Raw genomic sequence first — 135,187 nt, forward strand, 5'->3', positions numbered from 1 at the left:
TTGCGAGGCTGCTTCCTTGTCATCCAATCCTAGTGTAGGTTCGGGTTTTGTGCGCCACAACTAGCAGCGCGAACCTAAAGGTAATATGCCAGTACACTCTTTAAACAGTATTTGATAACTGGTTAATAGCAGAGGATTTTTAACAAGTTGTCCAATATCATAGTTGAAGAACTCCACTTCAGCCAAGCCGATGTTAACACGAAAAGAATAATAGATTGAATGTCAGCCAGCCCTTGCTCAAAGGGCCAGATGCCGCTATATATGTATGTAGTTCACCGAGTATTGCGGGATCTACGGCTCCAGCAGCAGCATTCTGAAACAGCATTCGAATACCAAGCTTTCAAGACGGTTATGCAGGCCGAAAGCTTGACAGAGAGTCAATCTGTCCCGCTCCGACAACGGCTCGAGACGATGGAGAGCTTCATGACCAGATGTGACACTCCCAAGCAACACATGACGAATCCCAACAAAAAGAATGAAAAGTAGCCTGCTCCATCCGAAAACCAGAAAGCAACTACATGGAATCCCGTCGTATGTAAGACATATCGAGCAATAATCCATGCATGCTTATATCATCATACTGCGGTCAACTTACAATCGTCGACTTCTCATGTCCTTGTGTCATCCCCGAAATGGCTTGCGCGCTCTTCAATATCTGTCTCAGCCTGTTCTTAGAGCGGGGAACAAGCCTAGGAAAAGTAGTAGCTCGGACAAGGCGCACAAATACATAACTGAAGATTCTGCATTCACCGAATCGCTCCTATCAGTTATTCGGCTTCAGCGCCACATCGGCACCGGGTCATCATATTAACTCAAGAGCCTACAATTTTCCACTCGCTTTCTAGATTTGTGCTCCGTTACTGTTGTACATTGCTTCTCGTCTCCCCAGTGACTACGTTTTCTCATGCGTTACATCGCAGGCGCGGAGTCTGTTTGTGAGTCGGAAGAAACTTCTGGTGAGAAAAGACTTAAAAAGAGAAGCAAAGGTGCAATAGAAACCATGTCCTCTAAGGTACGTCCATCAACGCCATTGTCTACCCTATCCTCCAAAATTGTGAGGCTACGAACGGGTAAAGCCTGCCTGTTCGCACCCATTGCCATTTTAATTATGACTCAAATGTCTCTCTCGCCTCAAGCGTCAAGCACTGGCTCGAACATTGACTTCGATCCCGAATATCTCGGTAGTGGGGCGATAAGGGTGCAGGTCCGAGGTCTTCTCACTCAAGACGGAGGACGAAGCGCGTTGTCCATGTGATGACCGTCAATTCAGTCTTGTCTCCGTAGTAGTCGGTTTCTCAGGTTCTTCCACTAAGCAGTACGTAGCGAATACAAGACCGTGAAAAGACGCTATTCATAATACCCTCTCGGGGGTTGATCTTAGTATACTAGGGCCTGTTTGGGTTTAGCCGTCCACACCACGATCATGCCTGTGGAACTTCGTTCTCCCTGGCCCCGACCGTCAGCAGCAAGTCAGTTCTGGAGCCCTGTTATGTCGGGTACCTACCGATCGTAGTGATGCAACTCAACTCGAGAGCCAAGGGGATTCTGTTTCTTCAGAGAGTGTCGTCACAGTGGCCTCAACTTACGAGGAAACGACCCCACCCGTTGTTTCCTCGTCCGTCAGCACCCGTCCTCAGCGACATCAACGGTCACGAAAGCACCTCTCCGAGTGATAATTCCCATTCCGTATAGCCTCTAGGTTAGATTTAACTTTCGCCTTCGAACTAGCTCTTACCTATATCCGTCCTTCGGATCGAAATTGAATAAGCCCCGGATTCTGTATTCTGTGTTATGGAGTCGAGAATCCGGCGAAGCGCGACGTCCAGTTCTCGTTGATTGATTGTATCCTACGCGGTTGTAGTCGTCTGAACGACCATGCCCGGCTAGCGGGGTCCGGCGAACAGCCAAAGCCCCACGGATCCAGACTGATCCCAGTTCACTAACGTCGAAGACGCTGACCTGCTGTGCCCAAACTTCCCGCTTTTCCTCTCTCTAACCACTATTTACATTTGCTTGCCAGCCCATGTAGACAGCGATTTTTTACTAACGTGTGAGTAATTCTAGGCTCCTTCTGGCTTCTATGCCCTCTGTTTCACGAATGTGTACCTGCGGTCTCCCCACAGTGTACCCTCTCATGGGACAGCTTAGAACGGTGCAGGCGGTACCATACGAAGGGCGCAGATGCTCAATGTGAGGGGCAATGACGTCAATATGCCAGCCACACACGTACTATTCACGTTGCCTTACATCACGATAGTTATATCTGTACTCAGCTGCAACCAAACTACATGGTTCCACTTTGTATAACGTACATGATAAGCGGGTGCAACAGACAAGCGAGTGCAACAAAAAATCCCGCAATTTACATCTTCTCAACTCAATCAATTAACTTTCAACCACCAAATATGTCAGATCCAAATATTGAGGCTAGGATTTTTCTTGCACTTCGTGCCCTTCAAAATGACCCAAAGGTAAGTCTCCGACGCGCCGCAGGCATTTACCAGGTCCGTTATTGGACTTTACATCGCCGACAGAAGGGTATCCTTTCTACGCGTGATTCTATCCCAAAATCACGCAAACTATCTGATCTAGAGGAACAGATCATAGTTCAGTTCATTCTCGATCTAGATTCGCGAGGGTTCCCCCCGCGACTGCGTTGTGTTGAGGAGATGGCTAACCGATTGCTCGCCGACCGCGAGACGCCACCTGTCGGCAAGCGCTGGGCCTCTAACTTCGTCAAGCGACACAAAGACCTCAAGACGCATTTTTCCCGTAAATATGACTACCAGAGAGCCAAATGTGAAGATCCGACCATTATTCGCAACTGGTTTAGGCTCGTAGCGAATGTAATTACCAAGTATGGCATCTGACCTAATGAAATCTATAACTTTGATGAGACTGGCTTTATGATGGGCGTTATTGCGAGCGGAATGGTCGTTACAGGTGCTGAAAGGAGTGGAAGACCAAAATCAGTGCAGCCTGGAAATCGGGAATGGATTACAGTCATTCAGGCGATCAATGCCGAGGGCCAAGCGATCCCGCCGTTCATCATAGGTGCGGGCCAATATCACCTCGCCCACTGGTACCGAGAATGCAACCTCCTGGGCGATTGGGCTATCGCGACGAGCCCTAATGGCTGGACAGATAACGGGATAGGCCTCGAATGGCTAAAGCACTTCGACCGGTGTACTACCAAGCAATCAAAGAATCGCTATCGTCTCCTGATCCTCGATGGACACGAAAGTCACCATTCAGTTGACTTTGAGAGATATTGCAAGGCAAATAAAACCATCACGCTTTTTATACCGCCTCATTCGTCTCATCTGGTGCAGCCTCTTGATGTCGGGTGCTTTGGCCTGCTTAAGAAGGCTTACGGGCGAGAAATTGAGCATTTGATTAGATGCTCTGTAACCCACATTTCCAAAACCGAGTTCTTCCCGGCTTTTTACACCGCCCACTAGGCCACAATGACAGAGAAAAATATCAAAGCAGCCTTTAGAGGGGCCGGACTTGCTCCTCTCGATCCAGAAAGTGTAATCTCGAAGCTCGATGTGCAGCTGCGGACTCCGACGCCTGTAGAGGAGGTAGTTAGCCCCTCGACCCCTTGGGTCTCAAAGACCCCAAAGACTATCCTTGAAGCTGACTCTCAGCTTGAATATCTTGAAGGAAGAATTAAAAGGCATAAAAGTAGCTCTCCAGAGTCGATTCTAGAAGCATTGAGGTCTTCTTCCAAGGGAACAAAGATAGTTATGCATAAGGTTGCCTTATTAGAGGCCAGGGTCCAAGATCTTGAACAGGCAAATGAGATACTAAGCCGGCGGCGGAGGGCAAAAAGAACCCGGCTACAGAAAGGAGGGGTGACGACAGTAGAGGAAGGAAGGGAAGCAATCGATCAGATGGATACCAATACGCAGGTACAGGCTGAATCGTCGGCAAGTAGTGGTCGAGGAGGGTCGGCGCGACTGAAGGAAAGGCGCTGTGGAACGTGCGGCAAGGCCGGCCATAACACAAAGACATGTCAGATAGTTGTAAGGGTAAGTGGGGAAGAGTACAATAATTGATTTTAATAGATGAGATGCTTTGTTGTGTTTTTATCCTACGGTTTGTGTCGAAGTTTAAAAATCTTTTGTCCGACTCGCTTGTGAGTACGTCATTTGTATCCGAACGTCAGCCACAGCCAGCCATTTTCGGCAGTAGTACTCACAATTGAGAGAGCCTCAAGGGCACGACGAGGAAGTGACACATACAAGGTACGACTTCTTGTAAAATCAAAAGATACATCCAGCATGATTCTGTTCCAGGGTCTTTGAAACGATTGTTAGTACCAAGTACGAGGATACGGTCAATCGTCCGATTGGCGTAAGATGGTTATTTATGTGTGGTGAGAACTGTTCCTCGTTAGTTTGGGATGCTTAGACCAAATATTTGCAATTGGAAGCCAATGATCAATACAGATGGTATCCTAAAACTTTTCATGGCACGTGAAGAAGGGTATTAGAAATCCGACTCTGATTTGTGGGGACTCGTCGCAACATATGAAGCATGGAACCTACGGTGGCGATGTGTTCGCCTGGGTGACTTCCTTTGGGTCAAGCTGGATGGGTTCTCTACTGTCCTTTTCGGTGAGCCTAAAATCGAAATTGTGGTGTATAGCGATCGAGCAGTATTGTGTGCTCCTTATTGGCCGCGGCCCCCATTTATCTGCGTCATGAGCAAACAAACACCCCGCGATTCAGGATTCCTATAGGACTATCAAAATGGGGCAAATTACTAGTTTGCCATCATGATGGGGAGGTGTCCAAATTTGCGGGGGAACAAAGTGATCGTCAATATCCCTTATAAATAAGCACCCCGCTTGACAGGCCATCGATGGACCCTCATAGGACAGCAAATCGCCAGTTGTCGCTGGTCATTCAGCCAATGAGACCCCAACGGAGGATCCGAAACTATCGAGCCAATCATTGGGCGTGTACATTTCTCAGAAATCACGATTATCAGGGCCACGTGAATCCCACTCGAGGACAGTACCTTGCAGCCTGGGGCGCAATGTATCTATCCATCATAATTACCTCCTAGTTTTACCTATTCGACGCGATCGAAAGATATCTTGTTCCTCGGCTATAGCCATCCCCAGCTAGTATCTAACCCTCAGCAATGTCTAAGAGATACCGTCAGCTACTCCCTACCCCGGATACAGACGGCGTAGCATCCAACTCGCACCCTTCTGGATCTTCTTCTACTTCCGGATCCTCAAGTAGCGAGCCGTTCAAGCGGCAACGGACCGGAACACAGATAGCATGCAACACATGCCGCAAAAGAAAGATTCGAGTAAGCTGCATAAACACCAACTTCATCATTATCTTTATCTCAACATTGGTAACTAGTGCGACGGAAAAAAGCCTTATTGCGAGGCTTGTCGACAACGAGGCGTACAAGAGCTATGTATCTACGTCGAAAGCCACATCCAAGGCCAGACGAGCAAAGAAACGGAGCAAATTCTTGACCTCTTCGACGTTATGAAGTCAGGACCCGAGAGCCAGGCCATCCACGTCCTACGAATTCTACGATATCACAGCGATCTTGACACAGTCTTCTCAATAATCCAACCGAGAATAAGTCCAACACGACATATTTCTAGCCAAGAGCGGACTTGTGGGCCTACTCGACATTTAGGTTTAGAGTCTGAGCTTATGGCAAGGCATTCATTATCCTTCCCGCCGCTCCAGCCCCTCGAGTCTAGTATCTTAAAGTCAGTTGAATCACGCCGAGGCAAACTCCAGCATTCAGCCTTTCGTTGTCAAATTTTAGCTTCCTTCTTTTCAGTTTCAGCTGATACCCTGTAGGGCAGTTCTCAGTACTGGCCGCATATCAGCCACCGACAGCGAGAACGCTGGCTCGCCGTTTGACTTCGAATCCAATCCATTTCAAACCCATTATCCTCGGCAATATCCAACACCGATCTTACGCCCTTGTGACGAGCGTTTGGAGAAATTGAACATAAGTTTCTGGACTACCGTGCCTATTCCTTCCGATTTGGCTGCCAAGATTATATTGTTATACTTGGAAACAGATCACCCCCTGCTGGGTACCTTTGATCCGGATCTATTTGTGAATAACTTGATTAACTGTGAAACGAGGTTTTGCAGCCCATTTCTACTTAGTGCCGTCATGTACTGGGGTTGTGTAGGTCGCCTGAACTACTCATAGCAGCATCTGCCTCGCTGACACAAATACAACAGCAAATGTATAGTGCGCTCGATCCGACCGTCAAAAATTATACGCCTCAGTTCAGTGACGAAACGGAAAAGCGTTGGGCAGAAGACAAGTCGACAGATTCTCTTTTAACTCTCGCCGGAATACCGTTGCTAGGCTTGGCATATCTGGGCGATGGCAAAGATCATTATGCCTTGACGTATGTGTCAGAAGCAAACTCCATGGGAACACGTATGGGCTTTTTCGGAACCGAACACGCTGTTGCAATGCCCAAGGTACGAGAAGTAAACTCTGAACTACAAAGTGCAATATCCTATGCCGCCTGGGGTACCTTCAATTGGCTAGTGTAAGTTGATACGCTGAGAGTAAGCGCCGAATATCCAGAGGGTTAACATCGTTAGGCTTATGGCTCTATTTTACCAACAGCCCGGCCTTTCATACCCTGAACACCCTCCCGTATGGCCGATACCGGGAAATGGCTGGCGTGAAACCTCTGAAGGCAGCCCCGAGTCTATCCGCCAAACTTTGCGGTCGACCTACATGGGCGACACATTTCCAGTCCTTTGCCGATTCTGGCGAATAATCCACCAAGTGACTTTGCGATACTATCGCGATCAGCCTTATCCACGCGAGGGCCTGAGCGATCATATCACACTTGCATTTGCCGAATACAAGTATCGCGAGCTCATAGCTTGGGCAGAAACGCTGCCACCGTCGATGGTGCGCTCGGAACAAAGTCCACATCATGTTCTGATCTTTCAGTATGTTGCAATTCTTTGTTCCTTTCTGAACGAAGTTCTTAAAAGACTTCTAACAGTACGACAGTATCTGGTTTCACGTAGCAATTATTAGTATCTTGCACCCCTTCACGGTTCGAGCGAGGGACTCTTCAAGGTCTTTACGATTCAAGACATTTCCTTGTAAGAGGAGCTCGCCCGATGCGGCTTATAAAGCGTCTGTAAATCAACTCAAGCGCCTTATAGTGGTATACCGCAAGAATTATATGTCTTCAACTTATACGATGCTATGGCATACAGGCCTGATTCATGTGGCAAACGCTAATCTTGGCGACACAAAGGACCCTGCTTGGCGTTTCTATCTATTTTTCTGCATTCAATGCTACGGACGTCTACGGCAGGCATACCGTTTTGCAGATGCCATCGGCCGAAGTTTACTATCAATGGCACTGCAGCAAGGCGATTTACCAGCGAGCGAGGCGCGACACATAATGGAGCAGTACGAGGAAAACCGGTTAATCAACCCACCATACGACATCCGGGCCACATTTATGGCGGACTTGAACCTTGCCATGACTAACCCTTCGGAGGCCAGCGTGGAAAGCCTGGCTGACAGGTTTGAGGACATAGCGATATTCCAAGAGTTTACGAATGCGGGGGGCTTAAGCGAGGACGAGCAGATAGAATCAGATGACAATTCTTGGGATACGCTGTGAAAATCTTTTGTGCTGGAGGCAAGCGATGTGTTATGGTTGATCAGGTTGAAGCTTCTTTCAATAACTATTAGCTTAGGGTTGATCTCAATAGTCCTGAAGTGGCAGGTTATAGGACTATAGACCCAAGAGTATGGAGTTGGTTGCAACAACACTCAAAATATCCAATCAATACAGCCATTGGTGTGAGCAACAGCTATACCAGCCACTCTGAGCGATCTATCATTTGGTGACACTGACGTGGAATAGACGAAGTAGAGGGCGTATGACTTTATACCTTCTTAGCTGGCCCCGTGGGGAAGCAAGTCGTTGGTTGATAGGTGGGCACGACATGGGCCAAACTGGAAGATTTGCGACATCCGTTTATGTCATCAAGGATTGATATGTTTCTATAAGTATGCGATCAGAGTCGTGAACGGTTTGGAATAAGGGAGTGTACCTCTGGAGCACAAAGGCTCTGGTGATCGAAGATTCCGATGCTTCAACCGTATATCAAACTTCAAGCACTCTGGACAATCTGGGTGCTGAGGCTCTAGAACCAGAGAGTCAAATAGCTGTTAGCTTCACAAACTGTCTATCACATATCTCGGAACAACTGGGGTGCTAAGGCTCCAGTGACCAAGCAAACCAACGAAGGCGTGGTAACAGAAGCTCTTTCCTATTTTTCACCCATGAACATGTTTTTGAGGTTTTAATGAGGCCACACTCTGTCAGCGGAAACATCTCGCACCAATGGCTCGAGTGGGAGTGTTGAGATCCGTAGTTTTACGGATCAATGGCTGTTCCGATCCATTGGTAGCTGGATGTGAATGTCCTCCTGTTAAATAGATTGTGCTGTTTTAGCGCTAGTCTTTTCTTCTTTAATCAAAACAACATGCTCATTTCAACACGAATATTAAAGAGATTTTGATGCTAGCCATCTCCTGTGCAGCTGGCCCTCGCAGAAATTTCAGCATGTCTTGATAGATGCGGCTATTACTGGGAATCACAAGAACAAAATAGACATCAAGTCGCCAACTTCATGGAATACTTCATCTCAGAACCTTCCCTAAGACCAGTTGCAAACCTAATGCCCATTACGGATATATCATGCATCATCCTCAAGTTGCTAACGTTTGTATGTTCGGAAGTTTCGAGGTTCACCATTGTCCCATTTTACCAAGAAGGCAGTAGTACAGTGCACACCCTGAGGTGAGCATCCGGCGAAGCTATTTGGTATTGCAATATATATCGTTAATATGCTGTCCCTCGAGGCGGAAGTTAACTTACATCTTACAGGAGTCCGATTGTAACATCCCCTTTGACTCTAGCATAGACTTCAACCTAATTATCACAGCAACCCAATTGTTACATTACCCTTAACTCATGCATAAATCTCTACCTTGACTTCACGATCCAGCTCAATTTTGATCTTCAGGCTGCTATCCTTCTCGCCCTCTTTCGCTGGTCGATCTTTGATCCGCGATTCACGAATTGGACCAATTCTTCTACCAGGATTTGTGCGCCGTAGTGCGCCGTCCTCAGTGACCTCTTCTGCCACGGCTGTATTCTGCATCGCAAGATTGGTAGGTTTGCAGCCTCCTGTTGGGTTGGAAGGGGACTTGGTAAGAGGTAAGTCGCCTTCGGACTCTTCGGCGCTGTTCTCTTGCTGTTCTCTGTACATGCCATTAGTCTCGCGAAGGCAGTGCCGGGAGTTGAAGACCAAGAGTTGTTATGGAGACCTACGCTTGGGACATAGTGGATCGATGTTGATAAGATTTAAAATCGATAGAGCAATATGTATAGTAACAAGGAGGATGGATGGAAAGTTGTGGTATTTTATATTATGCATTGCGGTACCAGGGACCCTATCCATTTAACGGGCATGAGACTTCGTACAGGTCACGGCAGCGGGGTCGGCTCAATCAGAGCGCTCATTAGTGACAATACCTTATCCTACACTATCTTCCGCGCAAAGAGCAAGCAGACTGGCAATAAGGCTATAACAGTGTCTTGCCCTGAAGCCCCGTGTAGTAGGTGCTAAGCTGTTCGAGGCACAACACTGTGGCGGGGTATGGACCGAAGTCTTATGCCAATTGAAGGGATAACAAGACATGGGACCTATCTCTGTTACCTGTATTTAGGAAATATGCTTGTGATATGAACCTACGTATGACACTAAAACTACACGAACAGGCTTGCGATGTGACTTGCGAATGACACCAGAACTCTCCCTATAACCGGTTGATTTGAAAAATAGGCATTTGCTGTGCTGTAGGGAATGGGCATAATGTGTCATAGGATTGTATGTGAATGAAATACGTTTCAATAACGCGATCCTACGTAAAGCTTTCTTTCTTTCTTTTTTTCTTTTTCCAACGAACTTTAATTTTAATTCTCCCTGGTCGTAGCAAATAGTAAATTCTGCGAGATAATTTTAAATTCAAGCAGTAATCGAGGAATCATGGTCCTAGGAATTCTGACTGCCATAGCGGCTTGTCCTGCGATCATTGGTACTACTGAAGCGATTCGCCAAGGCCAGAGAAAGAATGCCAAAGAACAACACAGGGGCGTGAAATCGAACCTCATCGTTTCTTGCCGTAGTACCTCACCCGCGTGTAGGGACGTCGATGGGTGTGCCATAGTGTTGCGCAACAACAAGGTACGCATTCTGCGAAGCGATCTGGCAACGCAACAAACTGTCCCCTTGACCGCTAATGCAGTTGATAACCAGCTATACATTGCGGTGAACAAGACTAAGGGTCGAGTCAACTGTTCAGGTTATTTATTTGCAGGTTTTATTTCCTCTCCTATCCTAACCAAGACTGGGGTCGCAAGGGAGAGGGCCTGGTGTCTACAATCTACGATGAACCTCCACAGCTAAATTGGATATACGTAGATCAAGAAACTTATAAGGTGAAGTACGGCCTGCGAGTAGAGACAGAACACCACCTTGCTGGGCCATGGGATTGCACTCGTATTGACAAGAGAATTACCTTGGAGGGCTGGGAGGGCTTCATGGCCGTGGAAGAAGATGAGGGGTCGTGGGCGCTCTATTTTGACCGAGATGACAATGGCTTGGCTGGCAAAAGATCTAAGGAAAGATTTGGAAGTCGAGCTGACAAGGAAAGAGAAGAGAAAGGGTAAAGGTGAGCACGATTAAGTAGCCGCGGGGCCGGTGGGGCCAAATTTGGAGGCGGGCATCCTCGTCGGCTGGGGAAGTATTGGAAGTAGAAGAGGTAGATAGTGTGTCAGTTGTGTGCGAGGGTATGTAGACCCGCCCCTGCATCATGAAGGCCTTCAAGCTGCGTACACCGAAGTGGCAAGATATTGAAAACGCAAGACCGATAATTGCGCGAATTAATCCGCATCGCTATTAACGGATGTATACGTGTGCTAGGTCTTATCCTGAAGGCTTGGCTTAGCTTCCTCATTTGGGGAGGAACATGGCGCGGCTACGGCACGAATAGCTTGATGACCCAGTTATATAAGTTGTCGACCGTATAGGCGTCGAGCTCATATTCCTATGCCGCATGAAAGAAGAAGAGATATCGCTACGTCAAACGAGGCGATTCCGGTCTTGTGGAAGGAGAGAGTAATTAGACCAATACGGTTATATAAATGATGAATGTGCCAATAAAATCCCAATGTACTGTACTTTAATAATAGATAACGGCCATATAAAGACATCTAGCTTTGGAAGGGTGTCGAATATGGCTGTTACTATAATGGACATGGTTGTGCTACCTCTGCAGATCGTCCAAGACACCAAACCTAGTGATGTGGCCTTATGGAATTCTGGAGAATGGCTTATTGTATGCCGGTACCCAACTAACTCTAAGGTATTGCGATAGTGTTGTTTATGTTGCGGAGGGGTGCTTAGTGAAAATATTTATTTAACTTGATTGTTTATTATTGAGATGAGAGTTCTTCTCGGGTTTATATCTCTAGATGATCTCATCTGGGACTTTGTACTTTAAATCTAGGACTTTCAGACTAACAATCTGAATCCTGAAGGGAAGGGGAGTCCCCAGTTTTTCCAACAGATAGTCGTTCTCTAAACGAAACCAAAACAACTTGCGGCTAATCGTTCAGGCGAGCGCTATGAGCTTCAGAGCTACAGTGAAAAAAATAGCACCACTGGCATCGCTAGACCCACTCTTTAGCGCATTATGTACTTGAGCCGCTTGACGGAAAACGACTAAGGTAATGGAAGCAGACGCACCCCAAGATGGCGGCCATACCGAGCCATGATGTTCGCCGCCGCCGGCTTATCTGGCTTCATCCCTATTATCCACGCCGTCACCATCTACGCTACAAAGGGCTCGATGACAGAATCAGCGTTGCCTGTATCGTCATCCATGGCGCCATGTATATCTTCGGCGCAGTTCTCTATGTGATCGGGCATCCCAATCATCTCCCATAGTGGTGGTGACTAACTGACTGACTAGGAATGTAGGCTCAATGGCCGGAGAGGAGTTTTCCAGGTGCATTCGGCATATGGGGCAGCTCCCATCAGATCTTCCACATGTTTGTCCTACCCGCTGCGGCAACGCATTTTTATGGAATAGTGAGGGCGTTTGGCTACCATCACACGGTCTTGGGATCCCAGTGCTTGACCGAATAAATCGAGACCTTTTCGGTTGTGTACCGCTCTCTATGGACGTAAGGTCGTTTATCATTATTTTTCCGTTATACGGGCCATTCCCAAACCCAGGACCCAATATGCTCGCAAGACCACATCCCATCGCTACTGCTGCCCTGGACCCGGAAGCGCCGTCGTCATCGTTCACATCGCCTATACCGGACTGACTCTATGGCATGCGTCATCTGCTCCCCTTCTCAAGACATCATGAGTGCACCGTCACCCTACTCTTCTTGATGCAAACACTTCTGCGCACCGCTATCAGGACACAAACAGCCTCTAGGAAATTTTAGCAAATAATACTCTAGACGAAGCAATAAAAGCGAACAATGACACTGGGCGACCATATGAAATAGGCCAGGTCTGCACGCAATCTCCGATGAAACGTAGCACCAACTCCGTTGTTTCGCCACCGAAGACTTCCAGCAATGTTCTAGAGTGAGTGTGATCTATGAGAGGAGGATTTGAAACCATATTGCGACTATAGTAATGGCTGAAAGATATTCCATTGTTGACTATGCAGCTGCATCGTTCTGATATGTAGAAACGATTGGGTTGGATCATATCCAAGTTGGAAGCGATTAATGTTATCGGTGACATCGCAAGAATTATCCCCTCAATTGTCGAAAGGCTCCCGCCAGGTCACTTCAGGGATGTCTGCCCAATTAAAATGCAAGAATTGAGGGTACATTATTCCCTACCTAAATTAGCCCATGATAGATGTTCCAACAATATTTTGAGTTACAAATCGCGACATCCCACTGCTCACCCCCAAATTGATTGATGCCTCTTCCTCTTTAATTGAGACCTCTCCTTATTATTGCTGACCGGCGCGAAAGGCTTCCTTAAGCTTCTTGACCTTGGCTGCCCAACCCGCTGGCCCTGAAAAGCAAAGCAATTAGCTTCTTTTTCCCCCTCGGACAAGTTTATGCTGTGCCATAGGCGTAAATTCGTCCCTGGTCTTTAGGTTCCCCTCATGTACCTGTCATGTAACGGGGGCCATGTGGGGCAAGGTACTTTCGGGAGCCTTTCGACAATTGAGGGGATAATCAGAAGCCACGATTTTCATAGTCCAGCTACAGGAACCTGGACTTTCTCACAATTTAGTGGCCAACCATGGCTCCCCACGAGCCGTTCCTTTTTCTCTGGCGCGGTGATGGCATCCGTTGGGCACACGGTGTTAGTGTGAAGCTCTTGCGGGGGGAAGAATCGGGCAAACCGACCTCAGATTGCTGGATGGAGCCCTTCTCCAAGATCTGGCTTGATGACACCTAATGCCAAATTCGCTGATTAGTATCCCCCTAGATGCCGCATCATATGCGCCCCCGGCACCTTGCCTGCATTGCAATTCGGTTTAATATCGCCCGCGGAATTTCGTTCATTGTTGTTGTTATGCTAGGAGGTAAATGCAAGTGATCCGCACTCTGGAATGCGACTTATGTTTTATTTAGGAGTACTAAGTAGTTTCGCCTTGGGCCATTCTCACGAGACTTGGGATGTGATCTTAGTTGTTTGCAGAAAACAATTCAGTGAGGAAGGGGTAAAATGTGTGGCAGAAATTTGATTTGATGTGTCTTGGTTTGGTAAGGGATGTCTCGCGTCAAGCAAAACCAGAAAGAAATGAAGGGGCCCAAAGCCATGGAGATGAAAGGAGGGATGGCGGCTACGAGGGGTGGGGGGGCGCGTTGACGCAGTTTCTGGACCGGAGTGTTAGGGCCTTTCAGCTGCGCTACTGTACGAATTCAAGGAACGATTAAGCCAGAGAAATTTACCTAAACAGCTAAGCTATGTCACAACTACAAACCAGTACTGTCACATGCGATGTCTTTCCACCTGCTCCTTGGATGCCCGATAGAGACAGCCATAAGCGAGGACCCAGAACGTCACGATTCCTGACCCAGACGCAACATTGATTACTGCTGGAAAGGTTGCGCCCCAGGGACGCGAGGAGATGTGAAGCGTTGATACCGCTATTGGCAAAGACGTAGAAACTTTGGTCTTTGTCACTTCGACAGGGATGAGGCAGTTATGAGTATAAGAGTCGAGTAGATCGTAACCAAGCGCCCGCTCCGTGTAATCATCAATATAGCATGCACCGTAGGTAATGTCGCCCATAAGCCTCTGCATGCCCGGGCAGAGCTGGACGAGGATGTGGAAGAAGGTGCTAGCAAAGAGGAGTAGGCCTTACTGTAACTACAGTGCAGCTATCTGGGCACCTGAAGAACTGATACGATGGATCATCATGGGGATCCCAACGTTGTAGTTAGCATGCAGAGGGCGATAGCGGCCTTGAGGTTGGGATCTCCGAGGATCTCCTTGGGAGCATGGTTCTAGAATCTGGGTGCTCTCTGAGGTTTAGTAGCAACATTATCAAGAGACGTGGACTACATGATCCTCACTCATACTTTGGACCCACAAACTCGAGAAAGAAACTGGTAGCCACGAAGCGGTAAGCAAAGTGTGAACAGCACCACTCTCACCCGGCCTCAGCCGCGGTTCATCGACCCACGAACATCTTTTTGGTTGCTTCAATGGCATTACTCTATTCTGTGTCGTTGGTGCCGTCTAAGTTCACGCGGTGGGGACGAAGTCGACGGAGCGAGCTAGGTCTCCCTAATATCGGCCACCGTGCCAAGGTCGGTCTGTCGCTGGTCCTCCTCCCTTCTTCTTAATATGAAAATATAGAAGAGTAATAAACAGACAATTCAAGTCATTTCCCCTCTTCCTTACCTTCTTTTCTTATATCAGTCTAGCTTGACTTCGGAATAAATAGTTGGACAGTAATATAAACCAGAATTTCTAGCACTGCACGGCTCCGCTTTATGATCACTTGTTGTAGAAAATTTGATGAAATATCGGCCGAGGATTTGACAGAATGGAATTAACTCGGCTACCTATGTTCACACTCCCAGACCTTCTCTTGTGCGTTACAGTTTCCTCTAAGACGACTCCGCGAGCATATAAACGATCCATTGAAAACAGGTTGCCTTCTCTACGAGCCCTACTTCTGCCTTGCGTGCCCATTATACTATTCCCTATCAAAGTGTCAACAAATTGGCTCCTCAGCTGTCAATTAAGTTTTCCTTGTTCTGCTGCTGACCCCAGGGCCCAGTCTCCCCCCGATCCCCGGCATTGGCCTTCGCATCCTTAGCGGCTCGCTGGTAGAACTCATTGAGGATCTTGGCGGGAATACGGTTGAGCAACTCCTTGGGGTAGATTCGGAGGAGGGCCCATGCGAGATCAAGAGACTCGTAGATGGTTCGCGATTCGTACTGGCCCTGGCTAATGAACTGGCGCTCAAACTTCTCCAAGAACACCAGAGACAGCTTATCCTCGGCCGACAGAGCCTCCTCACCGACAACGGCCTTCATGGCCGCGGCATCACGACCGATAGCATACTTGGCGTACAGCTGGTTCGACACATCACCGTGGTCCTTGCGGGTCATGCCTTCACCAATGGCAGACTTCATCAGACGGGACAGCGAAGGCAGCACGTTGATGGGAGGATAGATACCGCGGTTGTCCAGAGCTCGGTCGATAAACACCTGACCCTCAGTAATGTAGCCAGTTAAATCAGGAATTGGGTGAGTGATATCGTCATTAGGCATAGTCAGAATGGGGATCTGGGTGATGGATCCGTTGCGGCCCTTGACACGCCCGGCTCGTTCGTAGATGGTGGACAAGTCAGTATACATGTAGCCGGGATAACCGCGTCGACCGGGTACTTCTTCTCGAGCGGCTGACACTTCTCGAAGGGCATCACAGTAGGCAGAGAGGTCTGTGAGAATGACCAAGACGTGCTTCTCGAGCTGGTAGGCGTAGTATTCGGCAGTGGTGAGGGCGAGACGGGGAGTAATGATACGCTCAATACTGGGCGGGGTCAGTCTAGTCTCAATTGCATGATATCGTGACGGCTGCGCTTACGTAGGGTCGTTCGCGAGGTTTAGGAAGAGAGTAACACGCTGCAAGCTGCCGTTCTCCTCGAAATCGCGAGTGAAAAAACGCGCAGTCTCGTAGTTCACACCCATGGCGCCAAAGACGATGGAAAAGTTCTCCTCGTGACCGTCGTGGACGCCCTTGTTGGTAACACCCTGCTTCTGGATCAGACCAGCCTGACGGCAAATCTGAGCGGCGATTTCGTTATGAGGCAGACCAGAGGCGGAGAAGATGGGGATCTTTTGTCCTCTGGCAATCGAGTTCATGGTGTCGATGGCAGAGATACCGGTCGAGATCATCTCTTCTGGGTATTCCTAGGGTTGTTAGCCAAAGCGTGAACACCGGAGCGCCTGCAGGAAGCCTTACACGAGAGTAGGGATTGATGGGGCTGCCGTTGATGTCGAGGTAGTCCTCGGCCAGCACCTTGGGACCCTTGTCGATAGCTCGTCCAGACCCATCAAAGATACGACCAAGCATGTCCTCGGACACACCGAGCTTCAAGCTCTGGCCGGTGAACTCGACTTTAGTCTATTACGTCTCAGTCCAAACTTCTTATTATGACACTCATTGTTGCCTACCTTTCTGACATCGATGCCGGAAGTGCCTTCGAAGACCTGTTATACTTATTAATCGCCTTGTTGAGATATATCGCGATTCGAGGAAGTACCTGAACCACCGCTCGGTCACCTTTTCATCACTGTGAGCCTATGCCGCGTCATTATCCCCAGGGTTTGTTTAATAGCCGCACGAACCTCGAGCTTCCAGGACCTGGCCCGATCGCTCAGTGCCATCGGGAAGAGTGAGCGTCACGATCTCGTTGTATCGCGGAAATTTGACCTAGTGTTGTCAGCTGGTAAGACGTAAGCTGAGCGGATCCTTGCATGCCGACGTACGTTCTCGAGGACAACAAGGGGGCCGTTGACGCCACCGACGGTGTTGTAGCGAATCCTCGGGATGACCGAGTACGACGACGATTCGCGTGGGTCTCCCATAATGAGCGATAGATAGAGCAACGGGCGGGAGAGCAGAATGACAGGTGGATGAGGAGGGAGAAGCCGATCTAGAAGATGGAAGATGAAGTTAGGAAACGGGGAGGACGCCTCAAGGTGGGCTGAGGTTGGAGGAGGTTGAGTTAGCTTCACCAAAGTGGAGCACCTTGCGCCAGCTCGAAGACGCACGATCAATAAACTCACTGGGAAGCTGGTACTGAATCTTCTTTCTCCAGGATTGCCGAAGAAAGCTACTTGCGGTTGCAGCTATCTACTCTTCCCATTTGACCGGAGAATTGTGGAGGTCAGCTGGGCAGATATTGTGAGATGCACAAAATACCATCTCGGTCTTGGGATGAACGTCGACGTATAACGGCAAATTAAAAGGGCAGCAGCTTCACTTGTCAGTTATATGAAACTCGACGGTGCCTGGCGGAACCGGGTGAAGGCGGTATCGACCAAAGGTTTGACGGATTTTCACGGTAGAAATGATGAGAGAGGAGGATTGGCGGGTTTATGCGAAGAGGGAGAGGATGCGGGGACATATCCCTTCGACTCCAGTAAGCCTCTAGTTAGTCACAAAACCAGCACGCACCTCAGTAGCCCCATCTTCCCTTTTTGTTATCCCTCTTCTTTTTATTATTTTATATTTAGAAACGACTTATCGCTACGTAGCTACTATCTAGAGCTGGATTCGAGTGACTGAGCCACATCCGTAGTAAAACCGTATGTTTTAGGGATTGCTAAGATTTACAAGATGCCAAGTACGCGGTTGGGGAACCCCGCCGCTCGGAAGCGCGTGAACGAGATGGCTTGAACCAATGACACTTATGTCTCGGGCACCACCTGATCGGCGACAAACCTTAAGCCTAGGCTTACGGAGCCTCCGTAACGCCTTCATTGGCCAACGCAGTGGTCGAGACCATTTCGTTGTGAGGGGCGAGTTCAAACTTTACAGGACATCCTGCAGCGCGGGGTCCCTACATGATCACACGACGAGCGATGAATCGTGATGTGTCTAAGGGAAGCTACTATACTGGGGCACCTTACATCTAATTTTTCCGTTATTGCTGTGCCTGTATGGTATGTTAATCTAACACAGGGTAATATCACCACCGAGACGTCGCGAACACCGCAAATGTGGTTCCGCCCTATGCCCCTCATCCTCATTGCGGATGAGGATCTGACATACCACGGGAAGATACTAAGTGTCAGGTATGAAGAAGGGCGACTTCGAGCGATTCATGCGACGATGTGCATCAGCCAGCACCGGGGCCGGCCAAGGGTAAGGCCCAACTTGACCATACGGGATTGAAGATAAAGAAGAGATTGCTAACGCCAGCTAGCTTCTCCAGCAATACCCTTCGCCCGAGAATCCAGACAAAACATTGAGTCCAAAGGTCGGACTATGACAACGGATGGGCTATGGAATGGGAAAGATTTCCACGGCCGCCGTAGAGCTGGGAGAGTCTTGCCCCTATATGGAGGATATGTGTTGGGCGGGTGGATGGATGCTATCTAGCAGAGACTGGGGAGAATGGATGAGGAAGTCACAGTCAAAGTAGGGAGTCGAGAGTGGTTGAGTCAGACGAGAGAAAGGTTGAGATTAGTATGATGCTCGTCTTGGGTTATTTTTATATCGTACAGATGAGTGGGTCAAATGCGGGCATGTAAGGAACGGCTGATAGGGTTGAAAAGGCCACCGCGTTTATGTTAAAGTTGGATTCAGCCTGTTGCTATTCCCAAAGCGCTTGCCTTTTTCCCGCATCCTTCAATAGCTTTAACGCTCCGCTGCCATGCGTGATCTATATAATAGGCATAAGCTGAGGAACTACTTACCGATATAAGCCGAGTGAAAATGTTGTTATAGCATTAATAACGGATCAAGCCCCAATCTAGTAGTGGCTCCAAAAAACGGCGCTGCAGACGAATCACAAAATGAACCAGCTGTAATGCTGGACTTTTCGCAGCCTATTGTTCTATTATTCGCTTTTCGCTTCCGCCCTTATCAAGCAATGGGGTAGTTACGACGGCGGTCACACATACATGTTATTGCTTACCTACCGGCTTCGTCCTTGGTTGGCCTTCCAATTATGAATACATAGCCCCTAGTCGTGGCCCAGCCATTAATTGTGTACGATAGGGCATCCCGTGATTCATATTTCTCTTCAAGAGAAACGGAGTCGTCTCGAAGGAAAGCCGACTTTTGATCTTAAGTTAAATTCATGCGAGTGTAATCCCGGGTAGAGTCATCCTGTAAGGTGCCCGAGCTTCACACAAGTTTCGCCTTCTTCTGGTCTGTTTCGCTGACATGCTGCTAGATCTCAAGCCCTATCAAAATTCCGGGTAATTAAGCGTGCCGCGTTAGGAGTTTCCGGAAACTGCGTTCAATTCAGCCGCCGCCTGGTGCTCGATAATTTTATCCTGCATCCTGAACATGCCTCAACTAGGCCAACCGCCTCTTCTTTGGCAATGGCAGCACTCACTCATCTACATCCGCTCCCCTCGTCGGCCTTACTTTCCTCGTTGGACTCATTGAGTTCCTCTACACTAATTTAGCAGACGAAATATATATAGCTATCAGTTTAAGCACTCACAACCCTGAGCCGAGGAGCAGCCCAGTGCTGGATAGCCACGCGTGTTGTTTCATACTGTTTCATATGAAACTGAAACAGTCCCTGGACCCGGATTCGTATTAAACAGTAACTCCCCCAGTTTCATATGTTTCAGTCGGTTTCATATGTTTCATATACGCCCGATGAGTCCCAAATATCTTAGTACTTAACCAAGAAAATTTCGCAAACCAAATGCCTTCAACACAGTTAGAAACTTGCTAATAGTAAATATGTGTCGCATATCACCACTAGGTTCGTGCGACTGGATATAAAACGCGGCCCGTACTTTAGAGTCGTGTCTCCGGTTTCACATCCGGCTTGTCGCATCAAGGACTCCAATCCTAACGACATGAGCTTAAATAGCTATGCCCGAACACATGGCTGTTCAATTTCATTTGTTCTTTAGTTAATTCTTATCAGTTGACTGGTGCCATCACTGATCCCTGTGGAATTAATTGTCCGACAACATGTCAGCTTCGCCCGCTCCCTTGTTATCGGAGCCTTTTGATGAGCTCTTGGGGTCTGCTTCTCCTGGTTCTCCCGTTCCCGCGAAGCACACATTGGATCACTCTCTCTCTTATCGAGCTGGCAAGCGCGCCAAAGGCCGTACGAACAAAAGCACTTGGAACGAGGCGCGTGGCCCTTATGAAGAGAAAGGGGAGAAAGCTCGCGATACCTCATACCACGAAATTTGGTACTGCAAGCACTGCGACTCCACGAAAAAGCCTAATTCGATAACGACGAACCTGAGTCGAGCCCGCAAGCACCTGCGGGACTTTCATGGCATCCGGGTGATAGAGCATGTGGAAAGGTCGGATCTGAAGAAGCAGCAACATGGCACCATTACGGACTTGTTCGGAAGGCAGGAGGAACGTCAAGCCAGTCGAGACCTTACTGAGGAAAAATATTTGGCAAACGCTATTAATATTCCTGCATTCGAGGAAGCACTTGCCAGGCTTCTTGCGGTTCGCAATATCGCCCACACATTCATCGAGTACCCCGAGTTTCATGCTGTTATACTCTCCTGCAACTATATGGCCCGGGACGTCCTCCTACGCAGCCGCAGAGCGGTGCCGAAGCTTCTCAAAAAGACTTTCGCTCAACACAAACAAGGGCTCGTCAAGAAGCTTCATAATTCTCTCTCATCTATGGTCCACTTTACCATTGATATGTGGACCTCATCGGAACAGAAGGCGGCATACCAGGCAATCGTGGTCCATTTTGTAGATGCGGAGACGAGAGGAGTCGCTCAAGCGTTATTGTCACTGCGCGAGTTCAAAGGAAGCCACAACGGGAAATTGCAAGCCAAGGCTTTCCTGGAGGTTGTCGAAGAGTACGATCTCAGAGGAAAGGTTGGCTACTTTACGATGGATAACCACGACGCTAACGACACTATGCTTGACGATATCGCAAAAGAGATTGATGGTTTAGATCCGGTTGCCAGGCGACTACGCTGCAGTGGCCACATCATGAACCTCATCGTTCAAGCCTTCCTCTTTCGGAGTAAAGCAAAGAAGATTCAGGAGGATGAGAGAGAGGGGATTGATGAGGCGTATGAGCGGCTGTGCAGGCTATCCGAAAGAGAAGAAGGGGGCATTATTACGAAGGCACAAGCTACCGAGGAATGGCGGGAGTTTAGTGTTCTGGGGAAACTCCACAACTTGTGCATATATTCAAGGAGCTCTACCAGCATTTACAACGACTTCAAGGCCGAGATTGGCAGGGCCTTGCCGAGGGACAATGACACACGTTGGAATTCATGGTTTCGCCTCATTGACGTGGCAATTGAGAATCGGGCAAAGTTCATGGATTGGATTCAAGAAAATCATGCCAAAATCGAGAAAGATGCACTGGACCACAACGACTGGAACGAACTAGGAGATATTCATGCGTTCTTACAAGTATTCCACCAGATCTCGGTGCGCCAAGGCCGGGAGAATACACTCGATGAAGTTCTCTCCCATATGGATTTCCTCCATCATCACTTCACGCGGACTAAAAACCGGGCTTTCAGTGGCCCACGCTTCTACGCGCGCTTTCACGTGGCTTGGCTAAAGTTCGAGAAGTATTACCAGCTTACCGAACAAGCCCCGGTGTACGTGGCCGGTATTCTCCTCCACCCAGCACTCCGAAAGAGCTATCTGAGTGAGCAGTGGAAGAGAAACCCAGCCTGGGTCAGCAATGCCGTGAAGGCTGTAAGGAAGATCTGGTCCACAGACTACAAGAGCTACCAGCTCCCAGATGAACAACAGGAGAAAGAGCAAGAACTCGATGAGTTTGATCGCTGGAGGCAGAAGGTGTACAGCACAGCGAGTGAGGTGAAGGATGAATTCGACCGCTTTATTTATGTAAGTAATTTGAAGCCTTCTAATGGCCTGGTTTTGACGATACTTCGCAGGGCTCACAGGTTGGGATTGGACAACAAACGGCCTTACAGTGGTGGCTTGAACCGACCCAGCGAGAGAATTTCCCCCTCCTCTGCCGTATGGCTATTGACATATTCTGCATCCCCCCCATGTCTACGGAAGCAGAGCGAATCTTCTCAGGCGCAAGACGGCAGGTTAGATGGGATAGAAGTAGCATGTCTGCCAAAATGGTAGAGGCATGTGAGTGCATTAAAAGTTGGATAAGTGTTCCAAAGGGAAAGAGCAGGCCGCTCCTTGCAGGGGTGTTTAGAGAAGCGGAGGATATCGACGCGGCTGTAAGGATACTCCAAGAAGATATAGAGATGAGTAAGGGGGCAGAAAGTGATGGCGAGCCTAGGGAATTGGTAGTGTAGGTAGGCAGACAATGCCAAACATCTTTGGGGTACTTGGAGATAAGGTGCATATCGATGCCGAGCTTGTCAAAAAATTGGACTGCACCTGGATATTGTTTCGTATGAAACTGAAACCGGTTCATATGAAACTGAAACTATACTGACGTCCGGTTTCATGAAACTGAAACTCCCCCCAGTTTCAGTTTCATAGCGTGGCTATCCAGCACCACTGGTGCACACCCTTGAAGCAGGGGGGGTTGCCAAGAATCCGTGACGGGGCTGAGCATCACACGTGCACATTGCTAACGAGTTAGAATTAGATTAACCGGTGATCAACTATGGGTTCATCGATCCTCGGAAGAGAAAGTGGGGAAGGGAACCGATGATTTGAGACTTTGTATTAGGTTGCAACAGAATGAGCTAGATAAGATATTGACTGTCAATCTTGGCAAGGGCTTGTCATTGCAGCCCCTTGTTGAGATGTATATCTTGCACTAGAACCTAAATCAAACCTACTACAGGTCATAAGGGTTAGAAGTGTTTTTTCTTTGCTCACTAACCTGTTAAGGATTAGGAGGTATAAAACTACTTCGTTTTAGCCTTGATAGCACCGCAAATAAAACATATCTATCTACTCGTCATCCAGAATACTAGATACAAAATTTCGCGACTCCAGTGGCTTAACTATGATGGGGAACGGTTCATGTTTTATTGATTTCCATTAGCATCAAGACGTAGAGCAACCTGTAATTTTGACCCATGTAGTCTGTGTACCAGAGTTATTCTGACGTTTTATGAATTGCTCCAGGTCAAAACCACGGGTGTACATGACTCGGACTCTCGGGGTCTTAATTCTTGGCATGGGCCTTACCCTGACGACTAGTAAATTACAATACGGCATTAACATAGTTACCAACGTAGACGGATGCCTATTCTCTAAGAAAAAGGGGTATGACGTCTTGTCTTTAAGAAGAGAGTGCGCGATTAATTTGCATTCAGCTAAATGCCAAGAGGTCCTGGATGATTATGAATGCTTGGCTATCTTGGCAGTCGTTATCTGCGGCCAGGTTTGTGGCCTGGCAGTTGAATTGCATTTCATTGGCCATGACAATGGCAGCGTACATCGAGAGAAATATGAACGGAAGGTAAATACAGTCCCGTGCAAAAGTCGCGACCCATTTCAAAAATACCCCAATCACCTCAATACCACACCGATATTTCACTTATCAATTGAATGATCATTTTAGAAGTAATCAAGACGTTATATATATCAATCAATAGAGAATTAAAAGGAGATTTTAACTATAACGTACATGATAAGCGAGTGAAACAGACAAGCGAGCGGAACACTTTTCTTCAGCTATCAAAATAGAAATCACCAGAAAACACAACAAACCCTCTAATCAATTAAGATTAATCGCTATACTATTCTTTACATATTGCAACAACTATCTAACATGTTCTTGCGTTATGCCCGGTCTTGCCGCATGATCCACAGCGCCTTTCCTTCGCTTGCGCTGACCTTCCTTGACCACCACTTCTCGACGATTCGCCCCCTACCTGCGCATCAACATCCATCTGATCAATTGCTTCCCTTCCTTCATGTACTGTCATTACCCCTCTTTTCTGTAGCCGACTTCTCTTTGCCCTCCGCCGCCGGCTTAGTATCTCATTCGCCTGTCGAAGGTGGTGGACCTCAGACCTCAATAAGGCATTCTCATGCATCATTGCCTGTGTTCCCTTAGAAAGAGACTTTAAGGCTGCCAAAATTGACTCTGGTGAGCTACTATGATGCCTGGTTATTCGCCTTTGGAGGTATTCAGACTGATATTGGGCCTCAAGTACGGTCTTTGGCGTCTTCGAAACCCATGGGGTCGAGGGGTCGATCTCCTCTTCAGCCGGCGTTGGAGTCCGTAGCTGTATATCAAGCTTCGAGACTATACTTTCCGGGTCAATAGGAATAAGCCCAGCCCCTCTAAACGCAGCCCTGATATTTTCTTCTGTCATAGTTGCTTGAAATGCAGCGTAGAAGGCCGGAAAGAACTCGGTCTTGGAAATGTGGGTTATGGAGCATCTGATCAGATGCTCTATTTCTCGACCGTAAGCCTTCTTGAGCAGCCCAAAGCACCCAACATCAAGTGGTTGAAGCAGGTGAGACGAATGAGGCGGCATACAAAGCGTAATGATCTTGTGTTCTTCGCAATATATCTCGAAGTCGGCTGAGTGGTGACTTTCGTGCCCATCAAGGATTAAAAGACGATAGCGACTATTTGTTCGCTTGCTTGTACACCGGTCGAAGTGCTTTAGCCACTCGAGACCTATCTCATTATCCGTCCAGCCATTTTGGGACGTTGCAGTAGCCTAATCGCCAGGGAGGTTGCTTTCTCGGTACCAGTTGGCGAGGTGATATTGGCCCGCACCTATGATAAACGGCGGGATCGCCCGGCCTTCCGCATTAATCGCTTGAATGACGGTAATCCATTCCCGGCTCCCAGGCTGCACTGATTTTAGTCTTCCGCGCCTCTCTGCACCTATGACGACCATTCCGCTTACAATCATACCCATCATAAAACCAGTCTCGTCAAAGTTGTAGATATCATCCGATCGGATGCCGTACTTAGCAATTCTATTCTCTACAAGCCTAAACCAATTACAAATAATCGTCGGATCTTCGCATTTGGCTCTCTGATAGTCATATTTACGGAAAAAACGCGTCTTGAGCTCTTTGTGTCGCTTGACGAAGTTAGTAGCCCAGCGCTTGCCCACGGGTGACGCGTCGCGGTCGGCGAGCAATCGGTTGGCCATTTCTTCCACACCACACAACCGCGGGGGAAATCCTCGCGAATCTAGGTCAAGAATAAACTGAACTATTACCTGTTCCTCTAGGTCAGATAGTTTGCGTGATTTCGGGATAGTATCGCGCTGGGAAAGAATGCCTTGCTGCCGACGCCAAAGGGTTGTAAGGCTAACTTTGTAGATTTCTGCGGCGCGTCGGAGACTTAATTTTGGGTCGTTTTGAAGGGCTTGAAGAGCAAGCAGGATATTAGCTTCTTTATTTAACTGTGACATATTGGGTGGTTGAGAGTCAATTGATCAAATAGAAATGATGTAGGTTGAGGGATTTTTGTTCCACTCGCTTGTCTGTTTCACTCGCTTATCATGTACGTTATATATCAATACTTAGTATAATAGCCATCTGCGGCATAACACGCTTTAAGTCGGGCGGGTATTGATTCTATCAGGTTTTTGAACACTTCATCTTCAATCGATTCCCACACTTCGACCGCAGCTTGTATTAGTCTCTCTTTTGCTTCAGCTGTTGCTGGAAAGCCTGCTAATTCAGGATAACTATCACATATCCGTTTTTTAAGGACTTTCCAGATATTCTCAATCGGATTGAGATCAGGACTGTATGGAGGCCAGTCCGTAAGAGATACACCTTCTTCTAATGCCCATCTCGTCAGCCAGCGCTGTACAGTCCTGGCACGGAAGGTACGGGCGTTGTCGTGCATGAAAGTATCCCCTTCAGAGATAGTGTCCGGGAGGTATCTCTCAAGACACTCTCTTATACGCCGGCCTGTAATGCCTCCACGCTTAGCATCTGGGTCGCCGTCAAGAGTGACAATTTTGGACGGCCTCTCATAGTTCATAGCCGCAAAGAACATCTGTGACTGTCCGGCGCGCCGTCTGCGGGCTTGTACCTTGTCTTTATGAAGTCTCTCGCCCTGTGGTGCTGTCAGAAGAAGCTTCTATAAGAAGAGGGTCAGACTTACAGTTCGGTAGAATGACCACTTTGTATAATCGCCGTCTGTACGGTCGATTGAGACCTCATCAGAAAACCACCAGCTATACCAAAACCATATATCCTTATCCTTATACCTCTCTGCAAAGTCTTTCCTTATAGCTGCATTTGACGCGCTGAGAAATGGGCGTCGAAGAGCGAGTCTATGTTGGATCCCTTTATTGAGGAGCCAGCGATGAATTGTGCTTCTATGACAAGTCAAGCCTGCTGTATCGATGATATCTTGGTATGAGATAAAAGCGTTTCTTTCAATGAGTATTTTGATATGTATTTTATCCCTATCGGAAAGGGCTGGCGGCCGGCCGGGCCGGGGGTTATTTTGAAGGTCTTTTTGATACTTTGATCGTTTGATGACTCCTTTGACCGCATCGATAGTCATGTCCATACAAAATGCGTTATCCTTGATGGAATTTCCTGATTTGCGCTTCTCTAGAATCTGCGCTCTCCGCTGAATCGAATGATATTCATTTTGCCCTGATTGAGGCATATTTAATTGTAATTGGAAGGCATTAAAGATAGAAGGTTGTTGTTGTGGAAGAAGGAAGTGCGGGGTTGACGCGTAAAACGGGTCGCGACTTTTGCACACCCACTGTAGATATAAGTATCCCTCCTTACAATCCGTTCTACTTAATTTCCTTCACTCCAAAAATTTCAATTTTAGAACTTCACAGTCATCTTTCAATCTATTATCACCATCTTTCTCACCCACTTGCTTCCCTACATCAACCCATTCTAAACACTTTGCCTGTGGGATTTCTTTACTATTCTGAAGTCTTTTTCAGGTCTCTGCCAGTTTGGTATCTCTTGTTATACCATTATAAAACATCTTCATGGAGTCTTCTTCGGTCAATAGAGCTACCAACGTCGATAGACTTGTCGACGTCAGAAGACGACGTATTCCGGCGCCGCCTACACTTTAACCACATACTCTCGCCCTATATTATATTTGTACTGAAACGCGCCATTAGTTCTGAGAAAAACGGGCAGCCGGCCCGTGACCACGTTAGTGGACAGTCAAATGAGCCTCTTTCGCTTCCTGCTCACTGTCTGACTGTTGCTCAAGTCGCAGATGAGCTACGCACGAATGCCACCTCTGGTTTATCTGCTAATGAAGCAAAGGACCGGCTGGTGAAATATGGAAGCAACGACTTGGGCGAAACAGAGGGCATTTCGCCCTTACGAATCCTCTTTGCGCAGGTCGCCAACGCTATGACAATGGTTCTCATCTTGGCCATGGCTGTGAGCTACGGTATTCAATCCTGGATTGAAGGAGGCGTGGTGACAGCTGTCATTCTTCTGAATATCATCGTCGGATTTTTCCAAGAATATTCAGCCGAGAAGACGATGGACTCTCTCCGATCACTGAGTTCTCCGACCGCTTCAGCTATTCGACAAGGGGAATCCGTCACGGTCCAATCGTCCGAGCTCGTGCCTGGTGACTTGGTTGAACTGAAAACTGGCGATACCATCCCCGCCGATGTCCGGTAAGTCGCACCTTTCCAATGTTGATATCAAACACGCTAATTATTTCAAGCGTCTTTGAAGCCGTGAATTTCGAAACCGACGAGGCTCTCCTAACTGGGGAATCGCTTCCCGTACGCAAGAACGAAGTAGCCTTATTTCCCGAGAAAACCGGTCCAGGCGATCGACTCAACGTTGCTTATAGCTCTTCAAACGTCACCAAAGGACGTGCGAAAGGTATCGTATTCGCAACTGGTGTCTATACTGAGATCGGTGTCATTGCGTCTGAGCTGCGAAAAACGGATTCCAAGGTTCGAGAGGTCAAGAATCGGGACGCCAGTGGCCATGCTAAGCCATATTGTTACCTCGAGGCGTACAGTCTCACTGTGGCGGATGCCATCGGTCGTTTCCTAGGACTCAACGTCGGAACGCCACTTCAAAGAAAGCTTTCGAAACTGGCTGTCTTATTATTCTGCATTGCGGTTCTTTGTGCTATCATTGTACTAGCCGCTAATGAACTTAATGCGACACAGGAAGTTATCATCTACGCTGTTGCGACTGGGTTATCTATGATTCCTGCGAGCCTGGTAGTGGTTTTAACTATTACAATGGCTGCGGGAACTAAACGGATGGTCAAGCGACATGTTATTGTCCGCAATTTGAAGTCTTTAGAAGCCCTCGGCGCAGTTACAGACATTTGCTCGGATAAGACCGGCACTCTTACTCAAGGCAAGATGATTGCACGAGGAGCTTGGGTTCCAGCTGCAGGCACTTATTCTGTCGATCGTTCTACATCGCCACTTGACCCGACAGCAGGAGACATTCACTTTTATGATTCAGCACCCTGCAAGGTCAACTTCGGAGACGAGGGCTCGCAAGATGATCATATAATCAGTCCTCATAACAATGGTACGAATGAACAGATTAACACAGTCTTCAAAGAATTTCTCAACGTCGCTTGCTTCGCCAACCTTGCCACGGTGGCGCAGATGGACGATGGATCTTGGGACGCTCGAGGCGACCCTACCGAGATCGCAATCCAAGTCTTTGCTCGCCGTTTTAACTGGGATCGTTCTGCTTTGGTCGGTAAAAGCGGAAAGGAGTGGACCGAAGTTGCAGAGCTTCCATTCGACTCTGACGTAAAGCGAATGTCGGTGGTTATGAGGCATGCAAACGGTGAATACCACGTTTTTACCAAGGGCGCCGTGGAACGAGTTATCGAATCTTGTACGAAATATGCTTCCGATTTGACAGGGGAGCTACACAGCATTGTAGATTTCCGCCCAGAAATCTTGGAAAACAAGCAGTCTCTTGCCAAGCTTGGACTTAGAGTGCTTGCATTAGCCAGTAAGCCCATGTCTGATCCTCCGTCGAATGGAGAGGCGGAGGTTGACAGGGCAACGGTGGAGAGCGATTTGATTTTTCGTGGTTTAATCGGCTTATACGACCCTCCTCGGCCTGAATCCGCTCCCGCCGTTAGGCAATGTCACGAAGCAGGGATCGAGGTTCATATGCTTACTGGCGATCATCCGGAAACGGCTAAAGCCATCGCTATCGAGGTCGGCATCCTTCCGTCAAAGATGCATCTTATAGCTAGCGACGTCGCCAATTCAATGGTCATGACAGCTGCAACATTCGATACCCTCTCTGACGGCGAGGTGGATAAACTCCCTGTTCTGCCACTAGTTATCGCACGGTGTGCGCCAAGTACGAAGGTTCGCATGATCGAGGCCCTTCATCGGCGAAAGCGATTCTGTGCCATGGTTAGTTAAATAACCCTTCCCTAGTGTGACCTGAAATTCTAGAACTCAAGCTAACGTTTTAACTATTCAGACTGGTGATGGTGTAAATGACTCTCCATCTCTCCGCAGGGCCGATGTGGGAATTGCCATGGGAATGGCTGGCTCTGATGTTGCGAAGGTACGTACCTTATTGCCTCTTTATAAGTTTAACCGGTCGCTAATAGATATTAATAGGATGCTTCTGATATTGTCTTATCCGATGACAATTTTGCGTCCATCTTGGCTGCCATCGAGGAGGGGCGACGCATCTTCGATAATATCCAGAAATTTGTCCTGCACGTACTCGCAGAGAATGTCGCTCAAGCCGGAACTCTATTAATAGGCCTCGCATTCAAATATGCTAGTGGCTTCTCTGTCTTCCCCCTTGCTCCTGTCCAGGTTGTCTGGATTATCATGGCAACTTCCGGATTACCAGACATGGGCCTGGGCTTTGAGCGCGCTGTGCCTGACATTCTATCTCGGCCACCCCAGTCACTAAAACCAGGTATTTTTACTACCGAGTTCCTCGTGGATATGGTTCTATATGGCCTTTGGATTACACTTTTGTGTTTGTCTAGCTTCTCGCTGGTCATGTACGGGTTTGGTGACGGTAACTTAGGGAACCGGTGCAACGAAGAATATTCAGAATTTTGTAATCTTGTCTTCCGAGCACGAGCTACAACATTTGCTTGTCTAACTTGGTTTGCCCTTTTCCTTGCTTGGGAAATGGTTGACACTCGCTGATCTTTCTTCCGGATGCAACCAGGCTCAAAGAAGTATTTCACGCAATGGATGTTTGACGTCTGGCGAAACCAGTTCCTTTTCTGGGCCATTATTATTGGATTCGTTACTCTATTCCCATTGCTCTATATCCCAACCCTAAACACGGTCGTGTTCAAACATCTACCTATCACTTGGGAATGGGGCATTGTGTTCATTGCAGCTGGCCTTTTCTTTGCAGGTGTGGAAACTTGGAAATGGGGCAAGAGAGGATATTTCCGTCAACAAAACGCCAAAACTCATGGGCAAGCCTGGCGAGACATGGACATCGAGCAACGAGTCTGTGGGCGATACTTTTCTACCAGTGACTACGGTCTAGGCACGACTGGTATATCGCTAGATAAAGCGTAGCCTGCGTCTTGAATCAAGTCATGTAACATATCAAGTTGTGCCAAATCTCATTTGGTATTAAGTGGTACCTAGGTGCGTCGGAGCCGGAAGGGGTTAAAGGGCTGAAAAATGGTGATGGCGAAAAGTGATTTCTTTTATTTCAAAGTCTTTTTGTGGCGCAACCCACATAGACCAGTCTCTCTTGCCCAACCAGAAGAGATATCATTAAGTTAGTCATTCGATAGTAACTTATATTGTGTTTGATAAGTATGCCGACTACTATACTGTATAACTATAGATAATCTACCCTATAGTATCTTTTAACTTAAATGTGACGGTTGGATTTCCCAAGGGATAAACTAGTCCGTTCTAGGTTTATATTAATAGGATTGCAGGGTAAGATCCAAGCGATAGCGAAGATATTATGTCTCTTAATAGTTAATAGAGCGGGTTAGGTATGTTAAGGTAAAGAAGTTATATTAATAGCTAGGGAGCTAAGTTCTATAAAAGTATTAATAAGTATATATATAACGTAGTTTACAAGCAAGTTGGCCACCCAAGCAAGTTAGCCACTAATCTTAACCTCTATATTTCAATTGCTAATAAAAACACCACAATATATCTAATTAATTAAAACTAATCGCTATCCTCACTCTCAGTAACCTCAATTACCTCTTAACAAGTCCTTGCATTATGCCCGGTCTTACTGCATACACGACAATGCCGAACACCTGGTCCAGCTGACTTTCCTCGACCACGACTTCTTGATGATTCAGCCGCTACCTGCGTATTAACATCCATCTGATTAATTTGATCCTGACCAATCCCTATAGTCATCCTGCCGTCATCCTGTAGATGGTTATTTTTCCTCCTTTTCCTCCGGCTATTTGCTGCATTTTCCTCTCGAAGCTCTTGGTTCTCAGCTTCAAGCACGGCAAGCTTGTGCATATTCTTCATCACTGACTTAGTCAATGACTGAAGAGCCTCAAGGATTGACTCTGGAGAGCTACTATGATGTCTTCTGATCCGCCTCTGAAGGTAGTCAGAATGTGAATTGGCCTCTGTGATAGTCCTTGGTGTCTTTGGGGTCCAAGGTTGAGCCTGGCTTATATCCTCTTCGGGAGGCATTGGGGTCCGTAGTTGCACATCAAGCTTTAAGATAACAGATTCTGGGTTAAAAGGAGTAATTCCGGCTCCTCTAAAACCCCCCTTGATATTTCTTGTTATAATAGTAGCTTGGTGGGTAGCATGAAAGGCAGGAAAGAACTAGGTCTTAGTAATATGAGTTCTGCGCCGTCTTATAAGACCTTTAATTTCTTAACCATAGGCCTTTTTTAGTAGCCTAAAGCAGCCTACATTAAGAGGCTGAAGTAAATAAGAGGAGTGAGATGGCATATAAAGCAGGATAATATTCTTCTCTTTGCAATATACTGTAAATTTGGTTAACTAATAACTTTCGTAACCATTAAGGATTAGAAGATGATGGGGACCAGTTAATCGGTTAGTTATATGCTTATTAAAGTGCTCTAGCCAGCTGAGACCTAGCTGGTTATTGGTCCATCCATTTTGGCTTAATGCAATAGCCTAATCGGTCAGGAGGTTGCTTTCTTCGTACCAGCTGCGAAGGTATCTCTTGCCTTTTACTATAATGAACGGCGGGATCAATTGACCTTCTGCGCTGACTGCCTCAATTACAGTAACCTATTCTCGATTTCCAGGCTGGACTGATTTTGGCCTTCCACGCCTCTCTGCACTTGTAATAACTTTTCCGGTTAATATTATGCCCATTATAAAGCTAGTCTTATCAAAGTTCTAGATATTATCTAATTGAATACTATATTTTGCAATTGTATTCTCTATAAGCTTGAACCAATTGCGAATAGTGGTGGGATCTTTACATAAGGCTCTCTGATAGTCATATCTCCGATTGTAATGCGATTTGAGCTCTGGTTGCTGATTAATAAAATTGTTAGCCCAGTGCTTGCCAACAGGTGGCGCGTTACGGTTAGCAAGTAGTTGATTTGCAATATCTTTAATAATAGAGAGCTGGCAAGGAAATCCTTGCGAATCTTGATTAAGAGCATACTGAAGGACAGTCTCTTCTTCTAGCTTTAATAGCTTACGTAGGTTTAACATAATCTTGCGTTGTGGTTTTTTACCCTTCTTCCGATTGCTGAGAGTATTACAATTCACCTTGTATATCTCAGCGGCACGTCGGATACTTAATTTAGGGTCATCTTAAAGGGCTTGAAGAGCAAGATAAAGTCGAGCTTCTTTTAAAGGCTGTGACATTTGTGGTGGTTGAGATTTAATTGATCTGATAGTATTAATGTAAGGTGGGGGATTTTTGGCTAACTTGCTTGGGTGGCCAACTTGCTTGTAAACTACGTTAGTAAATAAAATACTTAAATAATTAATGTTACTACTATCTTAAAGGTAAATAAACTAAGAAGCCTATATAAAGAAATAAAAATAAAAATAAAATTTATTAAGGGAATTGATAGAGACGCATGACACTTTTACTACAGACGCATGACCTGTCAAATTGCTGATGGCATTAATTGTTGCTTGATTGATGTAATCTGTATCTGTCAAATTGCTGATGGCATTAATTGTTGCTTGATTGATGTAATCTGTATCCGGCTTCCCCTCTTTTAGGGACGGATCTAGGCTATGCCTATTTGGGATTTATCTAGTCATGTGACTTTGCGGAAATAGACAACGCAGTGCGTTTCCCGGATTCGCGGTGCGTTCCAGGGTAACCAAGTTTTGACATGACCTTACAGACGCATGACTTTTCAAGCGCTTTAATTGGTTTAAAAAGTCCTGCCCCACTACTACTCTTATAATCCCTGTAAGGAACAATTCTACCTAATAATCCTACTACCCCTGTAGAAAAGAGATCATTGCTAAGTCTAATCAACTGTCAATTAAGGGGATTACTGATTTCATCCTTATATAGATATATGAACTTATATAATATTCTTTAATTTAAACCAATTAGGTATATTAATCTATCTATAATAACTCCCACTGACTTCTCGTTCTTCGTACACTTGCCTGCACTCTCTGCCCACTTGCGCGCACACCTGTGGTATTTCCAGCCCCAACATAAATAGTTTGACTCCTTGTGATCCCTTGACTGGCGATAGTCTCTTGGCTCTCACTCTCCTTTTGCAGGGTTGACTTATTCCGGCTTCCAGGTGGACGGCCACGCTTTCTCTTTTGGGACCCAGGCGCTTGGGACTGAGATGCTTGTGGCTGAGATGCAAAGGCCCGACCGCTTCCTTGAGATACTACCGTAGGTGTAAGATCTGCTGGCACTCCTTGCTTGGTATTCTTAGGCCGCCCTCTGAGAGACGTAGCAATCTTTGGATCAAGGATCCTACGATATGGATCTCGAGATGATGTCTCACGGAGTCGCCAGCGAGGGTGAATATCCCACTTCGTAAAAGCTTCCGTAGAGCATACACGTAAGTAAATTGTATAGCAGTATGGTATACCGAGCTCAGTTGAGACAGAACATTCATCTGTACATGGATCAAGCGGCCTAGGATTAGGATTCTTTCCAGTGGGTAGTGCCTTACGTGCTTGTCGATATTGGATGTTGATAAGCTTCAGACACTTTGATGATGCAATAGACCGGAGCTCCCCTAAGTAGTCAGAGCTTGACCTAAGGAACTCTCGATCTCGAAGAACCTCATTATTCCCACAAGCATCTTTAAAATCACGCTCTTGATCATACAGCATGTCCTGCATTGCTTGCACTAGCTTGTGAAGATGGCCCATCCCGTTTAAGAGGTAGCTCTTAATGTTATTATTGCTTGCCTCTGTACCTAAGGTTACGCAAATGCCGTAGTTTGGATATTTGCGAATAAAGCAACGGGCCCATTGAGCACGCACTGGCATATAAGTGCTAAAAAGATACCGTAGAATAGGGCGCTGGTTGTTAAACTCTTTGCAAAGATTGATCTATGCCTTGTTATGTGCTTCTTCGGTCTTGGCAAAGAGGACCTGCTTCTACATCTGGAGAATACCCTGATAGGTATGAGGAACCTTAGAGGAGGTTTTAGCAGATATAAGTGCGCGGTTATGTAGAGTAAGAGTAGCTTGGGGCTTAGCAGGTTCATCTGCATTACTAATATCCGAGCTACTACTATTCTCTGCGTTCTTAACCCACTTCTGCTTTAACCAGAGAAGAACGTTTGAGTTGATATGGTGAATATAGAGCTGTTGCTGGACCTCGGCAAATTGGTCGTTTAGGGCAGCCTTCATTAAGTCATTAAAGTCCGTAATAATAATAGCTGGTTATTATATTAAGTACTGTAATAAAAGAGTAGAAATACTCTTAGCAAGAAACTGGAATTCATCTTGTTGCTCGTTATTAATAAGACTAAAGGTAGCATTGAATACTGTGCTAAGATAGGTCTGCCCGGTTACTTGGAAGAGGGGGAGCTTAAAGCGGTTGGTATTGTATGTGTTATTGAAGCTGATTACCTCCGGAAATTGCTTCTATATCTGGATATAGTAGGGGAATATCCAGATAAGGCCCAGAAGGCGGTTAGGCTCATCTGGTAACTACTTAATAACATAAGGAATCTCTTTCTTATTAAATTCCTTAAGTAATACAGTAGTAGATGTATAGCCTCTAAGTATATCTTGGGTTACTAGAGCCCTGGTATTATAGATATCCCGCTGTGTAAGTATTAACTTGGGATGTTCTTGTTCAACAATAGCCTGTACATCTTGTGCTTGAATCCCAACTTGTTGGCTTGTAGATTTAATAGTTGCCTGTACTGGGGAAGTAAGGTAGTAATAACATGGATGAGCTGATGGAGTTTCGCTTAGAGGATGATTGTGGGTGTAATGTTCTGTATCGTTGTGTTAACGGAGAAACCACTTACCCTCCTTAAGAGCCTCTGCAATAACTACCCACTTACACCTACACTTTCGTGACTTCCTCTGACGGAGGCCAGAGCCTTTGCTTGGCTGAGGTTCCCCATATCGATTACATCGAATAGAATATCGTAGTAGCCGTCCCTTGTAAGAGTACTTATTATACTTTGCTATACTAAAGCCATGCTCTTTTGCAAATAGTTGAACGTCCTTAAAGAGAGCCTCGGCTGAGGTAACTGGGTTGCCTGGGATTGGAGGATTTGGTATTTCGTCTGGAGGTGGGGACTCGGATTGCTGCGAAGGAGAGCTTTCGATTAGGATAGGCGAAGAGGGAGCAGGAACTGGAGAGTGCTGACTTTCGCAAGGAGAGTATGGCAGAGGCGAGCTATACTTATCTGTATTTAGAGGAGACCATCCCCATCTTTCCTGCCATTTGCGTACATTCTTGAATGCTTGGAGGGATTCCCTTGTTAATCTTTGCTCTTTGCTAATAATATATTGGACTAGTCTTAAGGTACGCTGGAAGTCTTCCTTAGTTGCTGTAGGTGGCGATATTACTTCTGGCGAGCTACAAGGAGAGTCTTAGAAGGGATCGGTTTCTGGTCTAGGAATAGGTACTTGACAAATATTATCTTGACGCATTCCACGCGGAAAGTTATTGCGCAGGGTTATTGCGTGATTATATTGGAGCTTGAACGATAAGTTAAGTGTAGAATGACGAGGCAATGGTATAGTTAAGAATCAATCGGGGATTGCAGTAAAGATGTTATCTAGCGCATTAATATCCCCAGCGCTATAGAATTGGGTGACACTGGGCGCGCTGCTAGTAGCGGATGTTGGTCGGCTTCTTCGAGAAGCAGCATAACGCTGATAAGGCGGCGGCGGATTCGTAAGAAGAGGCGGGCGAAAGTTGTGTTGTCGGCTGAGTTGGACGCGTTGACTGCTAAGTCGGGCGCGTTTTTGAGGTAGCTCTGAGGTATGGAACGACTTAGAGTCAGAGTTATAGCTTTGGCTACGCGTAGAGACCATCGTGATACTAAAGTAGTGGTTAATGATAGATATGTGATGATGATGTAGCGTAAACTTCGTCGCGAGGGTAGTCTACAAGGGTGATCAATGGTAATTATGCTGGCTGATTAGCTAATGTATGAGAAACTACAGAAGGGACAACTGATTGAAGAAGAAGGGTCAAGGTGTACTAACAAATACGGGGCCTAGCCAATTAAAGCGCTTGAAAAGTCATGCGTCTGTAAGGTCATGCGTCTGTAGTAAAAGTGTCATGCGTCTATATCAATTCCCTTTATTAAAGAAAGAATAAAACAATACTATAATATAAAAAGGGAATTGATACCCGCGCATGATATTTTTACTACCCGCGTATGATCTTATCCGCGCATGACTTTTAAACCACTCTAATTGGCTAAGACCCATTTTTGTTAGTGTACCTTGACTCTTCTTCTTCAACCAGTTGTTCCTTCCATAATTACTCATACATCAGCCAATTACCCTTCCTTATAGCCTACCCTCCTGACGAAGTTCACGCTATATCATCATCAGATATCCATTATTAACATAAAACTTTAGTATCACAATGGTCTCTACGCGTAGCCAAAGCTACGAATCCGACTCTCAGTCATTCCATACCTCAGAGCCGCCTTCAAAACGCGTCCGACTCAATAGCCAACGCGTCCAACTTAGCCAACAACATAACTTTCGCCCGCCTCTTCTTACGAACCCGCCGCCGCCTTATCAGCGTTATGCTGCTTCTCAAAGAAGCCGACCAACATCCGCTACTAGCAGTACACCTAGTGTTAGCCAATTCTATGGCATTAGGGATATTGATGCGCTGGATAATATCTTTGCTGCAATCCCTAATTAATTCTTAACTATACCATTGCCTCGTTGTTCTACACTTAACTTATCGTTTAAGCTCCAATATAATTACGCAATAACCCTCTGCAATGACTTTCCGCGTGGAATGCGTTAAGACAATATTTGTTAAGTACCTATTCCTGGACTAGAAACCGATCCCTTCCAAGACTCTCCTCGCAGCTCGCCGGAAGTAATATTATTACCTACAGCAACTAAGGAAGAATTCCAGCGTACCTTAAGGCTAGTCTGACATGTTATTAGCGAAGAGCGAAGGTTAACAAGGGAATCCCTCTAAGCATTCGAGAATGTACGCAAATAGCGGCAAAGATAGGGATGGTCTCCTTTAAACACAGATGAATATAGCTCGCCTCTACCATACTCTCCTTGCGAAAGTCAGCACTCTTTGGTTCCTGCTCCCTCTTTGCCTATCCTAATCGAAAGCTCTCCTTCGCAGCAATCCGAGTCCCCACCTCCAGACGAAATACCGAATCCTCCAATCCCAGGCAACCCAGTCGCCTCGGCCGAGGCTCTCTTTAAGGACGTTCAGCTCTTCGCAAAAGAGCATGGTTTTAGTATAGCAAAGTATAATAAGTACTCTTACAAGGGACGGCTGATACGATATTCTATTCGATGTGATCGATATGGGGAACCTTAGCCAAGCAAAGGCTCTGGCCTCCGTCAGAGGAAGTTACGAAAGTGTAGGTGTAAGTGGGTAGTTATTGCAGAGGCTCTTAAGGAGGGTAAGTGGTTTCTCCGTTAACACAACGATATAGAATATTACACCTATAATCATCCTCCAAGCGAAACTCTATTAGCTTATCTATATTATTGCTGCCTTGCTTCCCTAGTATAGGCAACTATTAAATCTATAAGCTAACGAGTTGGGATTCGAGCACGAGATATACGGGCTATTATTAAACAAGAACATCCTGAGTTAATACTTACACAGCGGGATATCTATAATGCCAGGGCTCTAGTAACCTAAGATGTACTTGGAGGCTATGCATCTACTGCTGCATTACTTAAGGAATTTAATAAGAAAGAGATTCCTTATGTTGTCAAGTGGTCACTAGATGAGCCTAACTGCCTTCTGGGCCTTGTCTGGACATTCCCCTACTGTATCTAGATGTAGAAGCGATTTCCGGAGGTAATCAGCTTTGATAACACATACAATACTAACCGCTTTAAGCTCCCCCTCTTCTAAGTAACTGGGCAGACCTATCTTGGCACAGTATTTAATGCTGCCTTTGGTCTTATTGATAATAAGCGATAAGATGGATTCCAGTTTCTAGCTGAGAGTATTTCTACTCTCCTATTGCAGCACTTAATACAACAACCAGCTATTATTATTACGGACTTTGATAACTTAATGAAGGCTGCCCTAAACGACCAATTTGCTAAGGTCTAGCAACAGCTCTATATTCACCATATTAACTTAAACGTTCTTCTTTGGTTAAAGCAGAAGTGGGTTAAGAACGCAGAGAATAGTAGTAGCTCGGATATTAGTAATGCAGATGAACCTGCTGAGCCCTAAGCTACTCTTACTCTACATGACCGCGCACTTATATCTGCTGAAACCTCCTCTGAGGTTCCTCATACCTATCAGGGTGTTCTCCAGATGTGGAAGCAGGTTCTCTTTGCAGAGACTGAAGAAGCACATAAGAAAGTGTGGATTGCTCTTTGTAAAGAGTTTGATGATTAACGCCCTATCCTACGGTATCTTTTTAACACTTATATGCCGTTCCGTGCTCAATGGGCACGTTGCTTTATTCGCAAATACCCAAACTATGGCATCCGTGTGACCTCAGGTACAGAGGCAAGCAATAACAATATCAAGAGCTACCTCTTGAATGGGATGGGCCATCTTCACAACCGGGGGCAAGCAATGTAGGACATGCTGTATGATCAAGAGCGTGATTTTAAAGATGCTTGTGGGAATAATGAGGTTCTTTGAGATCGTGAGTTCCTTGGGTCAAGCTCTGACTACTTAGGGGAGCTTCGGTCTATTGCATCATCAAAGTGTCTGAAGCTTATCAACATTCAATACCGACTAGCACGTAAGGCACTGCCTACTGGAAAGAATCCTAATCCTAGGCCGCTTGATCCATGTACAGATGAGTGTTCTATCTCAACTAAGCTTGGTATACCATGCTACCATACAGTTCAGTCACGTGTATACAGTACAGAAGCTTTTACGAAGTGGGATATTCACCCTCGTTGGCGACTTCGTGAGACATCATCTCGAGATCCATATCGTAGGATACTTGATCCAAAGATTGCTACATCTCTCAGAGGGCGGCCGAAGAATACGAAGCAGGGAGTACCAGCATATCTTATGCCCTTCGCAGTATCTCAGCAGAGCAGTCAGGCCTTGGCATCTTAGCCACAAGTATCTCAGTCTCAAGAGCCTGGATCCCAAAAGAGAAAGCGTGGCCGCCCACCTGGAAGCCGAAATAAGTCAACTCTAGCACGAGAGAGTAAGAGCCAAGAGACTAGTGATACAATTTACGTCGGGGCTGGGAATACTACAGGTGTTCGCGCAAGTGGGCAGAGAGTGCAGGCAAGTGTACGAAGAACGAGAAGTCAGTGGGAGTTATTATAGATAGATTAATATTACCTATTGGTTTAAATTAAGGAATCTTATAGAACTATATTTATCTGCGCCAGAAGTAAATTGGTAATCCCCTTAATATATTATTTATACTAAACTAGATCTAGTAGTAATAGCCTCTTTTCTACAGAGGTAGTAGGACTGTTAGGGAGGATTGTTCCTTACAGGGATAAGAAAAGTAGTAGTGGGGTGGTAGTTTTTTAACCAATTAGAGCGGTTTAAAAGTCATGCGCGGGTAGTAAAAATGTCATGCGCGGGTATCAATTCCCTATAAAAAAAGTAAAGGGTTTAACCTTTAAAGAGGGAAAAATAGTTTACTTAGCTATAGAAAATATTTAAATAAAATAACCTTTGTCACGGTCGGGGTTCAGTATACAGGTGGACGGGGATGCTCGGGTCAGGATACAGTCTATTGCTACGGATAGGCACTGCAGGCAGGTCAGGCTCTATTAACAAGACGTAGCTCAAGGAGCTACGTTCAAGATCTATCGAGTCGGCGAACTAAAGTTGCGGCGATAACGTTATCGCCACGTGATCTCATCCATCTTCAGGTACAGGGTAGGCAGATCTGGTCTTGAGCTGTGACAGTACCCCCCTCTCTAGCATCGAGCTCCGTTGAGATGGGTTACTGCGGTCCGGGCTTATCGGGGTATCTCCTGTGGAAGTTTGCCATGATCTCCGCGGCGTTCTCTACGTACGCAGCAGGGACTTCTGTCGGGTCGGCGTAGCCGGCCCACTTCACTGTGTACTTCAGTCTGGGGCGGCCTCCTCGGCCTCGCCTATCCCATCGGGAATCCACGATATCTTCAACCTCCCATTCCTCTACTCCTTCAGCTTCGACGGGTGGGGGAGGTTCTAGGTTCTGGCCAGGCAACGGGTTATCGGCAGCGGGTCTGAGCAGGTTCGTGTGGAACACGGGGTGTATCTTCATGCTGTCGGGCAGTTCCAGTCGGTAAGCATACGGGGAGATAACCTTGGCTATCTTGAGCGGGCCAATATTCTTCCAGTCCAGTTTCTTCTGCGGCCTCAGAGTCTTGATATTCCGGGCATCTAACCAGACAAGGTCTCCTTCCTGGTATGTTCTGGCAGGTCTTCTGTGACGGTTCGCTTGTTCCTCATAGCGGGCCTGTGCTGCGGTACTCTCGGATCGTAGGTACTCCAGTATCTCCTTCATGGTCTGGGCGAACCGCTCAGCGTCTCTCGTAGCTGGGGTTCCTCTGACGGTAACTGTAGGCTCGAAGCCCATTCTGGGGTGGAACCCGTAGTTCGCGAAGAACGGGGACATGCCGGTCGTTTCTGACTTCAGAGAGTTCGCAGCGAACTCGGCCAAGGGAAGCCATCTGTTCCAGTCGTCTTGCAGATAGGACACATAAGCTCTCAGGTACTGTTTCAGTACGGCATTCAGCCGTTCGGTCTGTCCATCTGTCTCAGGGTGAAAGGCGGTCGACAGTAGTGAGTTAATGGATAACTGCTGGGTAAGCTTCTTCCAGAACTCGGCTACAAACTGGGGTCCTCGGTCTGATACTATAGTCTGTGGGAGGCCATGGAGTTTCCACACTTCTCGCAGGTAGCAGCGGGCGGTATCTTCAGCGTCGCAGGTTCCTTTGCAGGCAATAATGTGTCTCATCTTAGTCAGGCGGCAGGCTATGATTAGGATAGCGTTATATCCGTCGCTGGGCGGCAGGTGGGTAATAAAGTCCATCGAGATGTGCTGCCAGGCTCGTTCAGGTATCGGCAGGGGTCTCAGGACGCCCTGTCTGGCGTCTCGGGCAGGGTTGGATCTTCGGCAGGTATGGCAGTTCTTGACCCATCGTTCTACGAATGACAGCATTCCGGGCCAGTAGTAGTCGCGGGAGAGTAAGTCGTAAGTGCGGGCGCGGCCTGGGTGTCCTGCTATAGGGTGTTCGTGGCAGGCCTTCAGGAGTGCAGTCTTTAGGGGATCGTAGTTCGGAACATAGATGCGGTCTCGGTACAGTAGTCTCTCTTGTACTACCTTGCATTCGGCGACTGTGATCTTCGGGTGACGCGGGGCCCCTTCCTTCAGGGCTCGTAGTATTGACTGTAGGTCCTCGTCGGTCTGGTATCCTTCGTCCAGCAGACGGCTGATCTCTTCTGGTAACTCTATAGAGAGAGTTGGTTCTTCTGATACGGGCTGGCCTTGTTGTATTGGTTGTCGGATGCGGGCTCTTTTGACCCTTAGGGGTGGGAGTTGCCAGTTCTCTTTCTTCAGGACGATCTGACTCTGGTGCGCTAGGCGCTCATCCCCCTCTTTAGGGAGATCTTCTGACCTCCTGGTCAGGGCATCGGGTTTCACTCCCTGCTTTCCGGGTCGGTACGTAATCTTGAAGTTGAATCTAGACAGAAACTCGGACCATCGGGCTTGCCTGCGGTTCAGTAGCTTCGTGGTCGTGAAGTACTCCAAGTTCTTGTGATCCGTGATCACTTTGATCGGCGAGGGTGCTCCTTCCAGTTCGGGTCTCCATTCTTCGAAACAGCGGATAATTGCCATCAGTTCCTTATCATAGATCTCATAGTTACACTCAGTGGCTGTATGTTTCTTAGAGAAGAAGGCCACCGGGTGTAACCGTCCTTCGTCGTCGGGCTGTGATAGTACACCAGCGGATACGTAATCGGAGGCATCGGTTTCGAGGATAACATCCTTAGTCCAGTCGAATGGACGCAGGATCGGGGCCGACGTGAATGCCTTTTTCAGTTTCTTGAAGGCTGCCTCGCATTCCTCGTCCCAGACGAACGGGACGTCTTTCTGTGTCAGGCGGTTCATAGGTGCGGTGAGCTTTGAGAAGTCTCGGATAAACCTCCTATAGAAGTTCGCAAATCCGGTAAAAGCTTGCACGTCTGTCAGGCAGGACGGGGTCTTCCAGTTCTTAACGGTCTCAATCTTGGCAGGGTCCATTCTGATTCCATCCCGGCCGACGATAAGTCCGAGGAATTTCGTCTCGGGCACTAGGAATTCGCACTTAGCGGGGTTAGCAAAGAGACCAGCGTCCCTAAGCTTCTGCAGAACTGCCTTCAGGTGTTCAATATGTTCCTCTCTGGTTCGGCTGTAAATCAGAATATCATCCAGGTAACCGGTACAGAAGACATCGAGGTGTTCTCGTAAGGTGCTATTAATATAGCGCTGAAATGTTGCCGGGGCTCCTGTCATGCCGAAGGGCATTACCAGGGACTCATACAGACCGAAACGGGTGCGGAAGGCCGTTAGGTACTCTTGGCCCTTCTCAATCCTCAGGTTATTGAAGGCGGATACAATATCGATACGAGAGAAGTATCTCATTCCGGACAGGTTATTCAGGGATTCCTTAATCAGAGGCAGCGGGTATCGGTCCTTAACCGTAATATTGTTCAGAGCTCTGTAGTCTACGCAGAATCGTAGTCCTCCTCCTGGCTTCTTTACGAACAGCACAGGGGATGCCACGGGGGAGGAGCTTGGCCTGATAAACCCTTTCCGTAGGTTCTCATCAAGCCATTCTCGTAGGGCTGTCAGTTCGTTCCGGGACATGCCATATAGGGGTCCGAAAGGCAGTTTTGATCCGGGTGTCAGTTCAATGTGGTGGTCTCCTACTCTATGTGGAGGCAGCTTCTCTGCCTCCTTCGGTGAGAAGACATCTTGGAATTCAAGCAACTCTTCTGGCAGGTTAACCTTACAGTTGTCCTTCTGCAGGGTTCGGTCTATCTGTTCCAGGGTAACAGTGAAGAAATGGCAGCGTTTCCTCTGGCTGTATAGCTTTACGGCTTTCAGGGATATCGGCAGGATGTCTTTCTGTCGGAGGCTGGGCGGAATATTCTGTTCCACTCGACGGAGGAACTTCTTCGGGACCGTCTGTAGGGCTTTGATCTTCGCCGGCCTCGTGGGCGTGTTACAGAACCTCTGGCAGTACGGGCTATTAAAGGTGAAGGTGTGGGCTGCAAAGCCCACCTGCGGGTCATGCTGTTTTAGCCAGGGCATCCCTAAGACTATTGGGTAGCTGGCTAACTGGGTTACATAGAAAATCATGCTCTTCTGGTAGTGGTCAGCAATACGGAGTCCGGCCCGGACGTAGTGAGTGACTCGTCCACTCTCAGCTGGTCGGCCATCAAACACTTCTATCTCAAAAGGTCGGTTCAGGGGGCGGAACTGTAGCTTCTGGGACTTCGCCCAGCTCTCATCTATAAATCCCTTGCCCTCCGCTCCACTATCGGTCATAGCATAGGAGGGTATAAGGTTTCTTCCAGCTATACTCAGGCTGGCAGGCAGTATCATAAGGTTAGAGCGTTGATTGCTCTCAGTTTCTATCGGGATTCCATGGACAGAGGCGGCAGACAGTTTGATTTTCAGTGCGGTAGGTGTAAAGGCAGGAGCCTGGCGCCGACTTAAGACAGGCTCACTCCGTTTTCCTGGTTTCTTCGAGAGTTACGGGAGTCTGATCGGCTAGAGACAGGTGACCGGGGCGAGGATCGTCGGCTGGTGCGGGGAAGGCTGTAAGTGATGGCTGCTTGGCGGAATCTGGCGGGGCGGGTATCAGGTTCAGGGCAGTCACGGAGGTAATGGCTAGAAGAGCCGCAGCGGAAGCATTGGTTATTGTCCCGTCGCGGGTTCGGGCGGTTATAGCGACGTTGGTTACTTAGGTCCATGGGGTCTCCGGCTGGCTGGCGGTTCTCGGGGGGGCTTCTTCCCCTTCGGGGCGACGGGGACTTCCTTCTGGACGCTGAGGAGTACTCTTTCAGGGGGGCATTAGCCCTTCGAGGAGCCGGTTGCGGGTCGGTTGCGAAACGGCGTCGCCGGTTCTCTAAGTCTTGTAAGAATGCGGCTAGGGCGTGATACTTATAGCTAGGCGGCGGGTTGTGTACTAACATCCCGCGAAGTTCTCGGGACACTGCTTGTTCTAAGAGGGTAGGGAGGGCTTCTTCTGACATTTCTCCTTCTAGGGCGAGGCGCTGGAACTCGGCAAAGAAGGTGCTAAAGTCCTTGTGGGCTACATCATTATTCCAGCTCCAAATTCAAGTGAAAAAGGACTTTGACGCGTCTTGATTGGGCCGTTATCCCTGTTTTCCTCTTTCACTTGAAAGGGGCTACTTGGCGAGACTGCCGCGACTCCACTTTCAGCGATGGCAGGGGCGCTTTATCATCTCATTGGTGCTCTGGTCCTAACCCTAGTGCTACAGTCCAAAATCAACTCTAGTAGAGTTGATTTAATTGACCCACTTTAACCCTAGTAGGGTTGATTTATTGCCAGGGTGTAGAGTTGATTTAATGTTGTACTATATACGGGAATAGTAGTGCTGATCAGAACAGGGGCCGGTCAGGGGTTTGCCACAGAACGCGTCACGTCCTTTCGCGTAAAGTGCTGTGGGGGGTAACATCATACTACTAGATACTCTCGTTGTTAATTAAAGAACCATCTTCATTCAGATCTTACTACTAGTCACCAAGTCACTATGACAGCTTCAAACTTGCAACCTGAACCATGCAGTGCAATTTATCCCTACGTTCTTCTCTCTACATACCGTCTTCTCGTGTGTCAGGTTTGTGGGTTCGCCTCTATAGTCGATGAGGTTGCTACGCATCTGAGAACACGACATCGCGATATACAGCCAGAGTGTCGACAGGAGCTGGTAGAGAAGATAAAACAGATTCCGAATATTATCCACAGTCGGGACAATCTACGTCACTACTTACAGTACCCAACGGATATAATTCAACCCATCCCGTATCTTGCGCCGCCAAAACCAGATGGTTTAAAATGCCGTGCTTGTGGCCATATTCTTCGTCGCGTCCAAAAGATACAAAAACACTACAGTGAAAAGCACCATTGGATAAACCCACGAGGCAGGGGAAGACCAGCACCAAATTGCCCTGCATCCGCTTACGAGCTACCATGGGAGGAACATGTCGCGTGTCAACGATTCTTTCCTTCCCGTGAAGGTAGCAAATGGTTCCAGGTCGACATAGGGATAAAGGAACAGGCGAACAGACCAGGAGCGAAATCTAGTTCTAAGAAGCCACAAGGAACGCTTTAGACCCTAACACCCGCGGCATCTTTCCATCTACAACAAGTTATAGAGCGGGACACTTAATATCGGGAAGCTTTAAGTCAGCCACGAGCAACCGCAAATAACGCAGGCACTAATACATTCCCTGCTACAAGTTTGTGGCTAGACAGGACGCAATGGCCGTCGATCTATCGGGATTCACGTCGAGATATTCTGCGAGCGTTGACCAGATTACCTGACCGTCACTCTCTCGACAACGACTATACTCTGGGACAAGGCACCTTAGACGGTGCACAGGACCTTATAAGTCCACGAAAGGATGAACAGAAGGTTTCATTCATTATGAAAGCACTTGACTCTGTGATGAACCGTTGTGAGGATACGGTTCGCGCTACAAGTCACAATCTTCTCTGCTGGCTGCTTAGCTCAAGACTGCAGAGCCGTCGGGAGTTAGCTTTCAAGCTTGTTGTAGAAAGGAGTAGCGAGATCAGATATAGAAGGACTCAAAAGCAATTCCTGGCTTTTGTCCTGCGCATTTACCGAATGTTGGATGACTCTCGTCGAGAAATGGTCAACGTGAAAATGAAGCCCGACATTGTTACCCAGTTAGATTACATTTGGGGGCATAGCATTTGGAACTACGTTGACTTGACGAAAGGGACTTGGCCAGTCATAGAGAGGCAAGGAAATCCCCTAGCAGGAACATGCTCTAGTGTCATAGGCGGCCAATTTATTAAGGGTTCTCTTAATAATCGACCTTGTCAGGAGTCAGATGCAGAAGACGGTACCGAGGACGGTGAGACAGATGACGAGAATATTGAGGCTTGGGAGCTTGATGACGACGAAGATGACGAGGATCGCGAGAGCGATTATGATGATTCTGAACATTACAACGGCTTTGATGAGTATGCGGCTGGGACTCACCAGGATACATCCTCAGGGATACCAGGTGATCCTGCTGCATCTGCATTTGACCAATTCCTTGAACTTTTGTTTCAGCTTTGTGTTACGCTCAATACCGAAAGTTATCTTAATGGGCAACCAAGCTCTACACTGCTGATATATTTCAGCGGCATCCTTGGATTGTCCTCGGACTGTCAGAGATTCCAACTGGCTCGACAGTACTGCTCAAAACTGTCAGCAATGATCTATATTCAGCGTATATTATTCCTGGAGCGAGCATTGCCTCTACGCGAATATAAGTCTATTGGTATCCCACAACGGCCAGACGTCGGGCAATTCGAGTGTTTTGATCAAGTCCGAGCCAAGTATATGGTTCTGGGCTCACAATATCCATTGGCAGAGCTGATAAGCCTTCGAGATTTCGGACGCAACATTGCACGCACTGAACCACCATCTATGCTTTTCCACTGGAGCAACGATAGTGAGACGGTATCTCATTCCACCTTTCAAATAACAATGGGTAACTTCCGCAAACTCGCAGACCATTTTATTACACAAGCAGAAGCGCTGTGCGATCAGTTGATGTTTGGTGTAAATCCACACGTCGACTTGTCAAAGATCAAAGACGATATCTCTAGTTCAGAAAGTGGTTACAGCTTTATCAGCTGCCCTGGGAACGGTCTGGAGTTAGCATACCTGGACCTTTTAGCCCGTGCCTATACCGCAGGCAAAAACGGACTAGCTAAGGACGGGGTTTGGAAGTGGCATGCTGTAACAGCGTATTTGAAACAAGTCAGGAAGATGGAGGAGCAGCTTGCAGGTGGTCTTTATACCGCATGTGGCCAGACACCACGAGTCAGGGAACTCTTCAGCCTCGAGTATGAGAATGGCCTAAATACAACTTGTGGGGTGCGCGTTTGGGGTGGATATATGGCATACATCATCTGCCATCACAAAGCAAAGCGAGTGACGAACCGCGAATTCTATGTGGTGCGATTTCTCCCGGTCAGACTAGGTCACGTTCTGTTCAAGTACCTTGTCTATATTCGACGACTTGCTGATCTACTACACCGCGAACAACTCGGTGCCGATAAGAGAGGTTTGCAATGCTTACAGACACGCTTACTGTTCCATAACAACGGGAGGCCTTGGCCCACGTCTTACATGACAGACGTTGTTACAAAGGCGACTTTAGAAGTATGGCAACAAGGGTTTAACGTACGGATGTATCGTCAGCTGGCTATAGCAATCACCGAGAAGCATGTTCGCGAAGTGTATACTCCGTTCAATAGGCATGACGACCGCAGTGATGGTGCTGATATCAACACTGTATTCGCTTGGCAGAGTGGACATCGGCCACTCCAGCGTGGGTTCACATATGGACTAGATGGAGCATACCCATCCAGACTTCAACCATCACTTCTACGATGCTACGAGTGGGCTTCGGTCCGTTGGCATGAGTTTTTGCGCCAGTCAAGTAAGAGCCTGCCTTTTAAACCTGAAGGAACACCTATCGGCCCAACGTCATTTCCATCCAAGAGGAAGCGAATTATCACAGAAGTCACTGCGGGCCATATACCTCCAATGGATGAAGCTTATTTGACAAAAAGACGAAAGGTTAGCGGACCGTTAACAACCATGAGCAAGGAAGATGTGCAGTCTATACCAACAGAAGGTTGGCAAGACAAGCAGGACTTTATCTTACCTGTAACATGTAATGAGGCCCTACCCCAAGACGTGCGTACCGGAAAGAAATACTCTAAAGTCACGGATGGAGTTCTCCATGTGCTTGATGAGCCTCGGGTTTTGCTTTGCCTCCTCTGTAGAGGCGCCATTCGACCTGGCAGGGGCATCGAAACCCACTTTCGAAATACGCACAAGTACAAAGGAGATAAACTTAAGGGAATACTATCGTTTTGTGATAAGCAAGCGTTTCAAGATCCGACCAAGGTACCACTTCCAGAAAATGGTAGTAAGGCTGTCCCACAACTCCCAAAGCTAGGCGGATTCAGCTGCAATTACTGTGACTTCTTGTCTATCGACGAGTCGAACCTGAGGCACCATTGTAGCTCGTGTAAACCTCAAGATAGAAAAGGTGGCAAAAAAGGGTGGAAACATGTATTACTCCAGAGATTTGTAAAGGGTAGTAGTGTTCGGTATTGGATCGTGGAGGACTAGGTGGTTAACCAATGTGGGTTGTAACATATATTATCACTCGTACTTGAATGGAGCTCTATTCTCTTATTAATCTGCAAAGAGCTCAATGTCCTCCTCTGCCTCCTCTGCCCGGCGGCCATCAAGCCCGGCGTGGATCAGGTAAAGCGTCACTACCGCGACTGTCACAGGACCGTCGGGGCACAACTGCAGGAGGTTGTCGCATTCGCCGCTTCTTTCGCACCGTCAGGCTCACAACCCCGAACGCTCCGGGACCCGACGGACGAGAGTGACGAAGCACTGCTGCCGGCCGACGGAAGCCCCCCGATCGCTGGGCTGGAGACGTATGCGGGCTTCAGCTGCAAGAGCTGCCGGCATCTGACCCGTGATCGATCGAACCGTGATAGGCATCAGATACTGGCCAGGCATTACGAGGAGGAAGGGTATGGTCAAGAAGAAGAGAAGGAGGAGGAGGAGGAAGAGACTGAGGAAGGATACAAGAGCAGCAGGCAGCGACGCAATTGGGAGCCGGTCATGCTCCAGTCGCTACGGAGGGCTCCCCACGCAAGATACTGGATCGTTGAGGTGGTTCGAACCCGCCGTGGCCGCCGTGGAAGCAGCAGGAGTAGCAGAAGCAGCAGCAGCAGGAGCAGCAGCAGCAATAGCAACTCCACGGAGGGCTTCGGAGCTGCTACTGGTGCTGACGCGGGGCTGCTGAAGCTCGTGAGAAGGTGCGAGAAGGAACTTGGAGAGGCGGCCGCCGAGCGCAGGAGGAAGGTGGAGGCACCGGGCGGCGTTGATCAGGAGTCCCGATGGGTGCAGATCATGAAGTGGGCGTCGCATCTGCAAGGCAAAGATAAGCTCAAGCTCTATCAAGCCGGTCTATCTCCCGTACCCAGGTCGAGCGAGCAGAGGCTGTGGAGGCAGGAGGACCGAGACGCGAATGCGAGGCTGCGCGTACTGGCCGAAAGCTTCCGCCGAGAGCTGGCGCGAGGGCTAGAGCGTCTGGATAGAGTGCCGGATGAGACGCTGAAGTGGCTCGGCAGCATCGACTCGACGAAGCCGAGTACGAAACCGTTCGGGCGCAAGCAGCAGGCAGAGTCGATGCAGCGGTACAGCGGCTACTGGGAGCGCTTTCTATGCTATTGTGCCCGTATCTTTCCGCTAGGACAGGCCGGGGCACAGAAGGAGCACGGGGTCCGGTTCACGGATGAGCAGTGGGGACATCTTGGCGATATGATCCAGCAGCTCGATATTGTGGCCGATATCGTCAAGAGGAGCGAAGAGGAGGCCGATTTAGATAACCCCGAGTTAGAGGCACTTGACCGAGCCGTCTGTCGCTTCTATCTGAGCTGCATCAAGCAGAAGCTGGGACGGAAGCAATATCGCAATCCGCTGCTACACTTTACGGCTGTGCTGGGCATCAAGGAGGACGGCAGCTGGGCCCCGGCGCACTCGCATACCCGCTTTCTAGCCGGCTTCTCACATTTATCTAGCGACGACGTCTGTTAGACCCTATTGAACATTCTAACCAAAACTGAAAGTACGCTAATGAAGACAGGGGGTAGACCTCGTTGAAAAAATCATTCGTAGACATCATTGACATTTTCGAGGCTAAAATGGAAAAACCTTACATGAAAATAAAGAGAAGTGATACGAGTTTAATTTTAAAAGGGTTTCACCATTTCATTATCAAACGATGAGGCGTTGTGACAAGGTTTGTTATTTGATGAAAGTTGTGATAAGGTTTGGTATCCAGCGTCATGAGTGGTTCAATGTTAGAAAATATGGAGACTAGATAAAAAGCAACGACTGCCGAAATGAAGTAGCTCCCCAGCCGTTGTTTATTAAAACAGCAGTATGGTCGTAGGAAGTGTAGAGGGGATGTTAACTAAACAACACACACACAACACACACACCACACGTACAAGAGAGAACGAGTATCGCTATCATGGAACCATTTATTCATGTGCTAGAGCTACCATTTGTTATATGCAAGGTTTGTAAGTTTGGCTGCGTGGCTAACGAGATTCCCAGGCATTTAAAGCAAAAACATACAAAAATTACAGCCGATCAGATTGACGAGATCATCAAGGCAGTAGACGCCATACCAGGGCTTGTCCGCAGACAGGACGAGCTGCACGATTTCCAGTTCCCAGATGCATCGAACGAAGCGATCCCATATCTCGAACCGCCAAGAGGGGGCATGCGAGGCTGTCCAACATGTGGCTATTTTGTTTCCGATCAGCGTGGTATACAAGCACACTATCGCAAAGAGCATGGTTGGGAAAATGATTGGAAGAAGGGAGGAAATATAAAAAAGAAGCTAGAGCAGCCCAGAGAGACTCCATGGATAGAAGGTGCATATTGCCAGCGATTTTTTAGGCGACGCCGGGCGAGTAGGTGGTTTCAAGTACGCAAAGATGATGAATCAGAGGTTCAGACAGCCATCAACCACGAACCGAGAGAGGATGCTGTAAAGAGACTGATAAGAATTCACCAAGAACAAGTCGACAAGTTCAATGCTGCCGAAGAGGACGAGATCAAGGTTGCCGACGAGAAGAAGGAGCCAAGTGCGTGGCTAGAAAGGACAGGTTGGGCAGACCACTTGCAAAAGTTCAAGGCAAAGAAGGATTTATTGCCACTGGCCACCCCACTACAAGAGGATGAGCCGGTGTTACAAGTGATGTGCGACACATTCGATCGATTGGCTGATCACGCTAAGGCAGCAGCAGTGCCAAGTATAGTCGGACTGGCCGCGCTGTATCAGATTGAGCGGAAGGAGATTCACATCAAGCCAAGCAAGCCATTCGATAATCGGCTGGAAGATGAGTCGTGGGCTCAGTATAAGGGCTACTGGATGACAATGCTGCGTATTTGGCATCGTATGGACGGTCGGCAAGACGAAGATCGACCGCCATATAAACTGACTATCCGGCAGGGTGATTTATGGGATGAGTTTGGGGAAGCTGCTGAAGCTGTTGTTGCAGGGCAGGCAAGGGAGAAGGGGCTGACTGACGAGAAGATGGAGCGGCTATGCTTGGATATGTTGATCGGTATGCTCGATCATCAGTTCAAACAGAGTCACTATGACAGTATCGTGCTCAGCGCACTAGCGATCATGGGCATCAACGAAGACGGCGGTTGGATAGAGCCGACAGATTATACGCCGAAGTATTCAGGCGTGATCAAAGTGGCGCGTATGTTAGTATTATACCAGTCATGGCATGAGCGAGAGGAGGACGTTGCTGAGAAGATGAGGACCATGGATAAAGATGAAGCTCGCGAGGAGGCAAAGGGGATGTATAGGATCGTACGGGAAAAGTCACAACGGTTTATGACGCGGGTATCAGAAAAGAACGACTCAGAACCGACACCGATGGACTGGATATTCGACGCACGAACATACGGGATGAAGATACGATATGCAACAGCAGCGGGTGGTACGATCGATTGGCGAGGGGAAGAGATTACATATCGGCAAGTGAGGTTCACAATGGGCAGCTTATCCGAAATGTTCCACTCGCTTGTGCAGGAAGCCAGGTCAATGCTATGCGAATTGACGATGGTGGGGGATAATAACTTGGAAGCGTTGCCTAAGATCGAGTGGACTAAAATGGAGGACGATCATAGCGAGGCTCGAGTGGGTTACTCGTTTTTAACTGATTCACGCAATGAATGGGTGGTGAAGGGAAAGAATTGGGTGCTAAATCAGATTTTGGAATCCAAGAGACGGCAAAAAGAGTGGCTTTCGGAAGGGCCAGATGGATCATGCCCGTACAAGATGAAGGCTGTAAAGTCATACGGACGGCTCGTGGAACAGTTTCGGGAAGTGCTGAATTTGCTTTGGATTACGCTTTGCGGCATGCCGATGCGAACAACTGAAGCAACGGGGGTCCGAATGTGCAATACAGTAAACGGAGGGATACGTAACATTTTTGCACATGGCATGATGCTATTTTTTGTAGTATTATATCACAAAGGCTTTCGAAGGACAGGCTCAGCAAAGATCATCCATCGATACTTGCCGCGGGAGGTGAGCGAGCTGGTTATATGGTATATGTGGATCGTGCTCGAGTTTTGGCAACAAGTACAGGGCATGGTGAAAGGGGGCGATCGGTGTAGTGCGTTTTTGTGGGCTGATGAGATTGTGAGCCGGATAGACACTGAAGATGAAAGAGAGCAGAGAGAGCTACGAGAGCAAGAAGAGGACGATGGGAGAGTGTCGGTGATATCGCAGTCGCAGCAAGTTCGGCTTGGAGATAATGTGGCTGTTGATGAAATCGATCACGAGGATAGAAAGGATATGCGGGATCGGATCAAAGAACGCAAGTGGAATTCAGATCGACTGCGACGGATCATGCAGAAACATAGCGAGCGCTTGTTAGGCTGTCGGATGAACATCATTGCATGGAGAAACATCGCAATCGCAATTGCGAATCGATATTTGAACGCTTCGTTTGGGCAAGGCGAAGAAGGCGGGGATGGTGAGGATGGTGATGAAGATGAAATTGACGATAACGCATGGGATCTGCAGGCAGGTCACGGAACGCATGTTGCCGGGATGATATACGCGCGGGAGTTACAGCAGGGATTATTCGAGACCGCAGCACTCCGAGAGAAATACCGTATTATCAGCCGCCGATGGCATCGATTTTTTGGCTTTGGGGTGGAAGATCGACAGGGAACCGAATCGGGCATGGCAAAGAAGAGAAAGAGGGAACTTTACGAGGATGTTCAGGAAGAAACACGGTTCCGTCGATTTAAGCGGCTGCGGCAGGTCGATATCGTCGGACAGCTGAAACGCATGATGGGTCCAGAAGCGGAATTCCGGGGTAATCAAGAAAAGGCGATTCGGGCTATTATCCGAGGCGAGAGTCGTATTGTACAGGTCATGGGAACCGGTGGCGGCAAGAGCTTGTCATTTATGCTGCCGGCATTTTGTGCATCCGACAGCACAACGGTCGTCGTTACGCCGCTGGTGGCACTGCGGAATAATATGCATGATCGATGTGCGAAGCATAAGATCACGTCGTATATTTGGCAGAGCCGAGGGAGCAATCAGTCCGGGGCGAGCATCATATTCGTTACACCGGAGTCGGCAGTGACAAAGGGGTTTCAAGACTTTGTAAACCGGATGTTATCACGACAGGCGCTGGACCGCGTTGTGATTGATGAGTGCCACTCGGTTTTAGATAGTACAAGGCAGTTTCGACCGCAGTTATTGCAGCTAGGCGAGGTTGTGAATAACTGGGGCGTGCAGGTGGTTTGCTTAACAGCGACGCTTGCGCTAGACGATGAGCCGGAGTTTTTCAGAAGGATGAAACTTTCGAAGGATCATTTATTGCTGTTCCGGGAACGGACAACAAGGAAGAATATTCGGTATCGCGTGGAGATTGTGGATAGTGGCACCGGCAATGGAAACAGTCGAAAAGGGCGCGGCGGTCAGAGTAGATCGAAAAGGAGACAGACCGGCAGCGATGACGAAGAAGATGAGCAAGAGGCAGAAGAAAACAAGATGGTTTACGGTATCGTCAGGGACTGGATGAATCGAGGAGTTAACGGCAAGGTTATCGTTTATGCAGGGTCGATCAACCGGGTAGAGCGACTAGGACAGGGGTTTGGTTGTCCGACATACTGGAACAAAGTGGACACAGAAGAAGGCAAGGCAAAACGAATGGATGAGTGGATGGCGGGCAACAGGTATGAAGGCGGTTTGATCGTGGCGACAAACGCGTTGGGAATGGGGATGGACGTGCCGGATGTGCGTTTGGTTGTACATGCAGGTATGCCGCGGCAGTTGCGAAACTTTGTGCAGGAAAGTGGGCGAGCTGGGCGAGACGGTCAAGAGAGTGAGGCGGTGGTGGTTTGCGGCAAATGGATGGTTGAGGATGCGAGCGGAGGCCGACAGGATATGGCAAAGGCGCATATACCGAGTACGGGCACAGGGTGGGAAGGGTCAACGAAGGAGTATGTGAAAGGTGATGGTTGCCGCCGAGTGGTGTTGGACCGCGTGATGGATGGTCGCATGGATCGATGGGAGTGCGAGGAGGGAGAGCAGCCGTGTGATGTGTGCGAGAGACGTGGATTGGAACAGGTTATGGGAGAGGAAGATTACGAAGACAGCGTATTTGGCGCGACAGGAAGTCAACAGGAGGCAACAACAGGAGCAATGGAGAACGAGTTTAAGCATACAAATCAAATCGGGAAGTATAGGCGGTGGCAGACAGGACGACATATCATGGGTGAAGCACGAGAAGCGCAAGAGTTTGAGATGCAGTTAGAGAGGTGGTCCGGAAGTTGTGTTGTATGCCGGATGGGGTTGGGTTTGAAGGATGGCGAGGAAACACAGCACGAAATGGCACAATGTCCGAACAGGGATAGCGAAAGGTGGTATTGGATTTCGGATGCGATAATGATGGTAGAAAAGGAATTATTTGAACGGAGGAGGATGGAGTTATTTTCAGGTTGTTTTGACTGCGGAATGCCGCAGGAGATATGCGATCGATGGGCCGCAAACGATGAAGATGGAGGACGATTCAGTCGAGTGAGCGAATCACGATGTCAACATGCGGGACTCACTACAAGTCAACAACGACCTGGCCTCACTACAAGTCAACAATGACCTGGCCTGGCTGGGTCGTAGAAAACACCATACAAATGGAAAAGGCGCTATTGAAGCTGGGGGGCCAGGTCGTAGAGAAAAGTAGAGGGGCAGAGTCGTAGATATTCCATTAGGTAAAATAGCCAATAGTAGCATGCATTAATTTGTTACAGTATAGTAAGTAATTCCCCAGGGTTAATAGTTGATTTTAAGCCCAATGGCAGCCATGTGATTGGTTTAAAGTATATTGGATTAATGTTAATGTGGTTAAAATAGACCGAGTGGTCTATTTATGGCCGGAAGATAATTAGTTAGATTTTTTATTTATATTGGCCTATGTATTCCGGTATATTAGAGGGGAGAGGGAAGTTAGGGAAAGCCAGGGTTATAGTTAATAAGGTTTAGAAACACCTAGGTAACCACAAAAGCAAGTTTAACCTAATATATTAGTTTTTATCTATTAGTATATTTAGGTTAATAATAACATTAAATTAAAAACCTATAAGATTATACTAACTGTTAATATAGAGCTATTTATTTATTTGCCCCTATTCCCGTTTGTATTTTATAGCTAATATAAGATTAGATTTATTGCAAGTAAGGTTTATAACTATTTAAAAACAAAGCATAGCTATTTTTCCTGCGGCCAAATGGTGGATATTAAGAAGGAAGTTGCTGCTGTCCTAGGTGTAGCCTGGGATTAATGTAAATTAAAGGATTAGAAGCCGCCGCTACTAACTACACAGCCGATTCCATTTATCCGTCTACCCCGAGCAAATAGATTAGGTTGCAATGCATGCCCGTATGTTGTAGGAGAGGTACGCAGGATGCAGGAACATTGCCGCATAAAGCACCAGTGGAAGAATAATTGGGAAAAGGGAGGAAACGTTCAACAATAAGCCCGACAGATACATTGGCCGGTCCTATGGAGGGAGGGTGTTTAAGCACAGCAAGTATGCTATTGGGGTCACAGCAGGCAGTAGTTCAAGGTTAGCCGAGCCATTAATCAATACAGCCACCAACAGACAAGGAGTCAAGGTCAAGGTCAAGAGGATAACCAGGCAGATCGCAAGCACTAGACCGCTATACAGTTTTTCAAGACCATCTACAACGATAACGAGCAAGCATTCGAGAGCGAAGCCAATAGTAACATCCAGACCATTAATGACAAGTAGGATGCTAAGGCGTGGTTGAACCGGTGTGGTTAGCCCTGTCATTTACAAGGCATCGACCCTAACCGTTTACAGGCATTGTTGCGGCTAATCGGGAATAACAAACCCGTTTTGCAGAAGATGTGGGACGTTTTTAAGCAGGTGTTAGATAATGTATATAATGTAATGGTATGTAAATGTTTTCCCGGTACGGCCGAGTTATTCGAGATTGCACGGAAGGAGGCGTACATTATAACAATAAAACCGTTTTAAGGGTTAATGGAGCTGGATGTATGGGAACGATACAAGTCCCGGTGGCAGCAGTTATTATGTATTTGGAAGTGATACGATACATGGCATGCGAGGGACGTTGGCGGTTAAGACGACAAAAGCAGCTATAGTGATAGCAGCGATACATTAACGGATACTGATAACGATAGCGCTACCAGCCGCAGCAGCAGCCTATCCGTTATAAGCGATGAGGTGGGATTATGTCTACTGTACAAGATGACAATACGATAGGAAGAGGTATGGAACAAATTTAACCACGGCGTTACGTAAGTTGTTACGGGGGCTGATAGTAGAGGTTAATATATATATGAGCGTTTGCACTGAAGTTGTTTGGATACCGTGGTGCAGTTTTTGGACTATCTATTCAAGAGCGGTAACTATTACGATAGTATTATTATTAGTGCATTGGGCGTTATGGGGTTAGATAAGGGCGGTGGATGGGTCCCCGTGGTTAATTATACGCCGATTTGTTCAGCTGTTATTAAGGTAGCGCGGTATTTAGTATTATATTAGTTGATATTGGAGCGCTAGGGGCAGGTTTAGCAGTTGGCACAATAGGGAAGCAAGCAGCAGGCCGAGGAGGATGCTAAAGGGTTATTCCAGATCGTGCGTTGTAAGGTAAGGCGATTCATGGTTTGGATGCCCGAGGGTAAGGATGCCCAGCTGTTGCCGATGAATTGGATTATTAACATAAGGATATATGGTATGAGGATCTGATATATGATACTAGGGTCTGAGACGATCGATTGGCGTGGAGATTAGATTATTTACGGGCGGATTTGGATTAGGATGAGTAAGATATCTGATATGTTACATGGTTTAGTGGGATAGGTACAATAGATATTATTACGGTTAGCTGGTGGTTACGTGGGTATTAACGATAATTAAGATAATGAAGAGGAGGGTATGCAGCAGCAGTGGCCACCAAGTTCGGATATATTGCCAGCTATACCGTAGTCCAAGATCCAGGACCGACATGGCGAGAGCACATTGGAGCATTTGTTTTTATGTAACCAGGAGAATCAAGATTAGGTCAGGAAGGGAGAAGTGTGGGTGCGAAACTAGATCAAAACATCGGTATCCCGAGGCAAGATATGGTTAGCCTGACTATTAAACGAGGAATGCCCGTATTAGGAGCAAGCAATCCGGGGGTATAGCCGAATAATCGAGTAGTTCCGGTCCTAGTTATTTATGTTAATGTATATATTGGGGGGCCAGCTGGCACGGTTGACCGAGATTTTGGGGTTGCGGATGTGGAACACGATGAACGGCGGGGTGCGTAATATATTCATCTACGAGGGCATGGTTTATTTTGTTACTATATACTACAAGGGGTTTAGGTAAACGGACAAGGTTAAGGTAATCTATTGTTATTTGCCCTGCGAGGTAGGGGAGTTGTTGGTATGGTATATGTGGTTGGTTTTACTATTTTGGCAGAAGGTGTAGCAATAGATGAAGATAAAGAATAGACGAAGTGCATTTTTGTGGGCGGATGAGGTGGTAAGTGTAGAAGGGCGAAAGGAAAGTAAGATATGGTATGCCAAGGTGAGGAAAGGAGATGGGGAAGCAGAGCAAGAGCGATAGAAGGCAAAGGAGGAAGAAGCGGTATTCATGGATTGGTTTTGCGAGCCTAAGTGGATAAGCGACAGGGTCAGGAGGGTGTTACAGCGATATAGTACGCAGTTTTCCGGCCAGGAGATTAACATTAGCGCGTAGAGACAGATTGCGATAGGGATTAGTAACTGGTATTTGAATAAGGTATTTAAAGGGGGATAGGATGATATTGGCGATTTCGGCGACGACGATAACGATAAGGGTGGGGGGTGGGGTGGCGATTTGGTAAATAGCATCTAGGATTTACAAGCCGGTTACGGTTTACACATAGCCGGATTGATTTACGCCTGTTTATTTGGTTAGGGCAAGTTCGGCACGATGTGTAGCTGTGACGAGTTCCGCAAGGCTAGTATGCAGTGGCACTGATTTTTCGGGTTTGGGGCGGAGGATCAAGTGGAGCAGTTGGGCGGGAAGCGAATCCGGTGCGGGTTTAATGATGAGCGGGAAGAAATGCGGCGGAAGAGATTTGCCTGATTGCACTGGGTGGATTTGAAGGGGTAGTTGGGGTAGATGATGGGTCCGTTGGCGATATTCAGGGGGATGCAGGAGTTGGTAATCTAGGCTGTGGCGCGAGGGGAGTGGCTGATTGTATAGGTGATACTGACTGGTGGAGGGAAGAGTTTAACGTTTATGTTGCTGGCATATTGCACACCGGATGGGGTAATGGTGGTGATAATGCCGTTGGTAGTATTGGAGGATAATATGGCTGTCTGGTGTGCGAAATTGGGGATTGACGTATACATATGGAAGAGTTAAGGTATATAGCGGGCCGCATTATTGGTGTTTGTTACACTAGAGTTCGCCGTTGGTAAGGGTTTTAGGGCATTTGTTGAGAGGATGTACAGGCAGTAGAAGTTAGACTGGGTCGTGGTGGATAAGTGTTATATAGTTTTGGGTTATAGTACGTCATTTCGGCCGCAGATGGCACGGTTGGGTGAGGTATTGTAGGATTTCGGGGTACCGGTGATTTGTTTAACGGTAATATTAAAGCCAGTGCAGGAGATGGAATTTTTTCAGTTAATGCGATTTATGCTGCAGAGGGTTATTATGTTTTAAGAGCTGACAATGCGTAAGAATATCGAGTATAGGGTGGATGTAATAGAGGATAGGGGAGGTAGAGCAAGAGAAACAGGAGGAGGAGGGGGAGGTGATAATAGAAGAATGGTAAACGCGGGCCGCAAGAGAGTCAAGGCCGGATCGGGGGGAGTCAAGGTAAATAGGGAGGGGGAGGAAGAGGGCAAAGAGGATCATGATGTTGTGAAAAGGGTAAGTCAGATTGTGAGGGAATGGACAGCACAACATTAGGAGGGCAAAGTGATTATATATAGTGGGATGATTAAGCGTGTGCAGGGGATTGCAAAGGAGTTGGCATGTCCGGCGTATTGGCGAGGGGCCAGTAATGGGGAAGCAAAGGCACAGATGGTGGAAAAGTGGATGAGCAGCCGAGGAGGTGAGTCGGGATGGATAGCGGCAACGAACGCATTAGGGTTAGGGGTTGACGATCCGAACGTGCGGTTGGTGGTGCACGGCGGCATGCCGCGGCAGTTGGTGAATTTCGTGCAGGAGAGTGGACGAGGAGGACGCAACAGGCAGAAGAGCGAGTCCGTGGTGGTAATACGACGGTCATGGTTGGAGCAGCAGCAGTAACAGGAGCCGCAAGAGGAGCAAAAGTTATGGGCATGGGATGAAGACACAGTCGAGTATGTGGGTGGCAGTTGATGTCGAAGAGAGGTGTTGGATTGAGAGATGGACGGTTGCATTGACCGATTTGGATGTGAAGAAGAGGAGGAGGAGATGTGTGATGTGTGTTGAGAGTCGGTGGGAAGAGGCGCAATGGCCGGGTTGATAGCCGGCGATATCGAGGAGAGCCGGGGGGAAGAGAGTGAAGGGGCAGGGACAGGAGCAGGAGCGGAAGTGGGAACGGAAGCAGAGGCAGAGGCGGCAGTGGATGATGATTACAATCGAAGCCGAAGATTGATTCGACAGATCGATATGGAGAGGCGGTTGCAGGTAATGCAAGAAGCCGAGGAGGTGGGTATATTCGAGGATATATTAACAGAGTGGGTAGGGCGTTGTGTGGTATGTAAGATAGATGGAACAACAGAGGCATTAGTTAACGAGATGGATACGTGTCTGCATAAGGGGACAGAACGATAGGAACATATATAGCAAGGGGCAGGATTAGTGCAGGAGGAGGTATTAGGCAAGAAGAGGTTTGCGAAGTTTGCGGCATGTTTCCGTTGCGGATTGCTGCAAGAGATATGCAATAGTTGGGTAGCGGCAAGCAACGATGGGCGGTTGTTTAAAAGGGTAGTTAGGGGTAGATGTTAGTATGGCGAGGGGTTGATTTTTAAGATTATGGTGGCGCAACGAATTCGGGTGAGAGATTGGTGGGATAGTCAGGTAAGAAGAATGATGGGGGTTGACGAGGCGGTGGAGTGGGATGGAGAGTTGCAGGGCCGATTTTACACATGGTTAGGGGAGTTAGTGGAATAGGGTAGCAAGGGAGGAGGTGGAATACAGGCAAGCCGGTTATGTCAGTTAGTGGTTCGGATTGAGCGGGCATGGAGGAGGGGAGGGAGATGAAGAATAGGGACGTAGATGTAAAGACAGGTGGAGCGGTTACAGTAGATAATTTTAATATACAGGTTAATAGTGCCGTTGTCGAGCCGGGCCGTAATAGTAAAGGGTATAGCCGGTATAACAAGAGGCATTTTAAAGTAAATAGGCCGGTAGGGTAGAGTTAGTATAGGGGAGGGTAGGAAGGGGTAAGAGCATATAGTAATTACCTAACCGAGAGGCCAGTGGTAGTTTAGGCCAAACTACTAACCTCCGAAAATGGCACGGGCCAATGGTGATGCGGGGAAGCCTGTTGGGTGGAGATAAGACGGACGATAGGGGGGCCAAACTACTAACCCTAAACTACTAACCTCTAGAGCAGCTAATTACAAACTTAGAATTAACCCTAAGTCTCTACTCTAGGTCTTTTAGGGTAAATAAATAGAAAAAGAAAAAAACAGAAAAAGCAAAGCAAGAGAAGAGAAGAGAAAGTAAGAGAGAGAAAGAGAGAGTAAAAAAAAAAAAAGAGGCTAGGGAAGGGGGCCTAGGCTAGAATAGTCCATCTATCTACTCTACCTCTCTTTTTCTTATATCCCATTTATCTTAAGTATCTAGAAAGCTAGTAATAATTAACGATCTTAATTAATATTTATTAAACTATAGTTTTATTTTACCTAGTAGGATTAATTATGGCTGCAATAGCCCAGCAGTACCTACTACTAGACCTACTACCTAGTAATACTAGCAGCAATACCTAGGCAACGAAAAGCAGAGCAGAAGGGTTAGGAGGATAAGGGAGTAAAGGAAGTTGGCTTCTATATAATAAAGAATATCAGTCACTAATCTGCGCCTTCCACGGCTACGCAGTCCGTGTCCACAACCTGGCAGGCCATCTGAGAGACCGTCATCCGGATCTCTGCCATCAAGCCCGCAGCGATATCGTCCGCCGTCACAAGGGCCTGCTGTCAACGCTACTGGAAGAGGGACCAAGGGAGGATCAACTGGCCCGGCACGGCTCGTCCAACCCGGCCGAGCCCGTCGAGGGTCTCCCCGTCCACCGGGGTTTCGCATGCACCTGGCCAGGCTGCCCGGGGTATCTGACGCCGAGCTGGAAGTGCCTACGCATGCACTTCAACGACGAGCACGGTGCCAAGGCAGCCAAGAGGAAGACCAGGGAGGACCTCTGGGCCGCCGTACATCTACAGACCTTCTTTACCGGTCCGAAGAGGGCGATCCGCTACTTTTGCGTTCGCGAAGTGGGAAGAGGGGAGGGAGAGAGGAAGGAAGGGGCGGGAAGTGAAAGAAGAAGGAGAAGAGGAAGAGGAGCAGCGACGACGGCCACCCAGCCAGAAGACGAGATGACGATCGCCCACATCACCAAAGGATGGTCATTACAGCAGGAGGAACAAGAAGAGATGCAGAAGGTCATGGACGAAGGTATCTTGAGGCACGAGACGACCAACTGGCTGAAACGGACTGGCTAGCCGGCCCACTTCTCCGGAAGGAACCTGAACGACATCCAAGCCTGTAGCAGGATGCCTGGCCGCGACGACAACGAGCTGCAACGAATGGTCGCCGTCCTTGATCGACTCTTCTTCAACCGGTGCATCGGCGGACTGAAGAGTATGCCCCTAATGACCCGCTTGCTCCTTGCCAGCCCTCACCCCCACGACGCACACAGCCGACCGTTCGGTGCTCTGCAGGAGAAGACCAGCATGGATCGATACTTGATATACGTAAAGAGGTTCCTATGCTATTGCTTTAACGTACTGTCGCTAGAGGAGGATATCCTGCTTGCTACACATGGTTTCCGCTTTACCCATGCCCAGCGGATGGGACTTGAAGAGCTCTGGTCGCGTCTCCAGGACGAGGAACAATCGAGCGACGACGGACTGCAGGAGCAGACACTCGAGATTCCGGCGACGTTCTGGACGCAGCGGCTTGACGGGGACCCTTTCGAGAGCCCGCTGTGGCACTTCGTAGGGGTGCTAGGAATCGACGGGGAGACAGGGCAGCTGCGACCGGCTCACCTATTCACCTACGTACTTGCAGGTCTCGTCTTTGCGGGTTGAGCGCTGCTGGGTGAGTGGGCCATACCTACCCGGGAGCGGGCGGGGATGGCGGATCTCGCGCAACGGTTCGCCAAGGTCCGAGATGCTTGGCTATGCAAAGCGACATACTCACCTATGGGTTACATACTTAGCCTGCTATTATATGGAAGGAAGATTGCGCAGGAGACAGGCAGCCGGCTCATGGTATCTTGGAGCAAAAGTGGTGAGATGATGTACTTTATGGGCAAACCGATCCTGATGGAAGACCTCCGGACTATGGTGGCTAGGATGACGGCTGATGCTGAGGACCTCCTCTGGGGTCAGCTGATGTTCAAGGAGGGCGAAGATGAGCGCTTCGTTATCCCTCTGGCCAGTATCGAGGATGATCTTACTCAGACAAGACGGGGTAGATCGTTCGTCTACAGCAACGGCCTTGCCGGAAAGGAAGTCAAGATGCTTGAGGACCTTGTTGCAAGCTCGCGGAAGGCCGAGTTCCTAGATCGAGCGGGCGAGTGGGAATGGGCAGGCGTTAGGAAATATCTTAAGCTGGTGAGGAAGTTTGAAGAGTTCCTGCTGCTCCTCGCACACATCACAGGTGGGCAGCCCAGCCGAGGGGAGGAGATCACAGGGCTGCGCCTTATCAACGGTATCAACAGAGACCGCAATGTCTTCATAATTGATGGCGACGTTGTGCTTGTTACCCAATATCACAAGTCTCTTGCCCACTTTGACGCACCCAAGGTGATCCCTCGCTTCCTGCCGAAGCGGATCGGGCAGCTATTCGTGATGTACATGGTCTACATCCGACCACTGACGGATCGCTGGGAAGCCGACAGATAGGAGCTATACGGCAAGATGGCACCGCCGAGCGACTTCATCTGGCATAACGAGACGGGACCCTGGGAGAGCAGCCATATGTCCGGGGCTATGGGGAGGTGGACATCCTACTACATCGGCCGTAGGATTACGCTCCAGGATTGGCGCCATATCGCCATCGCCATTAGCAAAAAACACGCCCGTAACCGTGGGGCCACCAGGGCAGACTTTGAGGACGGCGACGATGACGACGAGTCAGAGCGGTACGAGACACCTGACGACCTAGCTGCCTGCCATACCGGCCAGACAGCCGCCAACTACGGCGTTACGGTTGATGTGCTGAAGCGGTTGACAGCTGAGTCTCTGGATGTTTTTGGGCAGGTAAGCCGTCGTTGGCATAAGTTCCTTGGCTGCGATGCGCAGCAACAATCGGCCTTGAAGCGTAGGTATACAGCTGAGTCTGTGGGAGAGGAGAGAAAGTGCCAGCCCCCTCGGAAGCGGGCCAAGATCGCTTCGCTTGAGAACATGAGGGCCAGTGCAGTAACGGCGGAGGATAAGAAGGGTGATACGATCCTGCAGGCACTCCGAGCTGTCCTGCGAGATGAGGATGCCCAGTTTAGGTCATCCCAGCAAGAAGAGGCCGTGAGGCTGGCCACGGCGAAACAGAGCCCGCTGGTCGCTGTGCTGCCAACAGGTGGCGGAAAGAGCCTCGTCTTTATGGTTCCGGCCATGTTGGCAGGCGCAGGCGTGACCATCGTGGTGGCCCCGTACGCCGAGCTGAAGAGGCAGCTGGTCACACGCTGCGTCGATGCCGGCCTAGACTGCAAGCCCTGGCCCGAGGCGCGTGAATCTTGGCCGAGGGTTACGCTGGTCTCGGCCGAGGCGGCTGTCACGGATGACTTCCTACAGTGGGCCGCTGATCTGAGTGTCAACGGGAGGCTGGACCGAGTAGTTATTGACGAATGCCACCTTTCATTCACGGCCGCCGAAACCTATCGCGCGAAGCTCCGGGGCCTCGTTCTACTGAGGAGCTTGGGGTGCCCGTTTGTATTCCTTACCGGGACCCTGCCACCGCTCCGTCAGCAAGACTTTGAGGAAGCCATGCAACTCCAGGCACCACTCTACGTGCGGGCTTCGAGCCATCGGCTGAACGTGCGGTACTCTGTCTTTCGTGTGCGTAATGGGCGGGGCGTAATAGAGGTCAAGAAGCTGGTAGATGGCCGGCTCCAACATCTCTCGCCGGGGGAGAAAGGAGTTATATACTGCACTAGCCATGCAAAGTACAAGGCACTTGCCCGACAACTCGGCTGCCACTATTATCACGCCCAGCGCGATAACACTGACGCCCACTTCATCGCCCAGCGTGAGCAAGGCTTCCGGTCATGGGTCAATGGGGAAACCCCATATATCGTGGCCACTGCAGCTCTAGGCACAGGCATCGACGTTGCAGGCATCGTCCATGCCATTCATCTTGAGGCGCCTTTCAGCATCATCGACTACGCTCAGGAGGCGGGGCGGGGCGGGCGAGCTGGGGAGCCTGTCACCGCAGAAATAGTAGTCGAGGAGAGGGACTGGCCGGTTGAGGACCATGTCCGGGATAGCTATCTAGACCCGAGCACGCGTGAGGTCCACAGATTAATCCGGACACAAGGCTGCCGCCGTCGCCTGCTTGGGCAATGCTTAGATGGTGACTTACGGGACTGCAAGGATCTTGACGCCGTCCGATGCGACAACTGCCGCCACGACGAGCTTCTATGGAAGAGCAAGTTAACTTCGCAAGGTATCGTAGCATCACATGCCCAGGGAAGGCAGAACGCGCGTGCTCTAGAACGTTTTGAGGCTGCACTGGGGGAGATTAAGGAACTTGGCAAGATGGGTTGCTGCATCTGCTGGATGTTTGAGGGCAGGAAAGAGGCCAGGCACCTATGGGGCACCTGCAATACCACGGCAGACGGGGATCTAACATTCTCTAGCTGCATGGACTTCCAGGGTCAAATTAACTATAAGAAGGATCCGCAGGCGCGTTTCCTAAGCTGCTACTACTGCCATGTATCACAGGCGCTCTGCAGTAATGGTTATAAGACTAAAGGAGAATCGTGCAGAAGACGGAAGCACGCTGTGATTCCCGTGGCATTAGCAGCTATAACAGAAGCAGATCTATGGTTACAGATTCGGGAAGCTGCCGGTCGCAATTTCAAGGGTAGGGAAGATTACGGGGACTGGCTAGGCCGCAAGCACGGTAAACTGATATGTGGGCGAGAAATGACAAATGCCATGGCTGTTTTTGCTCTAGTACTAAAATGGAGAGAAGGTAGAGGAATTAATTAATAATAAATAGTAATATAGAAGTAAATATTGCTAATAAATATAAGCAGGTACTGTTAAGTTTAATATAGTAAATATAGGCAAGTATTATAGATAGGCAAGTATATAGCTTAACCTATAGGTTAAGAGCTAGTTTTTAAAAAAACTATATAGAAGTTAAGCTAAGTATAAAATCAGTAGGGACTTAGAGATTAAATAACCCTAGTTAGAACTAACGTGCTTGATAAGCGAGCGTCGCAGTCAAGCGAGCGTCGCACTACCCTATACACCTTAAAATCCAGTTTTTGAAAGTATATAAAAAGCCTAAATTAAGCCTATAATAGCTAGAAGTCTAACAGCTTATATATAAGTCTTAGAATAAGCTATATTAAATTTTTAAAGATTTTAAAAAAAATCCTATATAGCTATAAACCGTAAAATCTAATATACTGTAGAATATACTGTATTTTTAGGATTTCTATATAAAATAAAATAGCTAAAAATCTTTAAAAAATAGTTTTTAATAACACTAGCTATACTATTATATAAAATATTTTTTCTGGATTTTTAGCTATTTTATTTAAGGAAATACAATAGTATAGGGTAGGTGTTCTAATACTATACAGTATAGTGCGACGCTCGCTTGTCTGCGACGCTCGCTTATCAAGCACGTTATAGTAAAAACATAGTATTAAGCAGTTAATAATTAAGAAGTTCCTACTTAGGGAAGGTAAGAGACTAGCGGATAGTTAAGAGGGTCAGCATAGACTAACTAGCTGTTATACTAATACTAAGCTAGAACTTAAACTAAGCATTTGTTGAACAGTAGGATGGCCGCACGGGGTATCATGTGACCTAATAGTCAGCTGTCGGCGACCCTAGACCCATTCAGGAACGCATAATAAGCAGACCCCTCTCCAAGGAAGGCGGGGGAGACAGTTCCACAATACACATGCAATTAAGGACATCAAGGCGCACGCGATCCGTTCAACACAAATACGTTAAGCAAGTTGAACACTAAATTGTACACCTTAAAAGCTTATGAAAACCCCAGATCGGCTTTTAGATACCTATTATTTAATTACCTTATATTGTCACGGTCAGAGTTCAGTATACAGGTGGACGGGGAACGCTTCAGGCGGAATCGGGTCTATTAGCTACGGATAGGCACTGCGGGCAGGTCAGGCTCTATTGACAAGACGTAGCTCCAGGAGCTACGTTCAGGATCTGACTGGCGGTCTAACTAAAGTTACAGCGATAACGTATCGCCACGTGATCTGACCCACACTTGGGCCTAGGGTAAGCAGGTCTGGTCTTGCGCTGTGACATTATAGGCCTAATATAACGTAGTTGATAAGCGAGTTGGCCAGACAAGCGAGTTGGCCAGTATACTTTTCACCTTAAAAGCTATTTTTTAAATAATTCTTAAAAAATTAAATTATGCTTAAAATAGCTAAGATTTAAATAGCATATATATAAATCCTAAAGTAAGCTATATTAACTTTCCTAGACTTTTAAAAAAATCCTATATAGCTATAAACTTTAAAGTCTATTTACACTGTAAAATACACTGTATTTTAAGGTTTTCTATATAAACTAAAATACTTTAAAGTCTTTTAAAAATACATTTTAATAAAGTTAACTATACTATTTTAGGAAAACTTGTTAATTAATTTTTAGCTAATTTATTTAAGCTTTAGAATGCCATAGGGTAAGCTATTATTAGCTGCACAGTATGCTGGCCAACTCGCTTATCTGGCCAACTTGCTTATCAACTACGTTACTTATTAATTATATATAACGTAGTTTACAAGCAAGTTGGCCACCCAAGCAAGTTGGCCAAAAATCCCCCACCTTACATCAACACTATCAGATCAATTAAATCTCAACCACCACAAATGTCACAGCCTTCAAAAGAAGCTCGACTTCATCTTGCTCTTCAAGCCCTTTAAGATAACCCTAAATTAAGTATCTGACGTGCTGCTGAGATATACAAGGTGAATCGTAATACTCTCAGCAATCGGAAGAAGGGTAAAAAACCACAACGCGAGATTATGTTGAACCTACGTAAGCTATTAAAGCTAGAAGAAGAGACTGTCCTTCAGTATGCTCTTAATTAAGATTCGCAAGGATTTCCTTGCCAGCTCTCTATTATTGAAGATATTGCGAATTGACTGCTTGCTAACCGTAACGCGCTACCTATTGGCAAGCACTAGGCTAATAATTTTATTAATTGGCAACCAGAGCTTAAATCGCGTTACAATCGGAGATACGACTATTAAAGAGCCTTATGTAAAGATCCTACTACTATTTACAATTAGTTCAAGCTTATAGAGAATATAATTGCAAAATATAGTATTCAATTAGATGATATCTGGAACTTTGATGAGACTGGCTTTATAATGGGTATAATATTAACTGGAAAAGTTATTACAAGTGCAGAGAGGCGTGGAAGGCCAAAATCAGTCTAGCCTGGAAATCGAGAATAGGTTACTGTAATTGAGGCAGTTAGCGCAGAAGGTTAATCAATCCCGCCGTTCATTATAGTAAAAGGCAAGAGATACCTTCGCAGCTGGTATAAAGAAAGTAACCTCCCGACCGATTAGGCTATTGCATTAAGCCAAAATGGATGGACCAATAACCAGCTAGGTCTTAGCTGGCTAGAGCACTTCAATAAGCATACAACTAACCAATCAACTGGTCCCCATTGTCTTTTAATCCTTAATGGTTACGAAAGTCATTAGTTAACCGAATTTACAGCATATTGCAAAGAGAAGAACATTATCCTGCTTTATATGCCATCTCACTCCTCTTATTTACTTCAGCCTCTTAATGTAGGCTGCTTTGGGCCACTAAAAAAGGCCTATGGTTAAGAAATCAAAGGTCTTATAAGACGGCGCAGAACTTATATTACTAAGACCCAGTTCTTTCCTGCCTTTCATGCCGCCCACCAAGCTACTATTATAATAAGAAATATTAAGGGGGGTTTTAGAGGAGCCGGAATTACTCCTTTTAACCCAGAATCTGTTATCTTAAAGCTTGATGTGCAACTACGGACCCCAACGCCTCCCGAAGAGGATATAAGCCAGGCTTAACCTTGGACCCCAAAGACACCAAGGACTGTCACAGAGGCCAATTCACATTCTGACTACCTTCAGAGGCGGATCAGAAGACATTATAGTAGCTCTCTAGAGTTAATCCTTGAGGCTCTTTAGTTATTGACTAAGTTAGTGATGAAGAATATGCATAAGCTTGCCGTGCTTGAAGCTGAGAACCAAGAGCTTCGAGAGGAAAATGCAGCAAATAGCCGGAGGAAAAGGAGGAAAAATAACCATCTACAGGATGACGGCAGGATGACTATAGGGATTGGTCAGGATCAAATTGATCAGATGGATGTTAATACGCAGGTAGCGGCTAAATCATCGAGAAGTCGTGGTCGAGGAAAGTCAGCTGGACCAGGTGTTCGGCATTGTCGTGTATGCGGTAAGACCGGGCATAATTCAAGGACTTATTAAGAGGTAATTGAGGTTACTGAGAGTAAGGATAGCGATTAGTTTTAATTAATTAGATATGTTGTGGTGTTTTTATTAGCAATTGAAATATAGAGGTTAAGATTAGTGGCCAACTTGCTTGGGTGGCCAACTTGCTTGTAAACTACGTTAGTTAATATAATATTATAAGTATTATTCTAGTACTTAGTTTATTTATTTAGTTTATCTATCTATTTATAATCTAAAGGCTATTAATAGCTGGTAGTTAAGTCTTAAGTGTAATATAAGTAATAAAGGTCTGCAAGTCCCTATGTCCATAAATACTTGGACAGCATAGGTGAAACAATTTTGTAGTCGGTCATAGTTGTATCGCTTGTCCAACGATGGAGTCATCGCCGCCCTCAACGCCGCCATCGTAATAATGAAGATACTTTCAGGGCAAAAGTCAGTAAAGAGTCCACTCATTGAGTGTGAAACGTACTAACCTGGTAGCTAGAGTCCAACCATTGACACGACATTTCTTGAAAGAGGACGCAGCCGCAGGGACGAACAAGATACAAGCGTTAAAAAAATTGGTGCAGTGTTCCGATCGTTTCTCAGTAACTTCGCCGCTCTCAATAGACTGATAAACTGCAGGCCAGTAAATGGAAGCTTCGCAGGCAAAATACTGAGCTTGTAAAAACTTTGCGTTCGGGTTTAAAGCGCCATGATCCCTATCATCCAGGGCTTTGGGAAATCGTAATAGTGGTGGAAGGTGATCTTGCCATTCGTGAAGCTGCAACTCTAGCTCAGTCGCAATAACAGGCGAGGATCGTAGACGCCCGCCGGCAGGCTTGTTCACGGATGTATTACAGCGCTGAAGGATACGGCGCATTGCTATTTCAAAGAGAAAGTACACAGGAGTGTGATCCGTAGGAGTATTGCTCGGTATCGACGAGGGGCTTGATGATGATCGAAGAGGAGCCGTGACTGTCTCGACTTGGTGTAGCGGTAAATGCCCTACCGTACTCGTCGACGGCAGAGGGACGGATTCATTAAAGCTCCAGATCCCGCTCTGAGGTAGGTCGAGTTGGATCAGAAGCTCGCTCTCGATGAAGAAAATAGTCCAGTAGGCACGGCCGAGGAGATCTCCTGAGTCAGTGTCTGGAGGATACTGGCGGCTCCGTAGTATATTCTGTACTCGAGACGAGGCGGCGAGGATATAATCGTGTGCCTGGCATGGCTGAAGGAGATGCAGATGGTATATCGCAAAGAGAACGAGGCACTGTAAAGCGGGAATAGAATGTTCCAAGAAGAGGTGGGGGAGGAGTGAGTTCGCTTCGTGAATATACATCAGCTCTGGTCGCTCATTTAATGCCGCAGCAGATCTGTCACTGCCCGCAATGCATCCAGTAGCAAGAATCAAGACAGCAAGACATAACTGGGTAGATGAGTTATTCACATTGCTGATAGCATGAAAGAATGTATCATAGAAGTTAGCGGAGAAGAGAGGATACCAGATATGCACATTTTCAGAGAAACTAGCCAAGTCGACGGTCACTCGATTCGACTGCATCATGAACAGCCTCGACGTACTACTACCAAGCGAAGCGACAGCTAAGGCTGGATACGCCGCGGTGGCGTGTTCCATGTTGACAAGCCATGTTGCTAATTCACGATCAAGATCAAGAAAGCGCATCATCGACCTGCACTGTATGACCATGGCAGGAAATTCGGTGTCGACTCCATCACGATCCGCTAAGCTGACGTGACTGGTTTCGGATGCGTCGATCGTTGGGCGTGGAGATGGTGTAGCGTGGTGAACCGACTGGCTCTCTTCGTTGTGACGAACAGACTCTAAAAGGGTTGTCATCTGGTCTAGCCTTTCGCGGATCTTAGAAATATCAACATCCAATCTTTGTGAACTGTTTAGTCCTGCACTACTTACAGTAATATTGCCAAAATTTGGGACGGCGATGAGGTAGGGAAAGGGTCCATGGAATTACCTTGACGGGCGTGGCTCAGGGGCTGCGCGATAGACACACGCGGCGTTGTTCAACTCGCAGGAACCACATCTGGGTTTACGAGCATCGCATTTGGTCTTGCATAAACGGCACAAGTCGCAGGCCCGAACTGATCTCCGCCTCTGGTAGTCGGTCATGGGTGGCTATTAGACGATAATGAGGGTGTAGATGCGGGTAAACAGCAGTGGTGCGGAAACTGAGTTGATAGAAAGATCGTTGTGTTCTTGTCTTGTCAACGGATGATTGGAGCAATGCGGTCAAGCTAAGGAAAGGTGAATGGCCAAGCCTGTGGGAAGACGCCGCGCATGATTCTGTTCCTGTTCGGCTGTTGGATGTTGTATAGTGGATGAGATGGGCCTGCGGATTTGGATCCTGCTCCGCGCTAGGGTGCGCCATTTTTATCTGGCACGCCACAATCGCTTCTACTTTCCTTTTTAACTAAGGATCGTCAAAGGAGGCTCGGTCAGCAGCAATGGTACAGTGGGGGGTGGGGGGGCAAAGGTATTCGACCACTTGAGGGTCAGGGGGCTCAAGTCTGGCCGAATCAGGATCATATCAGGATTATATCGTAGTCTTACAAGAATTTCGTATCTAATGTTATCCTAAACTTCTATTATAGCTAAGACAAAAGTTTTCTATGTCACATGCGTGCCAGCCTCTGCTTTCTTCGAGGGATTTCCTTTATGAGCACCTAGGGCTTGTGTGCTTGACGTAATATTTAGTTAAGTCTCCTTTCATTAAGATAAGTGAATCGGGGCTTAGGTTATGTCAGTTACTGGATGCTCGTCCATGTGATCTTATGAGCAGGCCGTCATTGAAGGCCCAGAGTCGGTAATCCATGCCCACATAAATATTTTCAATTTGCACAACGCAACGTGAGATGAGTGGTCTCTAAGCTATAGAAAATTGTTTGAATGAAAAGTATAATTATCATGAAAGAGACTCGGGCACAAAAACAAGACATTCGAACAACCACTGATCCCGCCAACTCTTCATCGTCAAATCCTGCCCGCCTATCATTCCAAATGAAGATTACATGAGACAAGACTAGGCTGCTGTTGTCCTCCCAACCATTTTCCGGCCGCCACTTAAGTCTGTGACAACCATTGCCTCCAAAAGGGGTCAGCTCCAGCTCACCAGATTGCAAAACTAGTGAGATCTTTCGCCAAGTTCCCCTCACTTGCCAACTTCCTCTACCTCTGCGGTATCATCACCCTTCATACCACGGCCCTGTCGATCCTCCCAAGAGTTGGACGGGACCCAGTGAACCGACTTACGAGCGACACTGATTTCCTCGTAGAGCTGATCAACTTGCTCCAAACTAAGCCCCTTAGTTTCGTAGACGAAGAACCAAACAAATGCAATGCAGAGAAAACAGCAGCCAAACCATACAAAAAAGATCTTAGATTGCAAATTTGCGTTTCCGTCACCATAGTTGACCATGTACGGGGTGGAATAAGCTAGAGCCCAGTTGAGTAGCCAGTTTGTGGCGGTCGTGATGCTGAGGGATTTGGCGCGTGTCTTGAGTGGGAAGATCTCCCCGGTCACCACCCAAACGAGGGGACCCCAAGTGGCTGCGAAAATGGAGATGTAAATGCAAACAAAGGCCACAGCCGCTCGCTGTCCGGCGAGGTTCTTGATAAAAATATCACCATTATCGTACTGTCCGGTAGATAGAGTGCCACAGACAGCAACGATCAGTTGAGAGATAGACATGCCAATGGCGCCCCACAGCAGCATGGGTCGGCGTCCCCATTTGTCGATGGCATACATCCCAGGCACTGTTGACGCGACATTGATGGCTGAAGTAATCATTGAGATGACAAAGCCGCTAGACACGCCTGAGTTCTGGAAGTATTTGGTACCGTAATAGAACTGGAAGATTGTCAGTTGGCTTGAAGCTTGATAAAGGCAATTTTCGTTGAACTCACGATGAAGTTGATGCCTAAGGAACAGTCAGCAATGGTTCAAGAATCGTCAGGTGTTGCCTGGGGATGTGAAAGACATGGAGCGGCATGTAGTAAGCTCACCTGTAAGCTGCTGCAGCGCCTGAACGCCCATACCCGTGAGTTGTCTTTTAAGCATGGGGGGCTTGAAGCATTGGAGATAAGAAGACTGCCCAAGACTCATTTCAAACTCATGGTTTGCTACAACCTCATTGAGTTCGTTTACGATTTCTGGGGAATCAGCAGGTAATCTTCTAAGGCGGCTCAGAGCTTTTGCCGCCTTGTCCATTTTGCTCTTCTTTACAAGAAAGCGTGGAGTCTCTGGAAGAAACAGCAATCCGGAGAAGAGGATAAGAGACCAAGCGAGTTGCACCGCGATGGGGATTCGATAGGAGCCTGAATCATCCCGTTTCGCAGTCGCGTTGTTTACGACGGCGGCGAGAAGAAGGCCGATGGTGATGGCCCACTGATAGGAGCCAACGATGGCACCACGGATCCATTTGGGTGCTGTTTCAGACTGATACAGAGGAACTTAGGGAGAGTTAGCCGCCGTACCACATGGTTAAACATAGTGCATACTAGTAGCAGAGATAAGACCAACACCGAAGCCAGCAAAGAAGCGGCCTGCCAGAAACAACGGAATGTCGGTCGCGACAGTGTGCAAAATAACTCCAAGGTTGAAGACCCAAGTCGAGATCATCAAACCAGGGCGGCGACCAAGCCAATCAGACAAGAGAGGCGAGGCAAGGGCACCGAAGAAAGTGCCTGCAGAGAGAATAGACACGATAGCTGATTCTTGAGATGAACTGACGTTGGGGTTTCCATCAGCATCAACGTGACCTGTACTGAATTCTCGCTGCCAGTAAGGCATGGCCAGGATACCACTAATGGTGCCAGTATCATAGCTGCAGAACAGGTCAGTCACCTTGGGCTTATCGAGAGAGGGATGAGGTGGCAAACCCAAAGAGAACACCACCAAAGGCTACGAAGAAGCCGACGGCGATGGCAGGCCACGCTTTGCCAGGTTCATCCCGGGGCCTCGGAAGAGACACTTTGCCGGTAAGTCCCATCTTCAAAGTGATGAAGGGTACCGAGCCACTGCTAAGATGGAAGATAAAATAGTCAAGAAAAAGATGTTTGGCTGCTGTGAGTAGAGGGATTCCTGTTGCGAAGATGTTCTGGGTTGTGGAAATAATCAGCCTCTTATAGACATTTCATAGTCTTGAGATTTATCTTATCTTCAGCCGAATTCTGGAGATTGCACCCATGGAGAAACTGGAGCCAGTTTTGGTGACCTAGCCAATCTCTTTGATCGCATCTGGGTTTGAGAAAGACTAACACGAGTCGGAGACCTTCTTCTCACATGTCTGCCAAGCCATTCAATTGGATCCACTGTGATTGAACTTCACCGAAGCTGGTGTTGAGAAGCGTTGAGAAGCATTATCACAGATCCCGGAGATATCGAAGCACAACGGTGCCGAATAGAGCCAATCATCTCTCGCACCACCAAGTAGTTCATCTGTTGGTTCAAAGATTCTACAAATGAACGAGGATTACGCGTGACTGCGACATGGATAAGCAGCTTCTGCAGCGAAGCCGGGCGATTTTGACCCTGGAATGTTTCTAGAATGCGTCGGTGAAGCCGGAGCTAACTTGAACTATGAAGTCTCCGTCATCTGCATCACTGCCCATAACAATGCAACAGTAACCGGACTGGGAACTGGGGATAGCATCATGTTGGGTGCGGGGTAGGACTGTTGGCTGTTGGAGCTGAGCTATCGTGCGGAATTCTTTGTTTGGTCATCGCTTATAAAACCCAAAGATCGACAGACATTAGGCCACGTTGGGTTTAAACAAGAGCTGTTATACCTTCCTTATACGGAGTAGATGAGGAGTCATTAAGTGATGAGAGAAGGCTGGTAGGAGTAGGGTACCTACCTGCAGCGTCCCCCTCACAGAAGTGGATTTGCTTCCCCCACACAATCAAGTTATTCCCCATGGGGGTTAATCCGCCGTTCAAAAACAAGCTTGATCGACACACTTTCGGCCCATGCCACCTCATCCCTGCCAATGATCGTCCAGGGGTGTCATTTGTCGGGCCGGCAAGAAAGCACGATGTAACACTGGCCCTTGCAACTGGATTCCTCTGACGCTTAGAGGTGTGATTAAGGTGTCATCCCAGCTTCCATTCATTCACCTTCCAGAAACCCGCTAGCAGACACATCGCTTACTAGCGTCTGTATTGCTTCCAGCCGAAGCGTTGCGTTGCATTGCGAGAGGGTTACTATAGTACCATGACGGCTCGGAAATCGGCTAGTCCACAGGTGGTATGTTGGGAGTCCCATGCATTCCGTGAGATCGCTGTTATTACTCCGTAATCCGTACTTCCTTAGACAATAGCCTAAGCCCTGTCTAAGTTCAAGCCTGTTCTGTCCTTCCATGCATATTCCATTTCTACCATTGGGCCTGACATCCTTGCGTGCTGATCGTCATTTCCCGTTTGACCTGACCTATTGTATTGGAGAACACAACAAGTGGAACTCCCGCAGTGGACCGTTTGCCCTATCACAGTGTCCCTCAGGTAGGCCCGGCGGCCCGGAGTTGTTGCCCATGTCCGCGCTCGTTTAGACTCGGCTAATGCAATAAGCGCATGGTCAAGACTCAACGGGCGACTCTGAGTGACGAATCTCCAAGCTTGAGCAAGCAGTTGATCCGTGCTTCACCTCGTTTGCGAGAATTGTCAAAGCTCTGTTAGAATCATGGCATGTTAAAAACGACCAGGTTTTGAGGGAATTCCGGTCCGACAAGGATCATCTTCCGTGGATCTTACCCACTTCGAGTCATCCGATAATACTGTATGGATGGCTTTGGCTCTACGTAGCACCCGCCATATCCCCGACAATGCATGCGCGGAACGTCTTGTGCTGTGCTTTTAGATTAGCTCTAGCTCACTAGACCCTAATGACTGTTCTCCGCATGCCCTTCTCCGCAACTCTATCAGAAAGTTGGGTGTTTGCCAATGTACTCCAGACTCATACGCACATTCAGTTCAGGCCATGGCGCCAAAGTGATAGTACTCCGAGATTGCGACTTGTGAGCTTTGCACTTGAGATATAAAGGCTTTCGTAGAACCGCACTTAATGAAGGAATGATCAGGACAAGTCCAGCAGTTGCCCAGATCTGATTGTCTCTATCCCTCCCCTCTACTTCCCCCTCAAGTCATTATGATCTATTCAGCTCTTCTCCCACTAGCCGCCACATTGGTCGCTGGAGCTTCGCTCCCTCAATTCAAGAATTGTCATGCCAAGAGTTATCCAGGCCCTGAAAACCCGGGTTTCGAGACTGGCGATCCCAGAGGCTGGAAGGTTATCAGTGGCACTGCGTTCGGCAAGGACTCCATCTCCAGTGATGTATCCTACTGGGATGGTCCCTTTCACCAAGATGGCAAAAGATTTCTTCTCGGCACCAAGCAGGCTGGTGAGGAAGCCGTTGGCGAACTCAAGTCAAGCACCTTTAGGGCCAGCTCTGCCCTGAGTTTTCTGATTGGAGGAGGCTACGACCCTGATCACCTCTACGTTGCTCTTGTGCGCGACTCAGACGGAAAGCCCCTTCTGAAGCAGACAGCCATCAACGATGAGGCTCTCATTCGTGTCACCTGGGACACAAGCAAGTGGCAGGGTCAGAAGGTACACATCCTCGTGCACGACAGCAGCACGGCAAAGTCCTGGGGCCACATCAACATCGATGATATCCGCGTTGGCTGCCATGCTCTTGGAGACGGCAAAGGCCTCTCGTTTAACATCCTCGGTCAGGCAAACCAAGTCCCTCAGAGCTACTCCGCTTGCTCCTCCTACGCTGCCGACCCCATCAGACCCCAATACCACTACACGCCTTACCAGGGGTGGATCAACGACCCCGCAGGTCTGGCTGAGTTCCATGGGGCTCATCACCTCTTCAGTCAATATAACCCAGGGGCTCCGCTATGGGGTCCGATGCATTGGGCACACGCCAAGAGCACTGATGCGGTTCACTGGCGCGAACAACCGGTTGCTTTGTATCCTGCTAAAGTGAGCAATTCGAGTGATGACTCTGGTCGCTTTACTGGGAGCGGAGTTGTCGACAAGAAGAAGAACGAGCTGCGGCTTATCTTGACTGATTATATCAACCTCGCTTATCATCCTGGTGCAGTCCAGGAGAGTGTTATTATGGCAACAAGCAAAGATGGAAAGAAGTTTGACCTTGCCAAGGAACCCATTGTCTCGGGCCCTCCCAAAGGAGAAGATCCATTTTTCCGAGACCCCAAGGTCTTCCACGATCCCACAGACAACAAGTGGAAGATGGCTGTTGGCGCCACAAACGGCGAAAGTGGCCAAGTCCAGCTGTACGAATCCCACGACCTCGATTCGTGGTCTCACGTCGGCGTTCTGTATACCGGCGATGGCAGCACTGGAAAGCTATGGGAGTGCCCCAACTTCTTCCCGCTGGGAGACAAATGGGTTCTCTTTTATGGCGGCAATGGACTTGGCTACTACGAGACTGGCACGTATAACGGAAAAACTTTCAAGAGCGAGAAGCGCGGCCTTGTTGATGCGGGCCCTTCTAGCTATGCTATGCAGTGGTACCAGGACGAAGCAGGTCGTGATTTAGCCATTACCTGGATGGCGAACTGGCCTAGTCCCAAGTGGCCAAGCCGCGTGAACGGATGGGCTGGGCAGCAGTCAATCACCCGCGAGATGTTCATCCGCAAGGATGGTGGTTTGGGTCAACGTCCGATTCCAGAGCTGAAGACCCTTGCATCTGGCCGGACTAAGAGGATAGGAGCGACAAAGGTTACTCGGAAGGGTCTCCATGTTGGTAGCTCCAACAGCGCTAGGCTCACCCTTGACTTCGATCTCGCTTCTTCAGATGCCACGTTCTTCGCCCTCTCGCTCTTCAAGTCGGCTGGTGAATCTGTCGTGCTGACATTCGACAAGAAGGCTGGAAGTCTCACCCTTGACACTACCAATGCTGGTTATGGGCAGGCGGGCAAGTGGAAGGCGTTGGTTGATATTGCTGATGGCAAAAAGTTCACTCTGGACATCTTTCTTGATAAGTCTGTGCTTGAGATTTTCGCCAGCGATGGGACGGTGTTTTCGGCTACTGTCTTTCCAAGGTATCAAGAATCGCAGGACATTAGCTTAGTCGCCAGTGGTGGTGCTTTGGCAGTGAAGTCAATTGCGCTTACGCCACTCGGCTCCAGCTGGTGCTGATTGACCCAGTTCTGGGCTGTTGGGAAAGGGTGGCGTGGTTTCGTCTGACCCTTGTACATGGTACCATAAGTAGAAACAATGCCGCTTTGAATGGGCTCTCTCTCCTACAAGTAATCTCGCGGAACATGTGCAACGAGTGGAGTGGCGCTACTCGATTTGATTTGATTCGTCTTGTGCGATGTGATGAGGCGTGACGAATGCTTACTGTTCTCCTCGGCTGGTTTAGTCTTCCCAGGTTGGCCGTTGACCCGTGGACCTGTCACCCGGAAACTACAAAGAACAAACAAATGGTACGTACCCCCCTACTCCGTACTTGTTGCGATTGGTTACCGTAACAGCGCTATAAGGCTTCTATAAGCAGCTGTAAGCACCACTGTAATTGCTCACATAGTGATTATAGCCCAATCTTTTGCCCTGTGGCTTAACGGCTTGTGCAACCATTACAGTACTCCGTCGTAGTGTTGCATTGGGTGTCCCCGCGACAATGGACAAGCTGCATGCACCATGCACCCCTGAGGCCCAGCTCAGGCTAGCCCCGTGGGGATGAGCAGATTAGTGGCCTGCTTAGACCTGCTTGGACCTGCACGTCGACGAACCCACTGGAGACTAGTGGTTCAACAAAGGCGGGGTAAAGCAATGTTTTGCTCCCTGTTGATCTCTATTAATACTGTCTCATCTCCACCCTGAGCCATTCTCTCATTTCTTATCGTTCCGTTACCCACAGAACCACTGTCTTGTTCATCCATGCCTTAGCCTGCTGTGTCACCATGTCAGTCCTTGGGGCATGGCCCTCGAGCCCAGCGAAACTCACCCTGGAGGCTTGGTCGCAGGGCTGTATGATTGGGGCTTTGATCATTATGATTGGTATCACCTTAGCTAATATGCGGCGCGGCGTGTTGCTGCATAAGCTTATCTTGATCGAGGTGAGCATTTCTGTCGCTACCGCGTTAATACATAAGCATAACCATCTCACACATTTTGTAAGCTCCTTCTGGCCACGCCAAACGGCTTCTTTACCTTTTTTGACCCTCCGACCTGGGGATGGTATCTTTCCTCGACTGCCATTTTCCTCATCATCTCGTGGAATCTTCACAACGTCATCGCCTGGATAAAGAATAAGCCCTTCCTCTCTAAGCAAAATAACGCCATATATATCGGCACTATTATACTAGTTCAGCCCTACTGGGTCCTCGAGATCTATGCCAACTTTATCTACTTTAATACTCCCGATAAACACCTTTTCCGCTCAATCCGACCTCTTGAGGCTGTCTGCCGGTAAGCATCACTACCCAGAGACACTCGGCAATTCAACTGATGAAAGTTAGTGATCCTTGGTGGATTTTTACAGCCATTAACCTTTTCTGGAATATTAAATACCGTTATGAGTTTAAGCCTCTAGAAATTATCCGCATATCCCCCCGTTTCGGTCTTTTGCTCTTAAGCATGTCTCTCAGTATTATCTTTATCACTGTTGATCTTCTCTCCGTTACTCCCGTTATCCCGATCGGCGTTATCAATCCCTTCTGGAAGTTTGCATTTATCTTTAAATGCTTTACCGATACTATCGTCCTGGACGACTTCAAAACCGCACTAGATAAGCTGAGTCGACACAAGATGGATCAGAATTATCCGCTTCCTTTTAGTAGACCTAGCAGCAGTCATATGCAGAATCAGATGCAGACCCAGATGCCAAGGCGAAGCATGGGAGATTTCGATGAAATCTGCCGGCTTGAAAGCGTACACGTGACAGTTGAGCATTTGGAAAGGGCGGACGATCCTGTGATTCGTGCTCCAGCACGGGCAGTAAGGACCTCCAACACTGGGATTGTAGAGAGAACGTACTGAAGAGCTAGTACGGTTCTGTTCCCTATGTCTGGGCAACAATAACGAGTATGAATTGATATCTATAAAGTTGTTAATATACGAGGGGTCTTATGTGCTAATCCGTTTCACATGATGGTCTTTGCTGATTGTACCAGCCGCTACTTATGTTCTCCCGTAGAGGCGGCCAAAAAACTGCGAGGTCTATCTCCATGGGCCTAATTGGACGTATTAGAAGTCAGCAGCGATTTTCAAACAGAGCCTACCGTATCCTGGCTTCCGCTTGGGTAAAGCCTTCTCATACTTTTCAGAGTCTTCACATAAATTTGGTAGTCTTTATATAATTTTAAAGACTCTACACAATCTTAGAAGATTTTTAAATAACATGGAGGAGCGTTAAGTGGTAGCATATGGCTAGTGATTTCCGTTGAGATAATTTCATTTCATGGCGGGATTCGGAATCTGTGTTGTACAAATACCTAGAAATTATTCTTACAACCAGCGTGACTAAACGACGCCAATGTCAAACTTCCCTTATCCGACACAAGTTGAATGCCACGCGCCGCTTTATTGGGATAAATTAGCCCCGATAGCACGGCCACACCGCCATTCACGAATACCTCCACTGAATTCCAATCCACATATATCACCAGCTCGACCGTATTCGTTCCTGAAGGATTCGGTGCCGTCCGAAAAGCGTCGTACGCCTTCTTCGGGCCCTCCGCAAGGGAGTCCGTCGCAGAACCGTCCGAGTCTCTGACCAGAAACCCTTCGGAATTCACGAAGTTGTAACCGACGGTCGTGCTAAAAGACCCGTCGGATTTGATGCGAAAGCGGACTTCGTTGCCGCTGTCGCCGTCATTCTTGGAGATCGTGGCGCGGATGACGTACGCACCTTCCGCAAGGTTGCTTGGGAGAGATGCAGTCGCGGGATCCGTTGTGATGGTCTTCCCGCTCACGGAGCTGGGAGATTCGACGGTTTCACACCCTCCTATTGGGCTGCTGACCAAGGTGGAAGAACCATTGACAGTCTTGAGCTTGATCTCCCGAACCAGACTAGTCTGGCCAGCGAAGTCTCCGTAATAAGGCAGCGTCGCTGCGTAGTCCCAGTTATTCATCCAAGCAATGGCGTAGCGACTGCCGTATCTGTCTTTCGGATCCTCCCAGCTGACCGTGGCGTAGAAGTCAGGCCCGTCATCCATCCATTGCGGGAAGCTGTTCGTGGCGGCGAAGCCTTTGCCGTCCCATTTTCCGGTCCAATATGCGGTTCCTGTCGTCCTACCGTAGCGGTAGCCGTTCGCGCCCATGGCAAGAACCCAGGTGCGCTTTGTGGTGTCTCCGTCTAGGTCGATCTGATATAAATCTGGGCACTCGAGGGTTCCCAGGTCTACATTGGCGTCCCCAGGTACGAAGTCAGACGTATGCGCCCAGGTCTTAAGATCTTTGGAGGTGTAGAAACCAATCTTGTTACCCTCGGCGAGTGACATAGCCCAATGCCCCGCTTCGTCATCCCAGAAGATCTTGGGATCTCGAAACGCGGGCTTGGTACTCGGGCTCGGGTTTGGCATTACAGGATTGCCCTCATAAGGGGTAAAGCTATACCCATTGTCGGTGGAATAGAAAAGAGACTGCTGTTGCACCCCATTTGCCATCTGTGTGAGGATGGCCACGACGGTATTCTTGCCAAAGCTAGCCGTGTTCTCCGTGTCGATCACGGCGCTGCCGGTTTCAATATCTCCGAGGATTTTGCCGCTGGGAGGATTCGGTTTGTATTTCTCGATAGCTACGCCCCGGCGAGTCCAGGATACCATGTCGGTACTCGTGATGTGGTACCATTCCGTCCCCCCTGCACCGGGGTTTGAGGTGTCCCAGTTGGAGTTGTATAAGTAGTAGAGATGCCATTCATCCCCGAGGAAGAACGGACGTTGAGGGTCATTCATCCATTTCTTCTCGGGGGTGATGTGATAGCTGGGTCGAGTTTGGCTGGCAGCAAGTGGGATTGTACTGGCGTACAAGACGAACGACAGCAATGAAAAGAAGCGGAGCGCCAGCATCTTTGGGAAGAGTTTGAGGAATATCATCATGGTAACGGTGATGGATGTGCTTTCAGATTGTCTTGCTACCTCGCAGAGAAAACAGGGTAAATGTCTTCCCTTTGTCCATGCCTCCAGTCCCCATGAACCAACACAGTATATATACCCGCCAAATCAGATTGGGCCTGGCACATAACGAGTACGGCCTAACACCAATGAGTGGCAATCATATGACTAGACTAAAAGAACGATATTCCTTAATCTCCGAAAGCCCATTAATTCTCCTTCCTCACTCCCCGACAGAAACACTGCATGATCGTATGTCTGATACACGCCAATGTCTAGGGGCGATATGCGTTATACACCCCGCAATCACTAAACACACTAACTTAGCCAAATAGGCTGACTAGCATGGGAAGAGGGGATCTTAGGTAACTTCGCATAAATACCTCATTTAGTTGCTCTTGAGCGACCGGAAAGCGGTTACTGACTGAACCAATGAGTTGAAGTAAGTACTATGTAAAATGTGGTCACCAGAGCCTCCCCCACATTCTCCGCAAAACTCGCCCGACCACTGTGGTGTTTCTTAAATGTAACCCATCTCGAGACACACATAGACTGCCGTAAACTTCGTCATCAGCACGGGGGTTGCATTTAATCATGGATCTGACTGAAAATGAGGCCCACTCTTTGAGTGATCAGCGATAACCTGGAACAAGGGCAAATTAAATTTTCCGGACAGCTGCCTAAACGCCCCACTTTGTCTTGAATTGGCATGCATCACCACCAGAATACCCTCTTTTAAAGACAAAGCCAAGCATCGTACCCTCCGTTGCTTCGGATCGACGCCCAGCGCCCTTACAATCTCCTCCGTTACAGTATCCATATTGCCAGCGTTGTCCAGTGTCATATACCCCCTTTATCAAGAGTCTCATAACACTGCAGTATCTCTTGGATCTGCGCTGCAATGTTATCCCCTGAGTGCGAAACCCTCAGCTTTGGCGGTGCTACATACTATCCCGTAGTGGGCATGCCGGTTCCTAGAGCGCCAGCCATCGAATGATATATGGATTTTGACCCTACTCAAGCATTATTGTTAGAAACGCACTGCGTTTCCTGTTTTTGACCAATCATCGTCTAGAGCGTTTGACCCACATTTTCCCTGGCGGAAACGCACTGCGTTTCTTGCACCGGACTACTGAAATTAGAAAACCTAAAACACGAAACGCGACGCGTTTCCGTCGGTTGACCCTTGTCGAGTTCAAGTTGACTACTCCAGACCTAAAAGAATAAAAACATTCATTATCATCGTCTACTGAAACTCACATATTTATTATCTCTTTATAGTATATACTCTATCTCCGCCATTCTCACAACAATCTGACGACGATGTCTGTTAGACCCCGTTGAATATTCTACTGTGGGCAGTCACATGGTGGGTAACAAGACAGGATACAACAAAACTGGCCCGTGCACTTGCCGGGCGCCAGTTCTCAGCGCTCTAGGGTAGGTCGCTCGAATGTACGACAACAACAGTTGTATCAAGCAACTCTCCCCTTGAAAATTTTTCCTTGGCACGGGCTGTTAGCCCACTGTTAAGGTCTGCATACAAATTGGCAGCTAGGATAAACATGACCCTAACAACCACAGTGAGGAGGGGATTTTGAGAGTTGACCTTCCTTACCCTGCCAAAAGGGCCTGTTTTTCCTCGCCTGACGACTTCCTCTCGCAGCTTGCAATAGCAGCTGCCCGACTTCTCAACGGGCCTCTTGCCCGACGACCCCTTCTTGCAGCCTGCAACAGCAGCCGCCTGCCGACCTGATCTCTGTAGCTTCTGCAGCCTCGATCCCTTCTTGCAGCTTGCAACAGCAGCTGCCCGACCGACTGAACGACCTACCGAACGGACTGCTATAACCGCCACCTATAGCTGCGACTGAGGCAGGCTCCTTCGGCGGCCTTCTCCAGCAGCCTCCTCTCTCGGCCTCCTTCTCTTCGTACCGCCTGTCAAGGCGGCCTTCTTCTTCTATCACAAGCCCGGCTCAACGGGCCCGGGTCTTAGGAAGCTAGCTACAGTGGCTAGCTAGCTTCTAACACGACCTTCTTCGGCCTACTATAGTGCCTTGATAACCTGGCCTTACAGCCTGCTCGGATCCGCTGACGGAATAAGAGCCTGAAAAATAGAGAACGCCAATTTGGCTGAAGAATTATTGGATAGTAGGGGTAGGTCTGACCTACCCTATAGTATAATGTAATATTAGCTATTTAGCTACTAGCCCAATACGTCATCTTACTCCATCAGGAGGTTGGCGGTGTTAGGCCGCATGACGGAAATCAACAAACAAACAAACAAACAAAGTTGTATCAAGCAAATGAATTCGCGTAGCTAATGCGACTGAGCGATAACTGAAAGTGCAAAGTCTATGGCCTAAACTATAAAAGTGTAAGCACCAGTCAATAGATATAGAGGCCGTTCGAGTAACCGCTACATGCGCTATTACTACCGTCCGAAGATGCGGAAGTACCCTTGTCCATATTTCCATTAATTAACAAAGAGCATATAAACATTGAAATACGAAATATTAAGAAATCAAGGCGCTTATGTGCACAACTCAATCCTATCACTCCGACTCTCAAAATATACCGGTCCTGGCTAGAAATAACCATTCAAAGCTTCCTTCAGGCCCGGGCCCTCGAAATCGCATTCGAAGCTTTAAAAGATGCTTCAAGAAATGGGAGTTGGATTTCGTGCTCTTATGAACTCATTGATTCTTGTGCTAGGAGATCGCCTGTATCCTTCCAGTAGCAAACCGCACACTGGCTTCCTGATCAACCGTCTTATTTGATCGATCAGAGCAATGAAAGTCCATTAGTTGTCAAACAGGTGTGACGGTGTTATGCCCACGGCGTTGGCCTCCCAAAATGGATTAGGCTTGAAGAATACTCTTGCTGTTGATACTAATGTGGAAAGTGTTGGCTCTTGAATGGTCAAGCCGGCTTCGCCAATTCATCGTGGAATAATGTGAGGGAAGCAAGACATTTATGTGGGGCATTGATAGTGGTCGGATTCTTGATATTGTTAGAAAGGTTTGAGTATCGATTATGCATTTCTTCTAAAATGAAACTCTGTATGGTACTACAATCGCTGATGATCACGGTTATTCTAGTGAAGATGAGCAGAAGCGTTCAAGTACGAGGATGAACACCCCATGCGATGCCGTTGACGAGCAGCCCTTGCTAGCGTACAAGAAGGAGGGCAAGTCTTAGGACTGGATCTTCGGCAAGTTCCAGGCATGACTCCGACCGCAGTACGCACGCGCTGGACCATGGTGCAGCGCAGCAGCTCAAGCTCTGTGCGTCCTAGGTATCTGCTGTGATGAATAACTAATGAGGACCTCATCCTTCTATTGGTTAGTCCCAACGTAGGAGCACATATAGTCGAGAGAAGCGACGGCCAAAGCGAAAAGGCTATCTCTGGGATCTTCCCCATAGAAACTCCTGGATAAACTTCTCACTCGCGGTCACAGCATTTTTCAAGTGTAGGAAACGTACATTGCTCGTCTCCTGAATCGCGAAAGTGCTAGCAGTGGCAACTATATTCTTTGCCTGAAGAGGGAATTTCAATCAGTAAAATGGAGCGCTGGGCATATGCAAGGTAACATTACCTGCTGGCCATTGAGCTCGCTGCTGACCAAGCGGACCAATTCGTCATCATTGATGTCTGCATTTCCGTACGGTATGATTTTTCGGGGTAGAGGCAAAAGTCGTGTTACTCTAAAATCTTTTTTTTCTTCTCTTTCTTGCTTTGTTTTCTGCTTCTCTTTGGTATGACTATCAGTTAGTATCCCTCAACGACCACCCCTCGTTTTTCGTCGGTTACATTCAGGCATGTGAGACACCTCGATAGCTCCGTAGCTGGAAAATTGGCTTTCTGTTTGGAATTATTTGTACCCGCTTTCAAGTCACATTACGAGAGGCTTGCTCAAGAGTTTTTAGTAGTGCCCGCTTTTCAGCCGCAAAGTGAAAAACCTGGAATGCTCCGTGACTTACATGAGAGCTGGAACTTGGCTTTCTTATTTCTATCCTAGTAATTAGTAAAGTAATTAGGGGCAAGTATTCTTGTATTCCAACCCAAGACCAGAGATTGCGAAAAGAGAGGTGCACGGGCCACAAAACGTGGTAATTGGTACAGTAGGGTCAGCACGACCGAGGGAAAGGGGCTGCGGAATATGCGGGAAGATTGGGCATAACGCAAGGACCTGTCAGGAAGGTATTGAGGCCTCTAGAGAAGAGGATAGCAATTGATTTTGAGGGATTAGATGTTTTGTGATGTTTCTATTGCGATTTCAATTTAGAAAGTTGGGATTTTTGTCACACTCGCTTGTCTGTCACACTCGCTTATCATGTACGTTATTTGCATTTTCAAGTTTTCTTAATAGCGGGACTTTACTACACCCCTCCGCATTTGCGTGATGGCATTGGGAAAACCCCTGGGAAAACCAGTGCCGAGGGAGAGACACATTCAGGAAATTAGGGTCGTAAATCCATCCACCAAGAGATCGGTATCCCAAGCGCATGACTAAGTTACAGGGCTTTAGTCTTCCACAACCGTGTTCGTAAAGGATAGAGAGACTGTTGCGGAGTCGCCCCCTCCAACACCTGAACTGTACAACGACATGGAGAATGGGACAGGAATACCCCCCCTTGGCACGACCGCCGAGGCATTCTGCTCGTCTTCCAAGTCTCCAGTTGATTCATCAGTGCCCTCGAAGAGCTTTCCGTTTACGGTAACAAGAACGCGCTGTTGTGCTAGAAGCCTGGCGGTCAATGTGATCTCGACCCGGCATTCACCGCCCCAACCCTTTTTTAGGGTTATAAAGTTCTCGGGAACATCCTGCTGCGTCAAGATAACTCTGCCGAAGATTGGCGCTTGCATTCTTTCATTCGGGCCGAATGTCTCGTGATCAATACCAGTAACGTTTCCAGACGCTACTAAAGCTCGTGCAGCTGCCATCACTGAATCCTTCTAATAGCAGAGTGCAGGTATGGCTGTGGCTGATTATTAGTGTCACAGAATATCTTGATGGTTAAGTTAGGAATCACTTAGGGTTGGGCTATTATCGAGGAGTAATATGCTGCACACACGGATGGTTTGTAGGAAAGGTGCTTAATTTCTATTTTACATATGTCTGAGAACAAGATCGGGATTTTATATCATCGCTATTCAGCTATTTTATCAAATATTTGTGATTGTGCTTGATAAAGATAAGCTGATTTCAGTCAGTCAGTCAGTTGATCAGGCTACTGTCATCTTCACCTCATATTGCAGGTTTGTTGACTGAAGGCTGAAAGCCATGAGGATGATATCACATAGGTACTACATCATAAGTGTAAAATTTCATTTAACTGTAGTTTCATTATCATTTGAGAAAATTCTAATACGATATGCCAGGCTTTCACATGCGAAGCTTGGATGCTGCTGAGTCATACACACAAGACAAACCTAGTGCGACATCACACCGCTCACCTACAGTTATTCGTTAGTGTGACAGGAGACCGAAACGAAACATATTTTACGTAAGCGAGGTAGTGGCTTGGCTCAGTATATCGTAGTACAACACCCATGATGAGTAGTAGTGTCGATTGGTGATTTAAAATAAAGTTATGGCCAGAATCAAGAATCAGGTGACAACTGAAAGGCAAAACCAAAGAATGGCTGGCAACTGAAATCTAAAAACAAGGAACTGTCAAAAGTTACAATGAAGCAGTAGCTTGAATCGTCACCCGAGCGTAAGACGCCATTTAAAGTTGCCTGCGGCTGGGAAGCCTATCGACAACATATCTGAGCTGGGAAAGGCGTATTCCGCTTGGAAGTACCTTTTGGGTCTTCTTGTTTTTACAATTAACTTCCCTACTGTACCAATTACCACTGGTATTAACACCCACTATCATTTGAATGAATGAATGAATGAATTTATTCCGCCCAGGAGGATACGCCTCATAGGGCCCACAACGTTAAACAATATCATTTGTCCTGCTCCGTGCACCGTTCAGATTTTGGTAGGCGGCTAATAGGCGGACGGGTACCCGTCCTTCTAAAATGGGACGGGTCCCGTCCCAATTACCATATCTGGTATAGCTCACTCCGCTATCGGTCTCCCTCTCGCGCCATCTCGAATGTCGCGTTCTACTGCACTCGCTGCTAATCGTGTCGAGACTACGGGCTTACGACGACTGTTTCGCTATGAACGTCAACTAATCTCAAAGTCCGACACCGTTTCCTGGTGACTGTCTCCCTCCTGAAGGCGAGTATGAGTCACGGGGGGCGCTATTCAAGGCAATTAACGCCTGGGCAGCGACCAGGGGCTATGCGTTTATAACTGGAAGGTCAACCAAGGAGAAAACCGGCAGGAGGACGATCACGTACATGTGTAATCGTCGCTGTAACCATCCAATTGTTCCCAGAGAACGCCAACGTAAGACAACAACTTAAACAATAGGCTGCAAGTTCTCTGTACTGGCGAAGGAAAATAATAATAGAAGTACCTAGACTCTGCGGCACCGTTCTGACAGCCGATTCTCACTACATAACCATGAACTAAGCCAAGACACCACTGCCTACCCGGTACTTTGAACACTGTCTAAGGAGCACCTGTCTTAACTAACTGGCCTTGCTAAAGCTAGGATAGCCCCTAAAGAAATTAGAACGTACATGCGGCAGAACACCAACACGATAGCAACACAACAGGACATCTACAATTGTATTGCAGATGCTAGACGAGAAGTATATTAAGGACAAAGCAGCATTAACGCACTTGCTGATCAGCTGTTTAGAGAAGGATTTTAGAGTCAATTTCAAACCGGTCCAGACGGTCAAGTTAAAGCTGTTCTATTTGCGCATCCCAAGTTAGTGGCATACCTACAGGCATATCTAGATGTCTTAATCTTAGACTATACATATAAAACCAACAAATACAGCATGCCACTTTTGGACTTGATCGGTGTTAACTCTTATCAATGTTCGTTCTGTATCGCATTCGCTTTCCTGAGTAGGGAATGTAAAGAAGACTATTTTTAGGCGTTAGATCGATTCCAATCGTTATGCAAAAACCACAGGATTAGGCATCCCTCCGTCATCTTGACTGATCATTGCCTAGCATGTATGAATACTGTTAATACTTGCTTCCCATCGTCAAGGCCGCTATTATATCTCTGGCATACTAACAAGGCAGTTCTCCGCTACTATCAGCCGAGATTTACGCGCCAGACTTAAGGGGATAACCCGGGCATAGAGGCTTGGAATAAGTTTTACAGCCATTAGCATTCAATCATCATGTTACCGAATGAACAAACTTTCTATAAACGTATGTCCGAGTTTAAGAAGAAATATCTCCCGGATTATATCGAAGAAGTTAGATATATTAAGATAAACTGGCTTAACCAATACAAAGAGAAGCTAGTAAAGGCGTAGGTCAATTAACACCCCCACTTTAACAACGTCGTTACTTCAAGGGTTAAAGGTATACACTGGCTGCTTAAGAGCCACCTCAAAGTATCTACATTAGACTTGTTCGAAGCTTGGCAATCGATCAAGCATGCACTACTGAATCAACTGGCGGAGTTGAAGTCAAACCAAGCCAAGCAGAAGATCAGGACCCCTATTGAACTCTCCAGTACCCTCTATGGTGCAGTACGTGGTTGGGTGTCTTATGAAGCCTTGCGAAAAGTTAAGCAGCAACGAAAGTTTTTATTGCATGAAGACTCTGCTCCCCTGCCAGCCTGTACTGGTTCTTTCTTACGATCACAAGGGCTACCCTGCGCTTACAAGCTGAAGGGTTTATTAGTTCAAGACTAGGCACTACAACTCGAAGATTTCCATCCGCACTGGCACTTGACTTGGAAAGATAATCGGCAACCCCTCTTAGAACCCTGCCAGCGAGTCGATCCAGTGGCTGCAAGTTCATCTTTGCCGTTATCTAGTGTAAGAAGAGAACTTAGTGGCTTCGAAGTCATCGAAAACGCGAGGCCGATACGAAACCCTCCTTTGTGCAGCAAATGTTATATACTAGGTTACGTAAGGAACTCTAAGGAGTATCCACTACAATACTTAGAACTAAGAGCATTTCCAGTTATATCTTTAGACTAGCTGCAGATATATTCGGAAGAATTTCAATGGATACCCTTTGCAGTCCCAGAAGAGCTAAGGCTACCAGCAATAGAAACGCTCAACGAAATACAGTAGCAACCAATCACGACTTTAGAAAATTTCAAGTTTGAGCCTAAATTAACTTATTAAGATCTGCCATGCCAGTTAACCATTAAAATAGAGCAGGTAGACTAACATATAACGACTTCAGAACCTTAACATCTATTACCTGCACTATCTATGTATATACCGCCAGTGTCTTTACAGTTAACCTTAGGAGACCTAGCTTTAGACCTAACTACACATCTAAGGTATAACGATCTATAAGCCATTCACTAGAAATACGTTAAGTTAAGAGAGGACTGGTATAAGGCTTAACCCCCGGGAACCTGGCTTAGTAATCGCCAGTATTAAAAAGCAATGGGCTTGCCTTTAGGATACCTAAAAGCAAGCTACAGTAGGTACCTTAATTATAAGCAGATAGGGAGGTACTGTAAAACCTTGACAGGTCTAAGAGAGTAGACTAAAGAAGAGATAATAGCTTACTTAGACTGGGATAAAGTAGAGACTAATTGCATCAAAGCACAAGTAGCTGAGAAGACCGAGAACGGATAACTGTTTACAAGCAGAAGAGGCATAGGCGAGCTTTAGGAGATGGTACAGCAGGATATTAATGAACAAGAAGCCTTGTATTCTGCCATTAAACAGGAAGAAAGTTATATTATAGTTTAGCCCTAGTTCTAGTAGACTTTAGAGTGCATATATCACTTAAATACATTAAGGCTATTTAAATTAAAGACATTAACTTACTTTAAAAAAATATAGCAGGTTAATGGGACTTTAAGTAAAACCACTTAAGATAGTGGAATTGCACAGTGGGAGGCAATCCGATAGCAGAGAGGGCTAGACTGAATATGGCAATTGGGACGGGACCCGTCCTATTTTAGAAGGACGGGTACCCGTCCGCCTATTAGCCGCCGGCCTAACAGAGATGGATGCACGGACCTCAAGTCCGGGTAACAGTGGGATAGCTTGCCATTAGCGGACTTGCAGGAGTCATGGCCCTATTTACCAACACGCCCTAACTGTCTAGACTTCAATAATGCTTATCTTCTCCCATCTCAGCCGCAGCCACTCTACCAGTGACGTTCGGCAGGCGACATGCACCAGTGATAGGTGGGAGGGTTACCAAGGATCCCAAAGCAATTCCCGAGGAACAATGATCAGTCACTATTCTGTCCTGCCCCAGGCATCTTTCTTTATTTATTTATTGGCTCCGCGGAGGAAGTCGTTTCACCTCCGGCGATTTCTATACAACCCGGCATGCATCGTGTACGCGTTGAGACAAGGATTGATAGACGGTGCTGATATCCGACGGAGCCCACTCATTTTGTTGTCTCTATTTGCTGGAAACACTATTGGTCCCTATCTAACGCAGGGCACGGGCCTTTTTGGATCAATCCCGCGGAGGATCCCGCTAGATGTCACATGGGAATATACCGGGCAGCCGAACAGTGTCTCAATGACCTCCTAAATGCCGCAGGCCCAAATCAGGTTGTTCTCAGCCACGTACATTCTATTGAGTAAAGGAACTACCAAGATTCACGGCATTTTCCGAGCTAACCATATAGTGGTTACTTTTTCCAGTCAGATCACTCAGCCTAAATCGGTAGCTTAGTTGTAGCGCATATCGAGCGATGACCCCTAGTCAAAATCAGACTAGGCACGGAAATATTACCACACCTCTTTCGAACTCCATTTCCAGCGACTCGGATCCACCATGGACAAACACATTTTGTTTTGGATTAGTTATTTGTGAAGTTTTGCTCGCCTGTGGGTCTTCCTAAGATAGCTTGTGGGCTTCGTACTGGGAAGCCTGCTTTAGATAATGACCGGATGATCCACTTTAAGTTGTGATTTCCTCTCTCTTTTAGGGCAATGCAAACCATTGATATTACAAAACGCCCTGATACTATCTACACTATCGCCTCCACTGGTGTGTCTCGTCTTGATATAATGGTGGCACTAGCCTGGCGCTGTGAGATACCGAAGCTACCCTTGGCCGCTTTGTTTGTTTGTACTAATAGAGAAGTAAAGATACTCCTATATATCTTAACGATTGCGATACCTTAGAGAATACTATCAAAGGAAGATTACAGAATGATGCCAGAGTTACATAAAGCATAGCATGCCTCCCGCCTCAACAAGAAGTCGATCAACTAGCTTCTCCCACCAAGGCTCTCTTTCTTGGATTAAATAAGGTAGGTTTTTGGCCGACGGCCATATCTGTTTCTATTCCCAGGTTCGCTTCAAGGCTTCGTAGATGGGAGGAACAGTCTAATGGAAGTCAATAATAATTCTCAATACAATTCACCGCAGGATATAAAAGAAACTTATGAGATGTACTAAAAAGTAGGACTTACGCTTCTGACCGGCACTTGAAGCACTCTCTCAAACCAGTCTTGCGCGACTCCTTTGTTCTTCGCAGACAATAAACCGAGTAGGAATACAGGCAGAATAGGGGCATTTGCAGTGAAATAAGGGCCAGATGTCGGGACGGCTTGGATGCATTTGGCTAAGGCTTCTAAATGCCTTCCCACATATGGGTGACTAGGTGGGTACCTACCAACTGGTTAGCATAACTATCTGGAAGAACGGTTTATCCACAATCTTCCCTACCTCTGCACCCGGCATTGAAGATAGATGATCGCGGTGAGAAGCCAAGCATAAGCTGTTCCTTCCATCATCTTCATAGTGGGGTCAATAAAAGGCTCGGCCGACCCGATTTTAGCTCATACAAGAGTTGGAGTAATTTCTTTGCTGTTATGGGCACCACAATACTCTTACCATCCTGATGCAACCTTGCCGCACAGTAATTAATCTGACTCATGATATGCAGCAGTTTTGGCGAAGCACCACATCCTCCATGGATCGTCCAGACCTCCTCAGATGAAGCCTGTAGCAACCAGCTAAATCGGCGACTTTCCTCCAATGGAACAAACCTTTCTGGCTGTGGTAGTTTCGACATTACCTGAGCAAGGATAATTCCTTGAGCGACCAAGACGGCCTGGGACATATGAAGGCTTATCGGGTGGGAGTGCTGATGGTCCGTCGGTGAGGTTCCCATTGGGTTTGTCGGGTAGGTGTCGTGATGGCTCGTGAGTTGAGAAATCTTTTGCCTTGTCGGTTGGGACTCTCCAAAGCCTATCGGCAAGGTATCTTTCAGACTCTTCGGAATTTTCTGATTCCAGCATTTTTCCTCCCAGAACGAGGGTTTTTGCCCCATTTATCAAGTTGCTTCTCCGCCAGTCTTAATCCCTGATACCATGCGGGCTCAAAGGGAGCTTTCATTCGATGCTCGATCCGGAGAGCCTAATCCGTTAGTTTATATGGTTTATACTGGAGGATGTTTCATCACTTACGTCTATAGTCGATAGGACTATCAACAACGATATGATCTCGCGGGATGATCCGTCTTGCTTGTTGTCAAGGAGGGTGCGAAGATAGCCAACAGCGCGCTTGTGTAATTGGATAGCTCGATAGCCGAACCCGTGGTTGCGGATCACTCGATCCTCATTTCTTTTGTCGGAGACATGGTCATGAAGATGCATGGCAGCAAGACACAGGATAGCCCATTGAATTCCCAGACTATTTTGGAAAATAACAAAGTCAAGCCATGGGTTCGTCTCAGGGATAAGACTCTTGCCAGTGCAGATAGCAAACCAATCTAATGGAAAATAAAACGTTAGATGTATAGAATACATTCTTAGTTGCCTACCTTGAGAACCAGCGCTTCGAGTGCAATAAATAATGTATGACGTACAGAAGGCTAACAAGATCCGATCTGATGGCCTTTGGACTGCCGTATTCCAATAGGCTGGCATGGCTCGTTGAGGATAGGTGAGGACTTAAGCCTTTCCTCCTGAGTTAGGGTGAGCGCGTTTGAACTTGAGAAAACTATTGATTTCGCTACCCATCGGTACAGGGAATAATTTCTTTCCAAATACGACAACGTTGCCGCTGTATTCAAAGGCGCCAAGCGCAGACTCTTCTAATGCTTTTAGCTCGAGTACTAGCATTGCCTGTAAGCCAGCATGTAGCTGATCCTCTGATATAGTAGCCGAATTACCTGTGTTAATCTGTATACCAGGGTTCGGTAACAATAAGGAAGAACTTAAGTTAATGGAGTCTACTTTAGGATTTACTTGAGAGATCTTGGGCTTCTTTGCACGTTCGTTATACAGACAATCACTAGCCTGTCCACGTTTGGCTGAACAGACGGTGATTGGGTTCGCATATCGAGTAGTCAATTCCTGAAGCGGAGCTCTGCATTCCTCGAATGCTTGATCTGAATAAGTCAACCAGTCTTCCTGCAAGGGCAATAGATTTGCCACCAATAGGTGCAATCATGAGAAGTAGCAATAAGGTGCAGTATATTAACTTACCATCGGGCCCTAGCGAAGATGCAGGTAACGAAGGGGGCTCGTAGACAGTATGCAGAGGATAAACCTGGTAAAGGGACTCCATCGTAGATATTTCAAACATGTGTTGGCTAGTTTTGGTCAATAATGGAACGGCTAGAAGACAACGAGAAATGCAACGAGGGAGGGGCTAATAGTTTGCTTAATACTTAATAGGGTTGGCAAATAGCCATATTGAAAGTGGTTTGGATGCGCCGCGTTCCCGGCTACCTGGTCATACCCGGTTGTGGCAACGCCACGACCGGGCATTATGTCTCATTCGATGACATTAATCCCGTCGTTTTTCATAGTTGGGCTGGCCCGGCAGAGACTCGATCCCTCCATTCATCATCCACCAGTCCCGGTAGTCTGGGCTGCACTAGTACGTTTGCCGGCAGCAGCCCCAGGCTTTCCCGGACGCTTTGACGGGACCATAACGCTAGCTACTGTCTTACCCGTGCTAGTACGATTTCAAGTGACGGAGAGGCTCGAACTGACATCTAAAGTGAACAGCCTGCCCTCGACCAGCCATGGCACAAAATGATATGATGCTAACAGCAAATAGTCAGGATTGATAGTTAAGGCTTCCTTGATAACTTAACGCGGCGTCTGTTTATAGATATATATGTTAACGAGTTCCAAAATGTTCTAGACAAATAAGGGTGCCCGTGTATAAATGGCAGTAGAACATAGGTACGGTTGACAGCGTCAAAACAATATCGAAGGCATTAATGCCACATCCTTACGTCTACATATTAAAAAACCGAGATGAAGTATTCCCAAAACATCAAGGGTGGAAGTGGCTTCCTTTTCGGACCCCACTAGAGACTTTTATCCTGTATCTGGCGTTTAACAGAAACGAATAGGACTTGGGAAGCTCTTGAACACGGCCTTGTTTGTTGCGCTAGCTTAACCCTGCCGGAGTTCAGTGTTTAGGCTATGGGAGTGCGGCGCTCCTTACCACCGCTGCACCCAGATCATTGCTAAGTACGCATACAAATGGGTTTCCATGCCGGAGCCAGTTGCCTCCGATACCAACGGCGTGGGGAAACCATCCTTACACATGACCAACAATTTCATCTCCTCCGTGTCTAGAAGGAACGGTTTCAGTTTTTCAGTTGGGGCTTCGGGCACGGACGCATTACGTCTTCACCACTAAGCCCGGTTCCAACACAACTATGCGTCCCGCTACTTTGGGCAGCGTTGACAGGGTAAGTTCTGATGGCCCCGCCTTATCAATGTGGCTAGATGCGTTGGTGGAGAAAAGATCCGCAGAATTCTGCAGCCTCGTCCTGTTTGAGGATTCTCACTTCCCGACTCGTGGCTGCGAATGGTAACCGGCCGGCCAATGTTGTAGTTTGGTTTTATTACTTATGTGGGACGGGGTGATGCATAAAGAGTGAATGGCGAGGCCGTGCGGGGCTTTGAAAGGACTAGATGCAGCACACGCCCGCCCTTTGCAAGTCCAAAATCAACATGTTGCATTGAAACGCTGAGTGATGGAAGCAACCAAGCCCGCTGCGAAGGGCAAGGGCAGCATATGTCTTCCCTTGTCCCATCGTCAATTAGCGAAATCAAGTAATTATGCGATAAAGCAAGCTCTGTGACTGCCAAAAGCGACGTGTTATATGCGAACGTGATGGTTTAATTTGCATGCATGGCCTTCTCCACCCGCGACCATGGTTTGTTTCTCAGCTCGGACCTCGGTTTTGACAATAAGGAGGATATAATGTGTGACCTGTATCCAGCACCTACCACATGTTGATATATCACATGGGTCCTGCACAGGGAATTAGCTTGGTCAGCAGCCTCTAGAAACTTAGCTTCCCATAAGGCTAGATACTTCACCCCGGGCCACTGCCCTAGCGGCACGTAATTTGGGAAGGAAAAAGAAAGTAGTATTCTGTATCTCTCAAGCCCGCCGCCACTTGTTGGTTTGTCATTTCTTTGACATCCCATGTCTCCATCTACATCGAACGACTGGGAGTATCTCCGCGGCATCTTCCGTAAACCCGTTCTAATCCCTACATTACGTTTGCTCGCATTAGCGATGCAATTGCTTGTACACGTACGTACGTACGTACTGTATTTTAGCCGCTGTACGTACGTACAACTTTATTGTACGTACAAATATGTACCATACAAATTTCCCCTTCCTTTTTAGGTAATACTGGTAACTTAGTAGGCTTCTTACGGTCCTCGTCTTCTGCCATTCTGGCCTCAAACCTCTGATTCCACCTCAGTGCCAACCCCTAATATATCACCCGTCGACTGTAATACACCCTCCCACTCAAAATCTCCACTGGTGGAGGCCATCACACCATCCATCCAGACCTTCTTGCCCTGCGCATTCACAAATAACTCGAGATATGAATCTTCGAGTTCTAGCCAGTCCTTCTCCTCAAGATCCGCCCAACGATTGTTATGGGCGTACTTCTGATCCTTAAGGCGATCTAATACGCGGTCGTTCATAAAAATGAAGGCCTGCATCTCAGCGTGCATGGGCGTAAGGCGATTTTGAGCTTTCGTGTGTATGAAACTAATAGCAGAGAAACTCCGTTCTGAGGGCACAGAGTGCGCAAGCGTGCTCATTACCTTTACGGCTACTCTAGCCAGAATCGAGCCCTGGTTGAGGAGGCACTGCCACTCCATTGCTGGCTTGAAGCCATCATCGTATACAGCGCTGTGCTTATTAAACAAGCCGTTTGGGCCGCCTGTACGCATTCGGAAGTGTGTGAATTCGGAAAGGGCACGGTGATATTCGTCGTTTTTCCGCTGTTTCTGCAAATACTCGTGTACGCGCGCAAAGACGCTAGGCGACAGTTTCGAATTGGGACCTATTGTATCAGGCCGGAGGGCATCAGCGATCCAATGTATATCGTATGTTTGCTTATCGAGCCGGGCTTTGAATATAGCGTCAATGTCGTCCCACGGAATATCAGGAAACTGATCAGCCTCTCCCATCTCAGACCATTTGCTTTTGATTTGCAGCCAGCGATTTACAACGTGTGCGATTCCCGCCCATCAGCCTCGGAAGCGTGTTGGAATTCGTTCACGGGTTTTAGCATAGCGATCGCAGCCTCCAGTTTTAGCCAGAAGTTGTTGTCTTTGATGATTCGAACCGCTTCAGGCAGGAGAACGGGGCAATCTTGAGATCGCAGCTCATCCCGTACATCTTTTCGAATAGACCAGTCTCTGGCAGGGTCACGAGAACGGAGGAGGGAGAAGAAAGAATTGTACTGAGAACCCCAGCGTGTAATTATACTATTCGGAACGAGCTAGTTAGTATATCGATTTCTCAGTCACAGCTAACGATTTACCGGTACCTTCTGATCAGCGCGCGAGTTACTCCGTTCCACCTTGTGCGTTGGCACATTCTCAATCTTTGCAATTGTAATTTAGACCGTGAGAAGAACTTGAGAAGGGTGCTGACGTTATTACAGAGATCCTCAAAGGATGGAAGAAGAAGGATATCTTTAATTAGAAGCTGAAGGCCGTGAGAATCGCATAGAGAGAAGTTGATATGTGAGAGCTCTGGGAATCTCCCTAGCAAGTCGTGTACAGAGCGCATCGTGTTTTCGGTATCTGTACAGATAGAATTGATTCTGGAGAGATCACCGCCGCACAGTTGCTGCATTTCTCCCCATATCAGCTTCACCCAATTCTCTCCTGTGTGCTTTTCGTCTCCCGTGTCAAACGTTTTCCAGTAGAAGGCTGGGCCGTCTGGTAGCTGTACCGAGATATTAACTATTCTGTGACCCGAGACATTATCTGAAGCGTCAAATATGATGTTGAACCATTCTAAGCTGGTAATGCGTTTAAAAACCTCGTCATAGAGTTCCTGATAGAAGTCGGGAAGAATTCTCGTAATGGCGGCGCGGCTAGGAGGCTTCCAGCCAGGCTTAATGCGAGTGAAGAAATAACGCCAACGGCGGCTCTCGAAGAGGCTGAATGGCCGACCGCCGGCGATTACAGCAGCGGCGGCATCATAGGCGTAACTGTGACTCTCGTCCTGCGAGATATGCTGAATTCCGACCTCGGTTATCTTCTTTCGTATGGCTTCTGAATATGAGGGAAGATAGCCAGCGTTGTCTTGAGCTTGACGCTCTTGTCGCTGCTTGGCTTGCCATTTCTCACACGCAGCGAGATGCTCTTTCGGCCTCCCAACAGAGGTCGCTGCAAAATCCTTTTGGCAGTGACGGCATCTGTATCGCTTGCTTTTCTTGGAGTTAGAGCGGCCGAGGTCGATAAACTGTCGCCAAACGAAGGCAGCGTTAGCTTGGGTGGGCGCCATCTTTTTGGCGATACCTTCAACCGGGAGAGAATGGCAGAGTGTGTTGAGCTGCTCAGCCAACGGAGTTTTTGTACAGCCCCCCGTATTTGTACAATATGACCCACAAATTCCCCTATTCGGAGTATTATGGATCCCATTGTATGTACATAGTACGTGTACGTACTTTTTCTTTCTGTACGTACGTACGTACAACACGGTTGTACATACTGTACAACATCTACTCGTAGGACGCGGGCTCCTGGGGCCAGTTTTGTTTCCGCTACGCGTTTCACAATCTCATGCTCGCTCTCGTCGTAGTAGTAGTAGTAGTATTTATTACGCCCGGGAGAACGGACCTCATAGGGCCTGTGGCTACGCTAAGCTATTCACGTATTCCCCGCTTATCGTCCATTCTACGCAAAAGAAAGCCCTACTGCTCTTCCTGTTCTTACTTTTCTAGCCCCGTTTGCTTGACACTGCTTGACAGACCTGCTTGAAGGCCAACCAATACCATCTCCAAGTGTTCAGCATCCTATCTTCAGCAGCTGAAGCATGGTCTGTCAACTTGAGGCTGTTTGTTGTTAGTAATCAGCTGTGATGTTAATATTAGTAGTCATTTGTTTTCTCCTTCTCAAACTCCTTCCTGGCTCAATCTTCCTGTCGCCATCGCAAATTTGACTGTCGCTCGCACCGCCTCCAGGTTAGGTCTCCACTTTGCTCCGTCTGACGCCGACTTTCCACCTAGAAAGAAGGAAAGGTTGCCCATCATGTTTTGTCCTACTCGACGCATGGCATCACGCTCTGCTTCCCATCTTGTGCATCGGAACAGAAAATGCTCCATTGTCTCTGGTCCACATCCACATTCACACATGTCCGACTCTGCGGCCCCGATCTTGTTGAGGTAGCTGTTGATCTTCGCCATTCCCGTGCGGAGACACGCCATGACGACGCGTGTTCGATGTTGAGGGGCTTACATGAGGGCGGCTGACTAACGTAAGAGCTCGGATAATGGCTCTGATTGGCCTGATCTAAGTGCCAGATCTTTGGCACCTCTTGAGTGCCGGGTAAGTTGTGAGGAAAGGCGGCCATGAGCCTAACCAGCTATCTTCCATGGCATCATATCCTGTACCAAATATATCAAATGTTATCTCAAATCCAAGATTTTGGATTTGTTTGTTTGAAATAAGATTTTCGGGATATTTGATTGATTTGTTTGGTAATTTGTTTGATTGGATTTGATTTGTGGGCAGCGCTGCAAGACAATACTTCAACAGCAGGGCGACCTCTCTTTCGCCTTGGCCCCCGGTCTAAGGCATCGTAATTTGAGCCTTTGAAGTGCCAAAGCCACCGATAAAGAAGCCTGATTGGACGATGACCCATATCCTGAAGCCTAGCGGTGTTGACTTCCCTTTGACAATAGCTGTCGCTGTTGATCTGCCTGTATAGCGGACCATGCACTCATCTACAGCGAGATGAGAGCCTGGTTGGAAGAGTGTAGCTGAAACTCTCTGTATATGGTCAGACCACTCTTCAGCAGCTTGGAATACCCTCGGAAGGGGGGCATTTTCATCGACCTTGGTGTAACTAATAGACTTAGCAAAGACAGATAAAAGATACAGAAGGATAATGCTAGAAAACAACCGCTTCAAGTCTCTGATAAGTGAAATCCTGTCTCAAAGAATTATACTTGTCAATCTTAAGGAACATCTTCACGCTGTAGCTTGATTTGCTTTCAGGGAATGGTGCTGTTAAAGTGTTGTCTTGTCAGAACGTGTTTCCAAGCACCAATCAGAAATCCAAGTCAACCCCCTGTCAAAGTCGAGTCTACCCCCTGTAAAGTGGAGGGAAGATCTAGCCTTTGGGTGGCCATAAGGTAGATATAACCAGCGGTATAAAATCTCGAAGCTTTTTTGAATTCTCCTTTACTAGCCACGTGACATACTACTACTATGCATAACGAGACAATACGTTCTAACCCTTCATAACGAAAACTTTTCACAACAGCGAGAACGAATTTTTAAAACAACAGCCACAAACCGTGCTCAAACGCTTCTTCGACGGGTTGATTGAATAGCCTGGAGTCTAGCGCATCGCTCAGTGCGTTTTTAGACTGTCATGGCGACCTCGTTGCTCCAAGAAGGGGCATGGCCCGCCGAATTCCGCGAGCATGCCACGCAATTCGGCAAATACCTCAAGGACACCCTCCTGTATATCGAACGCGCGAAAGACCAACCCGTTCCCTATGATCTGGCTAGGTCTATGGCTATGGGCGCACTGTCCCTTGTTAACAAGATCAACAACATCCCAGATGCCAGCACCGTACACGACGCGCTCCGGATGGCGAGAACGGAAGCAAAGATCGCAGCGGAAAGCACGATGCAGGCTCTAGACGAAATCAAGATGGAACTTAAACAAGCGGCAAACACAAGCCAGCGGACGCTGGAAAAAATACGTGAGAGTCATGAAAAACAAGACGAAACGAAGGCGGCGGCCAAAGAATCGACCGACATCGGCAGAACAGTCATGAGACTGGTGAGGGAGGCCAAAGACACAGAACAGCACAATCGATCGGGCACACTGCGAACTTACGCATCTGTAGCAGCTGGAAATGGGCTAGCTACAAGCATGCACAATCCACTGAACCAACTCAAGGCACCTCCATCGCAAGTACTTCGTGAGATCATAGTAAACGTTCGGAACCCACTTACCGTAGCCAGCCTACGGGCGATGAACCCCCGGAGCCTGAAGGCACACGTAGACCGTGCTATAGAACAAAGCGGCAATGAGCACATCGAGAAGATCAAGACAGCATCAACTAACCAACTGAAAAGCGGTGACCTCAGCATCAAAACGGCTACGACTTCGGACATGGAGATACTCCGACAGTTCGCCGAGGACTGGGAGCACCGACTCGGCATTGGAGCCTCCGTTCGTATCCCAACATATGGTGTACTCGTGCACGGCATCCGCACTAGCTCAATGGATGTAGAACGATTTGAAGACATGAGAGATAACATACTACAGGAAAACAGGCCGTTCATCCCAAATGCCGGGATAAAGTATATCGGATGGCTCACGAGGACATTTGCGACGAAGAGCGCATCCTCGGTCATCATTGAGTTCACAAAGCCACAAGATGCTAACAAGATCATTGATGAAGGCTTGATATGGCAAGGGGAGGTCTTTCAGTGCGAACTGTATGATAGGTCGTGCCGATTGAGGCAATGCTTCAGCTGTCAGAGATATGGCCACATAGGAACCCAGTGTAAGGCAACAACAAGATGCGGCTACTGCGCTCAAGAACATGCGTCCCGAGAATGCTGCATCAAGTCCGACAAGAGCGTACCTCGAAAGTGCGCCAATTGCAAAGGTCAACATGAAGCATGGAGCCATCAATGCGTAGACAAGAAGCAGGAGATGGCCAAAGTCAAAGCGGCGTATGTTGCCCGCCCTAGATACCATCTGGTTCCACAAAGTAGCGCGGCAGTCAACCAGGCAAACACAATGGTGGGAGACCAGAAGGAACCGACTGGACGAGTCGTGCGGGAGGGAGCACCATCTCTCCTACCTGGCCGCACCCAGCAGGATCGACAAGGAAGAAGCAGGTCGCCGACAAAGAGGGGACAGAAGAGAGTCAACCCTGAAGGCAATACAGTCCCAACCAACGGTGTGGGAGACGAGATCACGGTCAACATAGGAAGTCAACGACCCCATAGGATCATAACGCCAACTAGAAGAGCCCTGGAAGCCCTTGACGCAAACCTAATGCGACCACACGGCACATATCAAGCGGACAGCATGGACGTCGATAACCGCCAATGAGCCGTACGAGATCACTTTCAATACTACAGTACAACGTAAGGAAGTCAAGGGATATCGTAATGGCCACCCTACTGAGGGACCCGAAGGTCATGGACTTCGATATCCTCGCCATTCAAGAACCATGGGTGAATACCTTTGCAGACACCACACACCATCCGGCGAAAGATCATTTTCACCTATGTTATCCACAGAGCAAGGACGAGGGCCCAGCGAAGGTCTGCATGTTCATCAACAAGCGACTCGATCACTCCAAATGGAAATTTGAATCATACAACCAGTGTATTTGCACGGTAACCCTCGCCCTAGGACAAGGGAACGATACCGGGGAAATCAAACTGCATAACATTTACAATCCCGACCAGAAAGCAGAAAACAGGCAGAGCGTACTACCTCATCTACGGAGAATCCTCCTTTCAGCTCAGCAAAGAGAACAGATAGTTGTAGGGGACTTCAATCTACATCATGAGATGTGGGGAGGCCCGGATGGTCCCAGAACGGAGGCTGAAGCGGAGGACCTTGTAGAGCTCATAGAAGATTTTGACCTCACAAGCACTCTAGCGCCAGGCACCATCACGTACGAAGAAGGCAGTAGACAGGCAACTATCGACCTCTGCTTGGTGACCCTTGGCTTGGCGGACCGGATCATCAGGAGCGAGGTTGTTCGCAGCCTCGACCACGATTCGGACCACCTGCCGATTGTTACTTCTCTTGACATCTCAGTCAAAGAGCTCAGCCGAGAGCCCAGCAGAAACTGGAAAACGGTAGACGAGAAGAGACTCAAGTCTGCGATAGTAAATCACTTGCCGCCACGACGAAGACCCAGAACTCGAGGTGCGCTCGACCGATACGTGGGAGAGTTAGTTACAGCTTTGCAGAATGCGATAGATGAAGCCGTACCACAACGGATATGGTCGCCCAAGTCTAAACGGGGGTGGGACGAAGAATGCACAAGGGCGTTGACGGAGACCAAGCGTCTCAGACGAATATACAGCCTCTACCACACGGACGAAACATGGGAAGCATACCGAGCGGCCAGGAATAACAAAGGAAGGGTGATCAAGAAAGCGCTTAGAAGAGCGCATCGAGAGAACGTGGAGAAGGCGTCAAAGTCACCAGAAGCCCTCTGGAAGTTAGCCAAGTGGGCCAGGAACAGGAACACGCAGGCACCAGAAGTGATACCCACGATACAGAACCCAGACACTCTTCAGATGGTCTCAGACCCAGCAGAGAAGGCGGAAATCTTCAGAGAGGCCTTCTTTCCCGCCCCACGGGAAGCTGATCTTGGCGATATCGAAGGCTCAACATATCCGGATCGAATAGCGATGCCACCCATTACAGAACAAGAAGTAGAGCGAGCGATACAAGAAGCCTCTCCATTCAAAGCTCCTGGCCCTGATGGTATCCTGAACAAGGCACTTCAGCTGGCGGCGACATGGATTAAGCCTCACTTAACGGTGATATACAACCAATGCCTCAATCTGGGATACTGTCCCCAACACTTTAGGGAGTCAACGACGGTGGTGCTAAAGAAGCAAGGAAAAGATAACCACACCATCCCTGCGTCATACCGGCCGATAGGATTGTTAAACACTATAGGCAAGATCATGGATGCCATTATAGCAGATCGGTTAAGTTACGTGGCAGAGATACACAACCTGCTCCCTTCAACACACATGGGAGGTCGAAAGCTGAGATCTACCGAGCATGCAATACACCACATCATCGACAAGATCTACGAAGCTTGGAACAGAGGACAAGGGCAAGTGGCGAGCCTGCTCCTGCTTGATGTCTCTGGCGCTTTTGATAACGTATCACACAAGCGGCTCCTACACAACCTAAGGAAGAGAAGGATTGATGAGAAGACGGTCAGGTGGATCGCCAGCCTTCTTCAAGACCGATACACTAGAATCTCGATCGATGGATTCAAAACAGAACGACACAAAGTCTCAACAGGCACAGTACAAGGCTCGCCCCTCTCACCCATTCTCTACATCTTCTACAACGCAGACCTTGTCGAGAAATGTGACTTGGAAGAGGAAACCACTGCGACTGGATTCATCGACGACGTAGCTATCTTAACATGGGGAGGCTCAACGATAGAAACCTGCACTAAGCTCCAACGGGCACTCCAAAGAGCAGAGCAATGGACGAAAACCCACGCGTCAGTCTTTTCGCCTAGTAAATTCCAGCTGATACACTTCACTAGAGCACGGACGAGAATAGACACACAGCATCCGCTACACACAACATGGGGTGAGATCCCCGCAAAGCAGACTTGCAAGTATCTGGGGCTCATCCTGGTCTCGGCACTACAATGGAAACCCCATTTAGGTGAGGTACAGCGGAAGGCGACAAGGACGATCTCAGCTCTCCATAGCCTGGGAAGCTCGACCTGGGGCCTTACGTTCCAAGACATGAGAAACATCTATCGGGGTGCTGTGCTGCCACAGATCATGTACGCGTGCTCCGCATGGTCGAACGCCAACTGGAAAACACGGAACACGCCGTACACCCACAAGACATTGGAGCATACAACGTCTACAGGCGCGAGCGGCCAGAGCAATTTCTGGTGCCTTCAAAGCCACATCAATTCCAGCCCTGGATGTCGAGACCTATCTCCTTCCCGTTGAGCACCAGATCTGGAAACACAACGTCGAGTGTCTAGGAAGAATCACCCTCGGGACAGAAACCCTTGGGGAACAGGAACAACAACGCCGCGCAAACTGCATACGAGAGCGGAACACCAGAATGAGCCCACGCAGAGCGATACAGAAGGCCATACAAGAAGAACAAGGATTCAGTCTCAAGGAACTAGAGGTAATTACCCCGTACGTCGTCGCCCCATGGTGGATAGGCCCGAAGACGTTCATCGAGGAAAATGCCGAGAAAGCACGGTCAAGGCACCAGCACAGTATCGAAAAGGAGCCTGACGCCATACACATATACACGGATGGAAGTCGTATCAACGGTCACGTGGGTTCAGCAGCAGTATGTACCACCACCAATCAAGCCAAGAGCGCCTATAGGGGTGAAGACACTGTATCGACAGTATACGCCGGTGAGCTTCAGGGGGTCTCCTTAGCTCTACAGATCGCTCAACAAGATCGAGACCAAGGCAATGTCAGAACGAAAGTCATGATCTATACAGACAACCAAGCAGCCATTAGGTCGGTGGCGAGGCCAAGGGGTAAATCAGGATCTTACCTTCTCCAAGACATCACACAGAGGATACAGACACTGCGGGCGCAAGGCTTAACAGTCGAGGTTCGATGGATTCCAGCTCACAAGGGGATATACGGTAACGAAGCTGCCGATCGAGCAGCCAAGGAAGCCAGGGGATGGAGACAGAGAGGACCACCAGGTCCAAGGGCACAGCAGCCTCCAATATTACGCTCATTGAAAGCCACACTGAAGATGTGGTCGCGCAGAGTTGTCAACAGGAGATGGCAAGCCCAATGGCATCAGGAAACTAGGGGTAGGGCAACCTTCCGGCACACACCAGAACCAACACCGAGAGTACTACAGCCACACAAGCACTTCGCCAAGAGGCAGAGCGCCATATACACTCAACTTCGCACCGAGAAGATCGGGATGAATGACTTCCTCTTCAGACAAAGAGTACCAGGGTTCACGGATCCGGGATGCGACTGCAGAGAAGGGCGACAGACAGTGGCTCACATTCTGCTCCAGTGCAGGAAGCACTCTGCACTCCGAAACCTGGAACTAGGACAATGTCCAGGACGTCAAAATCTTCGAACACTGCTGAGCGAGCGCAAAGTAGCAGCAAAAGTCGTCAAATTTATGGAGCAAACCCAGATCCTTGGGCAATTCAGGATCAGTTCCTGACCAGACAAAGCTGAGCACTGGGGGGAGACTGTAGGTAGAAAGGACCCGCACACGAGGCGGACAGTCCGCCTCGCTGGAGGCAAAACACACATGTACAATAGTATCTCAAACCACGATCTATGGAAGCTGGTCGGCCGACGTAGATAGAAGTTAGGAAGGAGGAGAAAGTGGGAAGTTTGGAGACAGCTGGCCAAATATCGTTTGATGTCTGGCGAAGTGGGGCGGCACGGATGAATAACTCGGTGCGTCTCGGCTGTCGGCCAAACCCCACTAGCCGGGCATGGCTGCTGTTAAAAAGCGGCTGAAACCGAGTAGGAATACAACCAACCAACCAACCAACCAATCCTTCATAACTGGAGATCAGCGAACTTTGATAACAATCTCTCCCTCTCCTTGCGGAGGCTCAAACCCATCCAAATACATATTAAAAGTTGCATCATCGATATCGAACGCCGAGTCACCATTTCTAGCCGGGTCTTGTAGGTCTAACGCGTCCCTTTCAGCTCGTCGCTTCCGGATTCGTGTCCAGAGGAGTTCTCGATCAACATCAAGGTAGACCAACACCCAACGGCCGCCATTACGTTCTATGATCTCCTTGTACTCGTCCCGATACTCCTTGTTGTAGAAAGATAGGTCGAGCACTGCATCATGTGATTTTTCCTGTAACAATCGTTCAAGTTGTGCGATGAGCTTTTCACTTGCTTCCTCCTGGTAAACGAAGTACTTGTCTGCGGGGTAGTCTATTTTATAGAGGCCGTGGGACTCATATATGAGTTGATCGTTCGAAAGTCTTGTGAAATTTGGTAGTCGGGCAACGATAGCTTTAGCGAGGGTAGACTTTCCTGCACCTGTACAGTCCAGTGAGCCAAGATATCCTTCAACAGTACTACCAAGTATAGTTCGAGATCAGCTTACCAGCAATGCCACAAGTCATCACCACCACAGGACGTTCATCCTGCCTTGGTTGGCCAAGATGAGCCAAGATCTAAAAGGATGTAAGTTCCACGAAGGCAATAATACCTTCAGCCGCGTAACTAACCTGTTCCAACGAGGTTTGAGAGCCGATTGATGCTTCCATTGTGGTTTATGTTGGATCTCATAAAGTCCTTCCAGGCATATGGTAGGTTTTCGAGTTTTTGAAGCCTTTAGAAGGAATGACAGCTTGTGTTTGTTATTCGGAGTACGGCGTAAGCCTAGTGAGTCACGGCATCAAGGTTCACATGACCCTTGCGAAGTGGGGCAGATAAACAGACTCTACTACAGTCGATGACAGCATTAGTAACTAGATCTCTAGCTATATACCTCCTTTTTCTTTTTCTTTCCTATCTTTTATATATCTTTTATCTCTTATATCTCTTTACTTAACCTATACTGTATTTTAGAGCAAAGCAACCGGGCAGACTAGCTTTAGGTAGTTAATACTAACCCTATCCTAACCCTAGGTGGCTAGGATACACGTCGTACACGCGTCGACTCGTTGAGGTGATTCGAATAGCTTAAAGTCGAAACTTTTCATTAAATAAAAAAAAGCAAAGTCGACCAATGAAATACCGAGATCACCACTTTGGCTTAAATTTTGCTCCGAGCACCTCTCGTGAGAACCCTTTTTCAGGTGGAAGTTGAATGCGGGGTTGATACAGGGATTATTAGCCAATGATAATACGAAACGTCCACTTTCAGCGAAAGTGAATGAATCCATAGAGATGTAGTAAAGGAAAAGAGCAAATAGAGTAGTCAAGCTACCATATGAAGACAAAAGTCTTGGTGCATTATACGAACAAATTCGGAAACGGGTTTCATTACAACGACCCTCTACAGACTTATAGTCGACGCCGTGATAGGGTAGCTGCGAGAGGTTTTCAACGTTATTGTCACGGCATTTTGCAATGACAGCTCAGATTTCTGACCATATCTTGGCCCTCAGCATTGCAAGGACTGTTGACTCTGATACTTAGGTCATCAGAGAAGCTCAGTTGGCGGAACAAGCTGCGAGAGATTATGAGTATGCTCTCATGCTTTCGGATGATCCGAGCCCAGGACCGAGGCCAGTCGCGGTGGAAATCAAAGAAGAAGAGGCAATGGATGACGTAGAGGATGGTTTTATTGATATCTTGAGATCATCGAACCTCGGTGGCTTGCTAGACTCAATGTCGGGTCGACCTAAATCATCGACTTAGGTATCGTCGCGTAAGGAATCTCAAACGAGAGAATGCATTGCTTGCAACGACCAGTTCCCGCAAAAGCATAGTAGCGGGTTCGTATGTGTTTCCGCCAACGTGAGTTTTCATCGAAGCAGTGATGAACCGAAATACCACTTGATGAGTGCACCGTGCTACAGGCTAGTCATACCTCATCTCCTCTCCCTCACCCTCATCGCTATCATCGTCGTCTTCGTCTTCGCCTTTGCCTTCACTCTTAGCTTTTCTCTCTCTGCCGCTGTAGAATCCGCTGGCATGACGACTGGGAACCCCATCTCTCTCATTGCCCTACATGGTTCGGATTGCAAATTAGAAGACGTAATAGTAATCGTCATAATGACTCAGTTATTGATAGTATAGTCTGAACAAAGATGAAACTTCGATCAACTAATGACACCATTCAGCGGTATATGATACTTGATAGCACTTTACGTGACAGGACGCGTCACGTTCTATAGTAAACCCCTGTTCTGATCAGTACTACCCTTCTTGTATGTGAAATAATGTAAAATTAACTCTACGCCCTGGCAATATTCAACCCTACGCAGTTTAAAGTGGGTCAATAAAATCAACTCTACTAGAGTTGATTTGGTCATTAGTTACTAGGGCCTTCGTAAGTCCATTTCTCGCATTCTCTGGAATGTAGTGTTTGTCGCAAAGATGGGTTTCGACACGGTTGTCCGCAATCGAGAGGGCAAATTGATATTCCTTTCGACAGCAGATGAGAGCATGTATATCGTAGTCAATGAAGAGTTAAAGATAGCTTAATAATTCTATAACCACATTTTTCAGCATGACGAAGTGAATATCTATAATTGAGCCAATAAATTCGACACTCTCGGAGTGAACCTGAAGATTCAGGATGAGGAAAGACTACCCCCGAGGTTTGCCTTGATGGTTTGTTGCCATTGATCCCCTGATAAGGGCAGAGACGGTGGAGGATTCGAAACCAATCAGCGTGCACGGATAAAAAGGATGTCGAACAAAGCTTCTGGAGAGTATTGAACAATCCTTAATCAGCAGCACCGGCGCGCAATAACTTTAATCCTGCATAAACAGATTATTCGTCACTTCTTGAACGACCCATGTATCAGTGTCCACGGCGCGCTCTCATCTAAATAAGCTGATGGCCACGTGCTATACATAAAGCAGCGCCTCTAACTCCGTTAATCCAGCGATTTCGCTTAGCTAGCTTCCAGCATGTCAACACCTTACGTTCCTCCAGACGACGGAACGGCCACTCAACACGACGGTACAGGCTCCTTGGCCATAAAAAATACGCTACTTCGTCGCCTGCTGACTTGTATCGCTCTCAAAACTACCGCGCGCTTGTACGAACACAATGGGCCTTGTATTCCCATTTCCAAACACCGCATCGTCAAGACGGGGCCATTTGTCCATCTCACCGAAGCAGCAACTATGAGTTTCGTCGCCGCCAATACTTCCATCCCTGTCCCGACTGTCCACTGTTCGTTCATCCACAAGAATCGAGCCTTTATCGTTATGGAGCGCATTCAAGGAAATTCCCTCGCAGAAGCCTGGCCAACATTGTCCGATGCCGACCTGAACAACATTTTCGCGCAGCTTCGGCAAATGTTCCAGGAACTGAGGGCTCTTCGGCCACCTCCTGGCACAGGAGTAGAAAGCTGTCGAGGCGATTCGTTGCGCGACTCCCGCATACCACGGTCAAGACCTAGATTCGGGCCGTTCAAGAGTGTCCAAGATTTCCATCGATGGTTACGTGAAGATCTCAGGCCAGAAGAACAGCCGGACCATATGCATGATCAAGAATGGAAGGAAATAAAAGAAATGGTGAGTAAACAGGACGGTCCGTGGCCACCGCCGGTGTTTACTCATGGAGATCTAAATCCCTTCAACATTTTGGTTCGCGATGGTTATGTCGTTGGTATCATTGATTGGGAGTTTGCGGGTTGGTACCCTTGTTACTGGGAATACACTTCTGCATGGTGTGGGAACCATACTCGGCAAGCATGGCAAGGTTTTATTGCTCAGTTTCTTGATCCCTACCCTGCCGAGCTTGAAATGGAGAAGACACGCCAAAGATGGTGGGGAGATATTTGAAGTTTTGCCAAATACAGTTCTAATGCCCCGTCCGAAATACAATCCTACCAGATGCACGAACGAAACAGAAACAAATATCAACCAGAAACGGATCCTGCTAGCTAAGGTACCACCTCCTTCCCTTGGAGCATATCATATGTCGGCTTCGGCAACGCCATGTCCGCAGCATTGAGATATCTTCCAGCTGCGGTCTTACTCGCGACGTATTCGCGAGCAACCGCCTCGATCTTTTCCCAATTCAGTTCCGCGGTCCCAGTAGCCATGCCGTCTTGAGCTATCCGGGACAAAGCTTGGGCGACCCAAGTTCGGCAACGCCAGTTAGGGTCGTTTTGGACAACGGGTGTGTTCCGAATAAGTTCGACCAGCCGATTTTCGTCTTCGATCTTGGCAATGACAATACGAGCGAGGAGATTGTTGGTACTCCGCACATTGGACAGAGGTATCTCCTCATATATCCAGCTGCGAATAGGGTGATTCTTGACATGGTAGCGCATACCAGGGATTTCGGCACCTTTTTCGCTCTTCGGTCCGATAAGAAAACCCCAATGATACCTATAGCGAGAATTTAGCTTGAGCTGGGTAAACAGTAGCGGTAGTAATTACCTTCGCTCTTCGTTGTTGACGACTCCACTGGGGTACAAGGCAATATACAATCGGTTTTTATTGCCACCCATCTTGAGAATTTGAAAGCAGGTCAGGTACTTTTTTATCAACAAGCCCGATTAGCGGGTTAACATATATAAAAAAGAATCAGTAAAGATAAAGTTTCAATTAAAAGGCAGTTGGCAAGTTTGACATTGACAACTTAGTTGGCATCCTGCCTCTATTTATCATTAACTACAGGAGATGAATATAGAAATCTATGTCAGAATGGTAGCATAGGACGCGCTTAATCTCGGGTCTCAACTTGCATTTCGCTGGCGCGCGCCAATGCGCTCATTCGAGATCTCGGCCCCAATGTTATTACCGCGCGCCAAATGAGACAGCTTATCAAACTCAATAAATATAACGTGCGTGATAAGCGAGTGCTCCAAAAATCCCTCAACCTACACTATCACTTTTCAATCAGATATTTCTCAACAACCCAATATGCCAGTCTTCAAATGAACCTAAGATTATTCTTGCCCTTCAGGCCCTCCAGAATGATCCAAAATTAAGTCTTAGAAAGGCCGCAGCTATGTATCATGTTGACCGCTTTGCCTTAAGTCGCCGCCGGCAAGGCATTCTTTCAAAGCGTGAAACTCTCACAAAGTCACGGTTATTTTCTGATCAGGAAGAGGATACGATAGTCTAATACCTCCTTGACCTAGATTTGCGAGGATTTCCCTCGCGACTATCATATGTGGAAGATATCGCGAATACTTTACGTGCTAACCGCGGCGCGCCACCTGTCGGCAAGCGATGGGCTCATAACTTCGTCAAGCGACAACCAGAGCTAAAGACACGTCGATTTCGCAGATATAACTATTAGAGAGCTAAATTCGAAGATCTGACTATTATTCGTGGCTGGTTTAGGCTTATAGAGAATACAATTGCAAAATACAGTATCTAATTAGATAATATCTGGAACTTTGATGAGACCGGCTTTATGATAGGCATAATTGAGCCCGGATTAGTCGTTACAGGCTCCCACAGGCAAGGGTTACCAAAAAAAGTACAGCCTAGAAATCGCAAATGGATTACTGTGATCAAGGGGATCAATGCCGAAGGTCAATTAATCCCGCCGTTTATTATTGGTGCAGGCAAAGATTACCTTGCTAATTGGTACGAAGAATGCGACCTCCCCGGCGATTAGGTTATTGCATTAAGCGAAAATGGATAGACTAATAATAACCTGGGTCTTAAGTGGCTAAAGCACTTTGATCGGGCTACAGCTAAACGGACGAACAGTCGCTATTGACTCTTGATCCTTGATGGTCATGAAAGTCACTACTCCGTCGAATTTGAAGGATATTGCAAGGAGAATAAGATTATTACGCTCTGTATGCCTGCTCATGCCTCTCATCTGCTTCAGCCTCTTGATGTAGGGTGCTTTGGGCTGCTGAAAAAGGCCTATGGTCGAGAAATAGAGTATCTGATCAGATGCTTTATAACCCATATTACTAAGACCAAGTTCTTTCCTGCCTTCTATACCGCCCACCAAGCTGCTATTATAGAAAGCAATATCAAGGGAGGTTTTAGGGGAGCTAGGCTTGCTCCCTTTGACCCAGAAAATGTCATCTTAAAGCTTAATGTACAGCTACGGACTCCAACGCCTCCCGTTGAGGTTATAATACCATTGACCACTTGGACTTCAAGGACCCCAAAGACAGTAGTAGAGGCCCAATTGCATTCTAAACATCTGCAAGGAAGGATCTTAAATCATAAAAGCAGCTCCCCTGAGTCAATGATTTAAGCCGTTAAGTATTTTGAGAAGTCAACAACTAATCTTATAGATAAGATGGCCTTACTATATAAAAGGAATCAACAACTTGAACAGCAGAATAAGACAGTAGGGCGGTGCCGGAGGGGAAGAAGGGCTACGGTACAGAAAGAAGGGGCTTTAACTATAACGGAAGCATCACAAGCACTTGATTAGATAGATATTAATGCGCAGGTGACAGCTGAATCCTCAAGAGGTGGTCAAGGAAAGTCACAAGGATCAAAGCCTCGGTAATGTAGTATTTGCGGAAAGACCGGGTATACTGCAAGGACCTGTCAAGGGTCAATTGAGGTTAATAGGGAATAGTATAGCAATTAATTTTAATTGATTAGATAGGTTGTGGTGTTTTTATTTCTCTTTTTGAGTCTTTAAGTGTAGATTGGTGGAGCACTCGCTTGTCTGGAGCACTCGCTTATCATGCACGTTAGTTACATCAGACGGTTGCTTACCTAACTTACACTTACACTGCTCTGAGCCGAAAGGGCAGTTGGTGTAGTTGATCGGAACCTTGTTCTTGACGAGAGAAGGATATCACTTCGAGACCCATGGAGACAATCAGCACTGGTCGCAGTCCTTGCACAACAAGTTGCTCATTCTGGATGTTGATATCCGGCTAGGTACGGATCCTGGTGCTCTCCCAAATGAGACGTCCCTGAAAAACGAAACAATGGGAAGGACTGCTGGAATGACGAATCACTATCTTTACAGTAACTTCTCCTTTCAATACGCCTGCCAAAAGAAGGGAACAACTAACTTCTACTGTCTTCTTCAGTTGTCATTCACGGATATGACTATCGGTTCATCCGAGCTCCTGGCTATCCTTACCGCCATGAGGCCTGGACCAAGGTTCCGATGATCAGAGAGGCACTCAAGGATCACGAAATCGTCGTTTTTCTTAATGCTGACGCCATATTTATGTACCCTCAAATGCCCTTCGAGTGGATTATGAAACTATGGAATGTCACAAATAACACTCTTATCTTTATGACTAATGACCTAGACCCACCACGAAACCGCCACGTCGATGATCAGGTCACACAGAATTCAGGCTTCCTTATCGCTCGGCAGAGCAATGGAACACAAGGCCTCCTAAACGACTGGGAGAACTGTCATATCGACAGAGAATCTAAAAAGTGTAAGCCCAGCGCCACAGACTCGGCCGATGAGCGAGCAGCTCTCTCTAGTTATGTCTGGTATAATTATAGTTCAACAGGTGGGTTACATGCGATGCTATTTATGGACGGGAATGGCGGTCCAGGCATTGGGGGCAAGGCATGTGGTGGAGACTTTATCCGTAACCATTGGTTGCATGAGGGTTATCCTGCCAAAGGCTTAAGTGACCTAGTAATGAAACTCGGTATGCCTACGATAGACTGCTTAGCCATTTCCTATTATGTTAGCAGGCAACCCTTGGCTTCTTTATTTAACGTGTGTCATCCATATAATATTTATACTGCTCTATAGCACTATAGAAAGCACATTTCTTAGAATTTAAAAGCGTAACTTAGCTATCCAGTATAAAGTGCATATGAGAATTCGTCAGGTATACATTAGACGGTTATATGGCTGGATTTTGGCAATAAGAATGAATAGGCGGGAAGAAAAGAAGGGGAAAGGGAGCGTAGAGATGCCAAGATAGAGAGACTCTGATGAAACCATTAACAGGTGCGGTGCGATAGGGTGATCGATCCCTGTTGATCCGTGTTAAGATATAATTTATGAGACTGTCATCTTTTTCTTATAAAGTATATACTTCTTCTTATCATACTAGATGTCAGCCGAAAGGTCTCAAATCTTGCCTTCTCAATCTCTTTCTTATAGGCTTTGATACGCTGTTATAGGACTTTGATCAATGTTTGCGTTCTCTTTAACGCCTGCCAACGGTTTCCGTACAAGGATTTGGCTTCTTCCAGCATTTCATCAGCCGCTCTTACCTCGTTGTCACAATTCTCTTGGGCCTTGTATACTAACTGACGACTGTATGTGCCTTATGTTAAGATACCAGCTTATTTGCTAGGCCCTGCAACAGCCTTTTCCTGGCGTTATGCAGTTTTTGTGGCAATGACTCCGTCTTCTTCCTTCCGTTCGGTATTACCGTATCATTGCAAATGGATTCAAACTGACTTTGGATAGCAGGCAAGAATGGATACTGAGATGTAATCGAATTAGTTACTCGAGAACAAGTTCGAGGGTACTCGCTGGAAGACAGATGCACCTGAACTCACAGGCCCTTGGCAGTTCCTCATCTTCCACAAGATTACTATCACTTCGACGCTCCATTCTGCCATCGTCAAGGCCGGGACTATGTGCTTCTGTTTCTATCTTATACGTTCAATTCTCTAGTAAAGGTACCTTAAAGAATCAAGATTAGTAAACACTCCCGCGGCGAAGTCGCCTATGTACTATGCTCTCTCGCATTCGCTGCATCAGGCCCGTTAACGATTCGGCACGATGAAATAAGTGAGAAAGTGAACCTGACACTCTCAGAGCGAACTAGGTGGTTTAGGATGAGGAGAGACCACCCTAAGGGTTGCCTTCATGGTTCATTGCCATTGAGCCCCTGACAAGGGTAGAGGTGGTGGGGCGTTCGAACATTAACCAACGCGCACAGATAAAAAGAATGTAATTTCATGAAAGTAATGACGACAGAGGATTGGCAGACGGAAAGAAAGTGTGTAGTTTACTAAATTACAAGCAGTCCTTGGTACATGAGGGACTAATCTTGACCTAGTCGGCGCTCTGCAATCCAGTGCAGAGGGTGACTTCCAGGAGGCTGGCTGACGATCTAAATTGAACGTGGTGAGCTTGAAAGGTACATCACAAGAGGATGGGATGGCGGTTTCTACTATCATACTGAGATTCTTCTAGAAACATGAACTCAATTCCAAAGCGGTTGATTATCAGACATGCGAATAATGATAACTTTTCCACTCACGGAGCCAAGTATAACTGTCAATCTCGAGATGATGGAGGATGCTAAAGACGCCGGCCGGAAATCCACAGGCAACCACAGCACCTTACAATCATTCAATGTAATCCAACAAAGATCTTGATCTACTCCGAACTACCCATCTACCTTCCCTTTCTATCGTAGGTACCATCTTGACCCATTTGTGGTGCCCCATGGGTATCGTTAACAGTTTACCCTGGATCCTCTGCGCCTAGGGTTCTTAGATGGCTAATACGGTTGCATCCTGAATGTCCTTATCGTTTATCAAACTATCGTATACTGGCCCTTGCTTTCTGACATTCAGTTAAAACAGTCGGAACGTGCTATTTATGCTGCGATAGATAGAGCATCCGACAGTTTCTGCTGTATGACTTGTGGGGGCTGCCGCATGGGATACATTTCGGGATTATTCCTGTGCATGCACTGTGGTGATGGCCTTCTTGCGCGCATCTGCCACAGACTTGTGGTCTGTCGCATTGGTAGGCTTTGTGGTTCGTGATCAGTTGGCAGTTGTAACATTGTTTCGGGCGGTCACGACAGCGCAGCCCCCAAGTCAAATCCAATCAAACAAATTGCCAAACAAATCAATCAAATATGCCAAAATTTTATTTCAATCAAACAAATACGAGATCCTCGATTTGAAATAACATTTGATAGACTTGATACACAACATGCCATCTAGCCTCCATGCTGCTAAACCGTCGACCACGCTTTCACAGCTTACCCGGAACCTGGCTGGTGAGCAACCCCAGCCAATCAAAGTCACCCATCAAGCCCTCCATTAGTGAGCTACCCTAATACCACTGTCAGGCTGGTGGGGGAGAAAGTAGCTCCTTAACTTTTACATCCCGCCCTAGCGACATCAAGTCGCGTTAGTGCTAGTTTGTTTACCTTTCAACGCGTACCATTCCTCCCACGAGTCGACGCCTAACCCGATGGAATCCGACGACATCATGCTTCCTTCGCCTCCACCCTCTGCCTTTTCTTTTCTCCGACCACCAAGGAATTTGGCGAGTCAATTCGAGCTGACGACGCAGTCGGCATTACCGGACCACCCTACAGTTGCAGATCTTCCGCGAGCAGTGTGGAGGAACAAACGATATGTTTTGGGAGAGTCCTTGTCCCGGAAGGGCTCAAAGGGTCGGAAGAGCTGGATCAAGCGCCATGGACTTTTTCTTGTTGAGATTGACACTAATGACAGTCCGCTGAGTCCTTACTGGGCCTGTCGCCTGTGCGACGCGAAGGGTCAGCCTGAGTTCTTCGCCGCTGCTGCTACGAGTTCGGCAGCGGACAATCTCCGCAAGTATGTGAATGTGAATGTGACGTCGCGAGCTTGAGCACTATTAACCAACGCCAGGTCTCACAGGATTTTCGAGAGCAGTCAAGCAGCTGATCCAGATCTGTCAACCGATGAATCTGAACGGCCTAAGCGACGACGCTTGCAGTACAGTACTGTACCGCGCGCCAGAGTCAAGACGATCCGAGAATTGAGCCTGGGACTTCTGATTAACACCAATGTTCCTTTTTCCTTCTTCAGCGATACATTCTTTCAGCAGCTCGCTTGGCAGCTTGACCCTCACCTATCTGACCAGATACCATGGAGCCGGCAATCGATGGGCCGTTTGCTGGGTGACATGTACAAGTCTAAGAAAGATGAGATCAAGCAGGAGCTCTCAGATGCCCTTACTAAAATCCATCTGGGGTTCGACCTGTGGACATCGCCTAATCGGCATGCTGTCATGGCAGTCACAGCTCATTTTCTTGACCGCCAGGGCAAGCACCAGTCGCGCCTATTGGCACTCCGTCGCCAGCTCGGGTGTCATAGCGGAGAAAATCTTGCGGTGACGGTCGGGCAAATCGTGCGTGAATGGAAGATAGAGGATCGAGTCGGAACAGTGATCTCGGACAACGCATCTTCAAACAACAGCTGTCTCATGAACTTCTACGGAGATCTCGACGCAGAGATGAGTGCGGCGGACGTTCGAGCCAGACGTGTGCGCTGCTATTGACATATCCTGAACCTAGTTGCTCGCGCCTTTCTCTACGGCGAAGATTTCGAGGCTTTCGAGGCCGAATTGCAGGTATTTGACCTTCTCGGCCGGCGTGAGGATGACCTACGACACTGGAGAAAGAAAGGGCCGGTGGGAAAGATCCATAACGTTATCAAGTTCATCAGATCTTCCCCTCAGAGGTGTGAGCTTTTTAAAAGGATCTCATGCGAGAATGACGAAGCACAAGAATATCTCCTGGCGAGTGAGTCAACGGCGGAGCTAGAGGTCGTAATGAATAACGATACGAGATGGAACTCCACTTACCTCATGATCTCCAGAGCGCTCATCAAGCAGGGAGACATCAGAGCATTCTTAGTCCACCCGGAAGTGGAGAAATGACTACCCGAGGCCGACATGCTGAAAGCAGATGACTGGAGACTTCTGGCGGAAATCAAACATATTCTTGAGCCATTCTATCTGCAGACTATGAGAACGCAGGGCTGGGGCAGCGAGGGAGGTAATGGACGGCTCTGGGAGGTGATGACGGGCATGGAATACTTGTTGGAGCACCTAGAGGATCGGAAGCTGTTCCATCATGCCGTTCCAGACGAGGCAGGGGGACAGGACACCAACTCGCAGGCCGAGCTGGCTCGTGGGCGACCAGACCGTAACCGGCAGCTTCCTGCTCGATTTAGGGATTGCGAGACGGATATCCATCCGCGAAAGTCCAGGCAAGGCCCCTCGTCAGATCGTGGCTCGAGACAATGCGATGATGGATCAGGCAAGCCGTCAGGATCATTAGGAATCGATGACATGGGAAAGGATCACCGACACTATTTAAGACTGTCTATCATGACTGCCTGGCAGAAACTAAACGAGTACTACACCAAGCTTGGAGACTCACCGTTGTTCGCTGCATCCATCGTCCTCCACCCATCACTTGACATGAACTATCTAGAGGTGAACTGGGCATCGGAAGAGCAGCTTGTGTGGGTGAGGGATGCTAAGATTGGACTGTCTGACTACTTGGACCGTTGATACCGCTGCAACCGGCCGGTGGATGAGCGGCAGAAGATGATCATAGACACATCAACATCCTTAAGCGTACTAAGGAAGACAACGGAAGCTAGCGTATTCGAGCAATGGATCAAAAGCAGGACGGCGAAGACCACGGTGATGGGAAGTGAGCTTGAGCGGTATCTACGGCTAGAGCCGCAAGAGACTGAGGACCCAATTGAGTGGTGGATGGCTCATCAGGGACAATTCCCGATGATCAGCCAATTGGCTCTCGATATACTCGCGATACCGGCGATGGCGACTGATTGCGGGAGGTCGTTCAGCCTAGCCAAGTTAACGCTGACGACACAGAGGCTTTCGATGACGACGGAAACGCTGGAGAAGTTACAATGCCTTAAGAACTGGGTCAGACATGGTGCTGTGAAGCTAGGGGCGACAATAGGTGTTGGGGGGGGGGGACGAGGTCCAATGGGAGATTGGAGATGTTAGCATGGAAGCATAGAGTCAGATTTGAAATATTTGAATAAATATTTCAAACAACAAATCCAGTCTTGAGAGTTATCAAATATCTCAAATATGACCCCGGATTTGATTTGTTTGATTTGAGGGCAGCGCTGTCTCCACTTTGGACCAAAGTGAGTGGATGTACGATTTTTTAGGCAATTACATAGTGGATGTAACACATATTCGACCGGAGTGGAATGGATGTACACACGTGGATTTATAAGTGGATTTATAAGTGGAATTCTGAGGCTATTCACAACCTCGTGGGTGCCTATTCAGCCTCACTTTCAGACGTTGACACTAACTCTTCAGCCTGTTGCTGCTGTGATGAATCGTCAACCTCGCTGGCGCTATCCTCGCCCTCCAATAGCCATTTTGTCTCAGCAAGCGCCAGCTCGCCGTCGCTTAGAGTCCCACAACCGGCATCATACTTACTTTCAAGGTGTGACTTAAGCAATGGATCCAGATCCTTGATAAGGCCAGCACGGTACCAAGAGCGTAAGACCTGACATATGGCGATGATCTCAGCATCCAGGTTCGTACGCAACCCCGAGACCATCTTGCCAGCAGCTGAAAATAACCTCTCACACTCGGCTGACATCGGCTGAATCGTCAGGAAGTCCAAGGCCATGCTAGATAACCGAGGATATCTGCTTTGCTTAGTGATCCAGTAACCAATTGGATCACGAACGTTGCCGTCGCTGGCGTCACGATCCGTCTGCCACGCTTGGTACTCGTCACCAACAATAGCTGCTGCGTGGGCTGGTAGTGAGTTCGGCGCACGACTGTTCTTCTCAAAGGGGTTGAAAAACCGAGGTCTTTTTGCCGGTGGCTCGTCATCGCCTCTGCTGCTGCTGGTTCTAACTTCGAGATGAGCGTAATCGGACAGCCAGACGTCGGCAACCATCTCTTTTGCCTTTTCAACCCAACTAGGCTTATGAGCACACGTTTCATCAAACCAGTCCCAACGATAAGCTGGATGGAGTGCCATAGCCGTATAGTAGATGGGCGTCTCGTCCAGCCGCCGATAATATTCATCCAGCTTATCCCAAGCAAGGTTGATTCCAATGCGGAAGTGCTCTGGATCAGGAAAGTCAGCAGCAAGCTGCTTATATTCTTCCAGTGTGTTAAGCAGCAACTCATAGCCAAGCACCACGTCCCAGATATTGCCATATGAGCCAGTCCAGCCTTGCTTACGCCTGCGGATATGTCCATCACCCTCAAGCGTCTTTACCACGGTCTCAAAAACAGTCAGAATAGCCTCCAAATGGTAAAGAACCTCCCAGTCTTTGTCCGTTAGCTGATTCTCGTCTCGGAGAATGCGTGGTTTTTTCGCCAACTTGGCTTGTGTTACTTGACCAGTCTTTTTAGACCTATTTTCGTCCTCCCATTGCGCCTTATACTTGATCACTAGGAGTTTGATAGAGGTTTTCAACCGTAGAGCCCTGCGGATCATGTAGAGTTGTGACAGCCAACGCGTGTCGTTATCGATAATTAGCTTAAGTGGTTTCTTGGATCGGAGTTTAAGGGTGGCGGCGCGATCAATTTCGTCCTGTTAGATATACCGAATTAGTAGGAGACGAATAGGATTTAGTAAAACCACTCACCCTCTGGAACTCCTTAAATAAGTAAATCAGCCGATTGCTAAGACGCACATCAACTACGATGTTGTGTAACTTGCCAACTGGTCCCTTTTTGCGCCATCGAGCGTATTCAGTATCAGATAACGCTTCTGCGCCTGATAATTGCTGCTCGAACGCGTCGGCGTTTTTTCCAAATAAGAGCGCCTTGGCTGACAAGTTAATTATGTGGCCAATACAGCGTCCTCGACGTAGTCGGCCATCGAACCCAAGCTCAGCACCAATGACCTCCATGGCAGTATCGTTGTTTTCAGCATTGTCGAGCGTGAAATAGCCAATCTTTTCTGGACTCACGCCAAGGGTGTGTAGGACGTCGAGAACCTCCCCACCAGACCTGCGTATTTGGATATGATATATCGATATCAACTGTGCTATCTGGATATATCGATATTGATATATATCGATATCGATATACCATGCGATACCCCTCCACCGATAAGCGAAAAAAAAGTTTCCCCATACAAAATGCTCAATTTCACTTGTACGATGCTTGGCCAAAATTGAACTTATTTACATAAAACTAGATGTGTCTTATTGAAAGTTTCATGCTGGTTTGCATTATGCTATTTTTTTCCATATTATATAGGCGGTTTGGTCGCATAGCACTAATATAAAATTTCTGTCAATGCCCCCTCCATGAACAGTCCTCCCTAAAACTTATAGGATCTTTATCTACACCAGCCTTCCATAATCGCCTTGAAAATGTCTCGAGTGTCTTATACAGAGGATGGAATTATTAAAGAAATATTAGTTACCAAAGATAACGGCCTCTTCCATAACCAAGCCGCCCAGAAGCATGACATCCCTCAGCCGACTCTGTCGGGCTGATGAAGAGGCATACCATCAAAGTCTGAGGTCACCCATCCTGCCCAACTATTACCCAAGTCTCAGGAATCCAGATTAGTTACCTGGATACTTAGGCAAGATGCCTTGGGCTATGCTCCTTCTCATAGCCAAGTTCGCGCCACCGTCGCTGCGCTCTTAAGACAGCGAGGCCCAGGAAAGGGCTATCAGTGCGCATTAGATAGCCAGGTTCATAAAATGTCATCCAGTTATCAACATGAAGATAGGGAAACGCCAGGAGGCCTCAGGATTTAATTCTTTTACCCCAATGGCTATTAATTAGCACTTCGATATCCAGGAGCGCGAGTATAGCCAGATCAAGCCTGAGAACACAGTTAATATTGACGAGGGTGGTACCATAGCGGGATTTGGTGGGTATTTAACGTCTTTATAATAAAATTCAATAATCCATTCCAGAATCTAGGCTTGGATTCCTTAGTTATCGGCAGCAGCGATCCGAAGAAGAAGGCCGTGCTCAAAGGCTCTCAGTCCCGCGTTTGGACTAACTTTATTGAAGCTGTGACTGCAGATAGCCGTCTTCTGGAACCTGGGATTATATTTTAACACGAAGGACTTCAGCAACAATAGTTTATCAACGAGTTGAAGAAGATAGCCGACTAGTATTACATCACATCTGACAACGGCTCGACAGACAACCATACCGCAGTTGAGTGGCTCAAAGAGGTCTATCTGCCTCAAATCCGGCCAGAAGATGAGTCTAATTCCAGGCTTATTATATTAGATGACTGTAGAAGCCATGTATCTATGAGCATCTGCCTGTTCTGAAGTATAAATGTCGCTGACTCAAAATCCAGGATCAGTAGATCGATACCTGCTTTTTTAACGACGTATATCATTGTTACCTAGCAGTTCATTACTATAATGGTCTCCAACCACTATAAAATAGAGCTTTGAATGCCTCCAAGTTAGCTTATCGCGGGGAACTCTAAAGACAGCCTTAATAACTGCATGAATCGCCCATATAGAGGAGGAAGTCGGCCGGTTGAGTAGAGGCAAGAACATAGAGGCCATACCTAATCCTAACAAGGAGTTCATGACATTAGCCGATGCTTTAGTAGCTGGTGAAACTATTTCCGAGCCGAATCAAGCAATTTAAGAGGCAAGGGCTGTTGAGGCTGTGATTGAGGTGGAAGGGATGGAAGAGGAAGAAAGCTCAAACTCGGAGGCGGAAGAGTTACTCGCTGCACGCACTCATACAGGCCGTGAGGCTTAAAGGCCAAGAAAATATTAAAATATATTGAATTCTAACCTGAATACTGGAAATAAGTGTATTTTTGCTATTTTTGTTAAGTTTTCCTCATCAGGTTGAAAAAATGCATTTTGTATAGGGAAACTTTTTTTTTGCTTATCGGTAGAGGGGTCTTATCGGTGGAGGGGTATCGCATGGTAACTCTCTGCCTCTTAAATTGATATCCAGATTGATATCCACCTAAATACCGCTCTCTGATTGGCTGAAAAGATCTTATCAATTGATTAGATGATGAAAAGGCTTCTGTCGCATATCACCACTAGGTTCGTGCGACTGGATATGAAACACGGGGCGTACCTTGGGGTCGCGTATCCGGTTTCACGTCTGGCCTGTCGCATAATCCTAACATGAGCTCAAATAGCTGTTCCCGAACACATGGCTGTTCGATTTCTTTTGTTCTTTAGATAACTCTCATCAATTGACTGGTGCCATCAATGATCCCTGTGGAGCCAATTGTCTGACAACTTCTCTCAATTTCAACATCAGCACCACCATGTCAGTACTCGTTCAAACGGCCCTAGGTATTCTAGCACAATTAGCTTATCCAGGTGATTTATCGACCATGGCATCATCTCAGACCACCGCCGCCTCTACGCCCTCGATTTCGGACCAGCCCATTACTGGGACGTCTCTGGACTTTTTCCTCTTCTTCAAAGCAACGTATCCTGATGAGGACACCCAGAACACCACCGGCGGGTCACGTAAGCGCAAATCCAGGGGTATGGTGATGTATCGATGTCTCCATTGCCCTGTCGATAAGCCCTGGGCGAATCGGAAGCGGGACAACGCATGGCATCACGCCCGGCGGTGCCATGCCGATATTATCTCTTCCCTCGATCGCACGCTCATTGGGGGCAGTTCTGATGTTCTAGATGATGAAAGGGAAGCCACACGCCCTCGGATTGATGCTTTCTTTCCCTCTCGTTACTCGGATGTGTCTCTCCGCCGTATGTTCGACCGCGATCGGTATTTAGATGCAATAATCAGCCTAATCACACGCCGCCGGCTTGCCTTCTCAGCAATTAACTGGGATGAGATGCAAGGGATGATGCTAGCAGCTAATCCTGCTATAGAGGACCTTTTAGTGACCAACCGAAGTGCTCTAATGCGACTAATTGATGCCACATATGAGTTATATTCTTCTCAGCTCATGGCAACTCTTGAAGCTTCCATCTCAAAGATCCATATCCTCTCTGATCTCTGGACATCGCCCCATCGCCATGGGATACTCGCCATCTCTGCGCGATGGGTTGATCAGGATTATCAGCCACGAAGGGCACTGCTAGTGATGCCAGAATGTCGCTATAGCCATAGTGGTGAAACCCAGGCATCTCTAATTATCGATACACTGGCAAAGTACGGCATTGCTTCTAAAGTGGGCTACCATGTAGGGGATAATGCCACTTCAAATGATACCTGCTTGTCTTATCTCTCACGGCGGTTACGAGACGACTATGGGGTACGATAGCCCTTCCCTTATCTCTGGATTAGGATTAATCGGTTGCTAGTTGACGTTTGATCCCTCTAAGCACCGTATCCGCTGCGTCGCCCACATTATTAACCTATCCCTCCAAGCATTTCTTCTCGCGTCTTCGAAAGAGGCACTAATCGCCGCTCTTGATGCCACCGATGATACCTCAAACGATCAGTTGTTTGCACAGTTCTATGACACCTTACACGACGCCGGACAGACAACAAGAACAGATGAAGCCCATCAGAGAAGAAGAGCTTCGCGAAGAGGCAATCGTATACTTGAGAACTTCACTGGATGGCAGTATATCGCGCCCCTACGGAAAGTACATAACATCGCGGTCTGGATACGTAAATCTACGCTTTATACGGCTATATGGGACGATGAAATAAAGCTCCGACTAGGTATAGATAATGCTACACGCTGGAATTCATGGTATCGATTGTTGGATAATTTTCTGCGTTATCAATCCCGTGTAAAACAGTTCCTAATTGACTATGATAGAGAGCTTCAAGATGATATCCTGCTAGCTTCAGAGTGGGAGTTTATTGAACGGACGCATCGTTTCCTACAGCCGTTTGCCTCAGCTACGTTGTTGGCCGAAGGGGCGCGATCTACACTCTCCCAATCACTCTCGATAATGGATGTTTTATTGCGACAGTACGAGAAGTATAAGGTCGGTGGCGATGTTTTTTCTTTTATCTAATTGATTGGCTAACTAATTGTCTTATTTAGGAGCTTTATAGTTCAAAGGAAAACCATGATCCCCACATGGTACACTGCATCGATATGGGCTGGTTTGTACTTAATAAGTACTACACCTTATCAGACCAGATACCTGTATATGCCGCCGCACTCCTTCTCGATCCCTCGAAACGAAGAAAATACATTGAGCGGAATTGGCAAGAATCCTGGCACGCGCCTGCTATTGCTGCGGCCCAGCAAATTTGGCTAGATGAATATAATGCCGCGCCAATCCCAGAATCCTTGCGGGTGCCTCTAGATGTGTCCTCTTCCTCTGGGAGGCAGCACAACGAGCTGGATGAGTTGTTGAGCGATATTGCTGTTACTGGTCCTATCTTAGACGACGCCGATGACTTCGAAACCTTTATTGATGCACCACCGACCCGAATAACTGGCTCTCCTCTCCAGTGGTGGCTACATCGAGATCAAAGGAAAGCATATCCGCGGCTATCCCGCATGGCAATTGATATCCTCTCAATCCCTCCTGAATCATCTGATGTTGAGTCTCACTTCTCATCGGCGCGGCGTACGCTATCATGGGATAGAGAGAGCATGACCTGCGAGAACCTGGCGAAGGTTGAGTGTGTGGGCAACTGGATGCGCGAGGGTATCATTGTACCCAAGTCTCACGGTGGCAGGGGCGTTATTTCCAGCGCTGCTGTTGAATTTAGCGTTGAAACAGAGGCAGAGGACTTTCTAGATTAGGGTACTTTCTTGTTCTTTCTTCTAGCCTACAAGAATTATATGTGGTTTATCTGGATATCAACCTTGCTAAAGTGGCTATGTGGCTGTATGGATATCTACCTGGATATATCGATATCCAGATAATTTCTCCCACTTATCTGGATATCGATATAAGGGCCAGAATTTCGGTGGATATCGATATACGCAGGTCTGAGGACAAGAGCAAAGAGCTAGCCAAAGCAGGATGGGCGGTCAGGATAGCGACAAGCAGCTCTGCGCGGAATGATCTGGTCGGCATGGGAGGAACTATCAGAATCCCCATATCCGCGGCAAGAGCCGGCAAGATCAGCGAAACCTTTTCGGTCACCCTGGGTACGAGGGAAGAACACAACCCCTACACAGCCGAACTAGCAGCGATTGCTCATGGCCTCGGCTGTCTGCCAGAGATCAAATATCGAGTTATTGTGATCTTAACGAGTAATAGATCAGTGGCACAAGCTATAGGTAATCCCCGCCAGCAATCAGGCCAAGGGCATATTCGGGAGATATATGATGCTGTAGAGAAGCTGAGAAGAGATGGGAACAGAGTTAACCTCATCTGGCTACCGCCCGACAGCGAGCTTAAAATTCAGAAGACAGCCAAGACGTCAGCCCGTCATGCAACGGAGCCGTACATGACGCCACAGAGAGGATTTGCCAAAGCGAAAACCACAATTCTCAATCGAACGAGGGCAGAGCTACGAATGGAAAGGAAACTACCAGATGGAGTTGGCAGGCATTCTAGAAAGGTCGACTCAGCTCTGCCTGGTAAACACACCCGCCTGCTGTACGATCAATTATCATGGAAGGAGGCCAGCGTGCTGGCACAACTTAGAACTGGAATGGCGCGACTGAACGGCTATCTGTATCAGATCAGAGCAGCACCAACCGATGAATGTCCATGCGGGCAGGCAAAAGAAACGGTAGAGCATTTCCTCTTTCGATGCGTGAAATGGACGACACAACGCAAAGAGATGTTTCAGTGTACGAATGAAAAACGCGGCAACCTCTCCTTTCATCTGGGAGATAAGGCAGCATCAGACGGTCAGAAATGGACACCGAACATGGATGCGGTACGAGCTACAGTCAGGTTCGCAATCGCCACAGGTCGCCTGCAACAGAGATGACAGGAACGCCCTAAAATGGCAACATTTTATCAACACTAACCGATAACCCCCGACGCCCTCAAATGGTCAACAGCAGGCATCGCTTCAGCCGCCGAAGATAGGAAACTGAACACTTGGAGGAAATGGGCTTCAAGTTGACTTGCTACTACTAACATCTAGGAGGGCTAAGGAGAAGAACAATGACTAAACTGGAAAGAATAAGGCGAGATTCTCATGGGCTTGACGAGAGTAAGGCAATAACTAGCGAAGTGTATGTACCTTTAGCTTCAGAGCCCATTGGGCGTTGGCCTACCGGGCGTAATAGACTTGTATTGTGTTGTATTGTCCGTGCGTATCAATACAGCAACTAGATTCGACAAAAACAACCTGCTTTTTACCTCCTTTTTATCCATGCACGCACCTGTGCTTCTGACTTCCCACTTTTATTCCATTCCTATTGCATTCTACGCTTTCGCCTTCTCCTCTAGACTTAAGATATCGTATAAGAAAATAATATAATATTGAAGCAGTAACAGTATCCAATAACACAGAAAGGGCCAATACCATGGAACCGTCACCTATCGCACCAACTGCAGGGGTACAATAATCGGCTCATGAATTTCTCCAGTCGCTCTCCTTATACGTTCATCCTGAGGCGCGACTACTAATCTGCTTCAATGATAACTGCAAACACGCCATCTCCCCCAATGGGGCCCATCCTACCAATCATCTAAGAGAAAAACACAATATCCTTCTGTCAGAGCGGAAAGGTCTCAGCAAGGTACTGGCTACACTGGACCTCAAAAATCCAGATCAGGCTGCGCCACTTGCAGATGGTACGCCTGAAGACAGAAAGCTCCGGTCCCACGATGGATTTTCCTGTCTGCATTGCAAATATCGCACCATCAACTTCACGCTCATCATGCAACATTACGGCCAAGACCTGCCCAATTACCCCCAACACCCGCGGAGATCAACCAGGAAGGCAGATATTGAGACATATTTCGAGTACGTTTACTTGCAAACATGGGCCTCTGAGCCGTCTCGATCCTACTGGATTGTTGAACGCGATGGTCGACTGGTCCGACCCGTGGTGCCCGCGGACGACGGACGTGGTCTCATTTTAAGCGGCCGAGAAAGAACTGGTGATGAACAAGACTTGATTAATTCTGTTAAGGCGCGCGAGTGCTAGCGAAATCGCCGGCTTGTCCCTGGTCCTGACAATGCAGGCGATGCGCAAACTGCAGCTGCGGATTCTGCAACGACATATGCCGAACAGCGGCCATGGTTAGAAAGGACAAGGTGGGAGACCGCATACAAGAACAGGGACCGGAGCCTACTCCGCCGCCTCGTCCAAACACCTTATCTACAGCTCCATGGGAGGTCAGATGCGCCGCCATACCTTCTCGCTAGCGCAGCTCGAGTACCTGGCCTCTCCGTCGACCTGGTTAGCCCACGCGAGGATGAGATCAGGATCGACTGGATCTTGAAGATAGTGGACGTTGTCATGGACCGCTGCGAAGAGACGGTCCACGGCACAAGCCGCAGCCTCCTTTGTTGGCTGAAGAGTAACCATCCACATATGCTTTGTTCGAAGCCGTTCACGCTAGTCGAGCATGCCTCGTCAACCACTAGATACCGCTTACTATGGAAAAAGGCATTGGCATTCTGTTTTCGCGCATACCGCATGGACACAAAGCAACGGGAGAGGCCTGTCGACTACGGAAAGGAGGGACGATAACTATATTGGAAGCATCACAAGGAATTGATCAGATAGTTTGTGTTGTTATTAGAAGACGTTAAAAGTCAAAAGCTATTATTTTTAGAAAGACTACTTGTCCCGTCAGACTACTTATCAACCGCGTTACGTTACTCTAATATTCTAATCGATATTTATAAAGAAAGAACAACGTGGTAGATAAGCTAGTGTGCCAGACAAGCGAGTCTCGAGTCTCTTACTATACTGTGCACCTAAAAACGGCCTACCCTATAACACTTTACGAATAGACCGGAGATAGATATATACATACGAAGTGGACAGGGGAACGCGACGTTTAGGAGTACACAACAATTAAGAATAGAAGAGTAGGGTTAGGGGCTTCCCCTTTGATCAAAATTGGAACTGACAATAAAGATGTATACAAGAACTCGAGGTGCATTTATTTAGACCGCTATTCTATATAGGATCAATCCAGAAGACGTATCATTTCAGTCAAGTCTAAGCAGCATAGTACCTATAAGAGCTTTCGATAAGGAACCATGGTTTCCTACAAGCTCTTGAAATTCCTTAATCTTCCACAGATGCTCGACAACGCAAGCAATATAGTGTACGACCAAGTCCCTCAGGCGATCCGGCACCAGTTCTTCGAAAGCATAGCGCACCAGCTCTACCGCATCACTATTAGCCTCTTTACTTATAGGAAGATCCGTTAGACTTTGGTGAAGCTTTGTGCGAGAAATCTCTATGAGTCTTGTAACCGCGTAACGGTCAGCTAATGTATAGCCCCCGAGGCTATCTGATGTACTGATCCTTTAGCTGCAATTATGTATGTATCCTGGGAGGTATATAATTTAGCTACATATATATTCTATAAGACATTTTTTAACCTAGTTACGTGATTATAAACTAAGATGTAGCTACTTCTAAATGCCCGCAATTTCTATTAGACTGTAGGGTATTTTTCCGAATTAATAGTCCTTTTCCGAATCAGCGACCCCCCCTACTGGACGAAGTACAAGTTGAGGGGCCGAGATTGAGGCCCCCTTAGTAGCCCTATTCAGTGAGCACCCACCGCCGGTTTTACACGGACATTATGTACTCCGATGCGCACTCAGACTCCACCACTAATTTTTTAGCTCCGGTTTGGCACTGCTTTAAATGCTTGCAGCATAGCATCTAGCGTTCGCAAGTGCATGGCTGAACATTCGAAGGGGTTGCTGATTATGGCGTGGTGATACACTTGTGCGGTGTGAGAAGTGGTAACTTGCTCAGCGTAACATGCGAAGCCGCTTGTTTCAAAAGTTATAAAGCATAGCGTAGTAACCAAGGACATCTAAGCTCAGTTTCTTTATCTTAGACTATTCTTACCTCTCTACGATATTTTACCTTTTTGCTGCTTCTACGTACGCTTCTCGTTTCAACCTATTGTTCAAGATGCAGTTCAATCTCGCATTTCTCTGCATTTTGGCATATTCGTTGCCTGCCACCATTGCGCAGCGGACAGAAGAGAACGCCGTTACAATTAAAACCTTCCCCAACCAGATTGGTTGTGGATTGGGAGTCAGTGGGCACACAGATTCCTTTCCAGACGGACAATGCTTTCATTTGCCGAGAGATTTCATGGACGCCAAGCGCGTCACGGAGACCTGCCGCAGTTTGTTTTCAGCCTACAGTTACCGTAACAGGAGATCGCTAATCAGGACCTAGTCTTCATTTACAAGCACAACGACTGCTCGGGAGCCGAAAGACAAGTCCACCAAGGCGAAGAGTGTATCGACATTATTGACTACAAATCCATTAAGGCATTCTGTCACTGATAACGACAAGTCACAACTATGACGACCGGTGGGTGCTACATCAAGGGCTTGGATAGAATTTCGAATAGACTGTGGCATGACGACGGGTTGTTGTCCTCTTGATTGTGGTTTTCCCATTGGGTTTTCCTACGTCCTTTGTGCAAATGCAAAGAGGTTTGAATTTAAGTCTATTAAATAAACTCACGTGCATATCGCTAATACTAAGTGACGTTGCGCTCCTACTCCTCCCAGTACTGATTCTCGTACTAGCTTTGATTCTGGTGATAGAATATGGGCATTGCCCGTGCCAGGGGGCATCACCGTTGGGTCTTACCACCAGCCAGCATATGTCAATGAGAGACTGTAGGAGTAGGGTTGTTGTTGAGCTTGGAAGGTCAGCAGCGAGCTGGAGTCTTGCGCTACTGAACACAGCACTCATCAACACTAAAATAAATCCACATCTGAATAGAGCATCTGAGAGCGGACACGTCGAGGCACGGAAACGCAAGAAGTGGGGAGATGATGCCAGATCATTCCTACTGTACCAATTACCCCGCGTATCAGGTCCTCATACACGATTTGATGGTCCGTGCCCTGACAGTATTACTACTGGCGGTCAATAGGCGGACGGGTACCCGTCCTTCTAAAACTGGACGGGTCCCGTCCCTGTTTCCATATTTGGTATAGTCTTCTCCGCTATCGGATCGTCAGTATCATCACCTTACCCTTGCAAGATCCAGTTCCAGATTCAACTACGCGTCCGAGGTACGATGTTCCACGAAGTAATCCACCAGAGATACGTCCCTTCAAGAGATGATTAGTATAAGACCCAGCCACCGGGAGCCTCACTAGCTAACCGCCAGTATAGAAGAGCAATGGGCCTACCTTTAGGAAATCCAAAAGCAAGCTACAGCTGATATCTTGATTATAAGCAGATGCGGAGGTGCTGCGCCACCTCAACGAGCCTAAGAGAATAGACCAAAGAAGAGATAATGGTTTGTTTAGACTGGGGCAAAGCAGAGACTGATCGCATCGAAGCAAAAGTAGCTCAAGAGACCAAGAACGGGCGGCTGTTCACAAGCAGAAGAGGCATGGGTGAGCTTTGGGAAATAGCCCAGCAGGATATCGATGAACAAGCCTTGTACTCGGCCGTGGAAGAGGAAGAAAGCTGTATTGTGGTACAGCTCTAGCTCTAGTAGAATTTGGACTAAATTTGGAACTCGGATATGTCGTGGCTACTTCGCCTCAAGCCAGTGGTTCATTGAAATAGCTGGTAAATGGGACTCGTTAAACTACTTGAGGCAGTGGAACATAAAGGTGTAAGGTAGTCCGATAGCGGAAAAAATTATACCAAAGATGGAAATTAGGACGGGACCCGTCCAATTTTAGAAGGACGGGTACCCGTCCGCCTATTAGCCGCCATTACTACTATACAAAGGACCATCAGAATCCCGTCGCATTATCTACTTTTCGTCCGTGCCAACCTTGGTGACCCTACTGTACGCCTTCCTTCGCTCACATGGTATGGTTTAGTGTGCTAATCCCCTGTCGCTGCAAATAAGTAGGAAGCGGCTTGATCGGCCAATTTTAACATGGAAAAGAACATACTGCATGGTGACCTTATGTACAAGGAGATGATCAAATTCAACCTGGCCTAGTTGCCTGCTGTTTCTCTGGAAAAGCCAGAAGCTAAAAATGGCCTTGGTTTAGATCATCTCGATTACATTCGTAGCATTGCTCCAGTGCCACTTAGCCCGTTCTGGAAGCATGGCTCTGCCGTGTAGTGGGCGTTAGGGTCACTGAAGGGATAGATAACAGAGTTTATTCCTTCTCCGAGGAAAGAGAAAACAGGCTTGGTCTATGGCCGTTTTTGGTTTTGATGAAACCCCTGTTAAAACCCCCAAAACGGCTTGCTTGACCGGCTGCAGTCATAAAAGCCCCTCAGCACAGACTGACCACACAGAGCTTGATGGCGGGCAGCTGACCACGCAGCGATGGAAGCACAGGGCCATCGGGCGTTCAGTGGCACTTGTGACAGACTGACAAGTGCAGGCGAGCAACTCAAGAGCGGCTCGGCGAGTCACTTAGTGGTGCGAGAGGAGAATTGCGGCATGGAAGTGAGGGAAAGCCAATGGGCACGCTGTCGTATGTTTCCTCAATTGTGAGGTGACACGCTTTACCCCGCATACCATGTTAGCATCAAGTTGTTGTTAGGCAGATGTTAGATTGGCGGCTGGGAATGGGCTCCCCTTTCCTTTATCACAATATTATTCTTGTATCCAGAAAAGGAGGGGAATCGAATCAACCCCTCCCTGGCAGACTGATCAAAAGAATCAAGTCAACAATCAATAACATCACAACATTCTGCTCCACATCTTAATACACTCACCCCATCGTATTCGTGAGTATCTAACATAAAATCAACTCTACTAGAGTGGATTTTGGACTGTAGGACTAGGCAAGTTGTTCGATTGCCGGACTGTTATCGTCGGGTACTGCAATAAGCTTCGGGTCAGTTACGGTAGTTCAAGTGTGCTGTAGTAGTCTTTAATGTCCTTAAGCACTTGGCCCTTTAGCTGATGGACAAATCGACAGTGTGACTCGATGCCAGCGCCGGGCCGAACGGCTGCTTGACATAGCTGGCAGATCAGTATCTGATAGTCCTGATTGAGCTGTATAATATCCTCCATTGCTGCTCGGTATCTCCTCTTTCGTCTTGGTGATAGAAAGTAAAGAGATAAACAGTCATCTTATTGTTTTTTGTTTTCTATTAATTGAAGTCCCCTTTTGTCTGCGTTACTCTAACCCCAAGTTGACGCTAGCTAGCCCCAGATGTGGGGTTGGGGTTATTTTTACCCAATCAGCTACTCGGCTTCGACCAAAGCGATTTGGACCAAATCTGCACACTTAGCAACCCCATTTTAGTGGCCGATTTGACCCAAATCTCCTGCGAATAATACCTAACTAGGGCTAGCTTTACCCCTACAGTTTACTGCTTCCCACAAGGCTTAGACCAAGTTCCGGCTTAGTACCAGCACAACAGCTAACTACTCTGTTCTTATCCTCT

General features: G+C 47.7%; 37 protein-coding genes across 37 annotated transcripts; 24 read left to right on the top strand and 13 right to left on the bottom strand.

Annotated features, from left to right (window-relative positions):
• The first annotated feature begins 4,803 nt into the window (after positions 1-4,803).
• Positions 4,804-8,094, top strand: B0J16DRAFT_48280 (uncharacterized protein). Its single transcript, XM_046133922.1, has 6 exons — positions 4,804-5,328; positions 5,385-5,749; positions 5,844-6,183; positions 6,240-6,559; positions 6,615-6,974; positions 7,039-8,094. Exons 1-6 carry the CDS (start codon positions 5,155-5,157, stop codon positions 7,664-7,666), a joined length of 2,187 nt encoding a protein of 728 aa, XP_045990703.1. The 5' UTR covers positions 4,804-5,154; the 3' UTR covers positions 7,667-8,094.
• Positions 8,095-9,006: 912 nt separating this feature from the next.
• Positions 9,007-9,399, bottom strand: B0J16DRAFT_410478 (uncharacterized protein; the record flags this gene model as incomplete). Its single annotated transcript, XM_046133151.1, has 2 exons — positions 9,007-9,318; positions 9,389-9,399. The coding sequence occupies 2 exons, from the start codon at positions 9,397-9,399 to the stop codon at positions 9,027-9,029; spliced, it is 303 nt and encodes a 100-aa protein (XP_045990704.1). The 3' UTR covers positions 9,007-9,026.
• Positions 9,400-10,106: 707 nt separating this feature from the next.
• On the top strand, positions 10,107-10,789 carry B0J16DRAFT_353371 (uncharacterized protein; the record flags this gene model as incomplete). Its single annotated transcript, XM_046129309.1, has 4 exons — positions 10,107-10,304; positions 10,377-10,437; positions 10,467-10,492; positions 10,523-10,789. The coding sequence occupies 4 exons, from the start codon at positions 10,107-10,109 to the stop codon at positions 10,787-10,789; spliced, it is 552 nt and encodes a 183-aa protein (XP_045990705.1).
• A 1,106-nt stretch (positions 10,790-11,895) lies between these two features.
• Positions 11,896-12,858, top strand: B0J16DRAFT_368023 (uncharacterized protein; the record flags this gene model as incomplete). Its single annotated transcript, XM_046130181.1, has 2 exons — positions 11,896-12,013; positions 12,102-12,858. The coding sequence occupies 2 exons, from the start codon at positions 11,896-11,898 to the stop codon at positions 12,452-12,454; spliced, it is 471 nt and encodes a 156-aa protein (XP_045990706.1). The 3' UTR covers positions 12,455-12,858.
• Positions 12,859-15,172: 2,314 nt separating this feature from the next.
• Positions 15,173-17,698, bottom strand: B0J16DRAFT_281108 (vacuolar ATP synthase subunit B). Its single transcript, XM_046123927.1, has 7 exons — positions 17,117-17,698; positions 16,976-17,060; positions 16,891-16,910; positions 16,802-16,837; positions 16,590-16,751; positions 16,212-16,537; positions 15,173-16,157 (listed from the first exon to the last, which is right to left on the bottom strand). The coding sequence occupies exons 1-7, from the start codon at positions 17,213-17,215 to the stop codon at positions 15,350-15,352; spliced, it is 1,536 nt and encodes a 511-aa protein (XP_045990707.1). The 5' UTR covers positions 17,216-17,698; the 3' UTR covers positions 15,173-15,349.
• A 2,596-nt stretch (positions 17,699-20,294) lies between these two features.
• Positions 20,295-20,759, top strand: B0J16DRAFT_257446 (uncharacterized protein; the record flags this gene model as incomplete). Its single annotated transcript, XM_046123149.1, has 1 exon — positions 20,295-20,759. A coding segment is annotated over one exon (465 nt), but the record flags the coding sequence as incomplete, so codon positions are not given.
• Positions 20,760-26,510: 5,751 nt separating this feature from the next.
• On the top strand, positions 26,511-30,979 carry B0J16DRAFT_393123 (potassium/sodium efflux P-type ATPase; the record flags this gene model as incomplete). Its single annotated transcript, XM_046132044.1, has 6 exons — positions 26,511-26,534; positions 27,363-27,871; positions 27,922-29,611; positions 29,682-29,768; positions 29,825-30,358; positions 30,404-30,979. 6 exons carry the CDS (start codon positions 26,511-26,513, stop codon positions 30,758-30,760), a joined length of 3,201 nt encoding a protein of 1,066 aa, XP_045990709.1. The 3' UTR covers positions 30,761-30,979.
• Positions 30,980-33,757: 2,778 nt separating this feature from the next.
• On the bottom strand, positions 33,758-35,014 carry B0J16DRAFT_315358 (uncharacterized protein; the record flags this gene model as incomplete). Its single annotated transcript, XM_046125240.1, has 2 exons — positions 33,758-34,641; positions 34,777-35,014. The coding sequence occupies 2 exons, from the start codon at positions 35,012-35,014 to the stop codon at positions 33,758-33,760; spliced, it is 1,122 nt and encodes a 373-aa protein (XP_045990710.1).
• Positions 35,015-35,764: 750 nt separating this feature from the next.
• On the bottom strand, positions 35,765-36,211 carry B0J16DRAFT_251640 (uncharacterized protein; the record flags this gene model as incomplete). Its single annotated transcript, XM_046123103.1, has 1 exon — positions 35,765-36,211. A coding segment is annotated over one exon (447 nt), but the record flags the coding sequence as incomplete, so codon positions are not given.
• Positions 36,212-37,817: 1,606 nt separating this feature from the next.
• Positions 37,818-38,220, top strand: B0J16DRAFT_331560 (uncharacterized protein). The gene is made up of 2 exons (XM_046126603.1): positions 37,818-37,899; positions 37,962-38,220. Exons 1-2 carry the CDS (start codon positions 37,861-37,863, stop codon positions 38,160-38,162), a joined length of 240 nt encoding a protein of 79 aa, XP_045990712.1. The 5' UTR covers positions 37,818-37,860; the 3' UTR covers positions 38,163-38,220.
• A 7,310-nt stretch (positions 38,221-45,530) lies between these two features.
• B0J16DRAFT_360633 (uncharacterized protein) lies at positions 45,531-50,678 on the top strand (the record flags this gene model as incomplete). The annotated part of the gene is made up of 10 exons (XM_046129712.1): positions 45,531-45,671; positions 45,711-45,731; positions 45,798-45,890; positions 45,924-46,107; positions 46,204-46,209; positions 46,240-46,551; positions 46,582-49,155; positions 49,270-49,609; positions 49,736-50,123; positions 50,202-50,678. Exons 1-10 carry the CDS (start codon positions 45,555-45,557, stop codon positions 50,676-50,678), a joined length of 4,512 nt encoding a protein of 1,503 aa, XP_045990713.1. The 5' UTR covers positions 45,531-45,554.
• Positions 50,679-51,058: 380 nt separating this feature from the next.
• Positions 51,059-53,172, top strand: B0J16DRAFT_281123 (uncharacterized protein; the record flags this gene model as incomplete). Its single annotated transcript, XM_046123928.1, has 3 exons — positions 51,059-52,039; positions 52,157-52,848; positions 52,990-53,172. Coding segments are annotated over exons 1-3 (1,797 nt in total), but the record flags the coding sequence as incomplete, so codon positions are not given.
• Positions 53,173-54,855: 1,683 nt separating this feature from the next.
• B0J16DRAFT_260253 (uncharacterized protein) lies at positions 54,856-55,791 on the top strand (the record flags this gene model as incomplete). The annotated part of the gene is made up of 1 exon (XM_046123241.1): positions 54,856-55,791. The coding sequence occupies one exon, from the start codon at positions 54,856-54,858 to the stop codon at positions 55,789-55,791; it is 936 nt and encodes a 311-aa protein (XP_045990715.1).
• Positions 55,792-60,134: 4,343 nt separating this feature from the next.
• On the top strand, positions 60,135-60,446 carry B0J16DRAFT_256119 (P-loop containing nucleoside triphosphate hydrolase protein; the record flags this gene model as incomplete). The annotated part of the gene is made up of 1 exon (XM_046123123.1): positions 60,135-60,446. A coding segment is annotated over one exon (312 nt), but the record flags the coding sequence as incomplete, so codon positions are not given.
• A 1,949-nt stretch (positions 60,447-62,395) lies between these two features.
• B0J16DRAFT_251132 (uncharacterized protein) lies at positions 62,396-62,638 on the top strand (the record flags this gene model as incomplete). Its single annotated transcript, XM_046123100.1, has 1 exon — positions 62,396-62,638. A coding segment is annotated over one exon (243 nt), but the record flags the coding sequence as incomplete, so codon positions are not given.
• A 282-nt stretch (positions 62,639-62,920) lies between these two features.
• B0J16DRAFT_379526 (uncharacterized protein) lies at positions 62,921-63,457 on the top strand (the record flags this gene model as incomplete). The annotated part of the gene is made up of 1 exon (XM_046131000.1): positions 62,921-63,457. One exon carries the CDS (start codon positions 62,921-62,923, stop codon positions 63,455-63,457), a length of 537 nt encoding a protein of 178 aa, XP_045990718.1.
• Positions 63,458-63,889: 432 nt separating this feature from the next.
• Positions 63,890-65,080, top strand: B0J16DRAFT_252671 (uncharacterized protein; the record flags this gene model as incomplete). Its single annotated transcript, XM_046123110.1, has 3 exons — positions 63,890-63,985; positions 64,559-64,643; positions 64,842-65,080. Coding segments are annotated over 3 exons (420 nt in total), but the record flags the coding sequence as incomplete, so codon positions are not given.
• Positions 65,081-65,296: 216 nt separating this feature from the next.
• On the top strand, positions 65,297-65,818 carry B0J16DRAFT_255426 (P-loop containing nucleoside triphosphate hydrolase protein; the record flags this gene model as incomplete). The annotated part of the gene is made up of 1 exon (XM_046123118.1): positions 65,297-65,818. A coding segment is annotated over one exon (522 nt), but the record flags the coding sequence as incomplete, so codon positions are not given.
• Positions 65,819-70,281: 4,463 nt separating this feature from the next.
• B0J16DRAFT_393163 (uncharacterized protein) lies at positions 70,282-72,381 on the bottom strand (the record flags this gene model as incomplete). Its single annotated transcript, XM_046132045.1, has 3 exons — positions 72,033-72,381; positions 70,533-71,942; positions 70,282-70,477 (listed from the first exon to the last, which is right to left on the bottom strand). Exons 1-3 carry the CDS (start codon positions 72,185-72,187, stop codon positions 70,282-70,284), a joined length of 1,761 nt encoding a protein of 586 aa, XP_045990721.1. The 5' UTR covers positions 72,188-72,381.
• A 577-nt stretch (positions 72,382-72,958) lies between these two features.
• Positions 72,959-75,066, bottom strand: B0J16DRAFT_298909 (general substrate transporter; the record flags this gene model as incomplete). The annotated part of the gene is made up of 5 exons (XM_046124514.1): positions 72,959-73,925; positions 73,982-73,995; positions 74,081-74,527; positions 74,576-74,901; positions 74,957-75,066. The coding sequence occupies 5 exons, from the start codon at positions 75,064-75,066 to the stop codon at positions 73,227-73,229; spliced, it is 1,596 nt and encodes a 531-aa protein (XP_045990722.1). The 3' UTR covers positions 72,959-73,226.
• A 2,054-nt stretch (positions 75,067-77,120) lies between these two features.
• On the top strand, positions 77,121-79,337 carry B0J16DRAFT_281134 (glycosyl hydrolase). The gene has a single exon (XM_046123929.1). It carries the CDS (start codon positions 77,221-77,223, stop codon positions 79,243-79,245), a length of 2,025 nt encoding a protein of 674 aa, XP_045990723.1. The 5' UTR covers positions 77,121-77,220; the 3' UTR covers positions 79,246-79,337.
• Positions 79,338-79,964: 627 nt separating this feature from the next.
• B0J16DRAFT_410487 (uncharacterized protein) lies at positions 79,965-81,221 on the top strand. The gene is made up of 3 exons (XM_046133152.1): positions 79,965-80,168; positions 80,231-80,520; positions 80,571-81,221. The coding sequence occupies exons 1-3, from the start codon at positions 80,013-80,015 to the stop codon at positions 81,088-81,090; spliced, it is 966 nt and encodes a 321-aa protein (XP_045990724.1). The 5' UTR covers positions 79,965-80,012; the 3' UTR covers positions 81,091-81,221.
• Positions 81,222-81,545: 324 nt separating this feature from the next.
• On the bottom strand, positions 81,546-83,150 carry B0J16DRAFT_258423 (glycosyl hydrolase; the record flags this gene model as incomplete). The annotated part of the gene is made up of 1 exon (XM_046123185.1): positions 81,546-83,150. The coding sequence occupies one exon, from the start codon at positions 83,148-83,150 to the stop codon at positions 81,546-81,548; it is 1,605 nt and encodes a 534-aa protein (XP_045990725.1).
• Positions 83,151-87,550: 4,400 nt separating this feature from the next.
• Positions 87,551-88,041, bottom strand: B0J16DRAFT_331572 (uncharacterized protein). Its single transcript, XM_046126604.1, has one exon. The coding sequence runs from the start codon at positions 88,030-88,032 to the stop codon at positions 87,691-87,693; it is 342 nt and encodes a 113-aa protein (XP_045990726.1). The 5' UTR covers positions 88,033-88,041; the 3' UTR covers positions 87,551-87,690.
• A 5,373-nt stretch (positions 88,042-93,414) lies between these two features.
• On the bottom strand, positions 93,415-95,769 carry B0J16DRAFT_393191 (uncharacterized protein; the record flags this gene model as incomplete). The annotated part of the gene is made up of 8 exons (XM_046132046.1): positions 93,415-93,534; positions 93,666-93,864; positions 93,922-93,979; positions 94,024-94,501; positions 94,665-94,969; positions 95,066-95,149; positions 95,201-95,584; positions 95,688-95,769. 8 exons carry the CDS (start codon positions 95,767-95,769, stop codon positions 93,415-93,417), a joined length of 1,710 nt encoding a protein of 569 aa, XP_045990727.1.
• A 12,054-nt stretch (positions 95,770-107,823) lies between these two features.
• Positions 107,824-108,868, bottom strand: B0J16DRAFT_48447 (ATP/GTP-binding protein). The gene is made up of 3 exons (XM_046133924.1): positions 108,683-108,868; positions 108,559-108,628; positions 107,824-108,491 (listed from the first exon to the last, which is right to left on the bottom strand). Exons 1-3 carry the CDS (start codon positions 108,719-108,721, stop codon positions 108,004-108,006), a joined length of 597 nt encoding a protein of 198 aa, XP_045990728.1. The 5' UTR covers positions 108,722-108,868; the 3' UTR covers positions 107,824-108,003.
• Positions 108,869-110,944: 2,076 nt separating this feature from the next.
• Positions 110,945-111,974, top strand: B0J16DRAFT_48464 (kinase-like domain-containing protein). Its single transcript, XM_046133925.1, has one exon. It carries the CDS (start codon positions 111,042-111,044, stop codon positions 111,921-111,923), a length of 882 nt encoding a protein of 293 aa, XP_045990729.1. The 5' UTR covers positions 110,945-111,041; the 3' UTR covers positions 111,924-111,974.
• On the bottom strand, positions 111,975-112,725 carry B0J16DRAFT_48468 (uncharacterized protein). The gene has a single exon (XM_046133926.1). The coding sequence runs from the start codon at positions 112,415-112,417 to the stop codon at positions 112,025-112,027; it is 393 nt and encodes a 130-aa protein (XP_045990730.1). The 5' UTR covers positions 112,418-112,725; the 3' UTR covers positions 111,975-112,024.
• A 2,125-nt stretch (positions 112,726-114,850) lies between these two features.
• On the top strand, positions 114,851-115,809 carry B0J16DRAFT_257426 (uncharacterized protein; the record flags this gene model as incomplete). The annotated part of the gene is made up of 2 exons (XM_046123147.1): positions 114,851-115,052; positions 115,118-115,809. Coding segments are annotated over 2 exons (894 nt in total), but the record flags the coding sequence as incomplete, so codon positions are not given.
• A 2,439-nt stretch (positions 115,810-118,248) lies between these two features.
• B0J16DRAFT_257988 (uncharacterized protein) lies at positions 118,249-118,632 on the top strand (the record flags this gene model as incomplete). Its single annotated transcript, XM_046123161.1, has 1 exon — positions 118,249-118,632. One exon carries the CDS (start codon positions 118,249-118,251, stop codon positions 118,630-118,632), a length of 384 nt encoding a protein of 127 aa, XP_045990732.1.
• Positions 118,633-126,793: 8,161 nt separating this feature from the next.
• B0J16DRAFT_393228 (uncharacterized protein) lies at positions 126,794-127,001 on the top strand (the record flags this gene model as incomplete). The annotated part of the gene is made up of 1 exon (XM_046132047.1): positions 126,794-127,001. A coding segment is annotated over exon 1 (199 nt), but the record flags the coding sequence as incomplete, so codon positions are not given.
• A 2,168-nt stretch (positions 127,002-129,169) lies between these two features.
• On the top strand, positions 129,170-129,796 carry B0J16DRAFT_315379 (uncharacterized protein; the record flags this gene model as incomplete). The annotated part of the gene is made up of 2 exons (XM_046125241.1): positions 129,170-129,202; positions 129,233-129,796. 2 exons carry the CDS (start codon positions 129,170-129,172, stop codon positions 129,794-129,796), a joined length of 597 nt encoding a protein of 198 aa, XP_045990734.1.
• A 63-nt stretch (positions 129,797-129,859) lies between these two features.
• On the top strand, positions 129,860-130,303 carry B0J16DRAFT_255593 (uncharacterized protein; the record flags this gene model as incomplete). Its single annotated transcript, XM_046123120.1, has 1 exon — positions 129,860-130,303. A coding segment is annotated over one exon (444 nt), but the record flags the coding sequence as incomplete, so codon positions are not given.
• A 509-nt stretch (positions 130,304-130,812) lies between these two features.
• B0J16DRAFT_393237 (uncharacterized protein) lies at positions 130,813-131,109 on the bottom strand (the record flags this gene model as incomplete). The annotated part of the gene is made up of 1 exon (XM_046132048.1): positions 130,813-131,109. A coding segment is annotated over one exon (297 nt), but the record flags the coding sequence as incomplete, so codon positions are not given.
• A 421-nt stretch (positions 131,110-131,530) lies between these two features.
• On the top strand, positions 131,531-132,187 carry B0J16DRAFT_48514 (uncharacterized protein). Its single transcript, XM_046133927.1, has 2 exons — positions 131,531-131,978; positions 132,032-132,187. Exons 1-2 carry the CDS (start codon positions 131,759-131,761, stop codon positions 132,139-132,141), a joined length of 330 nt encoding a protein of 109 aa, XP_045990737.1. The 5' UTR covers positions 131,531-131,758; the 3' UTR covers positions 132,142-132,187.
• Positions 132,188-134,114: 1,927 nt separating this feature from the next.
• B0J16DRAFT_260072 (uncharacterized protein) lies at positions 134,115-134,285 on the top strand (the record flags this gene model as incomplete). The annotated part of the gene is made up of 1 exon (XM_046123234.1): positions 134,115-134,285. One exon carries the CDS (start codon positions 134,115-134,117, stop codon positions 134,283-134,285), a length of 171 nt encoding a protein of 56 aa, XP_045990738.1.
• A 224-nt stretch (positions 134,286-134,509) lies between these two features.
• Positions 134,510-134,834, bottom strand: B0J16DRAFT_331589 (uncharacterized protein). Its single transcript, XM_046126605.1, has one exon. It carries the CDS (start codon positions 134,808-134,810, stop codon positions 134,637-134,639), a length of 174 nt encoding a protein of 57 aa, XP_045990739.1. The 5' UTR covers positions 134,811-134,834; the 3' UTR covers positions 134,510-134,636.
• Between the last annotated feature and the right edge of the window lie 353 nt (positions 134,835-135,187).

The sequence above is a fragment of the Fusarium flagelliforme genome (assembly GCF_020744385.1).
Source record: "Fusarium flagelliforme strain FIESC 12 MPI-CAGE-AA-0113 chromosome Unknown B0J16scaffold_1, whole genome shotgun sequence".
In the NCBI taxonomy this organism is placed as follows: Eukaryota; Fungi; Ascomycota; class Sordariomycetes; order Hypocreales; family Nectriaceae; genus Fusarium; species Fusarium flagelliforme.

Coding starts and splice junctions, on each gene's coding strand:
- B0J16DRAFT_48280 (XM_046133922.1), top strand. CDS start 5,155: ATGTCTAAGAGATACCGTCAGCTACTCCCTACCCCGGATACAGACGGC. Junction 6,184..6,239: donor CCGTCATGTACTGGGGTTGT/GTAGGTCGCCTG, acceptor CAAATACAACAG/CAAATGTATAGTGCGCTCGA. Junction 6,560..6,614: donor GGTACCTTCAATTGGCTAGT/GTAAGTTGATAC, acceptor TAACATCGTTAG/GCTTATGGCTCTATTTTACC.
- B0J16DRAFT_281108 (XM_046123927.1), bottom strand. CDS start 17,215: ATGGGAGACCCACGCGAATCGTCGTCGTACTCGGTCATCCCGAGGATT. Junction 16,752..16,801: donor CCGGCATCGATGTCAGAAAG/GTAGGCAACAAT, acceptor GAGACGTAATAG/ACTAAAGTCGAGTTCACCGG. Junction 16,538..16,589: donor CCATCAATCCCTACTCTCGT/GTAAGGCTTCCT, acceptor TAACAACCCTAG/GAATACCCAGAAGAGATGAT.
- B0J16DRAFT_331560 (XM_046126603.1), top strand. CDS start 37,861: ATGAATATAGCTCGCCTCTACCATACTCTCCTTGCGAAA. Junction 37,900..37,961: donor ACCATACTCTCCTTGCGAAA/GTCAGCACTCTT, acceptor TCTCCTTCGCAG/CAATCCGAGTCCCCACCTCC.
- B0J16DRAFT_281134 (XM_046123929.1), top strand. CDS start 77,221: ATGATCTATTCAGCTCTTCTCCCACTAGCCGCCACATTGGTCGCTGGA.
- B0J16DRAFT_410487 (XM_046133152.1), top strand. CDS start 80,013: ATGTCAGTCCTTGGGGCATGGCCCTCGAGCCCAGCGAAACTCACCCTG. Junction 80,169..80,230: donor ATAAGCTTATCTTGATCGAG/GTGAGCATTTCT, acceptor ACATTTTGTAAG/CTCCTTCTGGCCACGCCAAA. Junction 80,521..80,570: donor CCTCTTGAGGCTGTCTGCCG/GTAAGCATCACT, acceptor GATGAAAGTTAG/TGATCCTTGGTGGATTTTTA.
- B0J16DRAFT_331572 (XM_046126604.1), bottom strand. CDS start 88,032: ATGCAAGCGCCAATCTTCGGCAGAGTTATCTTGACGCAGCAGGATGTT.
- B0J16DRAFT_48447 (XM_046133924.1), bottom strand. CDS start 108,721: ATGGAAGCATCAATCGGCTCTCAAACCTCGTTGGAACAG. Junction 108,629..108,682: donor CTCAAACCTCGTTGGAACAG/GTTAGTTACGCG, acceptor ACATCCTTTTAG/ATCTTGGCTCATCTTGGCCA. Junction 108,492..108,558: donor GATGACTTGTGGCATTGCTG/GTAAGCTGATCT, acceptor TGGACTGTACAG/GTGCAGGAAAGTCTACCCTC.
- B0J16DRAFT_48464 (XM_046133925.1), top strand. CDS start 111,042: ATGTCAACACCTTACGTTCCTCCAGACGACGGAACGGCCACTCAACAC.
- B0J16DRAFT_48468 (XM_046133926.1), bottom strand. CDS start 112,417: ATGCGCTACCATGTCAAGAATCACCCTATTCGCAGCTGGATATATGAG.
- B0J16DRAFT_48514 (XM_046133927.1), top strand. CDS start 131,759: ATGCAGTTCAATCTCGCATTTCTCTGCATTTTGGCATATTCGTTGCCT. Junction 131,979..132,031: donor CGTCACGGAGACCTGCCGCA/GTTTGTTTTCAG, acceptor ATCAGGACCTAG/TCTTCATTTACAAGCACAAC.
- B0J16DRAFT_331589 (XM_046126605.1), bottom strand. CDS start 134,810: ATGGAGGATATTATACAGCTCAATCAGGACTATCAGATACTGATCTGC.